This window comes from Gymnodraco acuticeps, unplaced genomic scaffold (assembly GCF_902827175.1).
Source record: "Gymnodraco acuticeps unplaced genomic scaffold, fGymAcu1.1, whole genome shotgun sequence".
Taxonomy (NCBI): Eukaryota; Metazoa; Chordata; class Actinopteri; order Perciformes; family Bathydraconidae; genus Gymnodraco; species Gymnodraco acuticeps.
In genome coordinates, this window is record NW_022990004.1 from 641,438 (window position 1) to 773,824 (window position 132,387).

Genomic DNA, 132,387 nt, shown 5'->3' on the forward strand with positions numbered 1-132,387 from the left:
GAGTGACAGCACAAATAGGGAAAATGTGGGCATGGGTTACTTCAGGCACTACAAGCTGAGGAGAATCCAATATTTCTAATGCAGGGGTTACCTTACCCCCTGCGATGTCATTTCCCATTAGGAAAACTATACCCCTTATGGGTAATGCTGGGCACACAGCAACAGGGAAAAATCCAGTAATTAATTGACATTGTACATGTACATTATGTACGGGCCGGGGCACATAACCCATCTCAATGCCACATAAAGTCGATCCATACCCACACGCTGATTGTTCGGAAAATGGTAGAGCCGAGGCAACAATCACTGACTGTGAGCCTCCCGTGTCTCGTAGTATGCGGACGGGTCTCTGATCGTCTGACTCACCTGTTAGTGAAATCAATCCCTCGAACACAAAAGGCTTAAAACAGGGATCTATTTCCTCCGCATTGTCAGGTGTGGAAATACTGAGTGAGTTAGTGTTAATCAAGCCGATGCCTTTCGGCCTGGTCACGTTTGGTGACTGCTCCTTCCGCTTCAGCATTAGGCAATTATTAATGAGATGCCCAGGCTGATGACAATAGTGACATTCTCTCCCCTCTTTGTCCCTCGTAAACACTCTCGCGGGCTGACCAACAGGTGCACCCGACATGCGGCGAGAGTTCTCAGCAATAGCCGGAGAAAACACCGTTTTATGCATCAACACATATTCGTCTGCCAGTACAGCAGCTGCGGAGAGAGATTGCACTTTCTGATCATTTATATGCCCCACAATACGGTCAGGTAATCCCCTCTTAAAGTCCTCCATCAGGATTAATTCTTTAAAGGCAGAATACTCTGCAGCGTCACATGAATCAATCCATTTATGGAGCAACATCCCCTTCTCCCTGGCATACTCGACATGTGTTTGATTAGCCCCCTTTCTGTGATTCCTGAACTTCTGCCGATAAGCCTCGGGAACTAACTCGTACACCCTAAGTATGGCACGCTTTACCAGGTCGTAGCTTAGGCTGTCCTCCAGTGAAAGAGCAGCAACCGCCTCCTGAGCTCTCCCGTGAAGTTTACACTGCACTAACAGAGCCCAGGCGTCAGTCGGCCACTGTAATGCCGCTGCCATGCGTTCAAACGCACCAAAATACGCATCCACTTCAGCCTCACGGAAAACCGGCACCAACACAACATTTTTCCCTACATTGAAGGCAGGTGGATGAGAATGAGGTGAGGAACTTCCTCCGACATGGCCAAAAGCACCGGAGGCACGCAGCTCGGAGTCTAGCTCCAGCTGACGTATCCGCACTTCCTTGTCAATTTCTAACTTTCGTAGCTCCAGCTGTAACTGCCTGGCTTTCTCCCTGTCGTTAGCTTCCCACTGACGCTGCCTGTCCTTGGCTTCCAACTGGAGCCGGACGAGACGGACCTTGAGTTTAGCCCCCTCCCGGGAATCTGTACTACCAACAGGAGAGGGTGGACATCTGCGAGGTGACGTGAGCGGTGCCTCACACGGCTCGCCCCCCTCGCTGTCACTACCCCTTCCTTCAGTAAACGTAAACTCTGCCTCAGTCTCTGGACGCAACAGGCCCTCAGTGGGAACATCGGACACTGGGAGCTCAGCTGGTACAGCCGGTACAAGTACCTCTCTTCGCACCATCTCATCAACCACCAATGCCTTCAACTCTTTTTTTAACATTTGCCGATTTACCACAAGACTGAAGTGCCGCGCTATCTCCATCAAATCATCCTTTCTACACCGGTCCAGCTGCTCATAGGACGGCCAGACCAAGAACGCCTCTATATCGAACGATGCCATACCTGAGTGTACCGCCCACACGTTTACCAAGTTTACTGCCACAATAAACCCACCTATAACCCCAGGAATTGTTTTAAATTTATCCCGGACGAGTCCCCACGTGTTACGTTCCCACTTGGCTAGGGTACAAACGGGAAACGACACGACCAGATTGGATTTGGTATATTTGTTACCGGTGGTTTTATTGTCACTGAAACTAGGCAAAATGATGGTCACACAGATTGGCCCCACAACACGGGTCAATCTGTCACTATAATACAACACAAAGGGTCTCCAAAAGAGAGTTGCCCCGCTATAGAAAGAAAAACAAATCTCACTACTCAAGTGGAAACAAGCAATAAACAAAACGGGACTGTGGAAACACACAGCTGGTGCGGGTCTACAGGTGCTAATCACCTGGCTCTACGCAATATCCACTCACAGGAACGCTGGTCTACAGGTGCTAATCAACCTGGATCTAAGCAGTATAAACACACAGGAATGCTGGTCTACAGGTGCTAATCAACCTGGATCTAAGCAGTATACACACACATAAAATCCCTACGCTAACACAGAACCCGACGACACACTGCTACTCAGTGTGCTCGCCTAGAACCCTACTATAGACACTGCTACTCAGTGGCGCTAATACCAAAGACACACGCTAAATCTCAGAATTCACAGAATGAAGGCTTATCACAAGGATAGGGTTGAGGCATCTGACACAAAATACAGAGCCTCCCGACTGTTGTCCGTGCTCAGCCTTTATACTCCTCCCCCGGATGACGTGGCAGAAGCGAGCAGGGGTTGGGCGACGTCTGTCCAATCCCCGCGGATGTTGAGTGGTCCGGACGGCCAATGACAGCAGAGGAACTGCACAGCTCATTTACATACACAAACAGACTTAAGCTCACAAGGTAGCAGCGGCTGTAACAGGCCTTTATAGAGAGCACTGATCAAACTATTAAGAGTGAATATCGATCGGCGGCTAACGGAAACCCTGATGTGCGACTGTCGGTCCTATTTTGTAAAAAAATAAATAAAAATATATATATTTTATTTTTGATTCTCAAAATTACGGGCCAAATATTATTGCTGGCGGGCCAACAATGGCCCGCGGGCCGCCTGTTGCCGACCCATGCTCTACGGCATACCATCCAACCTCCTCAATAAACTCCAAAATATCCAGAACTCTGCTGCCCGCCTCCTCACCCACACCCGCTCCAGAGACCACATCACTCCGTCCTCCAGAACCTCCACTGGCTCCCCGTCCGTAAAATAATCAACTTCAAGGTCCTCCTCATTACTCACAAAGCCCTCAACATCCAGCCCCCCGCTACCTCACAGACCTGCTGCATCACCACACCCCTTCCCGCTGCCTCCGCTCATCAGAAGCCAACCTCCTATCCATCCTCACCCACATCAATCACCGGATCTGGGAGGACAGAGCCTTCTCCGTCGCTGCCCCCTCCCTCTAGAACTCACTCCCACAACCCATCAGAGACTGCACTGACCTCACCACCTTAAAAAAACGCTGGGTTACGTATTGTAACCCTTGTTATATTAGCACAGGCGGAGCCCTCTACTGGACTCTATGGGTACTACCTTATCATGCAAGTATTCACCTACTGACATTTCTATGGACGTAGCCGGCCCCGGGGCGGGCCTACCTGAATGCATGTGCATCTCACTTCCGTATAAAAGGAGGCCTCGCCTCCTGACCACCATCCTACACCACTCTTCAGCGAGCGGTATATGACAGACAGTGCCCCAAGGTAGAGGGCTCCGCCTGTGCTAATATAACAATGGTTACAATACGTAACCCGGCGTTATATCTCTCACAGGCTCCGACCCTCTACTGGACGCTATGGGTACAGTGGGCGGAGCCCCGATGTATGCACACACTGTCGTCCAGCACACCGTTCCACCTCACTGTTCCACCTCACTGTCCCTGACCGGCTTTAGCAGCCACTGCGCCTCACTCATCTCTCCCTCGGTTGTAACCGTGGAGAAGTCTGGGCTGCGGCTGATAGAGCACACCCTGACGTGCTTGCCTCGCGAAAAAAGTGTGCTCGAAAAACAGTGCCGAGGGCTCCCCTGCGTCCGCCTATAGGCAGACAGGGAAAAACCCTCAGCCCTGTATGGGTTCACTATGCACTCTCTCTCCTGAGTCCCTAAAGAGCACGGGGAGAACGCAAGTGCCCCCTATGTCCCCTCACTCAAACACTGACCCTGTGCAGAGTGTGTAGGGACTATAATATGGAGGGCTCTCCCCCTCCTGCCCCCAGGCAGGCGAGGGGAGCCCTCCAGCCCTGAAAAGGGCCCAGAGCACCCCACGTCACCCCGCGACCCATAAGGGCATTTACGCCCGGGGAGAGGGTCAGATGCCTACTGACCAACAGCTCCCCCCCTCCTCACCAGTCCTGTGTTGCCCCAGCAAGCACAGACGTTGATAAAGAGCCAGACATATCCAAGAGATAACACTTTATGAAGGGGCCTGGCGTTGACCAAGACGCCGCCGTGCATATATCCTCCACACTCACACCGTTGAATAAGGCTGTTGATGCAGCCACAGCTCGTGTGGAGTGCGCACGGACCCCCATGGGACAGGCTCTCCCTGCCTGCTCGTAGGCGTGTGCAATGCCTTCGCAAAGCCAGCCTCCCAGGGGTTTCTTGGACAGAGCTTTTCCAGTCACCCCGCCCCCGAAGCACACAAACAGCTGTTCAGTGCGTCTCAGGGTAGCTGTGCGCTCTACATAACATGCTTACGCACGCACCGGGCAGAGGAGGTGTAATTTAGCTTCCCTGGCCCCACCATGGGGTGGAAGACTAAATCCCCCCAACTGAATAACCCTTGACCTGAACGCACTCCTTAGGCTCTTGGGCACAAAGGAGGGGTTCGGTCTGAGTGTCGCCCCGCTCCGGTCACCCCGAATAAGTAAACAGCTCGGGTGCACCGACAGAGCGATTAACTCGAACACTCTTTTGGCTAACGTTAAGGCAAGTAGCAACGCTGTCTTCCACGACAGTGCTTTCAGGGAGGAGAGCTCCAGAGGCTCAAATGGTTCTATAACCAGAGCCTCGAGCACCAGCGGCAGGTCCCACTGCGGGGCGGAGGCACGCACCACTGGGCGCAGCCTCCTGACCCCCTGTAAAAACCGCAACTTCAGTGGATGAGAAAAGGCTGACCTGCCGTTGAATCCCTCATGACAGGACGAGATGGCTGCTGCATACACTTTTATAGTAGAATGAGCTAGTCCTCTGTCCACCAATAACTGTAAGAAGGACAAAATAGAGCCTAACTCACAGGATAGGGGCTCTATTTTCCGCTCCTCACACCATCTCTGGAATCCCAGCCACTTTGGCCTGTAACAGGCTGTGGTGGATCCCGCTCTAGCTGCCTGGATAGACTGAATAACGCTGTCAGACAATCCACCCTGTCTCAGCCTGTCCCTCTCAGGAGCCAAGCCTGGAGAGGACGGCCCAGAGTGGGTAACGCCCCGATTGCACCTGCCTCTTGAGACATCGCCCCCCATAACTGGGGGATCGCCCAGGGCTGGCCCACCTTCATCTGCGTCATTTCTGAGTACCACAGAGCCCCGACGCGATCCGGTGCTACCAGGATGACTGCCAAATGTTCTCGCCTCACTCTCCCCAGGAGAGGGAGAATGAGACGCAACGGTAGAGCAGCTTCCTTGGCCATGGCTCGTGTGCAAACGCGTCCACCCCCAAAGGCGGGTCGTCGCTCAGGGCCATGGAGAACCACAGGGCACAGTGGCTGTTGCGCCGGCTGGCAAACAGATCCACTTCCGCTCTCCCGAACTGGGCCCAGATCTGCTTCACCACCTCCGGGTGAAGGGTCGACTCGCCTGGCAGGGGGCCGCCCCTCGACATGAGGTCGGCCCCCCTGTTCTCCAGTCCCGGGATATGGAGGACTCTCAGAGATAACACCACCTCTGATGCCCACAACCACAGCCTCTCCACTGTGGCCAACAAGGCGGCGGAGCGGACTCCGCCCCGCCTGTTGATATAAGCCACTGTGGTGCTGTTGTCGCTCCTGACCATTACATGTCTCCCTTGAACTAGGGCAGTGGTTCTCAAACTTTTTCTGGCATTCCCCACTTTGAACAGGTGGGCCTTTTCAAGCCCCACCTGTTCCTCGCCGCTCCAATAACATGGTAGGCCAAGCTTAAAATGGTCAAATGTATCGTTCTATAACAGGGGTCTCCAATCTTTTTTAGGATGAGAGCTACTTTCAAAAAAATAAAACAAGTCGTGAGCTACTTTTACTCCTCTTTTTCAGTTTTTTTGCAGTGTATATATTTAGCACATTTTAACATTATTATATGCTTACCTTTAACCTTTGTGTGCTGTTTGGGTCTGTGGGACCCGTTTTCAGTGAAAAGTGTATGATTTTTTTAGTGTTGAAGTTAAATGCATCAATCTGGTGCACTTTGAGCACAAAATGGATTTATGGAAACATCTCTCAACACTCAGATGAAAGGGAGCCGTATACTTTTCAATAATCCAAAAATCTTTAGAATATGATCACAACCAATAACAAATCATTTAAACGTGTGTATTCTTATCTTGTGTTACCTAGTTAGCATTCTTTCTTTTTATTTATGCATATTTTACTAATCACTCCCCTTTTAAACTGTTTACTGTCCTATAGTACATATTGGAATGATGATTTCTTACTTGATTTTGTACAACTAGGCTATATTAAATAGATAAAGGTGCTCTCTCTCTCTCTCTCTCTCTCTCTCTCTCTCTCTCTCTCTCTCTCTCTCTCTCTCTCTCTCTCTCTCTCTCTCTCTCTCTCTCTCTCTCTCTCTCTCTCTCTCTCTCTCTCTCTCATTACATTACATTGCATTTAGCTGACGCTTTTATCCAAAGCGACTTACAATAAGTGCGTTCGACCAACAAAATACAACCTTGAAGAAAACAGAATCATAAAGTACATCAGGCTTCATAGAGCAAAAAACATTTCAAGTGCTACTCAACTGGCTTTAGATAAGCCAGCCCTTTATTAGTATATAAGTGCTTCGTTAATAGTTCTATCGCTCGAAGTGGAGTCGAAAGAGATGAGTTTTCAGTTTGTGCCGGAAGATGTGCAAGCTATCTGCTGTCCTGATGTCAATGGGGAGCTCATTCCACCATCTTGGAGCCAGGACAGCAAACCCACTTGTTTTTGCTGATGGGAACTTGGGTCCCCCTCGCAGCGAGGGTGCAGCGAGCTGTTTGGCTGATGCAGAGCAGAGCGCACGTGCTGGGGTGTACGGTTTAACCATGTCCTGGATGTAGGAAGGGCCAGATCCATCTCACAGAGGCTGTGGCGATGATGGCTTGCGTTAAAAGATAATAATAAACATAGGCCTATTTGTAAAGCGGGGGGACACAAACGGGATTTCGAAAAGTGTCACGGTTAGCAAACTTTAGATATATAAGGAACTGTTTGACAACACCTGTAGCAAAACTCTATATGACTGCCATGATCCTTCCCCACCTAACATACTATGAGCAGCTGGACCCAGGCGAATAGCACAACATTAAGGCCTATCCTGTCACTTCACAAACAAGCTCTCAAAGTTTTGGACAGAAAACCTAAGCTATACCACTATTGCAAAATCCTGGACAAACATAACCTGCTCAGCTGGGGAAATATTTTAAAACACACTGATGCATGTCTCATTTTTTAAATTCTAAACAGCAAGGCACCCCCACCGCTCTGCACTTTTATACAGCAGAACCATTCAAACAGCAGAACCACAAGGTCTGCCCTAGAGGGGACTGTGCAGTCCCTCTTAGGTCCAGTTCCTTTGGAAAACAGTGTTTCTCTGTGAGGGCACCAACACTCTGGAACACAATACCAATACAGATAAGGAATAACACCTCCTATCATACATTTAACCACTATCATAAGAACTGTCTTTTAAACAATCAAAAATGTGAACACTTTTAACTGTATCAAGGTATGATGATATTTCATCTGTTTGCATGTTTGTTTGTTCCTCTCTATTGTTGTACTGATGTTTATTTATTGTTGTCTGCTGTACTCTATTTAATTATGTTTTTATTTTCTAGTCTTGTGGTCATTTAACATATTGCCAAGGACAACAGTTGAAAATTAGCCTGCTGGCTAATACTGGCTCATTTACAGCAATGTGAATTAATGTGCACTGTCCTTTAAATAAACAAACAAACAAACAAACAAACAAACAAACTCCTTATGAAGTGGTGAGGTGCCGCTCCACATTGCATTTCTTCCCGACTGCAACGCTGTTGTGTGTGTGTGAGAGCGTTTCACATGTGTGTATGAGAGATGTTTACATATGTCTGCAAATGACTTTGGTTTCAGTTGTGTGTGTGTGAGCAGGCTCGGATTGGCCATCGGGAGATTCGGGACTTTTCCCGTTGGGCCGCTGCCGTTGGTGGGCCGCTGGCTCTGGCATAGGTGGGCCGTGGACTTTCACAGCGCCGGTACCGCATCCGCCGCAGCAAACACCCGCCGTTGCGAGGCTCTGGCGGCTCCGGCAGGTCCGGTGCAGCGGTGCTGTGAAAGTCCACCGCCGTTGCGAGTCTCCGGCTGTAATAATCCACTACCGCCCGCGAGGACCCAGGTTCGATTCCGGCCTGAGGTCCAAAACATTATTTTAAAAATAAAATAAAATAAAAAATCTCCCGTTCATCGCGTCCATTCGCGACCCACCTATCATATCTCTGCGCCCCACCAGTGAAAAGCCCCTACTATTTTTAGTATAGGCCTAATGTCAGGGGCCTCTTACTGTCTACTTCTGCATGTATTCACGTTATATGGACCATGTTTCCACCTGTTGAAACTAGAGGCTGCACGGAACTCAGGCTACAATACAACCATTTTGTTCTGCTCTAACGATTCAATTTATAGATTCTACATCAAAATAGTTCCTTTTTTTATTGTTTCCAATGATAACGTCATTTTAAGTGGAGGAATGCAAACCTGTTTTCAAATGTAAGGTTTTGAATTTGTTTGACATTCCTCAGCAGAGGTGTGGACTCGAGTCACATGACTTGGACTCGAGTCAGACTCGAGTCACACATTTTATGACTTGAGACTCGACTTGACAACATCACAAAAGACTTGCGACTCGACTTGGACTTGAACACCAATGACTCGGGACTTGACTTGGACTTGAGCCTTCTGACTTGAGGTGACTTGCTACTTTAATTCAGAGGTCTCCAACACGCCGATCGCGAGCTACCGCTAGAAGAGCAGACTCCCGTCGGGGAAAGCAGAATCTTCAGCCGCTCCTACTCTTGCTGAGAATCCTTGCAGGCAGGGGCGGGTCTTTATTTAGCTGGGCCACCATGCGGCCAATCATATGCGAGGACACACTAGGATCATACCATTATGTGAAAGAAGGGTGGGGGCACAGCATGTGCAGAGCGACGGGGAGACGGGGAGCCGGATTTAAATGCAAGCGCGTCGGAAAAAGTCAAGAAATGAGCGAAAACCGAAAAAAGAAGCAGCATCTGGCTGCTTTTCAATGATATTGGAGAAAGCAAAGCTGAGTGCAGGATTTCTAAAATGAGAATAACCTTCAGAGCAGGGTTTTTTTTTGGTAAACACTCAGGATTTATTGTCAGAGGTGGGAGAAGTTCAGACAATTAAAAAAAGTTACAATCAGGGTTCCCGCGGGGTCTTAACAAGTCTTAAAAAGTCTTACATTTGATAATCAGAATTGAAGGCCTTAAAAAGGTCTTAAATATGATTCAGAAGGTCTTCAAAATTATCGGATTTGAAAGGTACTTCTATGTTGCGATAGCGTCTAAATGTGTTTTGGGGGAAATGTCCGGGCTGCAAAGTAACCAGTACGGTAATAGCCTTTCAGTTCCCCCCAACAATTTGTATTGAATTAAATCAACATGGAACCAGTAATCACTAACTTTGTTTCCCCCGGCCCCTTGTTGGAGAACACCCAGCTAGTAACCTAGCAACCAAGCTTCAGCTCATGTAGCCTATCTTCGAATCTACTTACAAATAAATATGGGGAAGTGTAAGTTCAACCGTATTTGGTTGGAAAACATCTAATTTAGTGCTTGGTTGAAACCAGTGGAGGGAACGTGTTTGAAGCCCGCTGCATCTTTTGCAAAAGAAATTAGTGTTTGTTTTGCTAGTGGAGCGTTAGCTAGTGCAGCAGCAGCTAATGCAGCAGCAGCTAGTGCAGCAGCAGCTAATGCAGCAGCTCCCGCAACAACACCGGGGGACCTCCGGGCTAAGTTTGGGTCTACATCAACCCTAAAAGCGGAGGTGCTGTAGACGCTAAATACCGTAGCTAAACACCAATCATACAACAGCAACGATGAAATAGTGTAGCCAAGGCAGCAGAGCTCTGAATATAGCTCTTGTCACTCTCTCTCAGAGAGACACACACACACACACACACACACACACACACACACACACACACACACACACACACACACACACACACACACACACACTAGGGCTGCTCGATTATGGCAATAATCAAGATTATGTTGGTCAATAATTAATATCACGATTATTAAATATGATTATTCATTGACTTTGAAAACATCCATTTATTGAACTTTAAAACAGATAATAATTTGAACAGTATCTTTTTAACTGTTGATTACCCTGAACGTATAATTCAACTGAAAAACCAATACAAAAATGTATTAAATAAATGATACATTACTAAAAAATTAATTAGATCAAATATGTTGTAGTGCACTGTCACAACCTAGCAAAGCAAAATAATCGTTTTTTACGATTATGTTGTTTTCGTAATTGTGGCAGGCCAAAATCGTAATTGCGATTAAAATATGATTAATTGCACAGCCCTAACACACACTCAAGCACACACAGACGCACACACATACACACACTTTTTGTCTAACACGCTAACACAGTTCTGTACTGTTACGCTGTTGTGTTCAGTCACTGTTCTTATGTTGAACATGAATACATTTACTTTGTAAGTGATTATGGGACGTATTTCTTCTTTATATACATTTTCCTTCATACTTTATTGCCGTGAAATAGGTCTTAAATTCTATTCAAAGTGGTCTTAAAAAGGTGTTAAAAAGTCTTACATTTGAGTTGGCGAAACCTGCAGGAACCCTGTACAATAAAAAGTCCTGCATTCAAAATGTTACAAGTAAAAGTACAAAAGTATTAGCATCAAAATATACTTAAAGTACCACCTGCAGAGGGATCTAGATGCAGGTGTTCTTTTCCCCATAGAGACCGCCTCGCTGCACATTATCCCTTGCATAAAGATAGATTGTGGGTCCCTTATAACATGTTGTACACAGTGGAAATAAACATTCTGGTTACCTCAACATCAGGGATCTTATACATTAAACTCCTTCTGAATCAAACCGTCACGGTAGCCTTACCTTACTGATCCCTCTTAAATTAGAAAAACACACGTTACTTTACCAGCAGAGAGAAAATGGATTATTAAATTATTAATGTGACTAATAAAGAGCAATTTGATTATTAAGTATTATTCTGTTGATCGATGTCATTACATTTGGTGAAAAACACATAATGACTTGTTTATGACTCGTTTTGTCAAAGTTTAGGACTTGACTTGACTTGAACTTGCCCATCCTGACTTGAGACTTGACTTGGACTTGCAAAACAATGACTTGAGACTTGACTCGGACTTGAGCGCAAAGACTTGAGACTTGACTCGGACTTGCAAAACAATGACTTGGTCCCACCTCTGTTCCTCAGTAATGACACCCTCAGACGCCCAATTCCATTCATGCTATGCTTTCAGTGGTAACTCAGATGTTAAGGGGGTTGAAGCTTTTCCTCCCAAATCAGCTATGCTTTGTGTTTTCAACAACGGTGTGCATTTCCTGCATGATATATGTTTCTCACAATTTTGTTAGCTGCGCACAGGTGATACTGAGTCTTCTCGAATGGATTATGACCTATACCGTGCTTACATGGACTCGTATGTTTTATTTCATATCTAACAGAGAAAGAGAAAATAGAAAGAGATGGGGAAGTGAGAGGGATGAGAAAGAGAGAAGAGGGAAGAGAGGGATAGGAAAGAGAGAAGAGATATTTGCGAGTTGCATACTGATACTGAGTCTTCTCGATTAATAGCTTATATAGACAATACCATGCTTAAATAGACTCCTACGTTATTATTTCATATGTGACAATATGTAAGAAAAGGGAGGGGAGAGTCAATTATATTGAGCAATTGATTTCATATTGGAACATTCATTTCACAAACCTATGTTTTATGGAAGAGGAAATGTACTTCTGATAAACTAATCCTTGATCAAACGGTAAATGGTGAATTAATATAACATTTAGAATCATTGAGAAAGGGTTATTCCACAGGGACTAGCTCACATTTAACTTAAAATAACATTTCTCTGCTTTGGACTGATCAGTATATGATTCTTGCATGTTAAATGACTAACACAAACCTTACATTTATAATGTGCATGTGTTAGGAAGGCTCCCAAATCATTCTGAGGGGCCTATCCTATTTTTGTAATTGAATGATAATGTGCTAATCCATTACTTTGAGTTGTCTGCACTCAGGAAAACATCCCTATCAAGTGTTAACCCAATAACTAGGACAGCTCTGAAGGCCAAGGGTCAGAGAGAGAGGATCACACTCTGCGGCTGCAGAGAGCAACTTATCCACGGGCAAGGAGGCACGAGGTCGTTCGAGATGAGAGGATTCTAATCTTCAACTTTCTGATGAGATGGGATGCTTCTTCATCTTTCTGCTCGGTGGGCTCAGGCAGACAACTCTGCAGGACGAGCGATGGCTTCAGAGGCTTCATACAAGGTTCCATGTTTCTTGGAGGAGCAGATGTCTCCCATCATGGAGGGGGTCATCTGGATGTGCCACTTGGAATAGGCAGGTGCACTGCTCTCAAGCAGATAGCAGAAGGAATGCAGGCAGATGAGCCTCCGTTTCACTGGGGGATCATACAGTGCTCACTGAATTGAGCCACAAAAGCAGAGCAATTGTGGGGTATTGAGATATGGCGCTCTGATGAAGAAGAGTTTTGAGCCAATCAGCACCTCAGTGCTAATCTACAGTATCAGGATGCCTTTACACACCAGACATTCTGTGTCATAAAGAGAGGAGGAGAACGAGTCAGGAGGACAGGTTCTTCCAGCTCTTGTACAAAGATAACATTTGAATTGAATGACCAGATGTTTACAGATGTACAATTAATGATTGTTCTTATATTTCCGATGAACAGACATGTGTTAAATAGTGGTGATAAATACATTTTGTCAGATCAGATTACACTTTCACACTAAACAAATAAATAAATTGATATTTTCAGATTATAAAGGTATTGCATAATAAGATATTTCTAATATTATAACAGATAATGTTAATATCCTTAATTGTCCAGCAATCAGGTTTAATAACACTACTCTTCAATGTATATCCATGCACAGAAAGACCTACAATGATGTTTCAAGTTTTAAACATTTAAACCTTCCTTTCCAGGTTTTACAAAAGTCTTTGAATATTTGCCTAACGTTTCCTTTTCAGATTGTTAAACGTTTTGAGAATTGTTTAGTTTTCCCTTCAGATTTTGAAATGACATAATGATTGATAGTTGAAGTAATGTAATTAATTAAATATCATGCCTTACTCTTGAATAAAGCGTAATGAAGTAAACGTAAAGTAATGTTAAAGATTGAGGACACTGTAACTTTACAGATTACAGATTGATCGATTCATCACTGTGAATTTATACCTTAACTGGGAACCTTAGCTGGATCTCTCATGATTTTGTATTTACCTCAATTGGATTTATTATAAATCCTAAATTCTAATTGTGTTTTAATAAGTAATTGCCTTGAAGTAAATCTTTGAGATGTAAGCTGATTTAGAATTTGTGTTTGATGAATGAGATTAACTGAGTGATAAATGATAAAAGATCTTATTTTTGAAACATATATTTTGCTGTAATATTGTTGTATTTCACGTGTTTATTATTGTGCTTTTTGACAAATGATGCCAAGCACTGAAGAGAGATGATTTTTATTATGATTGACTGTGTTCAATCATGGTGATTGAAGTGTTTTCAATCTTGTTTACTTTTGATAATTGATGTATCTGAGCCCACCCAACTCTGAAGACGCTTATTGATTTAAGTATTGACTGAAATATTCTTAGACTAATGTTAATTGATTATCATAAATTGATAAAAAGAGTGAAACTGTCAGAGAATATTTGAATCTGATCTGTGTGTTTAGAGGTTCTCAGTCTTTCTTATAAACTGTTGCTTAACAGACGTGTGCTTTTGTTGAGTTGCATGTGATCCTGCGTGTAACGTCAGGAGGACACAGGTCAAGAGGTCCTCTGCCTTCCTGTGGGGGAGGGGTTTGGGCACATGAGGAGTTGCAATACAAAGGTGCCTTTGTTCCGATGTCTGGTATTGGTTAGGGGAAAGGCGGGCTTTTTAGATCCCTCCTTTAAAGATATATAGAGATGTTTCTACTCTTTGTCTTGAGAGTGTTGCTGAGTGGCTCACATGGAAGTGTGATAAACTTTGTAATCTCTCCGGCCGTATTATACTCTTAATAAATATCAGCGTTTGACTAAAGCTGCTCCAGTTTCCATCCTTTCTGCACAGAAGTTTCCATCACAATGGCGAGTGATGCCCTCAAACCCATTGTGGCCTCTGAGCCATATAGCTAGAGGCTCGATGGCTAAATTAAACAATAGGGGAGAAAGCGGGCAGCCCTGGCGTGTCCCACGTTGGAGAGGGAAGGCAGACGATTGAATGCCACAATCAAAAAATATGTAATGAAACTTGCACGTCATGGTGAATCAATGCCACAGCACTATGGATGAAAATGAACTGTTTGTTGTTATTATTTAATTGTAATAAACGTATAAAAGGGATGCTGAAATAACTCCCATCATGATACTTTTAATGACTTTGTATACTGCAGGGTAGCTTGTGACAACAACTTTGTTTGATTTATTTTATATATATATTTCTTTTTTTTGTGCTGCAGATATCTCGCCACTGGAGATTCATTCAGGACAATTAGGTTGTGATAATATGTCGTAGCCTATCAGTGTAAATCCTGTATGAAACTATCTACAGGTGTTGTCCTGAAAGTTGTATGCTGTATAACAGGGGTATTCAACTCAAATTCAACGAGGTCCAGTTAGAGAAAATGTCCCCTTGCAAAGGTCCGGAACATCAAAATGTCTAAGTTGCTTCATGAATTAGTGTGATATATATTGAAGTAGCTGCAGCTTTATCAACGTCTGCATGTAATCAACAACTGACTGCCAATCAAATAAAGAAAGTACAATTCAAAAACAACAATATTTATTGTCAATGAACATTGAACTACAGATATACAGTAAATACTGTGGATATGTGTAATCCTCTCGGGCTGCATTTAAAAATAGGAGAAAATAAATAAAACAGCTTTTGAAAATATGTGCATCTTAAAAGTGCTTAATTTTAGATAAATAAAATAAAGTGTAGCAGCAGCTTGAGTTTCCCTTTTTCTTTGTTAACCGTTTCACATCATGACTTAACAGTTTCAGACGATTATAGAACAATATCACTCTTTACACATCATAACAATTGAACCGTTTTAAAGTTTCTCTTTCTGTCCCTCTTATATTGCAGTCCCTCACTCACTTTGTTGTAATTCAGTGCGAGAATTGAGCTGGAGCTTATCCTGCCAGGAGTTTAAATCTGGGCTGAAATGGTGTCAGGGCCATTCTCACACACATGCAGGTGCTCATTGGTTAGCCTCGGTTAGCTCATTGGTTAGCCTCGGTTAGCCTGCCCTGGAACCATATTTAGTTTTAATTTTGATCCTGGTGGACTGATCATATTGGGCTCTGAGACTGCTTATTTTCTGTGACCTCAGTTCTGACTTGAGAGGGAATGTTTGGTCAAACACTTTGTGTTCTGTCTCATAGTGGCGTGTTGGCACTTTTAATGAGTGTCACGGTCTCTGAACAAATGAGACACACTGGTTCTGTGCTCCCAGTGGGCAGGATGAACATGAATGAGTCCACTCAGGGTTCAAAGCTCTGTTCTCACTGTCCACTTTCCTCTTCTTGGAGAGCGCCATGTGTCATTATTTGTCTCTCCCTGTCGCTAACACGCCTGTTCACTCTCCTCTCCGCTTCTCTCCCTGTATCGCTAATTATTGTCTTCACACTTTCCTCTCCACTTCTATCTGCCGCGCTCTCGTCTCTTCTTCTATTAATGTATTGGTTATAGGTCCGGGTCCGTATAGGTCGGCGTCTGGATCGGGATCCGGACCGCGGTCCGCCTGTTGCCGACCCCTGCTGTATAATGTCAGTGTAAATCCCGTACAAGTACAGGAGTTGCCAACAAATAGGCCTAGTATGCTAGTAGTGTATTGCGTACATGCGTGTGTGCGTGCCGTGCATGTGTACTGTGTGTGGGGGCCTCCACAAGTCTGGCCCAGGGGCCTCTGAATTCTTAATCCGGGCTTGGTCAAACTGTTCGGTATGGGAATGGGCGATCTTATCATCCAGCTCAGGCTGAGATGAGCCCCCCCATGGGTTGGAGATCTCAAAAAATGGCGCCGGTGATGATGGCTGCCGTGTCTTTGGCTCCTCTCCAACTCTGCCTTTTTTTCGTTTTATGTCAGTGTTTGTTTACAATTTGCATTCTGCTTTTAACCTTGTCCGCAACATGCGAGCCGACCACACAAACTCTACTATACATTATAGCAGAGAGGAACTTCTACACATCAAAAACTGTGTGGACAGCAGTCTATCATCGAGACCGTCAAACAATGGGGAATCGCCATGGATACCTGTTGCTGTTTTACCTGAGAGACGCAGGAGGAAGACAAAGCGGGGGTCCCGGGCCGGAGTGCTACTGAGACTGAGGAAACGTGAGAACCGGCCTACTCTACCGAGTATTCTTCTGGCAAATGTCCAGTCACTGGATAAAAAGCTGGATGAACTCAGGAGCAGGATGGCTTTTCAACAGGACATTAAGAACAAAAATCACCAGCCTCAACGACTACCGCCCAGTAGCACTCACCTCCATCATCATGAGTGGTTAGTCAACACCATTGTGAAGTTTGCTGACGACACAACCGTCATCGGCCAGATCACAGACGGCGACGAGACGGCGTACAGAGAGGAGGTCGGAACCCTGACATCTTAGTGCCAGGATAACAACCTCCATCTCAACGTCAGCAAAACCAAGGAGCTGATTGTGGATTACAGGAAGCAGCAGAGAGAGGGACACGCCCCAATCGCCATCAATGGGACTACTGTGGAGAGACTCAGCAGCTTCAGGTTTCTCGGCGTCCACATCACTGAGGACCTGACATGGACTCATCACTGAGGACCTGACATGGACCCTTTATCACTGAGGACCTGACATGGACCTTTCATCACTGAGGACCTGACATGGACCCTTCATCACTGAGGACCTGACATGGACTCATCACTGAGGACCTGACATGGACTCATCAGAGGACCTGACATGGACTCTTCACTGAGGACCTGACATGGACCCTTCATCACTGAGGACCTGACATGGACTCTTCACTGAGGACCTGACATGGACTCTTCACTGAGGACCTGACATGGACTCTTCATCACTGAGGACCTGACATGGACTCTTCATCACTGAGGACCTGACATGGACTCTTCACTGAGGACCTGACATGGACTCATCACTGAGGACCTGACATGGACTCTTCACTGAGGACCTGACATGGACTCATCACTGAGGACCTGACATGGACTCTTCACTGAGGACCTGACATGGACTCTTCTTCACTGAGGACCTGACATGGACTCATCACTAAGGACCTGACATGGACTCATCACTGAGGACCTGACATGGACTCATCACTGAGGACCTGACATGGACTCTTCACTGAGGACCTGACATGGACTCATCACTGAGGACCTGACATGGACTCATCACTGAGGACCTGACATGGACTCTTCACTGAGGACCTGACATGGACTCTTCACTGAGGACCTGACATGGACTCATCACTGAGGACCTGACATGGACTCATCACTGAGGACCTGACATGGACTCATCACTGAGGACCTGACATGGACTCATCACACTAACACCATCACCAAAACAGCTCGATAGCAGCTCTTCTTCCTCCGCAGGCTGAGGAGGTTCAACATGGACTCCAGGATGCTCTGCAACTTCTACAGGTGCACCATAGAGAGCATCCTGACCTTCTACAGGTGCACCATAGAGAGGATCCTGACCTTCTACAGGTGCACCATAGAGAGCATCCTGACCTTCTACAGGTGCACCATAGAGAGCATCCTGACCTTCTACAGGTGCACCATAGAGAGGATCCTGACCTTCTACAGGTGCTCCATAGAGAGCATCCTGACCTTCTACAGGTGCACCATAGAGAGCATCCTGACCTTCTACAGGTGCACCCTAGAGAGGATCCTGACCTTCTACAGGTGCACCATAGAGAGCATCCTGACCTTCTACAGGTGCACCCTAGAGAGGATCCTGACCTTCTACAGGTGCACCATAGAGAGCATCCTGACCTTCTACAGGTGCACCATAGAGAGCATCCTGACCTTCTACAGGTGCACCATAGAGAGGATCCTGACCTTCTACAGGTGCTCCATAGACAGGATCCTGACCTTCTTCAGGTGCTCCATAGAGAGGATCCTGACCTTCTACAGGTGCACCATAGAGAGGATCCTGACTATGCTCCAATTCAAACACTGAGTAAGTGCATTGAACAAATCAATGACTGGATGTGTCAGAACTTTCTCCAATTAAACAAAGATAAAACTGAGGTAATGGTTTTTGGAGCCAAGTCAGAACGTATAAAAGTTAGCGCTGAGCTTCAGTGTGCAATGTTCAAAACAACAGATAAAGCCAGAAATCTAGGTGTAGTCATGGACTCTGACCTGAGTTTCAACAGTCACATTAAAACTGTTACTAAATCAGCCTACTATCACCTAAAGAACATATCTAGGATTAAAAGACTAATGTCACAGCAGGATTTGGAAAAACTTGTCCATGCTTTTATCTTCAGTAGACTCGACTACTGCAATGGTGTCTTCACAGGTCTCACTAAAAAATCTATTAGGAAGCTGCAGCTGATTCAGAACGCCGCTGCTCGAGTCCTCACTAACACTAAGAAAGTGCATCACATCACTCCAGTTCTGAAGTCTTTACACTGGCTTCCTGTGTGTCAAAGAATAGATTTCAAAATACTGCTGCTGGTTTATAAAGCACTGAATGGTTTAGGCCCAAAATACATTACTGACCTCCTGCTAAATGATGAACCATCCAGATCTCTCAGGTCTTCAGGGACTGGTCAGCTTTCTGTCCCCAGAGTCAGAACTAAACATGGTAAAGCAGCGTTCAGTTATTATGCTCCAAATATCTGGAACAAACTCCCAGAAACCTGCAGGTCCGCTGCAACTCTGACTACTTTTAAATCCAGGCTGAAGACTTTTCTTTTTGTCGCTGCTTTTAATTGAACTATTCATATCTTAGACTGCACTGAAACTTTTATCCATGTATTTTCTTTTTAATGACTGATTTGAAATGCCATTTTCTTAATCTCTTTCATTTTTTGTAAAGCACTTTGAATTGCCTTGTGTTGAAAAGTGCTATATAAATAAACTTGCCTTGCCTTACAGGTGCACCATAGAGAGGATCCTGACCTTCTACAGGTGCACCATAGAGAGCATCCTGACCTTCTACAGGTGCACCATAGAGAGGATCCTGACCTTCTACAGGTGCACCATAGAGAGCATCCTGACCTTCTACAGGTGCACCATAGAGAGGATCCTGACCTTCTACAGGTGCTCCATAGAGAGGATCCTGACCTTCTACAGGTGCACCATAGAGGATCCTGACCTTCTACAGGTGCTCCATAGAGAGGATCCTTACCTTCTACAGGTACACCATAGAGAAGATCCTGACCTTCTACAGGTGCACCATAGAGAGCATCCTGACCTTCTGCAGGTGCTCCATAGAGAAGATCCTGACCTTCTACAGGTGCACCATAGAGAGGATCCTGACCTTCTACAGGTGCTCCATAGAGAGGATCCTGACCTTCTACAGGTGCTCCATAGAGAGGATCCTGACCTTCTACTGGTGCACCATAGAGAGTATCCTGACCTTCTACAGGTGCACCATAGAGAGGATCCTGACCTTCTACAGGTGCACCATAGAGAGGATCCTGACCTTCTACAGGTGCTCCATAGAGAGGATCCTGACCTTCTACAGGTGCACCATAGAGAGGATCCTGACCTTCTACAGGTGCTCCATAGAGAGGATCCTGACCTTCTACAGGTGCTCCATAGAGAGGATCCTGACCTTCTACAGGTGCTCCATAGAGAGGATCCTGACCTTCTACAGGTGCACCATAGAGAGGATCCTGACCTTCTACAGGTGCTCCATAGAGAGGATCCTTACCTTCTACAGGTGCACCATAGAGAGGATCCTGACCTTCTACAGGTGCTCCATAGAGAGGATCCTGACCTTCTAGAGGTGCACCATAGAGAGGATCCTGACCTTCTACAGGTGCTCCATAGAGAGGATCCTGACCTTCTACAGGTGCTCCATAGAGAGGATCCTTACCTCCTACAGGTGCACCATAGAGAGGATCCTGACCTACAGGTGCACCATAGAGAGCATCCTGACCTTCTACAGGTGCACCATAGAGAGCATCCTGACCTACAGGTGCACCATAGAGAGGATCCTGACCTTCTACAGGTGCTCCATAGAGAGGATCCTGACCTTCTACAGGTGCTCCATAGAGAGGATCCTGACCTACAGGTGCACCATAGAGAGCATCCTGACCTACAGGTGCACCATAGAGAGGATCCTGACCTTCTACAGGTGCACCATAGAGAGGATCTGACCTTCTACAGGTGCTCCATAGAGAGGATCCTGACCTTCTACAGGTGCTCCATAGAGAGGATCCTGACCTTCTACAGGTGCACCATAGAGAGGATCCTGACCTTCTACAGGTGCACCATAGAGAGGATCCTGACCTTCTACAGGTGCTCCATAGAGAGGATCCTGACCTTCTACAGGTGCACCATAGAGAGGATCCTGACCTTCTACAGGTGCTCCATAGAGAGGATCCTGACCTTCTACAGGTGCTCCATAGAGAGGATCCTGACCTTCTACAGGTGCTCCATAGAGAGGATCCTTACCTTCTACAGGTGCACCATAGAGAGGATCCTGACCTTCTACAGGTGCTCCATAGAGAGGATCCTTACCTTCTACAGGTGCACCATAGAGAGGATCCTGACCTTCTACAGGTGCTCCATAGAGAGGATCCTGACCTTCTAGAGGTGCACCATAGAGAGGATCCTGACCTTCTACAGGTGCTCCATAGAGAGGATCCTGACCTTCTACAGGTGCTCCATAGAGAGGATCCTTACCTCCTACAGGTGCACCATAGAGAGGATCCTGACCTACAGGTGCACCATAGAGAGCATCCTGACCTTCTACAGGTGCACCATAGAGAGCATCCTGACCTACAGGTGCACCATAGAGAGGATCCTGACCTTCTACAGGTGCTCCATAGAGAGGATCCTGACCTTCTACAGGTGCTCCATAGAGAGGATCCTGACCTACAGGTGCACCATAGAGAGCATCCTGACCTACAGGTGCACCATAGAGAGGATCCTGACCTTCTACAGGTGCTCCATAGAGAGGATCCTGACCTTCTACAGGTGCTCCATAGAGAGGATCCTGACCTTCTACAGGTGCTCCATAGAGAGGATCCTGACCTTCTACAGGTGCTCCATAGAGAGGATCCTGACCTTCTACAGGTGCACCTTATAGAGGATCCTGACCTACAGGTGCACCATAGAGAGGATCCTGACCTTCTACAGGTGCACCATATAGAGGATCCTGACCTACAGGTGCACCATAGAGAGCATCCTGACCTTCTACAGGTGCACCATAGAGAGGATCCTGACCTACAGGTGCACCATAGAGAGCATCCTGACCTTCTACAGGTGCACCATAGAGAGCATCCTGACCTACAGGTGCACCATAGAGAGGATCCTGACCTTCTACAGGTGCTCCATAGAGAGGATCCTGACCTTCTACAGGTGCACCATAGAGAGCATCCTGACCTTCTACAGGTGCTCCATAGAGAGGATCCTGACCTTCTACAGGTGCTCCATAGAGAGGATCCTGACCTTCTACAGGTGCTCCATAGAGAGGATCCTTACCTTCTACAGGTGCACCATAGAGAGGATCCTGACCTTCTACAGGTGCACCATAGAGAGGATCCTGACCTTCTACAGGTGCTCCATAGAGAGCATCCTGACCTTCTACAGGTGCTCCATAGAGAGGATCCTTACCTCCTACAGGTGCACCATAGAGAGGATCCTGACCTACAGGTGCACCATAGAGAGCATCTTGACCTACAGGTGCACCATAGAGAGGATCCTGACCTTCTACAGGTGCTCCATAGAGAGGATCCTGACCTTCTACAGGTGCTCCATAGAGAGGATCCTGACCTTCTACAGGTGCTCCATAGAGAGGATCCTGACCTTCTACAGGTGCACCATAGAGAGCATCCTGACCTTCTACAGGTGCTCCATAGAGAGGATCCTGACCTTCTACAGGTGCACCCATAGAGAGGATCCTGACCTTCTACAGGTGCTCCATAGAGAGGATCCTGACCTTCTACAGGTGCTCCATAGAGAGCATCCTGACCTTCTACAGTTGCTCCATAGAGAGGATCCTTACCTCCTACAGGTGCACCATAGAGAGGATCCTGACCTTCTACAGGTGCTCCATAGAGAGGATCCTGACCTTCTACAGGTGCTCCATAGAGAGGATCCTGACCTTCTACAGGTGCTCCATAGAGAGCATCCTGACCTTCTACAGGTGCTCCATAGAGAGGATCCTTACCTCCTACAGGTGCACCATAGAGAGGATCCTGACCTACAGGTGCACCATAGAGAGCATCCTGACCTACAGGTGCACCATAGAGAGGATCCTGACCTTCTACAGGTGCTCCATAGAGAGGATCCTGACCTTCTACAGGTGCTCCATAGAGAGGATCCTGACTGGCTGCATCACAGCCTGGTACAGCAGCTGCACCGCCCTCAATCGTAAGGCTTTACAGAGGGTGGTGAAAACTGCAGAGAACATCACCAGGACGGAGCTGCCATCCATGGAGGACCTATACTCCCAGCGGCTCAGGAAGAAAGCCCTCAGGATTATCAAAGACCCCCATCACCCCAGCAACAAACTGTTCTGTCTGCTGCCGTCTGGCAGGCGGTACCGCAGCATCATCCCACAGGCCATAAGACTATTAAACACCCAAACTTTGTAAAGAACATCCATAAACATTCATCTGTTTGCATCTTGCAAACTATTTATCTAATATATCATATTCCATTTACTTATATATAGACTCTTCTTGCACTATTGAATCTGTTTTATTTGTTCTATGTCCTATATATAAATATATGTAGCACCGTTGGAGGAGCCTGTGACCTGTGAAGTTTTTCATTACCATATCTACACTGTAGCTAATGTGCAAATGATAATAACGCCTTGAATTGAGACTAATTTCAGTTGGGCCCAAAAACGCTATCAAGAACAATGTTAAGACAAAAGTAAAAATAAAACGATTAAGCAATTTATAAATAGCAGATGAATAAATTATTTGTACGTCTATTCATTTAGATTATTGGTTGTTCAATACCAAAAGGGTATTTGATTTATTCTGAGTAGCGTAATTTATCTTGACATAGTGATACGTTTGCTAATTTGTCTGCGCTCCTTTTGTTTATTATATTTCTTTCAGTTGGAGTAAAATACTTTTAATAGCCTATCAAATAAAGACAAGAAAAAATATTTGAGCATGCGTCCTCTGTTGCCCTCAAGCCTCTGAGGTTCGGGCAAAGAAGTTGTAATCTGCTCTGACCAACTGAATAACTCTCACCTTGTCGTCATTTTTCAACTTTTCAAGGAACTGTTCGTGGAAAGCCAGCACTTGGTCACCATCAACAACACGTATGTCAACTGGGGAAAGGTCCTCGTCACCTTGGCCAGGGCAATGTTAGTCATTGATTCCTCGGCCAATCAGAGAGTGCTCCATGCTGAGCCTTGGCAGATCAGAGTGGCTCTCCAGCCTCCATTCATTCAGGGCAGGTGGACAAGTTCCCATGCTAGCTCACATTAGAAAGCTGCTGTATGTGCAACGGTTTAGCACAAATTAATTTGATATTATTGAATGCTTCTTCTATAAGGAATAAAGTTATAAGTCCTATTTACGATTGAATGTTTGTTCACAAGCCTGCTGTTATTAATATGAAAACAACCTGGGGGAGGACTCTGAGTCCCATCTGGATGATGAGACGTGTCGAAAAAAAATTTTGAATACAAAGAAGATTACATGTTCAAAACAAAATCTCATGAGACCCAATACAAGATTATTCACAGACATATAACCCCAGCTATTGGATGTAAATATGATCCCTTGTGCTGCTTGAAATGTAAAAATAGCCGTGGCACAGTCCTCTCATGGTCGAACCCTAAAATGTTTATTTGTATACTTCTACTTTTACTAAAGTGCAAGAACTGAGTACTCCTCCCACCTCTGCCAGGATAACCGGAGGTACATAAAGGTACTAAAAACACAGTGTACCAATGACATGTCAGTGGGACATGAAGTGGTTTTACGACACACAGCAGCAACTTATGAGTTGGTGGTCAGGACCCCCCTTTACCGTTTCTGTTTCAGCAGAACACTTAACCTCAACTGCTCCTGGGGGCCGGGCCAGCACCTGTGGGCCTGCCCCTGTGGAATGAGAATGATTAGCTTTCTAGCTTTAGCAGACAAAGTTTTGTTTCTGTTTCTAATTCCAAGCACTATCTATCCCTCCAACAGAATGAGCGTGTGACAAAACACGAGTGGCATAGCATCAGCCCCTCCTCAGCCTCACAGTCACTCTGTTCTAACGTCCACAGCAGGGCCATATACCTTTGAGACGTCACAAATATTTGTCAAAATGAGTGAAAATGGTATGGGCTGATAATTTATAAACACATCAAAAAATACAGTAGCACAATAACAGTGGATATTAGATAGTAGGCAGGAAGGGTAGATATTATGGTCTTAAGATACTATAGCAGAAGTAAAAGTACTCATTCTGCACAATGGCCCTTTCCAGAATAATACAAACTAGAGAAATATTATCAGGTAAATTAGGTAGTATACTGTAAGTAAAATAATGGATATTTTTACAGTATTTTATTATGGTAATTGATTATCCTGTTTTTATACACGCAATAGCCTTTTGGTATTGTAACAGTCAGTTTGGACCAAATTTAGATACTAGAAATACTGTGTAGAGTGAAGTACTGCATTATACCATGTCAGTATATGTGTTATTATGTGTACAAAGGAATTAGTAACCGAGTTAAAATAAATGAAGCGTAGTAAAAAGTATGATTTGCCTCTAAAAATGTATTCGAATAGAAGTATAAAGTAGCATTAAATGGAAATAATCAAGTAAAAGTACAAATGTAAAAAAAATACTCAAGTACAATACTTGAGTAAATGTACTTAGTTACTTTCCACCACTGGTCTTCTTAAGGATTACAGGAGCTGCTCTTCAAGTGTGTAAGGCATCTTTATTCAAGCTCGTACCATATATACAACAATACTTTGCAGATGGGGCTGGACCACATCATCACTGGAATACATTCAGTTTCATTCAGCTCAAATACCATCCCGTCAATGAAGGAACTGCTCATGTCGGAAAATGCTGGAATATTTCCTGTATTAAAATGCCCCAGTCACAGGTTTGATTTGATCAAGATATGTTGTGATAACATTTCATACATGAATATGAATGACTTAACATTGGCACAGAACGGTCTGACAGCGCCCTCTGCTGTCACTGTATTGTTGCATCAGCCCAGTGCACGTCCAGCCGTAGAATCAGTTTAAAATTAAACACTAATTGTCCTCTTCATCCACCCGAACACTTTCAAATGCCGGGTGAGTTCCGTGGTTCAATCATCAGCTTGACTCTGAGGAGAAGCTGCTCTCGCAACAAGCCGCAGACTCAGCTGTGTGGAAACTGGAGTTCTGTTTGAGTCCCATCCTGTCCCCCCCCCCCCCCCCAGCAGGTAGACAGAGATCCTTCAGCCTTCTCGGACTTTGGCAGCAAGAGCAGAGTTCTCCTGTCGAATGGCCTTGTAGTCGCTCAGAATCCTCTCGAGGTTGGCCACAGTTTTACTGCCGTTTTCAGTCTCAATCTGTGCACAAAGGTTCAATTCATCATTCTGGATATAACTGCATTTTTTAAGTACTTGGACATTTTAGCAAATACATGTTAATTGCATTCATGTGTGATGTCCATAGATACTTAAGGATCCCCTGAGAAAAGCTCCCTGATCCAAAAACATGATTTAGTCCACTTAAGAAAGGTCAATGTTAGAAGGATTAATCAATGACCAATGACTAAAGTTATTGATTGCAAAATTATGATTTGGAGACCGAATGTTTTTCTTTAGCACTGTCAATCAAATCATTTTTCAGAAATAAGTCCAATCAGTTTACACAGAGTGAGTGGAATATGTTGGTAGAAGGATTTCAACGTTGTGTTTTTACATTGTGGTGAATCTCTACATACAGCGTCAGGATGTGGAAACTAGTTTGCTGGAAAAATAAAGTCAGATTCTTGTTGTGATGAAAGAGTGTATTCTGGGAGTTTCAGAAGATGGGAAGGTATTGGCACGGTGTATGTGTAGAGTAGAACGACGTGTCCTATAGTTAAGTATCCTGTAACAAGAATTGTGTACAACAAAAACAACGTGTCTACGTTCTATTAGCAGAAACCAAGAGGCAGGAGGAAAATATCCTGCTTTAAAGCCATCACAGAGACACTGTTAACAGCTGTGTCTGAAGACTGACATACTTTCAGGTCAGTATGTTGTAATTATTTTGGTGTTTCTACCGTAACAACCAAATGAAAACAAAACAATTAAAGAGGGAGAAATAAATTAAATATCTGATGCCACCTGCACCTTTTGATAGAAAACTGCTTCCGTCTCTATGCTAAACTAGGATTAGGCTCCAGTCCGTGATGGCCAGATGGAACTTGTCATCTGACTCAGCAGTGATGTGATGCAGTGTAGTTCCTACCTGCTCCTCGAGATCTCGAATCTCCCTCAGGATTGTCCCGGTGTACTCGATGGTCTGGATCAACTGATTACAGTTCTGTAGAAACATGGACAGATGACATGTTACACCTTCACTGATGAGAGCAACGGAAGAGAGCGAACCAGATAACGTGAGGACGTACTTCATGCAGGGCAGCCAGGTACTTGTAGGATTTGCGGACGGATTCATCTTTTTTGGCGTCCTTTAGATGAAAAAATGAATTAATACATGGGAAATGATTTAGTACTAACATACAGTATATATTGAAAACAACCATTTCAAGAATTCTCTTTTTTAATTAAATTAACTAATAACGCCTTAACCACATATGATGAAGCAAAACTATAGATTGTAAATAAATTGGCCCGAGATAGCAGCAATATATACATACATATATACATATATATATATATATATATATATATATACACCGTGATGGTTTGATTCAGAAGGCGTTTAATGTATAAGATCCCTGATGTTGAGGTAACCAGAATGTTTATTTCCACTGTGTACAACATGTTATAAGGGACCCACGATCTATCTTTATGCAAGGGATAATGTGCAGCCAGGCGGTCTCAATGGGGAAAAGAACACCTGCACCTAGATGCCTCTGCAGGTGGTACTTTAACTATATTTTGATGCTAATACTTTTGTACTTTTACTTGTAACATTTTGAATGCAGGACTTTTTATTGTAACCGAGTATTCCTACACTCTGGTACTTTTACTCAAGTACAAGATCTGAACTTCTCCCACCTCTGACAGTAAATCCTGAGTGGTTACCAAAAAAAAAACCCCTGCTCTGAAGGTTATTTTCATTTTACAAATCCTGCACTCAGCTTTGCTTTCTCCAACATCATTGAAAATCAGCCAGATGCTGCTTCTTTTTTCGGTTTTCGCTCATTTCTTGACTTTTTCCGACGCGCTTGCATTTAAATCCGGCTCCCCGTCTCCCCGTCGCTCTGTAGCTGGCCTGTACCACTACACCTGCTGTCTTTGGAGCGTCTGCCCCCCACCCTTCTTTCACATAATGGTATGATCCTAGTGTGTCCTCGTATATGATTGGCCGCATGGTGGCCCAGCTAAATAAAGTCCCGCCCCTGCCTGCAAGGATTCTCCGCAAGAGTAGGAACGGCTGAAGATTCTGCTCTCCCCGACGCAAGTCTGCTCTTCTAGCGGCATCTCGCGATCTGCGTGTTGGAGACCTCTGAATTAAATTGTCAGGTGACCTCAAGTCAGAAGGCTCAAGTCCAAATCAAGTCCTGAGTCATTGGTGTTCAAGTCGAGTCGCAAGTGTTTTGTGATTTTGTCAAGTCGAGTCCAAAGCAGAGTTCTGCATCGGGTCGGGTAGCCGTGGGTACCCGACGGGTGACCCGCAAAAAAGGTGATTCGCGGGTGGTATTTTTTCAAACACTTTTTTCCGGGTTCGGTTCTGGGTAAAACAAAGATGATGCGGGTCGGGTCGCGGGTATTGCATAATAAATATATTAAAATAATAATAATTTAGTTTAATGTTTAAATCCTCAGACCTCTCCCCCGCGGGACCGCGCATAATCATAACCTCTGCAGCGCATCAATCTGCTGCTGTGCGCGCCACATTCGAAATGGCTGAGGTGAAGCTCTCTAGCGGAGAATACAGCATTTTCAATAACACTTCCTCAAGAGCGAAATCCAACGTCTGGGAGGCTTTTGGTGTCATCCTAGATGGAGGAAAGAACCAACATCCCACGCTTTTTGAGACAAATATGCAACTGCGTGTGTTAATAATTGCACGTTTTCACTGCTCATAGGCTATGCGGGTTCGGGTCGGGTTGCGGATCTTGTGCCGACGGGTCGGGTCGGGTTGCGGAACTAATTGGCAATATGTGCGGGTAGCGGGGCGGGTTCGGTATTGCACGTCGCGGGTGCGGGGCGGGAGCGGGTCTTGAAAATCAGACCCGTGCAGGACTCTAGTCCAAAGTCATCAAATTGGTGACTCGAGTCAAGTCATGTGACTCGAGTCCACACCTCTGCCAGATACTGACTGGTTTTCGGACCCCCCCAGACCCCCCCAATAAAGCAAAACTGCACGTTTTAGAGTGGCCTTTTATTGTGGCCAGCCTAAGGCACACCTGTGCAATAATCATGCTGTCTAATCAGCATCTTGATATGCCACACCTGTGAGGTGGGATGGATTATCTCGGCAAAGGAGAAGTGCTCACGATCACAGATTTTTTCAGATTTGTGAACAATATTTGAGAGAAATGGTTATTTTGTGTATATAAAAATTTTTTTAGATCTTTGAGTTCATCTCATGAAAAATGGGAGCAAAAACAAAAGTGTTGCATTTATATTTTTGTTCAGTGTATGTCAGGATATAATGTGTTTAGGAAGGACAGACTGAAGGGAAAAGGAGGGGGTGTGTTGCTTTATGTGAGGAATACCTTTACTTGTAGGGAGATTGCTCTTCCAGCTAATGTTGATTTTGATTGTGTTGGTGTGGAAATCAAACTATCTGAGGAAATGTCCCTCATCATGATTTGCCTGTATCGACAACCCACGGCTAAGATGGATTTCTATGACCAGGTAAAACTCATGCTGAATTCCTGTGACTCCAACAAAGAGCTAATCATTGTAGGAGACTTTAACATCAACTGGAATGACTAACAAAGTAGAAAGAACTTAAAACGGATCACGGATAATCACAACTTAATACAACTAAAGGATCAACCGACTAGAACAACTCAAACCTCCAAGACTATGATAGATTTAGTATTTACTAACAAAGCTGACAGAATAGTTCAAACCTACACATTCCTGACCATAATCGCATTATTTTTTTACCAGGAAACTCACAAAAAAAAGGTTCATGGCCACACCTAAAACCCTTGCCTTGGGTTCTCGGATCATCCCCAAAAATCTGCAACAACGTTTTATGGATGCAGTGAAAATGATTGATTGGGGGGACACTGTCCTCTGAAGATATTGGTGAAAACAGTGATTTGTTTATATCTAAAATGAATGATACAATGTCTTCCTTCTCAAGGAGAGGGTGCCTTAGGGATAGGAAGGAACATCATCTTCCCTGGCTGAATCTACAATGCAGGAATCTCATGAAATCTAGAGACCAACTATTAAAGCAGAGCTTGAAATCCGGACTATCCACTGTTAGACAGAAATTCACTCATGCTGGTAACAAAGTAACACAAACAATAAGACAGGCCAAAGCAAACTTCTTCATCAATGTAATTGAAGGTGTGAAAGGTAACAGTAAAAAAGTTTGGCAAACCTTAAATAAACTATTAGGTAAACATAAGAAACAGGAAAATAATGTTCTAGAATTAAAAATCAATGATGCCCTGATAAAAGACCCTGCAGTGTTGGCCAGCTCTCTCAATGAGTATTTCTTAAATAGTGCTCTGGACATCACAAAGCTCTTCCCGCCATCTGAGGTCTCACCTAGCCGGACTGTGGATACACACCCAGTTTTTGACCTTGAGGAAATCACAGAGGTGGAGGTAAAAAATATAATCTCAGGGTTAAGAGGTTCTAAGGCTAGGGATGCAGATGATTTAGACACCAACTTATAAAAAACACATATTGACGGTCTAATAAAACCAATTACTATGCTAGTGAATCAATCTATCAGCACAAGGGAAGTCCCATCATCCTGGAAGGTGGCCACGGTGACACCGATCTTTAAATCTGGGGATAAGGCAATGATGTCCAACTACAGACCAATCACCATCCTCATCCTTTCTAAGGTAGCTGAGAAATGTGTGTCAAAACTAGTCACCAAACATTTAGACAAAGGTTTCGCTCCACTCCACCCAATGCAGTTTGGTTTTCATTCTCACCACTCCACTGAGACAGCTAACTGTGTCTTTGTGGAAAAGGTTAAATGTATGTTGGACACGAGCCCATATGTAGGAGCTGTCTTCCTTGATCTCAGGAAGGCTATTGACACTGTTGACCACCAAGTGCTCCTACAAAGCTGACATATATTTCAATTTTTCGGCAGTTTCAATACATTGGTTAAAGTCTTACTTATCGAACAGAAAACAGTGTGTTTTGGTCAACAGAGCCAAATCCCCCTACCTTGTGAACCCTGTTGGGGTTCCACAAGGTTCCATTCTTGGACCATTAGTTTTCATTGTACATTAAAGACTTGCCTAATGTATGTCCTGAGTTGAATGTGCAAATGTATGCCGATGATGCGGTCATCTTTGTACAACATTGAAATTATCTCATCTCGTCTCTCTAATGCAGCGTTTCTCAAACTTTTTCATACCAAGGACCACTTAACCAATAAAAAAACACTTGCGGACCACCTAACTCCACAAATATCTAAAATCACATCGTTTTTCTACAACAGATTACAAATCGCCTGAAAATGGTACAAACAAGTGGCAACATGTGTGATGAAGGTGTTGCACTGGGCTATATCATGCACTCGTAAGTTGGAACTTAAGCTCGCTTCATTGCGGAGATATTTCCGCGAGAGTGCGGAAAACTTACATTTATTTATTTATTTCAAATGTGAATTTTTACCAATATACTCACGGACCACTAGGGGGCGGTCACGGACCACCAGTGGTCCGCGGACCACACTTTGAGAAGCACTGCTCTAATGCATTGGACAAGGTTCAACACTGGCTGAACAACATTTGCTTACAGTTCAACGTAAAAAAAACAGTATGCATGATGTTCAGTAGATGACCAGTCAAAATCGAAGGATCCAATGTGTTTTTAAACGGTGCAGAAATAGAACTAGTCTCCCACTTCAAGTATCTTGGACTCAAACTTGACTTTTAAGAAACATATTAAGAAAGTATCCAATACCATTAAATTCAACTTGCAACATTTTAAACAAATTAGATCTTTCTTAAATGTCAATGCTGCAAAGTCATACCTCGACAACATGATTCTATCCCACATTGAATACTGTTTTACAAACTGGTCGTTTGCTTGTGCCACTAACCTGAAACCAATAGAACAGCTGTACAAGAGAGCTATCAAGTAGTTTGACAGAAAGCCAAATTCATACCACCACTGTACCATCCTTGAGAAACACAATTTCTTGAGTTTTGACCATTTTAAGTCTTTTAAAAGTATGTGTTGTTTTTATAAATGTTTACATGGACTGTACTTTAAGATGTTTGTCAAGCTGCCTCATAATAACACCTTCCAGTGCCCTCTCCATGTCACACAAGGATTTGCTATGCCTTCAAATGCCGTCATCGGTTCCAAAATCAGGAGCCCCTACTGCCCTCAGTAAATCAGTCATTCCTCTGAACTGGTTACCTAGAATATCATTTTTGGTCATGTGAAACACCACTTTTAACTGGGAATGCAGCTTCTGGCTGCTCTGTTCTTTTGCGCTGTCGATACGACTTTTCATAGCCATTGTTGTTGTCCTGCGTTAACTGCGAACGTATGGTCTTGGCTGTGTCTTGGGCTGTGTTCTGTGAGGGCTGATGCTCTCATGTTGGTTGATCCTCTGGTAAAGCCATCTTTCCTCCCTGACCTAGCACAAAGGGAGCAAAACATTTTTTCCACTCCATCGACACTTTCGCATTGAAGCCATTTGAATTTCTTCTGCCAATCACCTTGAAAGTGTACTCTCGCCTTCTTCGCCGCTGGACCTTTGGTTTCGGATGTTTGCGGGGTTGCTTCATCAGGCAGAGAGTCAGAGGTAGGCTTATCGACAGGCTTACTGCTATTTTTTTAGGAAAAATGTGTGAATGTTGGATTGTTTAGCCATATCTAACTGTGCTACGAAGGCAACTGATACATTGCTTCAACGTTTAGTAGTAGGCCTATAATAAGTATTACAGAATCTCGCGAGTGTGTGTATATGTGTGTATGTGTATTTTTACGTTTGTGTGTATTCATGGCCATTGAGGTCACCGAGGTCCGGACCTCCATAATATTTTCCGAGCTGTGTATAACAAAACTTGTGAAATAACTGCACTAAACGGGGTTCTTTGTAGTACTTCCATTTACTGACGAGGAGTGATGAGGTATCTAGAGATCTGAGTCCAGAGGAGAGATGAGGTATCTAGAGATCTGAGTCCAACGGAGGAGTGATGAGGTATCTAGAGATCTGAGTCCAGCGGAGGAGTGATGAGGTATCTAGAGATCTGAGTCCAACGGAGGAGTGATGAAGTATCTAGAGATCTGAGTCCAGAGGAGGAGTGATGAGGTATCTAGAGATCTGAGTCCAGAGGAGGAGTGATGAGGTATCTAGAGATCTGAGTCCAGCGGAGGAGTGATGAGGTATCTAGAGATCTGAGTCCAGAGGAGGAGTGATGAGGTATCTAGAGATCTGAGTCCAGAGGAGGAGTGATGAGGTATCTAGAGATCTGAGTCCAGAGGAGGAGTGATGAGGTATCTAGAGATCTGAGTCCAGAGGAGGAGTGATGAGGTATCTAGAGATCTGAGTCCAGAGGAGGAGTGATGAGGTATCTAGAGATCTGAGTCCAGAGGAGGAGTGATGAGGTATCTAGAGATCTGAGTCCAGAGGAGGAGTGATGAGGTATCTAGAGATCTGAGTCCAGAGGAGGAGTGATGAGGTATCTAGAGATCTGAGTCCAGAGGAGGAGTGATGAGGTATCTAGAGATCTGAGTCCAGAGGAGGAGTGATGAGGTATCTAGAGATCTGAGTCCAGAGGAGGAGTGATGAGGTATCTAGAGATCTGAGTCCAGAGGAGGAGTGATGAGGTATCTAGAGATCTGAGTTCAGAGGAGGAGTGATGAGGTATCTAGAGATCTGAGTCCAGCAGAGGAGTGATGAGGTATCTAGAGATCTGAGTCCAGAGGAGAGATGAGGTATCTAGAGATCTGAGTCCAGCGGAGGAGTGATGAGGTATCTAGAGATCTGAGTCCAGAGGAGGAGTGATGAGGTATCTAGAGATCTGAGTCCAGAGGAGGAGTGATGAGGTATCTAGAGATCTGAGTCCAGAGGAGGAGTGATGAGGTATCTAGAGATCTGAGTCCAGAGGAGGAGTGATGAGGTATCTAGAGATCTGAATCCAGAGGAGGAGTGATGAGGTATCTAGAGATCTGAATCCAGAGGAGGAGTGATGAGGTATCTAGAGATCTAAGTCCAGAGGAGGAGTGATGAGGTATCTAGAGATCTGAGTCCAGAGGAGGAGTGATGAGGTATCTAGAGATCTGAGTCCAGTGGGCTGCTTGTGTTTCTGTTCATCAGGACATCATATGACCAGCAGATCCTTTGTGAACGCTCTACGTTAGTCAGTGGACGTCCGACAACATGCACACTAACTTATATTGCAGCTATAGGCTATACTTTGGGTTAAATTGCGTGAATAAACTAGCTAGAGAGCTAAAGTTAATTACGTTCATCCAATGTCAGAAGGATTACCTTTTAACAAACGTTGTAATGCTTTTCTTTCATTTCAATTTGAGTAAAACATTGAAGATATAACATTGTATTGTCTTTTTACACTGACTCAGATATAATGAAAAGACTACGTCAGTCGAAGCTCAGCGTTGGTAAGGAAGAAACAGGACAGGCAGAGAGAAAGAGAGAGAGAAAGAGATGGAAGTCAGGGAGGAACTGCAGGTACAGTCACACAAAAGAATGTAGGCTTAATAACCCCATCTATCTATCTATCCATCCATCTATCCATCTATATAACAATAGTCTTAATTTACAATATAGACAATAGGCATAATTTTAAAACAACATACATCTATTGCAGTTATGATGTCATAACATACAATTGTAAAAAACACATTTTGCCTACATTTTTGTTCTCTTTTGAGAATCAAACAAATAATGCAAACAAACAAGTGAAATGAACTAAATGGCTGAATTGCTTTTAATTCACTGGCAGGAGCGACAAGGAGCAAACAGTGAACAACGAGGGAGAGATTGAACAAAGAGAAAGAGTAGAGGACAGAGAGAGTAATGAACAGGAAGAAGACAGAGAGACTAAAGACGATGGAAGAGAGGCTGCAGGTTATGGAAAGGAGAGAGACATGGAAAGTGAATGTTGCCAATGTTTTGTGATCATTTTAGCCTCTTCTGCATGTCCAGATCATTCATAGTAACAATCAACTGATTCTTATGCATCACACTTTCAAAAATAATGTATGCTGCACCCACTGACTTGGTTTGAAATCAATATATTATCCAATGTGTGACCCCCCACAGGACTTAAAAAGCACCTAACTAGATCATGAAAATCCCAAAAATCTCGGGGGGTATCCCCCGAACCCCCCTTGCATGTTTGGACCTCGGTATTTAGGAAATCCTGGATACGGCCCTGTGTGTATTGTGTTTGTTTCCCGGGGAAAACACTTACGAGAAACACCGGCTGTTGTTATGCCTGCTGTGACGTTAAGTTACTCCGTTCTCCGCTTGTAATTATGCCGTTACAAGCTTCAAAGTTCTATTTATCATCTGAATTTGCCAAAACAAGTTTAATATTCTGAAAGCCAAGACTTTGTTTAATTGAAATCAGATGAAAACAAACTGTAACGGACCCGGCCGTGTTATCTATGATTACTATACGCCTTACATTCATAATGTCAGCGGGAGGGAGGGGGGGCGGCGCTGCGGAAGAGCAGAGTGCGAGTGAGAGCTGTTATCTTCCCTTTCAAATCCACGTTTATTTTGAAATGAGCCGTTGCGACTTCCGACAGATTTCGATAGAGCGGGTCACAAATGTCTAGGGATAGCCTACGTTATCTAAGTTTTGTATGAGCATTATTACCGGACATTTTGACGGGCATTTTTTTAATTGACCGGTTTTTTATACATTTTACCAGCTAAAAACCGGTAACTACCGGCTAACGGAAACCCTGATATATATATATATATATAACTGAAACGTTTTTGGCAGTTCTGCAAAGGTTTCATGGCTCTAGAGGTTGCTGCTTCTCTGGACCATAATACTATTCAAATAAAATGACCATAGAAACATCACATGGGGTTCTGTGGCACATCCTTATCTTCAACCAATCGGGCATCATTAAGTATAATGTTTGTAAAACAAAAACTGATAGAGGTCTTCACCTAAGATCTTACCGTGGATCTTAGAACAGTAAACTCCCTTGAAATGTTTAAAAGCAAATTAAAAACCAATTTTTTTTAATATGGCTTTTAATTTGGGTTAACTTTCAATTGTCACTAGTATCATTGTCCATGTTTTACTGTATTTTCTTTCTGTTTTGCTTTTATTTTACATTTTAGATTTATTAATTATTTTAACTTAACATATTATCACTATAGATGTTTTATCTTGTTCTGTATTCATTTTAATATTATTTTAATATTGTTGTTATGTTTTCTGTAAAGCACTTTGGGCTGCTTTGTGCATGAAAGGTGTTATACAAATAAAGTTTATTATATTATTATAAAAATACTATTTACTATTCAGGAGTACTGATAAAAAAGACTGCTACCTTAAAGACCAGCTCGTCAGTCACGGCGAAGGTTCTGTCCAGTTTCCCTGTCAGGCTGTTGATCTCTTTCTGGAGATCCTTAGTGTCAGACAAAATCTGCAGGGCGGGGGGGCGACGACGACACACAGTGTTAGTGAGGGGATGTTACAGCTGATACAAAGACATATTTAAATGTTCTCCATTAAAAGTTAAAGACCATGAGTTGCCTCCACACATGGTAACAGCAGCAGGGCTGTAGCAGTTTGGCTTGCTTTATGTATTCATTATTTCCAGTTCTGACTTGTGATTTGCTTTTGAAAGTACCTTTGTGATTTCCTCCTTCTGTTTCTTGATGTTGCTGACGATCTCTAGTATCCTCTGAGTGTACGCTGACCGGGACGCGTCCTGAGGAAGATTTTCTAACTCTGTTACCTACGGTGAAAAAAACCACACATACGGACAAACATTTAGCGCATTCAACAAAAAAAAATACTTTTACACAAACCTGTGTCAACACGACGCTTGCAATCGTAACTTGTGAGTTGACCAATTATACTAATACATATCAGGTACAAGTAAAGAAAAGCAAGTTAAATCCATTACCAGCTGTTTGTAGGTCTCTTCTTTCTTCTTGGCCTCCTCTGTAGACACACAGATTTTATCGTGCACAGATTTGATTTCAGACAGCTTTTGGGATGACTCCAGCTGAATAGCATAAAGACAGGAAATCAGAATCTGAAACAGATGAATGTTCTGTATCAGATGAAGCGACACATTATGGGCCCCACTTACATCTTGTCTGCTGCAGATTTCTTTGAGCCTGCGGTGCTCGTCGATGAGTGGAGCGCGGTGTTTCTCCCACTGAGAAGCCAGGTGCACCACCCGCTTGGCACTGGCCTCCACCAGAGCCTGGAGGAACAAACACAGCGTCTCAGTCTGAGAGCCGCGCGGGCCCTGACCACAGGTCAGATTTTACCCAGCTATACTACCTTCAGCTTCTGCAGGTTGTCGTCTGAGTCTGGCAACAGGTCGATTGTTTTCTTCTTCACCTGCATCTTCTCCTCTTTTTCAGAGTTCCCCAACTCTCGTTGCTTCAACTTGTCCAACACCTGCACCAAAAACATTACACAGGTATTTAATTTGACATCCTAATTTACTTGTCTTGCAACATTCTCTTGCACTATTTTATTTATACTCTGTTTCTTCTTGCACTATTTTTATTGTTTATTGTCTTATATATATTTATGATCTGTTGGAGGAGCCTGGGACTTGAGATTGTCATTGCATTGTACACTGTAGCTGTGCATATGATGATAACGCCTTTGAAGTGAAATATTAACTCTTCATTGTGTATATTGTGACTGCTGTTATGGAAGCCTATATGAACTGAAACTCAGTTCCAAGAAAGAACCAAATCCAAGTTAACTTACATCAACTTGATATGTCTAGGCTACATCTTCAGTTCTTCATTGTGTGTGTGTTACCTGTGCATGAGTGACGGTCATGTGCTTCATGTCTGCAGTGAGCTGGTCCACCTCGCTGCAGAGCTGCTGCTCCTGGAGAGAGAGCTGCTCCTCCTGCTGCCGGAGCTGGACGTCACTGTCCGACTGATGGACGAAGGGGATGGAGGTGCTGGGTTCTGTCTGCACACACACACACACCATTTGTATTGTATTATTGTATGAGAGAGGTTCCAGGTTGAATTGAGGCGAATATTTGTAATGTTCATAGGCACACACACCCACACACCCACACACCCACACCACACCCACACACCCACACACCCACACACCCACACCACACCCCACACACCCACACTACAACCACACACACACACACACACACACACACACACACACTACACACACACTACACACACACACACACACACACACACACACACACACACACACACACACACACACACACACACACACACACACACACACACACACACACACACACACACACACACACACACACACACACACACACACACACACACACACACACACACACACACACACACACACACACACACACGGTAGGGAACTACCAGTGTAAAGCAGGATTTTGTTATTTGCTTGTGCCTGGTCCTCACCTTTGTGAAGGTGAACTTCTGTGTGTGTGTGAAGTGGCTGCCCTTGGTCAGGATGTGGTCAGAGGGGGCGGAGCCTCTGAAGGCCTGCAGGAGCTCAGACAGGTCGCCGTTGGGCCGAGGACCCCCCGAGGCACTTTCAGGAGAGGGCAGTGCAGCCGAGCGGAGCTGCTCCTCGATGCGTTTACGCAGCCGGGTCAGTTTCCTGGAGCGATACTCCTGTTCAACACACAGTTATGGTTGTTAAGAAACAGCACTATCAGCATTATACGGGATCCAACGTGTGGCAAGCACTGCAAATGTGTATGGGCAAATTAGCCTTTTCTACAGAAAACAACTTCTATACTCACAAAGGCTCATTTAACTATTTACTAGACCCCGGACTGTACCAAATATGGAGGTAGTCTCCGTGGTGTCATCCATCAGCCAATAGAGTGCCGAAGTCAAGTGAATTCCTCTGACAATCGCCAATTTAGCATTGATGACACCCTGTAACTCTCTGCTAATCTCATAATGGGTAGTGAAGAGGAGGGCCTGGGTCACACTAGCAGACAGCTAGCGATCTGTCACTAATGGCGCGTTTCCACTGCAGCGGGTAGCCCCGTTTAAGCGTCCTTAATCGTCCTCAAGCGGCCAGGCCGGTTTTTGGTGGCGTTTCCATATAGCCTAGTACCGGCCAGCGGGTACTTTTTCCCTCTTTTTCCGGCCTCATAAAATCGTGGTTCCCTCAGACCAGGGCCAGGGCTGAACTAGTGACGTCAACACTCTCGACTGCTGATTGGTCAGAGAGAATCGTCACAAGATTGCGCGCGAGTTCATCCCTAGCGTCGCATATATATCTAGAAGCAAGCTTGCAGCATTTTTATACACAGCATTTTGTAAACGGAGGAGCTACAAAAATGGCTACTTCTAAGAAAAGCACACCGTGGTCGACCGAGGAGGTGACGACGTTCCTTCATCTCATTGGGGATGATCAAATCCAGCGGGAGCTCGACGGAACAACTCGAAATGTGAACAAAAACAAAGCCGATCGCCCCGCCTACACTGCGTTGCTACCCCAGGTCCTAAACTGTAATGGAAATGCGCCACGGCCTGGGCCGGCCAGCGAGGCAGCCCGAGGCCAGAGCGAGGACGCTTATGGCGCATTTCCACTGCAACGGGGTAGCCCCGTTTAAGCGTCCCTAAGCGTCCTCGCTGCCTCGCTGGCCGGCCCAGGCCGTGGCGCATTTCCATTACAGTTTAGGACCTGGGGTAGCAACGCAGTGTAAGCGGGGCGATCGGCTTTGTTTTTGTTCACATTTCGAGTTGTTCCGTCGAGCTCCCGCTGGATTTGATCATCCCCAATGAGATGTAGGAACGTCGTCACCTCCTCGGTCAACCACGGTGTGCTTTTCTTATTAGAAGTAGCCATTTTTGTAGCTCATCCGTTTACAAAATGCTGTGTATAAAAATGCTGCAAGCTTGCTTCTAGATATATATGCGACGCTAGGGATGAACTCGCTGACGATTCTCTCTGACCAATCAGCAGTCGAGAGTGTTGACGTCACTAGTTCAGCCCTGGCCCTGGTCTGAGGGAACCACGATTTTATGAGGTCGGAAAAAGAGGGAAAAAGTACCCGCTGGCCGGTACTAGGCTATATGGAAACGCCACCAAAAACCGGCCTGGCCGCTTGAGGACGGTTAAGGACGCTTAAACGGGGCTACCCCGCTGCAGTGGAAACGCGCCATAAGTTACACATTACTAATGGAGGACTTGAAGTCCTTATATCATTAAAATGTGTGAGTTATATGAAAATGAGGCCATGTTTATTTGTCATTAATATGCAGATAAGATATGAAGATTAGGGCTGTCAGTCGATTAAAATATTTAATCGCATGATTGTCCATAGTTAATCGCGATTAATCGCAAATTAATCGCACATTTTTGATCTGTTCTAAATGTACCTTAGAGGAGTATTTTTCAAGTTTTTAATACTGTTATCAACATATGAGTGGACAAATATGCTTTATGCTAATGTTTATTATCATTTGAACAATGACAAATATTATCATGAATATTAAACACAACAACCTCTGAACATTACAAATATTCGCCTCAATTCAACCTGGAACCTCTCTCATACAATAATACAATACAAATGGTGTGTGTGTGTGTGTGCGTGTGCGTGTGCGTGTGTGCGTGTGTGTGTGTGTGATGGATCGTTGGAGCTATGTGCAACTCAAGGCATATGCTCGAACGGGAGCTGCCTGGACGCTGCAATCATGTTGCACTATCCGTGCTGAGTGTGCTGACTTTTCGTACAATGTCCCACTGTCTGGCTTCCTGCATAAAGTCAAGTGCTCGGCGCAGTTGTGGCGAAATGTCGCTCCTCTGTTTTCATTTAAACAGCTCCATGTCCGTTAGCGCAGCTAGCTAGCACCAGATGCTAACAACAACAATGCACGTAAGGTCTCTCTCTCGCTCGGGCCACACATACACACACCCTCCCGGTCCTCCCAACAGCCAGTCGGTGCCTGCCGGTGAGCGTGGAAGTGTGGTCTGCCACAAGCGGCCGGCAGGAGCGGGGCTGTCAGCATCAGCTTGTAGATGGTATTTTAAACTCGATGCGCTCTGAAACTACGGGGCGGCCGAGGACAAAAAATACACATGCGTTAAAATAATTAGTGGCGTTAATTTTTTTTTTGTTATTAACGCGTTAACTTGACAGCCCTAATAAAGATATAAACAAATTCTTTTTAAACAAGGCAGTTATTCTACTGGCTTTTTGGGGGGAATTTACACAATTTCTTCTTACACCAGTCTTGCTGTTGCCAGGCAATTGCATGATGGGCTGTCTCTCACTTGATAAAAACACATTTACGTGGACGTATGTTCAGAGGATCAAAAGCACACACAGTGTAAGAGCCTGTAATGTTAAGGTGACTCAGTGTGAGGGTTTGCCTGTGGTTTGAGGCGGGACAGGAGGCCCTGACTGTTCCACTCGCTGTCCCACTCCTGAGCAGCGCTGAGCTCTGCTGTGTGCTGCTCCAATATGGACGCCACCACTGAGGCATGATGGGAAGGCTGTGCAGTCACAGGAGGAAGAATGTCTCGATGGTAGTCCTTCACCTCTGAAATTAAAGAGACAGAACACACACTTATGTCTTCCTTACTTTCTAAACAGTGATTTCAGCAGAAATTTGGGGGGTCATGGCTATTTGACCCTCTCCTTGCATAGATTCCACAAAACCAGACATGTTTCATCTCCCATTAAGCTTCATTCAGCTTTATTATTTTCCACCAACTGAAAATAATATATTTACTTCATGTTTTAATTGTAGACGTTCTTAACAATTTTATCAAAAACAGGCACATTTGGATAATTATTAATTAGGGAAGTTGCTGTTAATATTTAAATATGAGACAACCTCAATGACAACAGAACTCTGAGGGACTGATGAAACAGGAAACCAGATGAAGTGAAACCTTGCAGCGTGTTTTAAAGTGTGCAGCAGGAGACCTACCTTTCAGCGGCTTCTTCCCAGGAGAACAGTGTGCTAAACTCAGAGGCTGGACATGAAAGCTGTGCAATGCTCCTGGACTCTAAACAGGAAAGAAAAACATCAGAATACGAGTCTCTTGGCAGGTAACAAATGATAAATAACAAATTTCAGTCTGAAAGTTCAAATCAAGACACAATCATTGAATCGTCTCTAGAATGTCCCGACCAAAATGGAATTGTTTCCTGATAATTATCCGCTGATAAGAGGTCCATCCAAATCCAACTTTATTATATAACCATCACAGCTTTCCTTTGTATGTTATGTTGTACTGTCTTTTTTGCACCTGTATATTTAAAATAAAACACACATATGTTTCATCTGGTCTTAATAGGTTAGTTTTGAAGGTTACAAAGGATTGAAGTTATAAAGGACATTAGTTGTCCTTTATGTCAAATACCTCAGATACATTTCATTAAACAATGGAATCATCTCTGGCCCTGGTCAGATGTATGCTGGCACTCGCTAGCTGCACATCCCGTATTAAAGCTTTTCTGGAGATCAGAATGCAACAGGAGGACTTTACTTGTGTCTGACTGTGCAGAGGCAGTCTGCAGTTTGGAGGCAGCCAGGGCACAGAGAGCTGAGCTCTGATTGCAGCAGCGATGGCTCTCTGCAGGACCGCAGATTTACCTGCAGGAAGAGAGGACAGCTGCGGATGACTCATCAATAAGGTGTAACAGTGAGTATTATATTACTACCAGGAATAAAGGTAGTATATGCATAAATAAAAGGTAACAATGGAACAATACATGTTGAACATTTCTTCTTTTCTGTGTGAGTAGAGGGGGGGTGTACCTTGGGGCTGGTCTGAGGCCTCTGCACTCTCTCTGGGCAGCTTCTCCACCAGGAACATGAGCAGGGAGCGGATCTCCGGCTCATTGCTGTACAGAAACGTCTGGTAGCCGATCTCTCCTTTGTAACCAATGTCCTGGAAAGCAACAGTTTGACATGTTACTGTACTCAAACTGACACATTAATAACACACTGTTGGCTTTTTCTAAACACTATTTGGAGATGGTATTGATGGATTTAACAAAGACAATCTGACTTCAATGTCCACATACAAGCTTTTTTCAGGGCTTTCAAACATTGTTTTACATTTCATGGTCAGCCTCTGTAGATGTTGGTGTCAGTGGTCATTTATAACTGAGCCAATTCCATGTAAGGACAGAGACCATGATATGTGACTGTAAGCGCTGAACAACTTAGTATGTGGAATTTGAGATAGTTCATAAGAGATTTCTTTGGTCAAGAATAGACACATTCTTGTCTTAAGATGCAGACTCTCACTGTCATCAGGTGGGTTGAACCTTATTATGTGTAAGCACTGAACAGCTACATGAAAATGGTTATAAATAATAACAGAGTGGTCTCACCTGACAGGCCTGTGCCAGGCTCATGCCCACTCTGAAGCGGGCAGACATGCCGGGGGGCAGGGAGGTGGGCAGCGCGCCCCCAAGACCGGGGTCGATCACCCGGACACATCTGACCACCGCCTCCACTATGAGCTCACTGCTGAACTGTCTGACGCTGCCTGTCTCCTCACTCACCTCCCTGTGCCAAACACATGATCAAAATGTTAATATGGAAATAAAAAGATAAAAGAGAGGTCTTATCTTTGGTCTACCCATGGCAGTAGCACATGACTTGATGATGTCATCTACTCTGTATCATTTGATTTAGAGTTTGTTCACTTAATCTGCCAAGCTTAATACAAACTGGAATGATCAATCAAAGGTTTTTACTTTATTAGAACATCTAATCTTAGTTTTGAAGAATTCTGAAATATTGTCAAGATGTTTTTATTCTACAGTGAGTAGCATATGTAAGAAACTGGAGGCCATAGTTAGTGAAGTGTCTGTCGCTGTCTGTGTCCTCACTCACCTCCCTGTGGGACACAGTCCAACCTCACAGCCTCAGGTCTGATCATGTGATGGGCTGACTTAGTTTAGTTTCCTCATAGCATGTTGCCAATCACCACATTCACCATTGTACTGTCAACATTCCAACATGTCCTAAGGTTGGCATAGTATACTATGTTAATTAAATCAATATACTGTGGATACTTACGTGCCAACTTGTTTGAGGGCGTGAATCAAAATCTTGTCAACTTCTTCCATCGCTGTAGTATTTCCGTAGAGATACGAGCCGATAGACACCACTGTAGAAGATTACCTGGTGCTAGTCAGTTATTTAATAACATCAAGTTAGCTAACATTAGTGTATGGTTCGTACGGATGAGAGACTATAGAACTAGCTTCCATCTTCTGTTAGCTAACTTGGGAACTAGCTACTTTTTAATTAGCGAAGCTGACACTACACACCTCCCTGATAAACGCCATTGTCATTTCCCGAGTGTCTGAAGCGCCTAGTTATAAACTAGCTTTTGTTATAATAAATATATTAAAGTTCCCAACTATTAAAACTGACATTTGTGTGTCTTGTTCAGAGCAAGCCCCCAGGAAGTGCGCCGGTCGGACTCTGAGGAAAATATTCGTTGAGGCCAAACGGCGGTACTACACTTCCGTATCAGTCACTGGGCCCTGTGACACTAGAGGTTTCTCAATACTCTAATTTCCCCTCCTCGACTCCTATCCTCAACTCCTATCTTAGAGACTTAGGCTGCTTCTCAGGTCGATTAAATGAAATCCTTGCTTCCCTCACTTACGTCGTTTCCCTGCGTTTAGTCCCGCCCACCAGGGAAGCGTGGAGGGACGCAAGGAAACCACGAGAAGCAGGGAAATTAGTTTTAAGAGCAATGGGATGTCCTTTCCTCCGGAGCGTCACGTGAAGCGACGTCCGTTTGTGATGACGCTGCACAGCTGATCGTCTGACAGCAGCTCTGTCCCCGTTATTTCCACAAAACCCCGCCTCTGTTAGTACACATTTACTGACACAAACATTTGTATCATCTGTTGTAGACCCAAATACATTAAATAAAATAAGAACTTATTGTCAAAAAAGATAAACACCATTCTTAAAATGTATAAACGAACAATAGTTTGATTAATATTGATTAGAGTGCACAATAGAAATAAAATAATTGAGAGAAGAAAAAGAGATATGTTATCTATCAAAACCCAGTTAGATTAACATTCATTGGATTGCACACTTTGTTTGTTTGCTTGGATATGTAGCACATTAACATTTTAATAGCACTTAATGACTGACTGAATGGAAATGACAATAAATGAAAATGTAAAACGAAAAAAGCGATCATGAAAATGTTTCCAAAAAATGAATTAAATGATTTTTGACCACTTTGTTGTTCAGATATATCACATATTTGTAACTAAATGAAACATTAATTGAAACAAAACACGGTATAAACTGAGGAGTGACTCCCGTGAGGTTCATGTATTGTCTTCACTCTGCTCTCATGTCAAGAAGCATCAGATCAGTGCATGCACTGCCTCGTCCAATCAGTGAGCGATACACAGTAAGGGGGCGGGGTGAGTATCTGAGGATTTCATCGGAGGATGGTCTGGTGGTTCCTCGGTTATCACTCCTCCATGATCGCTCCTCGCTCCTCGATCCTCGGTCCTCCGGCAGAAATAAGAGCCATGGGACGGTACTCAAGATGGCGCGGGCAAATCAACTTCCGGTGAGACCGAGGACCGAGGAGCGAGGAAATGAAAATAGTCGACCTGAGAAGCAGCCTTAGTCCCGCCCATAGGAGATGCGAGCGGAGGACTGAGGAGGGGAACTGATGAGAGAGGAGGGGAAGCAGCAGGCGGTTAGAGAAATGAGAACTCCTCTCCTCTGAGCGGTCATTTTAAAGAGACGTCCATTAATGATGACAGGGGCACAGCAGCCCTCTGTCTGATGGACAGATGTGTTCATGACGACTTATATATGTACTTTTAATTCATTCACAGTGCGGTATAATGAGACAATAACAGGCTACAGATGCGGACATATACACACACATATATTTATATAAATATATACAATTTCAGAATCAAACAAGTATGAGAGCACTCTCATAATAACTTAACACAATCAGAGACTGCATATACCCCCAATAAACACGTTTTTTTATTATTTATAACATTTAAAAAAATATATATATATTTTTTTTTTAATTATAAATAAACTGTGAACTTTTATGCTACGATGTATGTGATGTCAGATAGTAACTAAAAAAAAAAATCCCAGGCTACGTCAAATAAATTCATGTGTCTGTTGTGATTTGTGATTCGTCCACATTTAGACCAATCACAGAGTCACACTCTGCCGCCTATTCTGGAAATCAGAAATTGGCTTAAAAGGTCCGGCCCGTCTACACTACAGGCGTCAAAAAATGCTTTCAACGCTTCGCCCATTCATTTGAATGGGGTGACGTACGATATTTTCAAACTTCGCCGAACTGCATTGTGGGTAGCATGGCAAGGCGTTGCAAGCATCGTTGTTCAACTTTTGAGGCTCGATGCTTGCTCGAAGCTGGCGTCAGCCAATCAAATCCCGTTTTTGCAATTCCCGCCAGTACAAGTGCTAGCCAATCAAACCGCGTGTACGCTGATCCCGCAGATCTTGACTATTTTCCATATGTCATAAAATGGAGGACAAATTAATCATTGCCGTGGCAAATGTCCCAGTCTTGTATGACTGTACTCTGTTCACCTACCGGGACCTAAACCGGAGGAACCAGGCATGGCGGGAGGTGGCAGAGACAGTTGGTGAAACTGGTAGATTTTCTGGGGAGTTTATATCCAGTTTACTTCGTTTTAGCATTGAATGGACAGCTAGTAATGTAGCATAATAACATATAATATATATTAATATAATAATAAAAAAACATTATAATAAGTATAAGCATAATATATAACATAACATATAATACATGCACAGCTATCAAGCATAGACAGTATATTTAGCCAGCTAGTAATGTAGCATAACATATAATATATATTAATACAAAAATATTATATATAATATAATAAGTATAAGCATAATATATAACATATAATACATGCAGAGGGTGTCGTTTTTCTCATACTGATATTCTGAACAATCTGTGCTGTTGTATTTGCTGTAAAGTGTCTCTACTGTAGGCTAATTTTATTATATGTACAGCACTTTGGCTCGACCAAAAATCGTTTATAAATGTGCTATGTAAATAAAACTTGATTTGATTCACAGCTATCAAGCATAGACAGTATATTTAGCCAGCATGGAATGTAGCATAAAAATAGCATTCATTAATGGAGGAATAATTTATTAAATTCAAGAAATTCACTTTATTATTTATTAACTTTATTATTTCATTTCATTTTATTAGATAATGTCTGCAAGAAGAGATGGAAGAGTCTGAGGGACAGGTTCCGCATGGAAAATAATATGGAGAAGGAGGCAAAGATAAGCGGGGCAGGGTCTGCAGGGGGGTACAAGCCCTGGCGTTTCATGGCAGTGATGGGGTTTTTAACCCCATTCATCATAGACCGTGAGACGTCCAGTAATGTCCCCCGGCAGACCCTGCCTCCATCCACCCTGGTGGCAGAGGAAGAGAGCCAGGTAGACAGTGAGTCAGCCAGCCAGTCCACCAGCCAGTCCGCCAGCCAGTCCGCCAGCCAGTCCGCCAGCCAGTCCGCCAGCCAGTCAGCCAGCCTGTCAGCCAGCCAGTCCACCAGCCAGTCCACCAGTCAGCCCGCCAGTCAGCCAGCAGCAGTCAGCCAGGAGGAGAATGCTGAGGTCCGGGGCAAAACACGGGGGAGGGGGAGGGAGATGTCCCCGTTTGAACGAAGTCTGCTGTCAGCAATTACCAAGCAATTGCCCAGCCAACCCCACCAGTGGTGGAGGAGGACGAGGACTTGCAATTTTTCAAGAGCCTCTTGCCCACCATGAGGCAGATGACAAGGGCACAGAGGGCAAGAGTCCGCCTCGGGGTACACCAGCTAATTTTTGACGTGGACCAGCAGGACAATTTATAATTTAATAATTTTTTCACACATACTGATCCACATTACATTTTTTTACACTCATCACACACACTTCACTCAAATTCACCAAATAAAACATTATTTAAAGTATGTTATGGCTATACTGTGTCTTCACTTGTTCATGTGGTTTGTCAGTTGCAACATACCAGAAGCTTCATGTATGTCGGTATATATAATGTGCTTTCTTCTGTAATTGGTCATGTGAAAACCTATTGAAATTATGAGTGGTTTATCAGTAAAAACAGGGCTGAAAGAAAAAGGTTGTTAGTCATATCATAATATAATAATATCAATTCAAGAAACATGTTTATTAGGAATGTTTGATTTTAAAATGGCTCATTTGGAATATTTGCTCTTTAAAGAAAATGGGTAGCTCTTAAAAGAGCTTTTGGTTTGGAGGAGCCATGGTGACCCTACACCACTTTATGCTGCCATGACACTACACCCTCCTCATTCAAATAGGAGCAGAAGGTCTCCCGCAGTTGGATGGATCGGCGTGTGGCGTTGTTTGAGCCCATCATAGGTGCATCGCGCAGGGTTGGAGCTTCATCACTCGACTCTGCGACGACAGGGATGACAGGTGTGCGCGATGACCTTCCTATTGTCTTCCTGCGGAGGAAGTTGTGCAACACACAGGTGGCCTTCACACACAACTCTGTTACCTCCGGGCTGGTGGTGATGACACGCCGGAACATTCTCCACTGAGATGAGAGGATGCCAAACGCACATTCAACAACCAACCTGGCCCGGCTGAGGCGGTAGTTGAACAGCCTCCTTTCGCGCGTGAGCTGACGTCCAGGGAACGGACGCAGCAGGTTGTCCAGCAGCGGAAAAGCCTCATCTCCAACAAACACATGGGGAAGAAGGCCCAGCCGCTCTGCTCCTGGGATGACGGTGTCAGGTGGTAGCTGCAGACTGCCATCTCGGAGGCCCTCTCCAAAAGCGGAATTCCGCAGGCTCCCACCGTCGCTGCTCCTTCCAAAACCTCCGACATCCACTACCCTGAAGAGGTACTGGGCATCCACGACAGCCAGTAGTACCAAGGAGTGGGTGGACTTGTAGTTGAAGTACAGGGACCCAGAATTTGCCGGAGCCTGGATCACCACGTGCTTCCCATCAATGGCACCAACGCAATTTGGAAAGTTCCAGCGCTCCTGGAACCCAGCAGCGATGGCTCTCCAGTCCTCCGTCTGTGGTACCGGCATGGTCTCCTCGACCAGCGCGGTCCAGATGGCACCCGCAACCTCCTTGACGATGACAGCCACTGTTGCATGCCCGACCCGATAGCTGAATGCTATGGTCCTGTACGAGTCACCGGTTGCCAGGTACCTGAGAAAAAAGTAATATACAAGATTTTTTTTTTAAAAGTTATACGCCACGCAGACACACACACCACAAACATCACAGACACACCACAGACACACACACACACCACAGGCACACACATCACAGACACACACACACCACAGACACACACACACCACATACACACACACCACAGACACACACACACACACCACAGACACACACATCACAGACACACACAGACCACAAACACACACACACACACAGGGGAGCAATACTGCGTTTACCTAGCTATCTTAATTAATGTCATTCATCTGAACTAAATCACAGACTTCATTCATCCATTGCATGCATTCTCTCTCTTTATATACAGAGTCATATTAAAGAAGTAGAAATACACAAAACGTACCGTAGGCAGATGGCGAGTCGCTCGGCGGGTCCGATTGACAAACGCATACGGGTGTCTGCCTTTGCAATCAGTGGACCGACTTTTCCGAACAACTCGTCGAACGCGTCTTTGCTCATCCTGAAGTACTGCTGAAACAGTACACCATCCAGGCGGAGCTCTTGGACAAGAACGTGGTATTCCCCCCATTGCAGACGTTTTCTGAGTATTGTATGTACCCAACAGCGACGCACTATACGTGGCCTCCTGCGAGACATTGCATAAACCAACGCTACCGTTGCTACAAAACCGGCATCCATTTTGGCAATAGTGTAGAAGAACCGGGCTTTTTTTTGCTTTGCGGGTGGGAGATTCCTGATTGGTTGTTGGTCGCCTTGGGCGCGAGAAATCGCCAAGCCTCAGACACGCCCAGCTTCAAGCTTTTTCGATGCCTGTAGTGTAGACGGGCCGTAGTCATTAGGCTTGTTTGAGACAAGCGAGACCTGCGCAGTTGCGATCAACGTCTTGCTAGTGCGTTGCATGATGGTTAGTCATTTTGTCCGACTTGCTCTGGAGGCCCGCCTACATGAGACGTTGAAATCTTGCGGGACAAAGACGCCCGCAGCCTTGAGAGCGAGGCGCGGCGAGGCGGCGCAGTTGCTCTCCACGGGCTGCGGAAGCAAAATTCTTGATGGGAAACGACTCGCTGGTATCTCGAGCTGAGCGCTCATTGGTGGTTTTTACCACGTGCTGGTGATGAAACTCTCCAATTGGCTTGGCAAAAGTTTGTTGTTGTTTTGTGTCAGTTTTACGTCGCCACATCCATTCCCATTTTTCATCATTGTTCCACAATGTTTTATTCATGAAATTAATATCCATATATTTTATACTATACTTGCACTGCTTACCGTTTCATACTTTATATATCTTAGCATATTCATAGACACTGTTCATACTGCTCTCAGGCTGCTGTGTATATCTAGTGTATTCATACCCCTCACTGTTTATTCATCATTCAATTCATTCTATATTTTATTCTGTCTATTGTGTACATTACTTTTCACTTTACTGCTTGTTGCACCTGGTTAGAAGCTAAACTGCATTTCGTTGTCTCAGTACCTGTAATATGTGCAATAACAATAAAGTTGAATCTAATCTTGAGCAGGAACAAATGTATTTACTTAGTACATATCTGACATTAACGATTAAACACATGTGTGCATTCTTTATAAATGCAAACCGAGTCAAGCCGACTCCGGAGGTGGCGGTATGCACCTTAAAGTTGTTTGCAATCCGCCAAATAACCGAGAGAAGAAGAAGGCGAAGAAGAAGGCGAAGAAGAAGGCGAAGAAGAAGGCGAAGGCGAAGAAGAAGAAGAAGAAGAAGAAGAAGACGACGAAGCCGACTCTGAGCTGTCCGACTTCAGGCGAGCTTTTTGAGACCTCCCCCGGCTGCGATCGGCTATTCTCGTCTACTTTCGAGGCGAGCCGCAACGCGTCTCAAACAAGCCTATTTTGTCCGACTTGCTCTGGAGGCTCGCCTACATGAGACGTTGAAATCTCGTGGGACAAAGACGCCCGCAGCCTTGAGAGCGAGGCGCGGCGAGGCGCGGTGAGGCGCGGCGGCGCAGTTCCTCTCCACGGGCTGCGGAAGCGAAATGCTTGATGGGAAACGTCCATGGAAACGTCTCGCTGGTATCTCGAGCTGAGCGCTCATTGGTGGTTTTTACCCCGTGCTGCTGATGAAACTCTCCAATTGGCTCGGCAAAAGTTTGTTGTTGTTTTGTGTCAGTTTTACGTCGCCACTTCCATTCACATTTTTCATCATTGTTCCACAATGTTTATCATCATGAAATTAATATCTATATATTGTATACTATACTTGCACTGCTTACCGTTTTCATACTTTATATATAGCATATTCATACACACTGTTCATACTGCTCACAGGCTGCTGTGTATATCTAGTGTATTCATACCCCTCACTGTTTATTCATCATGCAATTCATTCTATATTTTATTCTGTAGATTGTGTACATTACTTTTCACTTTACTGCTTGTTGCACCTGGTTAGAAGCTAAACTGCATGTCGTTGTCTCAGTACCTGTAATATGTGCAATAACAATAAAGTTGAATCTAATCTTGAGCAGGAACAAATGTATTTACTTAGTACATATCTGACATTAACGATTAAACACATGTGTGCATTCTTTATAAATGCAAACCGAGTCAAGCCGACTCCGGAGGTGGCGGTATGCACCTTAAAGTTGTTTGCAATCCATCAAATAACCGAGAGAAGAAGAAGGCGAAGAAGAAGGCGAAGAAGAAGAAGAAGAAGACTCCGAGCTGTCCGACTTCAGGTGAGCTTTTTGAGACCTCCCCCGGCTGCGATCGGCTATTCTCGTCTACTTTCGAGGCGAGCCGCAACGCGTCTCAAACAAGCCTATTTTGTCCGACTTGCTCTGGAGGCTCGCCTACATGAGACGTTGAAATCTCGTGGGACAAAGACGCCCGCAGCCTTGAGAGCGAGGCGCGGCGAGGCGGCGCAGTTCCTCTCCACGGGCTGCGGAAGCGAAATGCTTGATGGGAAACGTCCATGGAAACGTCTCGCTGGTATCTCGAGCTGAGCGCTCATTGGTGGTTTTTACCCCGTGCTGCTGATGAAACTCTCCAATTGGCTCGGCAAAAGTTTGTTGTTGTTTTGTGTCAGTTTTACGTCGCCACATCCATTCCCATTTTTCATCATTGTTCCACAATGTTTATCATCATGAAATTAATATCTATATATTGTATACTATACTTGCACTGCTTACCGTTTTCATACTTTATATATAGCATATTCATACACACTGTTCATACTGCTCACAGGCTGCTGTGTATATCTAGTGTATTCATACCCCTCACTGTTTATTCATCATTCAATTCATTCTATATTTTATTCTGTAGATTGTGTACATTACTTTTCACTTTACTGCTTGTTGCACCTGGTTAGAAGCTAAACTGCATGTCGTTGTCTCAGTACCTGTAATATGTGCAATAACAATAAAGTTGAATCTAATCTTGAGCAGGAACAAATGTATTTACTTAGTAGGCCTACATATCTGACATGAACGATTAAACACATGTGTGCATTCTTTATAAATGCAAACCGAGTCAAGCCGACTCCGGAGGTGGCAGTATGCACCTTAAAGTTGTTTGCAATCCGCCAAAAAACCGAGAGAAGAAGAAGACGAAGCCGACTCCGAGCTGTCTGACTTCAGGCGAGCTTTTTGAGACCTCCCCCGGCTGCGATCGGCTATTCTCGTCTACTTTCGAGACGCAACGCGTCTCAAACAAGCCTAATAACTCATCTCTCTCGTTTTATTTTTCAGCTTTGCCAAAAGCCACTGTGTCAAGTGTCCTTCCTGGGTTGCCGTCCGGAGTTGTCCAATATGGCGGACCATCTCGCACATGCGCAGTACAGATCGGGCAGGGGGACGGATAGGCGTGACTTCGCCACTCTATAGGGTGGCGAAATCCCTCCCCTTCCGGTGGACCTCCATGGGACCTTATTTCGGAAAAATTATGTATTGAAGTGAAGCCCCCAGGAAGTGTGCCAGACTCTGAGGAAAATATTCGTTGTGGCCAAACGGCGGTACTACACTTCCGTTAGTATGCTGGGCCCGGAAACACTTTTTCCCATTGACTTACATTGGGAAAGAGTGGTCTGTAAATCGTTGGATACTTTTTTTTAAATTAAATAATCTACCCAGTATGAACGTTTGTATAGCCCTTATTAAAAACATTCGGTCCTCAAGTTGTAAAATGTGATAATAACGTTATTCTGAGAGTTATTTCCCTCTGCATTATGAACGCGCATCTAACCCACGGGACCGCGCCGCCCGGCACGTTCATGTTACGTGTTCAGCACTACATGCGTTTTACCTTTACCCATGGATGCACAATAAGAATGGACCCATATCGCCTTACCGTTCGGGTGTTCAGAGCAGAGCTCCCTGTCGGAGCGGCAGAGCGTGATGTGAACAGAAAAATGTTTCTGTCGCAATATTATTTAAGGAATCGTTGAGCTAGCTAACTAGCATACATTGTCACTATCTGCTAACGTTATCTTTAGCCTTCGTTTTCTAATATTTTTTTCATAGGCTATAAACAGAGGTGGTATGAGTATAGATATTGTACTTGATTAAAAGTAGAAGTACTCAGATCTTGTACTAGAGTAAAAGTAGAAGTACTCAGATCTTGTACTTGAGTAAAAGTACTCAGATCTAGAATCCACTTCAAGACACTGGTACTTGCTTACCATGCTGCGAATGGATCTGGCCCTTCGTACATCCAGGACATGGTTAAACCGTACACCCCAGCGCGTGCACTACGCTCTGCATCAGCCAAACGACTCGCTGCGCCCTCGCTGCGAGGGGGACCCAAGTTCCCAACGGCGAAAACACGTGGGTTTGCTGTCCTGGCTCCAGGATGGTGGAATGAGCTCCCCATTGACATCAGGACGGCAGATAGCTTGCACATCTTCCGGCGCAAACTGAAAACTCATCTCTTTCGACTCCACTTTGAGCGATAGAACTATTAACGAAGCACTTTTATACTAATAAAGGACTGGCTTTTCTAAAGCCAGTTGAGTAGCACTTGAAATGTTTTTGCTCTATGAAACCTGATGTACTTATATGATTCTGTTTTCTTCAAGTTGTATTTTGTTGGACGAACGCACTTATTGTAAGTCGCTTTGGATAATAGCGTCAGATAAATGCAATGTAATGTAATGTAATCTTGTACTTGAGTAAAAGTAGAAGTACTCAGGTCTTGTATTTGAGTAAAAGTAGAAGTACTCAGATCTTGTACTCGAGTAATTTTAGAAGTACCAGAGTGTAGAAATACTCTGTTACAGTAAAAGTCCTGCATTCAAAATGTTCGTCGAGTAAAAGTATTACCATCAAAATATAGTGAAAGTAGCGACAGTAAAAGTAGTCATTGTGCAGATTGGTCCAATTCAGAATAATATATCTGATATGTTTTATAATGATTGATCATTAAAGTGTTCTCAAAGCTGGTAAAGGTGCAGCTAGTTTGAATGACTTTGTAGACTGCAGGGTAGCTTGTGAATTTACTGGAACTTTAAATAGTTACTTTACACCACTGGCTATACAGATAGAAAGACTAAGCCTTGAACAGAGGCATGAAAATAAATTTTCAAAATGCTCAACAGTGCTCCCAAAATTATAAACGGTTACACAATTACAATAAATGCTTTTATATATTTGTATTAGATGTGACTCTTTGGCATTTCTGTTATTATTAACACTGCTGCTTTAGTTGTTCTGACTGCTAAAATCCTCTGTTATTATTCCTCATTTTAAAGCCGATATTCCGTTGGGTCGGGGGGCTCGGATCCTTGTCACCTTTTTCATACCTTATGAGTTTGAATCCCTGATATATACAGTGCTTGAATTGGAATGAAAAAGGTGCCAGTACTCTAAAATCAGCAACTTTTTCAAGTCAATTTTATATATACAGCCCACAAACAAGAATTTGGCTACTATAATGCTGGTGGGTTTGTCTCTTTACTACTGTATATTTTAGAAAGGTTCACTGTACTTAACATTTTTTATGATAGGCAGCGGATATGGCTAAAGCTCAGTAAGGTCAATATTAACTGAAAATATAGCAATCAAAGTCTAGATCTTCTGCTGAAGACACATGAAGCAGAGACCTTTCAGGTGAGAGCCCCTCTGGTGGTGTTCAACATTAATGACAAGGAAACAAAGCTCTGGTCAGAAGCATTTTTTATAAAAAGCTTTAACAAAATTAAGTATTTCTGTACATTTTGAATGCAATCTAACTTTCCAACTCAGAAAACGACAAACGAAAAAGTGCCAAAAGTCTTCTCACATGGCTGAGCTGCTTTCACCATACTTCACCACTGAAGAATACAAATATGTATAAAGTAAACTATGATGCAATCTAACTTTCCAACTCAGAAAAATGATAAAGAGCATGAACAAAGAACATGTAAAAACAAATGCAAAATTGGCACAATCTAAAATGAGAAACTGTAACTGCAAGTAACAAAGTCTGAGCCATGGTAAAGAGTTACATTGAACACCAAGCTGATCAGATAACTCCCTGGTTGGTCTGAAGTCCTTCTATCTCCAGGATCTGTACAAATCGGCACATTATGCCAAAAGTCTTCTCACTGGGTGAGCTGCTTTGCAATATACTTCACATTGTTAGAAAAGGCTCCAGAAGGCCTTGGGGACATCAGTATCAGGGGCTGGAGCTGGACAGGCTCTTTCATCAGCACTTCTCCTTCCCTTTGCCAGCCAGGACCTCACATACTGTTCCGGATTGAACTGTCCTAGTGATGGTCCATTACATTTAATGAAAACCAGGCTGGACAGTCGGCTGACAGAGAGAGCATTCCTTTTTGCAGTAAGGATATCGTTCATGCAGCTGAATGCCCGCACACACTCACTAGTGGAGACAGCGATGGTTCGGACTGCTTTCAGTAGAGGCTCCATGGCAGCAGGTGTATGGGATGCCCTGGTTTCCTTGTATTCGCGAAAGCCCTGAACAGTCTCTCTTCTGTCCACTTTCAGCACTTCGCACAAACGTAGCACCTCTACGTCCCCATACTGTACGTCTAATTCTCCTCTTCAGGCCAACTTCCAGGATGGATAACTTTCATGTCCTGGATTAGCTGATTGTCCCGGGCCTCCCGGCCATGTAATGGGATTTCTCTTGTGCTGACATGAGAGGAGGTTGTGGAAGTCATTCTGTGTCTCAGATTCTCTACCATACTGCGGAAAAACTGACCTGCATGAATCTGTACAAGCCTGCCATTCTCACGCAGGGCAACACCCTTGAAGGACTTCTCAGCTAGAGCTGTATGAACTGTAGTCATGTGTGGGCCAGGCATGGTGACCATGGATTCAAAAACTCGTATTTCTCGAGTTAAGAGCCTATCTGCTGTAGGCAGTGTCATCTCTCTTTTTTGGAGTTGCCGAGAGAGGTCGCTGAGCTCTGTGAGCGCATCGTACATCAGTCCCAGATTGCTGACAAACGTTGCAGATGTGAGCACATCATCCAGGCCCTTGTACTTTGCTCTGTCTCTGGAATCCCTGCTCGTGTCGTTTGCAGCATTTGTGAAGTGATCATGAAGCACTCAGTAGTTTTCCCAGACTGCTCTGACGCTCCTTTCACTTGAAGCCACCCAGCGGATGGACAAAACACGCCCTATCACCAGGAGACGCTGTCCGACTGCTTGCGCACACTGCGCTAACTGCCTCTGATTTTTGGGGGAGGCATGGAACAAGGAATAGAGTTTGTCAAAAAAGATCTGGAAATGATTGAGCCCTGAGACCTCCTTGACCACATCCCCAACTGCCAGCTCTTGACGATGATTGGAGCAGTGCCACACAAACAGGCTTGGGAATTTACTACACAACTGGGTAGCAACGCCTGTTCTCTTCCCTAGCATGACTGAAGCCCCATCACATGCAAAAGAAACGAAACACTGACCTAAAAAGTCCTCGTTAAAATCTCTTCCAAGACACTCCATTAACGCCTTTGTGATGTCATCAGCCGTTGTTCCATCCAACTCGATCAGCTCCCAAAAAAACGTTTCGGGCTCAGCATCAGCTAATGCTGAGCGTAGACACACAACAAGCACCGTTTTACCACTAATAGTGGTAGATTCATCGACCAAAACACAGAGTTTTCTTTGGTTTTCTGTAATGTCTTTTGCCATTTTTTTCTTCAGCTCATGAGCTATGTGGTCGATGATTTCGCCACAGGTTTTATTGGAGTGCAAAACCCTGCCCACGTTCAGCCCATTCAGTTTCTGTACATTCAAATCAATTGGCATGTCTGTGAATGGCCGGCTATGTTTGCCAATTTTATATGCCGTTCGAAAAACTCTGATAGTGGTGTCTAATTCAGATTTATGCATAGACTGCACTTGATGTTGAATAGTTTCACGTGAAGCAGATGTAAGGATGTCAGCAGCTTTTACATGGGCTTGTGATTCTTTATGTTCTTTGATTTTTTTCTCAGGCTAGCTTGTTGTTTGCCCTTGTCAACACCGAAATGAGACACTGCACACTCACCCCATTCAGTTGACAGTTTCAGTCCTTGTCCAGTGTGTATTCCCAAAGATTTGACATCTCTGCATATCCGACATCCTAGCTTCTTATCTTTAAGAAGGAGCCATGCATTGGTCTTGCAAAAATATTGCACCTGGTCCGTTGTCCAGCAGTCAGGTGCATCGCTTTGCCCGGTGTTGGTGGTGGCAGTTGAGCCAGCAGCAGCTAACGTTAGAGGCTCTGGAGGAGGCGGCGGAGCTAGTGCTAATGCTAATGCACTAGAACTTGGAGCAGGAGGATCAACCAAAGAAAGCTCCCCATCAGACACAATTTCCAACACAGGCACAGCATTCTCTGTATTTGAAGTTTCTTCCGGCGACAACCGCTGTCTTTTTGCACTTTTATTAATCCACGCTAACATTTTAGAAATGCTAATTTGTGACGTGACTTGCTTTCCTTCTCTCGGGGGCGTGCCTGCTCTGTTCTATCACTCTACATAGCCACCCACTGGGTGGGAGTTGCACTGCATAAACACAACACACGTGCATCTAGGTATGTAAATTGTAAAGCATTAAAACATGGTTTTACTAACAGTTTTCAGTATGTTGTTACTTCGGCATTATTATTATTATTATTATTATTATTATTTTGAAACGTGTATTACTATTAAATCACGGTCAAATAGGTTAATTTTGACATAGTCGTTTCCACCACAGTATTTACATGGAGAAGATAAGCCCCGCCCCCTCTCCAGCACGTTCTGTTTGAATGACAGGAGTAAACAGCTGACAGCCGCTGTGAAACTCCAGCGGTTAGAGCGATGAGAATGTCCGTTCGGCACCTCATGACGCATCTACTGAGTACCGGGCGGCTGTATATATATATATGGATGCAGTGCTGGAATTGGGCCGGTACTCACCGGTACGCAGTACCGGCACTTCTGGTTCTGACCCATGGAGTACCGGCACTTCTTGCTCAGTACCGGCATGCTGGCGGTACTCCGGTACTCATGCACCGTGCCAGTACTCAACACTCTCCCGCCGTTCTTATTATACATCCATATATATATACAGTGGCGTTTTTATATGTACAAAAGTGGTGGGGCACAAAAAACGTAGATGTCTATATATAAGCTTCTGCAGTGAGGTTCATGGCTGGTGAGGCACTGGCACTGACTCTTCAGGTTTACAAATATTATATTTTGACCTAAATCAAAATATAATATTATTTTCAAAATCTTTTTTTGTCTGATGCTTCAATTAATTTTAAACAGACAGTTCAACAAAAGGATACCCAAAAGATGTAATTTTATCATTTAAATATTGAATTGTTCTCTCTTAGTAAGATCCCATTTTCAATAAAATTGCGGTCTTACCTTGACTTGAAGATGAAGTCCATTGGCCTATCCTTCTGGACAAACATCTCTATTACTTTTTTGTAAAAGTCCTCCTTATGTTCTTGTAGTTTCAAAAGTCTATCATAAATCTGATCTAATCGATATATTTATGATTCAAAAATTATAAAAGTATGGTAGACATGTGGATATTATCCGGCTGAACAAAACGTGCATTTATCAAACAGGTTTGTTTCCCACAGATCTTATTTGGAGCTATTTTCTAAAATCCTATGGAGAAATATCATTGCTTTTTTGTCGAGGGAAGCCATGCGCAGCTTACTACCTGGTTTTAGGACGCGTCACTGCAGCTCTCTCGTCTCCTCTTCACACACCACACTTTTCGCGGCACACGTACTTACAGCCAATCAGCTCTGAATGATGTGAGATGACGTATGGTGGGGATGGCAGCTCTCTGCCCCTATGGTCATTATTTTTTTGCCACACACATTAAATAGGAAAATATTCTGAGCATGCGCAGTGTAGTTTTTACAGTCACCATTGACTTAAACAGGGAGAGGGAGGGGCAGGATCGGGTTTTGTCCCACACGGCTCTAAACAGCTCAATAGGCACACACTGTAGACACTAATTAGAAGAACACAGACTAAAACAGCAATGAGACGAATCAGATGATTAAACATGATCTTAAAATATATTTTATATATATTTTAATTTTTTTTAATACTTTCTGCTGACACTAGGTGGGGCTGTGCCCCACCTGCCCCTAATGACCAGTCGCCACTGTATATATATATATACAGCCGCCCGGTACTCAGTAGATGAGTCATGAGGTGCCGAACGGACATTCTCGTCGCTCTAACCGCTGGAGTTTCACAGCGGCTGTCAGCTGTTTACTCCTGTCATTCAAACAGAACGTGCTGGAGAGGGGGCGGGGCTTATCTTCTCCATGTAAATACTGTGGTGGAAACGACTATGTCAAAATTAACCTATTTGACCGTGATTTAATAGTAATACACGTTTCAAAATAATAATAATAATAATAATGCCGAAGTAACAACATACTGAAAACTGTTAGTAAAACCATGTTTTAATGCTTTACAATTTACATACCTAGATGCACGTGTGTTGTGTTTATGCAGTGCAACTCCCACCCAGTGGGTGGCTATGTAGAGTGATAGAACAGAGCAGGCACGCCCCCGAGAGAAGGAAAGCAAGTCACGTCACAAATTAGCATTTCTAAAATGTTAGCGTGGATTAATAAAAGTGCAAAAAGACAGCGGTTGTCGCCGGAAGAAACTTCAAATACAGAGAATGCTGTGCCTGTGTTGGAAATTGTGTCTGATGGGGAGCTTTCTTTGGTTGATCCTCCTGCTCCAAGTTCTAGTGCATTAGCATTAGCACTAGCTCCGCCGCCTCCTCCAGAGCCTCTAACGTTAGCTGCTGCTGGCGCAACTGCCACCACCATCACCGGGCAAAGCGATGCACCTGACTGCTGGACAACGGACCAGGTGCAATATTTTTGCAAGACCAATGCATGGCTCCTTCTTAAAGATAAGAAGCTAGGATGTCGGATATGCAGAGATGTCAAATCTTTGGGAATACACACTGGACAAGGACTGAAACTGTCAACTGAATGGGGTGAGTGTGCAGTGTCTCATTTCGGTGTTGACAAGGGCACACAACAAGCTAGCCTGAGAAAAAAAAATCAAAGAACATAAAGAATCACAAGCCCATGTAAAAGCTGCTGACATCCTTACATCTGCTTCACGTGAAACTATTCAACATCAAGTGCAGTCTATGCATAAATCTGAATTAGACACCACTATCAGAGTTTTTCGAACGGCATATAAAATTGGCAAACATAGCCGGCCATTCACAGACATGCCAATTGATTTGAATGTACAGAAACTGAATGGGCTGAACGTGGGCAGGGTTTTGCACTCCAATAAAACCTGTGGCGAAATCATCGACCACATAGCTCATGAGCTGAAGAAAAAAATGGCAAAAGACATTACAGAAAACCAAAGAAAACTCTGTGTTTTGGTCGATGAATCTACCACTATTAGTGGTAAAACGGTGCTTGTAGTGTGTCTACGCTCAGCATTAGCTGATGCTGAGCCCGAAACGTTTTTTTGGGAGCTGATCGAGTTGGATGGAACAACGGCTGATGACATCACAAAGGCGTTAATGGAGTGTCTTGGAAGAGATTTTAACGAGGACTTTTTAGGTCAGTGTTTCGTTTCTTTTGCATGTGATGGGGCTTCAGTCATGCTAGGGAAGAGAACAGGCGTTGCTACCCAGTTGTGTAGTAAATTCCCAAGCCTGTTTGTGTGGCACTGCTCCAATCATCGTCTAGAGCTGGCAGTTGGGGATGTGGTCAAGGAGGTCTCAGGGCTCAATCATTTCCAGATCTTTTTTGACAAACTCTATTCCTTGTTCCATGCCTCCCCCAAAAATCAGAGGCAGTTAGCGCAGTGTGCGCAAGCAGTCGGACAGCGTCTCCTGGTGATAGGGCGTGTTTTGTCCATCCGCTGGGTGGCTTCAAGTGAAAGGAGCGTCAGAGCAGTCTGGGAAAACTACAGAGTGCTTCATGATCACTTCACAAATGCTGCAAACGACACGAGCAGGGATTCCAGAGACAGAGCAAAGTACAAGGGCCTGGATGATGTGCTCACATCTGCAACGTTTGTCAGCAATCTGGGACTGATGTACGATGCGCTCACAGAGCTCAGCGACCTCTCTCGGCAACTCCAAAAAAGAGAGATGACACTGCCTACAGCAGATAGGCTCTTAACTCGAGAAATACGAGTTTTTGAATCCATGGTCACCATGCCTGGCCCACACATGACTACAGTTCATACAGCTCTAGCTGAGAAGTCCTTCAAGGGTGTTGCCCTGCGTGAGAATGGCAGGCTTGTACAGATTCATGCAGGTCAGTTTTTCCGCAGTATGGTAGAGAATCTGAGACACAGAATGACTTCCACAACCTCCTCTCATGTCAGCACAAGAGAAATCCCATTACATGGCCGGGAGGCCCGGGACAATCAGCTAATCCAGGACATGAAAGTTATCCATCCTGGAAGTTGGCCTGAAGAGGAGTTAGACGTACAGTATGGGGACGTAGAGGTGCTACGTTTGTGCGAAGTGCTGAAAGTGGACAGAAGAGAGACTGTTCAGGGCTTTCGCGAATACAAGGAAACCAGGGCATCCCGTACACCTGCTGCCATGGAGCCTCTACTGAAAGCAGTCCGAACCATCGCTGTCTCCACTAGTGAGTGTGAGCGGGCATTCAGCTGCAATGAACGATATCCTTACTGCAAAAAGGAATGCTCTCTCTGTCAGCCGACTGTCCAGCCTGGTTTTCATTAAATGTAATGGACCATCACTAGGACAGTTCAATCCGGAACAGTATGTGAGGTCCTGGCTGGCAAAGGGAAGGAGAAGTGCTGATGAAAGAGCCTGTCCAGCTCCAGCCCCTGATACTGATGTCCCCAAGGCCTTCTGGAGCCTTTTCTAACAATGTGAAGTATATTGCAAAGCAGCTCACCCAGTGAGAAGACTTTTGGCATAATGTGCCGATTTGTACAGATCCTGGAGATAGAAGGACTTCAGACCAACCAGGGAGTTATCTGATCAGCTTGGTGTTCAATGTAACTCTTTACCATGGCTCAGACTTTGTTACTTGCAGTTACAGTTTCTCATTTTAGATTGTGCAAATTTTGCATTTGTTTTTACATGTTCTTTGTTCATGCTCTTTATCATTTTTCTGAGTTGGAAAGTTAGATTGCATCATAGTTTACTTTATACATATTTGTATTCTTCAGTGGTGAAGTATATTGCAAAGCAGCTCAGCCATGTGAAGACTTTTGGCACTTTTTCGTTTTTCGTTTTCTGAGTTGGAAAGTTAGATTGCATTCAAAATGTACAGAAATACTTAATTTTGTTAAAGCTTTTTATAAAAAATGCTTCTGACCAGAGCTTTGTTTCCTTGTCATTAATGTTGAACACCACCAGAGGGGCTCTCACCTGAAAGGTCTCTGCTTCATGTGTCTTCAGCAGAAGATCTAGACTTTGATTGCTATATTTTCAGTTAATATTGACCTTACTGAGCTTTAGCCATATCCGCTGCCTATCATAAAAAATGTTAAGTACAGTGAACCTTTCTAAAATATACAGTAGTAAAGAGACAAACCCACCAGCATTATAGTAGCCAAATTCTTGTTTGTGGGCTGTATATATAAAATTGACTTGAAAAAGTTGCTAATTTTAGAGTACTGGCACCTTTTTCATTCCAATTCAAGCACTGTATGGATGTATAATAAGAACGGCGGGAGAGTGTTGAGTACTGGCACGGTGCATGAGTACCGGAGTACCGCCAGCATGCCGGTACTGAGCAAGAAGTGCCGGTACTCCATGGGTCAGAACCAGAAGTGCCGGTACTGCGTACCGGTGAGTACCGGCCCAATTCCAGCACTGGATATATATATATATATATATATTAATGCTGTCAAAATTATCGCGTTAACGGCGGTAATTAATTTTTTGAATTAATTGCGTTAAAATATTTAACGCATGCGCAGAATGGCCTGCCCCATACACCCCACCAGTGGCAGTGCCAGGGTATGGCTGGGGTAGGCTACAGCCATACCAAGAAATGGCTTGTCCCCACCATGAAAAATTATGTTAAAGTAAACAAAATAAAGTCTGCCAACTCGCGCGGAGTAAATTGCACAGACAGCAGTTATTTTGGACATAGTTCGAATGGTGATTAATCATGATTAATTCATTTTTAAGCTGTGATTAATCTGATTAAAAATTGTAATCGTTTGACAGCCCTAATATATATATATGCATATAGCCTGTGTTGTATATTTATACACAAATGAACAACCTTTGTTGTCAAAAAACAAATAACAAGTATTGTATTGTTTATTTTAGTGTTGTTTTATGCTTATCCACATTTTATTTCAGAGCACAGGAGAATGCTGGGCACAACATAAACCCCATGGATAATATCTCCAACTCCTTCACTACCTCAAAGTGTGAATCCTTCCTCTCATTCCTCCAAAGCAAAATTGAAATAATACACAGCAACATAGCCAACTCCTCCGTCTCGTCCACCACCCATCCTTTTCCGGAACCTGCCTACCCTCCTCCTTCCAGGCACCCTTTTACAGCCTTCAGACAAATTACCTCACTGGACATAGTTGCCCAAGTCACCGGCATGAATACCTCAACTTCCATCCTGGACCCCATGCCCTCCACCCTTGTCAAGGCCTGCCTCCCCCAACTCACTCATCTTATCACCACAGTCATTAACTCCTCTCTGTCCACTGGACTCGTCCCCCCTGATCTGAAACTCGCTGCTGTCACTCCCATACTCAAAAAATCTGGTCTCAACCCTGATTCCCTCAATAACTACCGGCCCTGTCAAAAATTCTGGAGCGAACTGTTGCCTCCCAAATCCCGTCTGGACTGCAATAACCTTCATGAACCTTTTCAATCTGGTTTCCGTACTCACCACAGCACAGAATCTGCCCTACTCAAGGTGACCAACAACATTCTCCTCTCTGCTGACTCTGGTTCCCTCTCGATTCTCATTCTCCTTGACCTAACAGCCGCATTTGACACGATCAACCATTCCATCCTCATCAACCGCCTTCCATTGGCATTACCGGTACTGCCCTCTCCTGGTTTAAATCCTATCTCTCTGACAGACATCAATTCATCTCCATTTCAACTCCAAATCCTCCACAGCCCCCGTCAATCATGGCGTCCCTCAGGGTTCTGTACTTGGTCCCCTTCTGTTCATCATCTACATCCTCCCAATTGGACAAATCCTCCGTCAACACCAACTCCAGTTCTACTGTTATGCTGATGACACACAGCTCTACCTCTCAACAAAATCAATTTCTCCAACCACACACTACCAGCTCAGCACCTGCCTCACTGACTTTAAAATTGGTAGCAAAACAATTTTCTAAAACGTAACTGTGACAAATCGGAACTTATAATCATTGGCCCAAACTCACTTACCCGCTCAACCCAAGATTTTTCTCTTACCATCGATGGCTCCATTGTCAACCCCTCCACTCACATCCGTAACCTTGGCATCATCCTCGACCCCACCCTCACTTTCCTCCCTCACGTCAACCAGGTCACAAAATACGCATTCTTCCATTTAAAGAACATCGCCCGCATTAGACCCTCCCTCTCATCGACCGCTGCTGAAACTCTGATCCATGCCTTTATAACATCCCGACTGGATTACTGCAACAGCATACTTTTTGGATCACCTGCATTGACACTAAAAAAAACTTCAATATGTCCAAACCGCAGCTGCCCGCTTGCTCACCTCCACCCGATGCTCCGACCACATCACCCCTATCCTCCATGACCTCCACTGGCTCCCCATCAAACACTGCATTGACTTTAAAATATTACTTTTCACTTTCAAAGCCCTCAACAACCTTGCCCCCCCCCCCCCCTACCTCTGTGACCTCATTCATGTCCTGAGCACCTAGGCCTTTTGACTCCTGATACCTACCTTGAGATTTAGACCTTTTGCCAAGTGAGTTTTTGTGTTGCTGTACAAGTTAGTTTTGGCTGTTTAACTACTTTCTATTTTTTGAAAATACGATTTAGTTTTTGTTATTAAAGAACATTCTATTTTTGGACAACTATCTCCGAGTCCTGCTTTTGGGTCCTGCGTCCTGTGTCTCGGTTCATAACACAAACAATCCCTCAAAACTCACATTTTCACTCTTGCCTTCAACTCCTAATCAACTAACCCCTTGCCCTTATTCCACCTAGCTTAGCACTTACTACTTTTGTTGTTATTTTGTTTTACTTGCTTGTAAGCGCTTTGAGCACCAGGAAAAGCGCTTTATAAATGTAATGTATTATTATTATTATTATTATTATAAAGTTTGACAGTGAAGCTGGCAATGCTGAACAAAACCATCTAGAGTTATAATATTTATTCAGCTAAAAAAGTCAAAGCTCTACGAAAATGTAATTAAAAATATATTGCACATGGTTGGTATTTAACAACAAGGGGGTGTTATAGTCTGTGTTGTAGTGTGTGATATTGGTATTTATGGGAAAATGTTACACCGTTCCTTTATGGAGCTATTTTATGGAGCTATTTCAGGGTCATAAGTTTTGATCATTCAAAAAAATACAATTTATTTGAAAGTTCAAGTTTTTATCCTGAACTTTGAAAAATACAATGATGTATTCAAAATAAAAATAAGTATTTGAAATCATTTTTCAGGTTGAATATTATTTTGATTCAGTTCAGCAATTTTTTTAATTAAAATATTTATTTTCAGATTTCCCTTTTATACATATTTTGATATTTGAATCCTTATTTTTTTCAGCTGCAGATTTTTCGTTTTCAGATTCAAAACGATTATTTTTTCAGTTTCAAATCTTGTTTTTTCAGGTTTCACATTGCTTTTCACCTTCAGATCGTTTTTCACTTTCAGACCCTTTTTTTCGCTTTCAGACTTTTGGCCCTGATGTTGCTTGGGGGGCGGGGCTTACCAAAGTGTAGTTTGGCATCCTGAGTGGCAGGCCTCCCTGTCATGTTGCCTTCATGGATGTTAGGTAGCGCGAGAAATATAACTCAACACTTTCTATACACAATACTCCCGTGATTGGTGGTAAATAAAAAAGCGTCAAAGTTCCGTTAAGCGAGCTGTTGAGCATCGTAGTTGGCAACAATCAAGGTATAAGCGTAATAAACTGTGCTAGAATGTGAAATTACCTATCCGCAATTAAGCATTGTCCTTCCCCACTTCCACGTAGCTCCATGAACGCAGCATAGTATTGGCTTGGTTTTTGCGATCAGAATCAGAATACCTTTATTAGTCCCACAGGGGACATACATTTACATTGTTACAGCAGACAAGAGCCAAAGACAGTTTAATGTTACCTAAAGCATGCATACAAAAAGTATTAAAGATTACAAAAATAAATTATATATTGTTTTAAAGTTACACATTTTACATAATACACACCCTGTAACAGTTCTGCGGATTTAGCAGCCAGGTATATATTGCGCAGTTTTTAACGGCATATATATATAGTAGAGGTGTTATAGTCTGTGTTGTTTTGTGCGGAGTCTGCTAAGCCCCGCCCCCTCAAGCAACATCAGGGCCAACAGTTTGAAAGCGAAAAAAAACGATCTGAAAGTGAAAAACGATCTAAAGGTGAAAAGCAATGTGAAACCTGAAAAAACAAGATTTGAAACTGAAAAATAATTGTTTTGAATCTGAAAACGAAAAATCTGCAACTGAAAAAAATAAGGATTCAAATATCAAAATATGTATAAAAGGGAAATCTGAAAATAAATATTTTATTCAAAAAAATTGCTGAACTGAATCAAAATAATATTCAACCTGAAAAATGATTTCAAATACTTATTTTTATTTTGAATAAATCATTGTATTTTTCAAAGTTCAGGATAAAAACTTGAACTTTCAAATAAATTGTATTTTTTTTAATGATCAAAACTTATGACCCTGAAATAGCTCCATACTATTTGCCTGTATGTATTTTTTTCTGATGAGGATCTGAGAAGTGAAACGTCCAGGAAATAAAGTGACATCAAATGATTGACAGTCTGTGGGATTAATTGGTGATCAATTGAATCAGATCAATTACATTTAAATAATTAAAAGAATAACAGTTAAAATACATTATGTTCAAAAAATATATATGAAAAAACACAACCAAATAATAGTTTTCAGCTTACTTTTGACTGTTGACAAAGTTCTCAGATCATTGGGTATTTTTTTACAGAGAACATACATGACCAAACAAGTTCAGATCGACATAGAATGATTTCAGATGTAAGAAGTCCCATCCTGCTACAAACGCCTCTTCCAGTGCTCAGGAAACCATGCACTGAGGCAGATTGTAATTCTGAATTGATGAGGATGAAATGGTTTGTCTTTGGTAGAAAAGGGAAATGATAAGCTTCATGTTGGTTATTTGCAACTAGCTGAGAAGTGTGCAACTGTCTGGAAAATGTAATTCCTTAAACACACGCCTTACCTCGTCTTCCTCACATTTTCACTGCTTCCCCAGGGTTCCTTTTAATGGCTCTTTAGTTTTGGTCAGCTTGATAGTTTCTGGCAAAGCATTTGTGAAATTAACCACTGAAGCTTCACACAATGGCAACTTCGATAATGTACAATTTGAAAATTAATCAGTTAACATGCATTTGCGTGAAGATACTGTAGCTCCACTGAGGTGCATCTTTTATAACGTTGAGAAACAGGTTAGATAAATAAATGCAAATACAATTATAAAATGCAACTTTTTTCTAATCTATTGTGAACTATTGAATAATTTCACTTTCTTGAGACGGGTAAGTGAAAGACAAGTTGAAAATATATATTTTTATTTAGAATAAATGTAAGGTTTTTACAAATGTATACTAAGCGTATTATTATTTTGAACATTCATCGAACAGATCTAAATATATAATTCTGTTAAAACTTTGACTAATAAAAATACACTGGAATGCAAAAAGTGTTTATTGTTCTTCTATAATAATGATTCCAACGTTTGGACACAGAGAGTGCATGGATCCCTCCTCTGTTGCTCTCCCTGAGGTTTCTCCCATGTTCCCTTTAAACTGTGGGTTTTCTCTGGAAGTTTTTCCTTGTACGATGTGAGGGTCTAAGGACAGAGGGTCTAAGGATAGAGGGTGTCGTTTTTCTCATACTGATGTTCTGAACAATCTGTGCTGTTGTATTTGCTGTAAAGTGTCTCTACTGTAGGCTATTTTTATTTTATGTACAGCACTTTGGCTCGAACAAAAATCGTTTATAAATGTGCTATATAAATAAAACTTGATTTGATTTGATGGTAGAAAGCTGAACAGTGTTGTTGTCACATTCTCTTTGTTCCAGGTGTTGTTCCTTTTTTATGCCAGTGGTTGTTACTCAATAAGAATTGTTTTCAATGGCCAAAACTTTTTCAGAATCTTGTCTATGATAGATCAGTTCACTTTTGCTCTCTGTGACAGTTCGCTTTTGCTCTCTGTGACAGTTCGCAATCAGGGAGTGATCACCACTCCCTGATTGTTTCTGGGTCCAGCTGCAAGAATTGGTGAGTGCTTGGTTTCCTGTGTGAATACTTAATGCAAACCACGTGGTGTGAAAGCAGACTGCAGCTTCTTTTGTTCAAATCAATCAAACCGGAGACGGGTAGAGAGCTGCTGAATCAGGAAATCACCGGTACATATATGTATTCTTAGCTTTATGTAATTTACAAATAACATGTTTTGTCGAAGTCGAAGAGATTGTACGTACGCTAAAGTTAAAACGTGTCTAACCAAGAATATATTGAAAAAGTTTGTGTTGTAGCATCATTTCTTGTAACGTTAGTTTCCATATCTTTATTGAGAGTGCCTGTTAGCTTACAGTGGCGAGGTGATGTTAGCTTAATGAAGCCTATCACTCCACTGCACATCTTAAACACTTTAATTTCAGTCTGTTTTTAAGAAACTGCTATGTTTCTATAGCAGACAACCGTTGCCTAGCTCGTTTGTCTAGCCGCTAACTTACTAACGTCCCATGTTCTACGTTAGCACGCCAGCTAACGTAGCTTGCTACCCAACCATTATGTGAACAAAGAACGTCAGTGGTTAGCAGCTTAGCTTAATGAAGCTAGCAGCTAACACTAGCTAGCAGACGGTCACCGGTAAATGTTTTAGTTTGCTGTGGGCTTTTCTATCCTTCCGATAGTTTACACTAGCTTTTCATTAGACAGCGAATTACATTTTGATAAAATGTACCAAAATCTCCATTCTTATGACGGGTTCTTAAAAATTGAGGTTACAATGGCTACTTGGATCATGTAAATAAAGTAAACCTGCTCATTTGAACGTTAGTCTATTTAAAGACACACAGTATCGTTACTCTTTTAGGTGCGCGCGCGTGTGTGCATGTTAGGAGCATTTATTCAGAACTGTGGTCTTGTTTGTAAAGTTAATTTAACAAAAAGGAAAAGACTGAATGTTATTTATTTCAAATCAATTTATGTAATATTACCTCTTTCTTTGTGTACATGTGGAACCTCTAGATGTTGGCATATCAGAGACAAAACCACTTCTTTCATTGTCTCACATTGTTGTTCCATTTTTCCAACATGAATACTTTTTTGTAGACATTAATTATGTTTGTTACTATTACTCTATATAATCTACAACTCCTGTGTCTTTCCCACAACCAGCTTCAGATAACAAAATGCCCCGTAAGAAGGTGACAGATGTCTCAGGGAATGGTGGGGTGAAAAAGAAGCGGACCAGCGGCAAGAGGAAAGAGAGAGACTTCAGTAGTGATGAGGACTTTGACTTCGAACAGGAGAACAACAAGAAACCTGGCAAGCCTGCTAAGTCCGGCCTGCAGCCTGTCACTGTGGCCGACGACGTCAAAGAGAAAATAGTAGGTTTGATGCACTTCCTGAAAACTAGAGGAGGGCAGCATTACATTTCAATTTAAACATGTACGTTACACATATTTAACCAATTTAAGTATGTCCATTCCTGTTGGAGAAAATAAGTTGTTAACAACCAAACATTACATTCTCATTCAGTATTCATGATACTTTAATGAGTACCTCATAATATTGTTTTTAATATTCTGCACATGTAGGTCTATTAGTGTTTTTGTTATGTTTGACATTCTGACCCTTGGTATGGAATTTAGTTTTCTTAAATGATTTATCCTTTATCTGCTTTCGGATAAAAGCGGATACCTCTGCAGGAAGAGTTCTTATTAAAGCTATCTTATGTTTGTCTACAAGGATAGACTATTTATATATGATTGTAGAAGGTCAGTTACTTGCTCTACATTGATAAATGAATTCATATATTTCAACTGTAATTGGTTTAGATTTCCGGAACATAAATGGATGGAAATAATGTCCATAAACATTGTAATCAGGATGAGCAAAGTAACATTTTCCAAATCCCAGAATGTTTCATTCATGAAATCTCACGTGCTGTCATTTAGATACAGTTGTTTTGCCATCTGAGTTTAGGCAGCTGCATGAGGTTGTTCTGTTATTGACTTTCATTTGTCTTTTCCACAGAAACTTGATTGCTCAAAGATAAAAGGTCAACTGCTGATCTTTGGAGCAACCAACTGGGATTTGATTGGAAGAAAGGAGGTGCCTAAACAACAAGGTAGAGCATTTAAATGTATATCTATATCAAATAGCTGATTGGGTCTATAGTAGGACACATACCTGTGGTATGCTCTAGGCCATTTTCAAATAGCCAATTCACCTTCAAGCAATATCATTCAAGTTTTGTTCGACCCAGATTTAAAAAAAATGGCGTCAGTACAGCCTTTCCTCTGTTTGGGCCCTGATTTAAAGGATTCAACGTGTGTCTCGTGAGTGACGCTGTACTCTCTCGGTGTAGACTACCTGCTGTAGAAAACAAAATATAGAAATGTGACCGTTACCATGCGGTAGTAAAACAGAAACACAATTTGAACACTTTTTTATCTTTGGGGGTAAATGGTGAACTTTGGATGAGTATTTTAAACTTTGGCCAGATCCTTTGCTTCCTGTCTTTATGCTGAGCTCACCATCTCCATACTCCAGCGCTTTCCCTTGACTGTCTCCGTCTCAGAAAGAAAGGTGTATCTTCAACAGAATGAAGAGTTGCTTTAATGAATCTTGGACTGAACGTTACGAAAAAAGAACTCTAACCACCCTGTATGATCTTAATGTGGTCCTCTGTTCGTTGGGATGCAGTGTAGTGATATTAAATGTAAGCATTGACTCTGTTATCTACCTGACCCCTCACTCAGCTATAATGTGTGATGCTGTACAGCCACACAGAATCAATACATTTTCCATCCAGCGTATTTGCGGCACTGGATGAAATAAGGGATATGCTAGGTGTACATGTCTCTTTGTTTCAGATTGCTTGGCACATGCCACAAATGGGTTAAAGCCAGTAAGATCTCATGAATTGATTGTGACAGTAATGTTCTTTCATATGCATGCATGATCTGTCCCCGTAACCCCCCCCCCCCCCCCCAACAGTCCAGCTGATGCCTGGGGCGCGCTCTACTCTGCCTGGTTCCATCCTTTCTCTCCACTCTGGGACATACTGATAAATCTGCTTTGTTGAGACTGAAGTAGGGGGGTGGAGTGCAGCTGCATAGACAAAGACCATTTGGAGATGGGTTAGATGCTGCGACTGCCAAAGTACCAAAAACATTCAAATAATTATTTGTGCACTTTAATATAAATGTTTAGTTGGGTATGTTGGCACTTCTTGTGGAAGTGTGAGAGCAGCTTGTCCTGAAAAGAATGGAGACTGTGGGTGATCTAACTTGGTTCAAGTAACAGATGAACTATGACACCACAGTACTATTGGAATGAGTGCACATTCAGTTCTTTCTGAAACCCTTTACATCAAAATCCTTTATACAAGACAGAATAACTCTGAACCTTGATGGTAATTATGAGGCTTGATTGAAGTATTATGAGGGCTTCAAGTTCTCTTTCCTCTCTCACAATGATCAAGGAATGAAATAACATGCAATGATAAAATACAAGTTCTATTTGAGTCCAACCTCAAGATGCAGAGTGTAGTACTTGAGTACAACACTCTGCATCACTCTACATTTCTTGTTGATTTCAGAAATGTATCTGAAATCAACAAACATCATTCTGATGTGTGATTACAATGCCAGACGTGTGAGTGCAGTGGAGTTGGCATCCCTGCTGGAGGTAGTTTTGGATGTGCTTGGGAACAAGTTTCTCAAAGCGCCTCATCGGTGTGAGGGCCACAGGGTGATTTGGACTGGAGACTGCTGGGACCAAATTGGCTGTCTTGAAGCTGGGAGGAACACTCCTGTGACAGGGGTATGTTAAAGTGTCAATGATGACATCAGTCACTGGTTAGCACACGTTGTTAGTACCAGACCCAGCAGCCTCACTCGTATTCACTCTCAGAAGGATTCTCCCATCGTGTGTGTCATGTTTTGATGTGTGGTTTGTGTTTCCAGCTGCTTTTCGCAACCTGGGCCAGAATCTGTGGGGTCCTCACCGCTACGGCTGCCTGAGTGATGTCCAGGTGAGCTGTGTGGTGGCTGGGCCCTGCGCTGCACACAGTCTGCTCATGACCACCGAGGGCAAGCTGTGGAGCTGGGGTAAGTACCATGCTGCACTCGGGTCACAACTATCTTCACACGCAAAACACTACGCCAGTTTTTTTATTTTGAGCAACGGTACATTTTTATAATTAAAGAAATCCTGCGTCACACCAACAACAAAAAACACATCGTAGCTTAATACAGCATATATAACTATAATTGATAGACATGTCTCTCGATTTGGCTACAAGTTCAGCTCCTAAGTAGCTTGGAGAGATCTCTCTTTGTGTTTTTCCTCATGGAAGTGAACCGTTTCTGAGTTTGTTCACGCAGGAGAACAAAATAGTCAGTGTTCTTGTTTTGTAGTGTTTCGTTTGGAGTTAACGTTAAAGCTTGCTTAGCACCATGGAACTGTTACATTTTATTTGCAGCTAAATAACTAAACTACTAACTAGGTCGATACTCACTCTCTACCGATCGATCGGTGCTCTCTAAACATACCGATTGGGAGAGCCGATCGCATGACGTAAAATACATCACACTTTTCTTTTCTCTGTGTCAAAATAAGCTCGCCAAAATGGCTTCACCGGTCTGGCAGTTTTTTAAGGTGTCCGAAAAAGACAATAAAATAGCGGAATGCAACGTGAAGCAGAAATCCTGCAGCTCCGCCGCTGTGACGGACCGGTGAGCGGAGCAACACACAAGAGTTAGACCTAACACACTTAGCTATTTTATCTACCTCTGGAACAAGCTAAACTAGTTATAAATATATTTATTCTTCACTGTCGGGTCACTCATTACTGGATCAGTGAGCTGCATGAGATACTGAAAGAGGGACCCCCTGAGCAGAGAGAGAGAGAGAGAGAGAGAGAGAAAAGAAAAAATTTCTCCCGTGTTATTCTCCAAAGTGAATGTAAACTTGAATAATGTACATCATTTGAATGTAATAATTAAGTTGATTGTTGTTTGTGGAAGCTCCAGTGAATGAGCATTAACTGAGATTTAAACATCACTTTAAATGGAAGATTTAAAGTGATGTTTAAATCTTCCATTTAGGCCCTGCGCGATCGGTATCGGCCGATACTGATTCCGGCGATCGCCCCCAAAATTGCCGATCGGAGCATCCCTACTACTAACTAAATAATATTTTTGGACCGATAAACTGAAGTTTCCCACGGCAGGAGTGGTTGAAAAATCACTGGTGTAAGCCATAAACTGTATGACATTATACCGGGCAAACACGGCTGTCTGTAACTATGAGTGAGTGTGTAGATTGGTTCTCCATCAGAGCTCTTGGTTTCTGTATTTGCAGGTCGTAATGAGAAAGGTCAGTTGGGTCACGGAGACACCAAGCGTCTGGAGGCTCCCAAGTTGATCGAGGCCCTGGCTGATCAGGTGATCGTTGCTGCAGCTTGTGGACGCAACCACACACTGGCACTCACAGGTAGGCGGAGCCACCATTGTTACAGGTTCCTTTTGATTGGTCATTGCTTGGAATGAAAACCGTCATACTCTGGACTTGTGATAATTCCACACAAAATGTGTTTGGTTGACATTTGACATCAACAGAAGTTATATTCAGGATTAACTGCTATGAAAATATTGTGAACAGCAGCAGACAGAATGTGAGCGTTGATGTTTGCTGATGTTGTTCCTCCTCAGAGAATGGCACTGCATACTCTTTTGGTGAGAATAAGCTTGGTCAGCTCGGCCAGGGCAACCAGACCGATGCAGTGCTTAGCCCAGCACCGGTAAGCCACCACCGTCACACACACATTCGATAATCTATGATCTGAACTGTTGCTGCAAACTGTTGTTCAGTGTGGTGAGAACATGTGATGGGAAAGAATGACATTTGCCCAAAGATGAATTTTTTTTGTTAGTCCAAAACCCTTTTCATGAGTAGCTTCTAGTTTTGTCACGTATAACATTATCATAATACAAATGTCGAAACATTTAAAACACTATAGTACACCGTACAAACACTGAAAAAAAGATTTCAGAAACAGGTCGCAATATGCTATAAAACCGAAGAACATCTCTTATGCTATAACATACATGCAAGATAAAATGTGCATTTAGACTGTTTCTCATTCAATCATTGTTCAAAGCATCCAAACATGTATTATCCTGGTGAGGGACACATCCGTCTGACGCTGTAAGATGTGCGCAGTTGAATCCTCTGCTCAGTGAGGACGGCTAACAGTTTCAGAGTAGAGCTTGTGTCTGTGAAATTTAGATCTGCCTTAAGTGCGTCAGTCTTCATACTGTGCACCGAGTCGGCAGGAATTCACTGTTACAGTTCTGACATGGCTACAAATCTGCATCAGAGGGAAAGCAAGAAGTGTTTTGAGATGCATTATAATAATGCAGTTACCTCTCGGATACTTCATAGGAGTCATGTTAGGGCCCTCTCTATTGTCTTACAGTCTCTCTCTCACTCCTATAGATTTCCTACAATGGCCAGCCCCTGGTGAAGGTGGCCTGTGGAGCTGAGTTCAGCATGGTGGTGGACTGCAAAGGAAACCTGTACTCCTTCGGCTGCCCCGAGTACGGACAGCTGGGTACGTTAACAATGGACTAACGCTACTTTGTTAAGAGTGTTTTGGCGCGTTTCCACTGCAGGCCTCGCTCGGTTTGGTTAGGCCTTATTAGGCCCGGCTCACTTTAATGCTGCGCTTCCATTACAGTTTAGGAACTGGGGTAGTTACTATAGTAACGCAGTGTAGGTGGAGCCGTGACGTCATCTTCAATGAGAGCCCCAGAAAAACAACACAGCCGTTAGCTCTTAGCACTCAGAGCTCACAGCTCCTCATATCTGTTCAGAAACTAGACAAAAGTTAAACAAGTACAAACCACAGACTGCCTGTGTCATGGAGAATACAGTCGCTGGTTTATTTATGTCTGTATAGGCCGTTGCTGTGAGTGTGGACGGTCGGAGCATATATAGCGTTAGCTTAGCCAAGCTACATTTAGAAAACACACATTTTAAAAGGTTTTTTCGCCTGCCGTCTGTCTGCAGACTTGTCAAAGCATTAATTCATGGTTTTTACTAACCGGTATCAGTATGTTGTTACTTCGGCATCATTTTGATGTTGTAGCCGCCTTGCCAGCGATTCTCTCTCTAGTTTAGCATACTCAGCCCGACTCAGCCTGGTTGTTCCTGGCCCTAGAACCACGATTTAGTCGGGCCAGAAAAAAGGTGAAAAAGTAGCCCCGGGCCAAAACTAGGCCGAGTGGAAGCGCAACCAAAAACGGGCCCCGCACGGCTCGGCACGCTTAAAGCGAGCTACCCGCTGCAGTGGAAACGCGCCATTAGAGTAGCTGAGTGAGCAGTTAGACAGATGTTTGTGCCAATATCAGAAGTTGATGACAGTTTTACAAAGTTTAGCACAAATCAGAATACCGTTATTCTTTAGGAAACATTTACATTACAGCAAGTAAAGAGCCAAAGATAGCTTCATATTAATTAAGAACCATCCATAAAAGTATTACAGATGAGTAGAAATTACACAATTTACAAAATACACATCCAGTACCCGTAGCAGTTATGAAATAGCAGCCAGATGACGGTATTAAAGGTGGAAGTATACACTGCACAGTTATTTGAAGATTTACTACAGAAGTTGACATATTGGTAATAGCGCCTGCCTGTCAAAGATACACTCCTGAACAAAATCTTAAGACCGCGGGGAAAATTACAAGAATTCCCATTTCGCACTGGTGGATTGTAACCAGGTTGTAAGTAGAGCTTCAAAATGGAGTAGGCAATTTATTGAAAACTGCATTCAAACTCAAACGGGCTGATCAAAAGTTCAAGGTCGCGATCACACCAGTCTTGTATAGTCCGGTCGAATCGAACCCTCGAGCGTTGAACACCTTCGTTTGGATTGGCGTGAACGCAGTCTAAGACCTCTGATGTGAACTAAACAACCGGACTCTGTTGCAGGTGAATTGTTTTTGGGTTTACAGCTTGACTTTTTTTGTCCCGCAACCCTCAGGATCTTTTAAGAAATGTAAAATGAGCGTCTGACTGCGTCCAGCCTCGGCAGAGACGGTGCGAGAGGCCTTGTGCAGCTCAACAATCCTGCCACGTTCAAAGACAGAAAGCCGGCGCCGGTGGGGTCTTAACAGATTTTTTTCACGACGGTGTCTCAGGGCTTCTTAATATTTAAAGACCGATGAATGTGTCATACCTTCCTAACGGGAAGAGACTCGGCTAACTGATGATACGAACCATTTTTGCCGAAACAAAACCTCAAGTCTCACAAGAAGCGTCTAAATGAGCCCTGAGCGAAAACATGCTAACGCACTTAGCACAAAACTCTAGATATAAATCGATCGATATGCTTATCGGATCTGCACAAACAAGCTTAGCTAACATGCTGAGATTCCACAGATCATCACTGAACGATCAGAACTCGCGACAGGGGAAGCAAATACAGACCACACAAAGCTTTAGGTAGCAAAACATGGAGATATGCTCACCTTTAGCTGTTCTGATCAAAAGTTTTGTTCAATGGCATTAAAACGAGAAACGCGGCTGGTTACGATCCACTAGTGCAAAATGCGAATTATTGTCATTTTTCCCCTCGTCTTAAGATTTTTTTTCAGGAGTGTATGAGGTCATTAAAAACAGTTACCGGTAGTCCACCGCCGGCCACTGACAAGTTTAGTTTCACACATTGTGGTTTTATTCATATTATAATATACATTAATATTTCCAAGACATAATACTATTATATTAACCTCGAGTCATCCTCTCTCTTGCAGGTCACAACAGTGATGGAAAGTTCATCGCTCGTGCCCAGCGCATCGAGTTCGACTGTGAGCTCATCGCCCGCCGTGTCGCCATCTTCATCGAGAAGTCCAAGGATGGCCAGGTCATGCCTGTGCCTAACGTGGTGATCCGAGACGTGGCCTGCGGGTCTAACCACACAGTGAGAAATACACTCATCAGGATCCTAAGCACCAAATCATATTGTTCAGAAGACTTGATTGCCATGATGAAGTTAATGCCATGATCCTTAAAGGAATGCTCAACTCATTAGATAATTAATCAAAACTTCAGTATTTAGTGAAACATTATGTTTAAACCATACCCTGAAGAAATCAGCGATATTCCCCGGTAAATAATGATTTTATAGCTCTTTTTTATCAAAACCTGTATATTCCGTCAGGCCGCTGCCATTTTGCCCATTTTCAGTAGTCACGTGATGGTCGTGACGTCATCCATGCGTTCACTTTGTAAACATGGAGTATTTGAGTTCGGACTCGTCAGCCGAGGAAGAAGTTTTGAGCAATATGAAGAGATTGGATGGGGGAATTCAGCCATACAGGTTCGAGCCTACTTAGTACTACTTAGTACATACAATGATTTTGATGACTAGATATGTATGCATGTAGTACCACCCTTGCTAGCGATTCCCTCTCTAGTTTAGCATACTCAGCCTCGTTGTCCCTGGCCCTAGAACCACGATTTTATGGGGCCGGAAAAACTGGGGGAAAATACCCACTAGCCGGTACTACGCTATATGGAAAGGCCACCAAAAACTGGCCTGGCCTGGACGATAAAGGACGTTTAAACGGGGCTACCCGCTGCAATGGAAATGCGCTATAACATACCTTATTCTTACTCCGAGCACTACTTCTGGTCCTCCGTCGCTTCACACTTGCAGAGGGCAATTTCTCAACTGGCCGAACTGGTGTCCTGGTCGGTGATGACACCAGAAAGACCGATGGTACTGCATCTCCATTAAGTAATGGTTGTTCAATAAATCCCATGTTATGTTTTATCATACTCTCAGAGTAGTCGTCCGGAAACTTGAAATGTTCGCTGCATACATGCGCCTGTGGATCTTTCGGTTCGGGCCGGCCACATTTCGCTAGCCACTGCCTCCGAACGTACTTCCTACGCTTACCTTTTGGCAACAGATGGAACCGAGCATTCCGTGGATTGTTCCTATCAGAATTGTGGCAATGTTTCGCGATACAATGAGGCATATTTGAAGAGAGTAACTACAGTAAATAACATGAACATCAACGTGTCCTCGAAACCAAACGCATGGTTCACGTCACGTCCGGTAAAATGGCGCCGCCCACAGTGTTGATGTTATTTCGGTAATTAATCAGTTTAAAATCACTGATAACGTCATCGGATTAAAAAAAAAAAAAGAGAGACTGGCAGAGACTGGTCTGTTTTATCGGATGATAATTATTTAAAAATAAGTGTCATGAGCATACCATTCCTTTAACACAATAGTATGTTCTATGTTGTAATTATATCCGTCTCTCTATTTTGATCCACCCTTTTGTTTGTTTTTTTGTGGGGAGTTTTTTTCTATTGCAAGGTTGTAAGGACAGTTTACAATCTTTACAGCTCCCTGAGACAAATTTGTGTTATTTTGCTTTCTGTATAAAATGTTAATGGGATGATTGATCGTGTGTTGTTTTGCAGCTGGTGCTGGACTCTCAGAAGCGGGTGTTCAGCTGGGGGTTCGGAGGTTACGGCCGGCTGGGGCACACGGAGCAGAAGGACGAGATGGTGCCCCGGCTCGTCAAACTGTTTGACTTCCCTGGACGTGGCGCCGCTCAGATCTGTAGCGGATACCAGTGCTCCTTCGCTGTCAGTGAGATGGGTAGGCAGATCATCAGACACAGTCTCTCCGATGGGCTCAGTGACGTTGGGGTCTAACCTTAAAACCATCACATTTGAAAATGACTTCACTTTGGCAAAGGCTTTTTATATTAAATTCCAAGTCAGCTCTATAATAAATGCTGTTTGGTGCTGCTATACTTGAGATGTCTGATCTGGTTTTTATTTGCAGGGGGGCTGTTTTTCTGGGGAGTGACAAACACTTCCAGAGAGTCCACCATGTACCCCAAAGCTGTGCAGGATCTGTGTGGCTGGAAGATCCGCAGCCTGTCCTGTGGGTGAGTCCGGACCCTTCCAGCTGTTCCGCTCTGCCTCAGGAGCTTTCATTTTATTGTCTGGACCTAAAAGAACATCCACAAAGCTTCACATCTGTCCTGATGATAATATTATTAGATAGATGGATACTTTATTGATCCCAAATTGGGAATGTCCTTTGTTACAGCAGCAGTGTGTTTAGTATTGTAATTTAAAAGGTGGAATATAGTATAAACATAATAAAACAAAACAATAAACACATCTACAGTAGAAAAGACACATCACAAATAAAAAAAATATATATTCTGGATAAGTTAAAATGTTCCATAAAAGACCAAATACTGCAGCAACAGAAATATAGACTTATACTACAGTAACAGAGACGTGTGTGTGTATATATATATATATGATAGTATATCAATTAGAGATGTAATGGGCAAGGGAACGTTTTTGTACTAAAGTGTAGGTACCCTCAAAGGAATCACTTGCTCTACATGGATTTGCAGAAATAATTTTGACCTCCTGTGTAGAGTTTGAATGAGTGTGTTTGTGTTTCCCAGGAAGAGCAGCATCATTATTGCTGCAGATGAGAGTACGATCAGCTGGGGCCCCTCGCCCACATTTGGAGAGCTGGTAAGACCTGAGGCCACGGCTGGACACAATGTTCATTCCAACTTATTTACAGATAATACTGGCCGTGGTGCTGATTTTACTTTAAAATTGTTCCTTCAGGGATATGGAGACAACAAACCCAAGTCCTCCACCACCGCTCAGGAGGTGAAGACCTTGGATGGGGTCTACATCGAGCAGGTACCTGGACTTGTCAGCTCCTATTAGGGGAAAACAATCAAACAGATCACTAAGAAAATGTCCAAACTGAGTACTCCCAGATAGAAAGGACCTTATCCTCAATGTGGATAAGGTCCACATTGAGGGTTCCAAATGAAACGTTCCTCTAAACCACCTTATAGTCTCCGTCATCCAGCTGTGAGGCTGTGCTGGGTTGATGCAGGTACTAATGTTCACCATCTCACTGATGGTGGTAGAATGTACTGAGGCTCGTAGGGAATTAGTTCAGAAACAATACTGCTGGCCATATCAAAGTGTTGAGCTGATGACGCCACTAGAGGAAGGGTCTAGCCTTAATATTCTATTTTTTTTTGTATTCGTCAAAGCTATTTTTGATATCCCTTGAAGCTACATTCTGCATAATGTCCAGCAGGGGGCAGTGTACTAGTGGTACAAATACAACCAGATGTGTAGAAGTCTGTTAGAAAATGACCTTACTTGGAACTAGATTTATTAACTCGGTAAACATTTTGCTAAAGAAGAATTCATGATGTTCATTTAGTACAAGTTGTGTTTCAGTGGTGTAAAATAATTAAGTGCATTTACTCAAGTACTGTACTTGAGTACAATGTTGACGGATTTGTACTTTACTTGAGCACTTAAATGTGTTGCTACTTTGTTCAGAGGTACATGGTGTACTTTTCCTCCACTACATGTATTTAATACCTTTAGTTACTTTACAGATCTGGATGAATGATGTGAAATCTAACCAAGTGTTGAATCAGACTTTAGTTCCACCTGGAGTAAATCCACCAGCTACCCTGCAGTATACAAAGTCATTCAAACTAGCTGCACCTTTACCAGCTTTGAGAACACTTTCATGATCAATCATTATAAAACATATCATATATATTATTCTGAAATGGATCAATCTGCACAAGGACTACTTTTACTGTCGCTACTTTCACTATATTTTGATGAGAATACTTTTCTACTTTGACTTGAGGAACATTTTGAATGCACTCTGTGCTCTGGTACTTTTACTTAAGTACAAGATCTGAGCTGTGTTGTGTTTGCAGGTGATGATGGGCTACTGTCACTCTCTGGTGATTGCCAGGCAGGATACTGAGCAGGAACAGGAGAGACTGAAAAAGCTGCCAGAGTACAACCCCCGAACAATCTGATTGGACCTCCATCAGCAACACCTCATCCCCCGGAGCATGGCCCGCCTGTTTGTCTCTGCTGGTCTACAAGTGGGACGGATGAGTTTGGGGGGAGAGGATACCCACACATCTCAACTACCAGCAAACTGCCTGCACCAATTCGGACACTGCAATGAGAGAACACGGGCTGGAGACTGACAGATTCCCTGGATAGTCCACCAGCTCTCAAGGAATGGTCAACATATCTCCACCTCGAGTCTACCTGCAGAAGTTGGCTCAAAGCACCTCACACCTTTTGAGTCTTGCTCGCCAAAAACCCTTCTCCATTTTGTTAAACAGCCAAACGTTCATGTCTTGTTCTGTTGTTTTCTTTGTTGCAGTATATAAAGTTGTCACATTTACAGGTGCTACACCGCAGGACTCTCAGTCTTTTCCTACTGAGGGCTTTTCAAAGACCAATTTCCATTCCTGTGCCTTTTTCTACGCGTTTGTTCAGGATATGGAAGTGTTGTTTGTGTTGTTCAGCGGATCAGTGTACGAGCGGTGTGCTGCTGCCACACATTACAATCAGGATTTGGAGCACTCCATTAGATGGTTACATTCCTTTTGTTATGGTCAGTGTTGCATCAAGAATGCACTGGTCAGTCCTTCCAAGACCTCTTGTCTGCCAGATCTGTCTTTGCTCAATTAACTATTCCAGCGCTTAGCTGGTTCCAGAAGCAGGACAGAATCTTTCTCATGTACATGTTCATGTCTTGAGGTGTTCTGGAAACTAAGGCATGTCTTTGTTTTAAAAACAGCAGAGGTGTTTTCCTCATACCTGTAATAAATACTTTTTTTTAATGGTGAAATGGGTTACTTTGTTTTTTCATTTGAATGGTAAATAAAGATTCATGTGAATTGATTTGTCTACATATCTGTCCTTGGTCTTTAACATCCTATGCCACCAGTCATTAGTTGTAAAATTGGCTCTTCATAGGGAACTTACATCTAGTTGGGTAAAGTATATTTTAGCATAATCTTGACTAAAACAAACCGATGCCATTCAAGTACACTTGAATATCCATGCCATTCCTCAATCACATGCACCAAGCACACTGCTTAGGCATGGCTATTGACCACACCCCCTACAGCAGGGATGCAACTTGGATGGTGGTGGGGGCTTCATCATTTATGTACTGGCCACCAGGGGGCCGCAGAGGCGGCTCAAGTTGCTTACTTTCATTACAGCAATGGTCTGCAAACATCCTCAACATTGTGAAAAGATACTTTCTCCCACTTTTCTTGGACAGCACGATTTCCCTCATACCTTTCTCTTGCTCATGCTGACATCCACAGAGGGCTGTGCTCATGTTACCCGCTCAATCGAAATCAGTTGGAACGGCTCATTTCAAAATGACACAATTTGATTACCTTTGCGACCCTAGTCATGACAGTCGTCTGACAGTCCCACTGGAGAATGATATATTTAAGTGATCAGTTTCTAGCACAGAAGTTGGATTTGGTGTCCCCAAATGGTCACTTCATGCTTAAAGGTGGGGTAGGTCATTTCAGAGAAACCAGCTTGAGTGTGCTAGAATTTGAAAATACACAGCCGGAACAAATCTGCCACTTCCTCACAGAGCCCCTCCTCCAACACACAGGAACGCGCACATGACCAATGAGGGCACGAGATAAGTTTGTGCCCAGATGGAAGGCTGACAGGCAGGTAGGCCATCCAGTTACTTTAGCCGGCTCAGATGATTGGTCGTGCTTTTTACAGCGCTACGGCTTCCACAGATGACATTTTTTAATGGATTTGTTGTCAAAGCACTTCAGATATTCATTGCTCTCGGGATGTTAAGAGCATTCCATGGAATATAACAACGTGTATCTGGAGCCGGTTTCTGAAACGTACCTACCCCACCTTTAACAGTAGAGCGCCAAAACAATTCTAGCTGTACTGCTTTTTATTTGACCTAACTCACTGAGTAGTGTACTCTTAATGTCTAAGCAGTTTATGAAACAAGACAAGAGACTAGTAAAAGTTCATTCAGTTAAATCTTAAGATTACTAACATGCGAGCCAGGTTGTTTTTTACTTTCCTGTGATGAAAAACATTTCAAGGCAACGGGACACGCCTTCTGTACTGTAAACAACGTTTATTTAAATGTACAAAAACTGATTAATTGTATATTTAATCTTCATCTTCCTCCTCCTCTTCATCCTGGTTGATCTGGAAGTAGCGCAGCTCGTAGCTCTCCTTGGTGTTAGCCACAACACGCAGCCAGTCGCGAAGATTGTTTTTCTTCAGGTACTTCTTGGTCAAATACTTTAGGTATCTGCAGAACAGTCAGACAGTGTGTTACATTCACTTTGATAACACGTGGGACAAATTACTTGTATTCATCTTTCAAAAATAGGTACACAGACAAGTGTAGCATCATTTGTCCTCCTGTTATTCAATTTCATATATACTTGAATTTCTGAGGATTGATAATGTTTTTCACTAAATATTTGTATTTTTGGTTATTGATAATAGACAGTGTTCCTCATTTCAAACAGTTCAACCTGATCTTAAAGCAGTAGTTTAACCTCTGACCATTCAGTCCCTTTTTCAAAAGGAAGGGGCTGTTCGGGATGTATGAGATAAAGTGAACAAGAACTTAAAGGTCACATGTCATGCTTTTCTGGTTCTGACCCGTCCCCTTGTTGTTATGTAGCTTCTGCATGTAAACGGTCTGCAGAGTCAAAACCCTCAAAGTGCACCCTGTAGCGAGTAAAACTCTAACACAGAGAAGACCTGTCTGTGCTGCCCCAGAACGCCTCGTTGGACATTTTCTTTTTAAAACATTTTCTTCAGGGAGCCAAGTGACGTAACGACGACCCCTCCGTGGATTGGTCCAAATCGACCAATCCGCGGACTTCCTCACACACTCAATCTTTTCTCAGCTGCAGCTCCGCCGATTTCTCCTCCCTGAGACGGCGGGACGCGGCGAAGCTCTGAGTCGGTGTGTGAGCACACACACAAACTCCCAGCCAGAGTGCGGGTGTGTGTGTGTGTGTTCGGGATGGTTTAGCTGTCGGCCACTGGGCTCACAGGGAGGGGGGGGGCAGGAGCTCCAACAAGCCATTTAGGACAGAGAGTGAATGCACATACTATACAGAGATGCTGTGAGAAACCAATGTGAGTTTGGAACATTGAACAATGTCAATCTATTCTAGTAGACCTCAACAATGGAAATATGATCAGTAGAAATGGCCATGACATGGGACCTTTACGACAAGAATCATAGAAGCTTTTAGTCATACCAAATCTAAGCAACTCCATGGACATCCAAGCATGAAGAATCCATTTAGATATTAGGCAAAAATAACACATTTATAGTGCATTGTATTAGCATAAAGCATGTCTGTAAAGGGATATTCAGATATAGTACCAGGGCAGGCACCCCATGTTAGCCTCTGGAAGACAGATTTGGGGCTGTCCATGCAGTGAACTAACTATGGACACCCTTGATAATGCAAACTGAAGGACAAATCCATGTTAGATCAAATCCTTTTCCTGTAAAATGTTCTTTGGTCCTGGAAGATTCTTATATTGTTGGACTAATGTGTTGAGCCTAAATGAATAGATCAGCAGGATTCACAGCAGGCCATTCTCATACTCTCCTTTGTAAGAGCTTCTTGACTCAGAAGGATGTCACTTACAGTTTAAAGCTTTGATTGTAGCAGTGATATTGCAGTTATTAATTAAACACCTGACCATTGAACATGTTGGGCCAGATTCCTACCGACCGATGTGTCCAAACTTTACTATATCCTGGTTGTGTTCTTCCGCATGGAGCCCTTATCGGTCAGTTCCTTACAACTCATTCCCTGATGTTCAAACTAAATAATTAACTAAATATTAAAGAGCATTCATTAAGAGGCAACTCGACAAAATAGCTTACAGTATCTTGCGTGCAACTCGGATTCATTGAGCTAGATGGCGTAAACATGACATCTTTTTGTAGGCAGATCGTAAGCAGAATAAGTCTAATAACACGTCAGACAATGCTGGGAAGACAGTTTTGTTGGCCTATTTTTCCTTTTAAAGAGACTTACACAAGCGGAAAATGTTTCTTTTTTAAAAGAGAACATTTTGCTAATAGTTTAGCTTCTGCTAGACGCAGCAAGAAGCTCACAGCTGCAACAAAGGGTTAGCAGAAGGCTAACAACATGTTCTCTCCTCTCCAAAAGTTTAACTTATAAGCAACATTTCTATCTACATCTCCCATAGTTCAGCCTCCTGCGTGACCAGTTAGTTCAACGCTAGGGTTAGCAGATGGATAACATTTTCTCTCAATCTTTTTAACAATTTGCCAATATTGTAGCTCCCTGGAGCCTTCAATAAAGGTTTCTGGAACCCAACAACACGTGCAACTTTAGCCTACTTTTCTGATGAAGCAGCATCAAATTTGTGCTCCACATTTAAGAGTAGATGTAAGCCTTTCCTTTTTGATAAAGCTTATAGTTTGGGCTGGCTCAGGCGTACCTTGAACCAGCCCCTCGTTATACTGCTACAGGCTTTATATGCAATCATGTCCCAAACACGCGCGTTACTAACTCAGCCTCTGGAGTTTATGTGTCTCTCAGCTGGCTGGTATCGAAGGTTACGTCTGGATCAGGAGTTGTTGATGTGGTCCTGATTGACTGCCATGACACTGATTTTTTTGTATTTACGATCTTTCCAATCCAGACGAGAGATCTCTCTCCCCCGTCTGTGTGCGAGGGGGCGGGGCAGTACACGCGTACACGTGCGTACACGTGCGCGCACGCGCGCGCGTGCACCCATCTTTGGTGTTATGAAGTGACTGAGCTCGTGAACTGTCTACTGGAGGGCGGGGTAGCCTCGCTGCGGGGCAACTGTGGACCTCTGTCGCCTGTCAGCGCAACTTACATGGTGCCGTTATTAACCTGTTAAGCCCGAAGGTCCCCGCCGGCGGGTACTTTAGTTTTTTTTTTCACGACACTGTGTCTCAGGGGATCTTAATATTTAAGAACCTATTAATGTGTTATACCAGATTAACGGGAATAATCTCAGCTAACTGACGATACAAACCATTTTTACCAAAACAAAACACAAGTCTCATAAGAAGCATCTAAATGACCCCTGAGCGAAAAATGCTAACCTATTACAGCACCGATAATCACTCCTAGCTCCCTTATTACTTATCCTAGGTGCACATCCAACACATCGCTTATGATCGCAAGGAGACACAGAATCTAACGCTGCCCACCTCAACACTGAAAGATACAAACTCGCGACGTTATCAACAAAAACGTACATCACAACAAGTGGCGCTAGGTAGCCCACAACGCTAACATGGCTTACCTTCGTCTTTGTCTGGTCTAAACTGGTCTTCAATGGCATTAAAACCATAAAAACGATGGTGTAGTTAATCCATAGGTTAATCCAATGTGACTGCGTCCCCTTTGAAATGTTCTGATAATCCATAAGCAATAAAACAGCTTTTCCGTTGCTTGATATCAGAGCAGTGATATTTCTCCCCTCTAAGGCAAGCTAGCATGCGCAGAGAGGCTACCTTTTTTTTAACATGAGTGTGTGTGGGACGATTTACCTTGGATTCTATTGGCTCTAACGGTCAGAAAGAGATGTCACATGTCAAAATCGAACAAGGGGGGCCAGAGATAAGGAAAATCCACCCAAATGGCCCCAGAAGAGGTTTTCTTTGCTAAATCTGTCTAAAAAGGTCAAATATCACTTGTTTTGCATCAATCTTGATACAGGGTAATTATTATATGTTGTACTTTGGATTCCTAAAGCTTTTAGTCTACTAACCCATCATCCAAGGTTAGTTTTCACTATAAGTACAAAATATATTTTGGACGGTCAATTTACAGTTTTTTACCATGTTCAATCTGAATTTTCTTTAAAATAAAAACATCTATATTGATTCAGACTTTTCTACATCCAACTCACAGGTTTATCATTACTTTGAGAAAAAAGATTATTATTTTAACCCTTTTAGAAGGGAAGATATGGTCATTTGTTCTGGGAATGTCATTTTCGAGCCTGAGACCTGAAAAACAGGCTCGGGGCCTAACAGGTTAAGGGCGTCCAACACCACAATAATCAAAAGGCGAAATATGAACTTAACTTTTTTACTGAAATGATCAAATAAAGTCAGCATTTCACAGAGCTGTGTAGGTTTTCTGAAAATGTCTATGTTTGAATGGTGATATACATAGTGATAGGTTAAGGCCTAACAAGTTTATAATAAATACAATTTTATTTATTAAAAAATATTTTCATACAATCATACTTATAGGGATTCATGTGGATTCATACTTATTTACCAGAGGGGGAGAGTGACAACAATAAGTTTCACTTTACTTTTTTTATTTCAATTCAGATCTTGGTAATAAAGAGTATATTTTTCACTGTTGTCCACGTTCATAAAGCCGGCATGAAACCCATTATAACACACGGTGCAAGTCTTTATGCGCTCTTACAGTAGTCCTCTGTACAGACAACTGTAGTTTCCCCACAGCAGACGCACATTCATAGCTTCCTCTGGCTCATCATAAATAAGTCCGATAGTGTCAGTGTAGTCGGATTCTCTTGAAGCCTGGTCATATTTTCCTAAGACCTTTATAATTCTCCTATCCACTATTCCTTAACCCTGTGATGTTCCACACAGAAGTCAAGGAATAGTGGATAGGAAAAGACGAGAGGAGCTGATTTTTGGACAATTCGACCGCAATTCACGTCATGGTTATACGGCTGTGCATCACTCCCGCTTAGCTAAAGGTGGCTAATGTTGGACGTAGTGAAGTTTAGTGACTTATTAGCAACCGCCTTTATTAAGACTCATGAAGCTTCAGATATTCACAAGTGGGTTGTATATACTGACATCAGTGTTTCCGCTAGACCAGGGCTGAGAGGGTGTCCACCCCGAGAGCGGGGGGGATGGGTGCTTGAATTTTGACTTGAGCCGTCCCTTATAGATACTGTCTTTTTACGTTAGTGAGCCGGATCATTTGGCTCGGCTCTCTTAAAGCGCCGGCTGTTTCGGCTCTTCATGTTACCACAGTTTACCACGGAGCCTCAGTTTCGCCACAGCGAGACTCTGGTGCTCGCAGCTCATGCGCGTGCTCCACTAGCACTGCTCATCGCGTCCACATCGCGCACGTTCTGTGTTGTCCTGTAGCAGGCACCTTCGATGTCGGGGAAACTATCTTCAATACTCCGAAAATAATCCCACCAGACTCCTTTGCCCCTCCAACAGATGGATGTCCTTGTCGTCATTTCAAGCGATAAAAACTCTCGATCTTCTCTCGAATTATTAATATTTTTGGACGCCCTCGGCTCGAGTTCAGGGCGTGCCGAGCTGAATAAGGGCGTCAAATGACGGCAAGACGCCCCCCTGGCGGAAACGCTGACTGACACGCTTATGTTGTAGGACAAAATGTGTTCTCTCCAGCTTGATTCAACCACAGGTCTTATTTCATTTAGTGGTGAAATGCTGACTCATTTCCAGGATTTAAGGACTAATCCCTGCACCACTCATTAGTTCAGTTTATAAAATGTCCACAAAGCAGTACACCATATAACTAGGTAACTAGAGTGCCTGATTACCTTTTGGAGAAGGGCACCTCAGAGGACACTGTGATCTTGCTCTTGCTCCTCTCGATGGAGACCACACCGTTACCCAGGTTACCGGCTTTCCCATTCACTTTGATACGCTCCTGAAGAAACTGCTCCTGTGAACAACACGTTAGAGAAAACCTCACATCACTGAGCGGCTGTACACTATTCTGAGATTTCAATGCTTCATCAGCAATGTTTTGGCAAATATCACATGTTCACGAGGGCGATTAATAATCATATTTTAAGACTTTCATATTGAAGTGTAATTTCTTCTTGTCTGGGGCGAGTCAGCAGACATCTTATTAGTGGTATAAAGACTGCTACACATCACAGCTGCACATTGAGAACATCTAAAGAGGGTGTCTTACAAAGTTGGCTGCATCCATGATACCATCTTCCACAGGGTGGGTGCAGTCCAGGGTGAACTTCAGGACCTGCTTTTTCTTCTTACCACCTTTGCCGGTGATCTGCTTTTTCTGCTTAATAAAACACAAAACACTCAACTTGAAGTGGCAGAACTAAACTTTTCACAATGTATTTTTCTCTTCCTACACAAGGGCACACATTCAAGTAAAACAAGTAGTTTGACGTTTCAAGGTATGGTGCATATCATATGATGCATGACTAGAGATCATATGTTACCAACCATTCAAGCCCTTCATTTAAAAACACCACACAAGTGTTTTTATATGTTCAGCACCCATGTTCAAGTAAAACAAGTAGTTTGACGTTTCAAGGTATGGTGCATATCATATGATGCATGACTAGAGATCATATGTTACCAACCATTCAAGCCCTTCATTTAAAACACCACACAAGTGTTTTTATATGTTCAGCACCCATAGGCACCCTGCAAATAAAGAGTATGTTTATGACTTCTATGGCTGTGCCATGTAGGCCTGCTGTTGACTTCAACATATTTTAAAACATAATTACTTCTGATTATTACATTTCAAGACTTCCGCATGGCCACACCACCAGCTTTAGCGTCCAGGTGACCAAGCAACAACACAACTATTAACTCGCTAGCGGGAAATACAAGTCTCTTCTACAACTACACCATTTGTTCAAGTTGTTAAACTAAATATGTGTCACAGTGCTCCGGACGGCCACATTGACAAAACAACGTGGTGAGCTAGTCCTTCCGAAGCTATGAAGCTAACGTTAGCTAACCCGCATATATAGGCCACCTATGTGCTAATAAAACACTTTAGAGCAACGCACAAAGCCTTTCTTCGGACCATGGGTGTTATACAAAAGCTCCCATCTCGTCCCGACTGTTTAATCTGGCTTTCACAACCGAAATTACACAATTTGGGTGGATTAATTAACACGCGACTTTACTTACAATAGGCGCCATGGCGGAGAAGCTAGCAGAAAGGAAGGGCAGGTTGTGCGCATGCGTTAACTCTAGAAATCGAACGCCAAACTACCGATTGATCCGTGACTCTGAGATTGATTAAAAAACTCAACGTGCTGACAGTCATCCATCAATGAACCTGGGAACCAAACTGTTAAATGTGTATCCCAGACATTCCCCCTACTTACATGAGACTACGATGTTTTAATGTTTTTGAAAATCAATCAATACCTTATGTCAAACAAGCCTGTTCCACTGAAGAAAAAGGAGAAGCAGAAGAAGAGTTTTTTGACTTTGCTAAAAACACTTTATTTACATATTCAACAATTGTACATATACTTCAAATAAAGTGCTTAATTGTGCAAAGAATCGATTTACTTAAAATAATTAATAAAAAACTATCTAATTAAAACTTGTGCAAAGTGCCGTTCATCATTTAAAACAGAACATACAATGTATTTGTAGCACCAACGCTGTTTAAAAGGGTCTAGATCCCCGATGTGTTTCTCAAACCTCTGCTCCAGCCAGTCTGGCTCTGATGTTACACAGCCAGATCGCTTTTGCCTCTTGCCCTTCTCTGTTTTCCACTCAGGTTAAACTCAGTTTTTTCTGCCTAAATAAATTGCCATTTTTGCTTCACCTGAGAGGAAGTTTAGGAGCTGCCACTTTTCCTTTCTTGTTTTTTTGTAGGGAGCCCCAATGATAAAAACGCTCTAGGTAAAAACTACACTAAAAGACTAAAAACCAATGTTAAAAGAAAGAAGAAACCTGTGAGTCTCTTGCACTCTGTAAAACATGAAAAACAGTCTCTCTAAAATCACAAAATGGACATTTGTTGAGAACAGCAGGATTAATAACAGAAATAAAAGAATTGGAGGCTATCGCACCATGTCAAATTCTCCACTGGAGGCTGGCAGTATATTTTTTGAGGGGAGGTTTATATAGAATCCTCCACTGGGCCTGGTCTGTTTCCTGCATCCAGTCTGGTGCTCCACACAGTGGAGGCCCTGTCCTTCAGTCCATCTTTATTTATGCTTTTCACAATGTTCATGTTAAGTATTTTTTTGTCAGCTCTGTGTATTGTCATTTGAACGAGGTTTGTGACCTTGAGCAGGGGGCCGGTCAGCTCTCTGGGAAAGGGTCTGCTGGGTCTGGATTGCCTTTTCTGTGGCCATAACATGTTAAAAGTATTTTCTCTCATGTGCAAAGGCTCTGGCTTCAGAGTTGAAGGACCCTCAAGGCCGGATTAACTATATGGGCACACTGGGCATGTGCCCAGTGGCCCTTGAGCAAGCTAGGGCCCTCAGTGACAAGAACATTTTTGTTTTTGGCACAACCTCACTCATCATACATTGTATTAGCGAAAAAAGAAAGAAAAGGAAGAGAGTGACGGCTGCATTAAAGCATTTCCCACCAATAAATAGCTTCTTTTTTTTGACTGAAAGGGGAAAAGGCTGGACCTACTTTGGTTGAACTACGTAGCTGCGTCCCTGCTTTTGCCAGATTGAATGAAAATGAAAAATATTGGTCATGTTGGGTAGGCGTGTTGTTAAGTGTTGGTACGTGGGTTGAGGGGCCCTTAGGTCTCAGTGCCCAGGGGCCCCAGGTACTAATCCGGCCTTGGCCACCTGGACAGTTTAGACCCAGCAGAGAGCCCTGGGCCCGGGCATCGCTCAGCTGCGGCCCCACTGCATCCACCAGCTGCTGTAGGCACAGGGTCCTGGATCGGCACAGCGCCACCATCAGGCCGGGTGTTTCGCTGCTGCTGACGTCCAGCCTGGCTTTGTAGATTAAAGGCTCCTTTAACAACCAGTGCAGAGAGTCAGTCTTTGGACACCTTTTATGGTTAAAAAGGGCCCAAGACTTAAAAACACCCTGATAAAAAGGAGGTAGCCCACTTCACTTTAAAATGTTGAAATGAGTTAAAAAAAGAGCAGCATCCAGCCCCAGGTTACTCACGCGTCTGAGAATACAGCTGATCTCTCCACACTAAACCAGCCGGGCAGATATTTTTGTAAAAACTGTGTTCTAAAAGTGGCTGTTCGGCTGACCAGGTGGACAAGGCCCTGCCCCCCCTCCTCTCTGGATAAAAAACGCACCCCCTGTGGCATTAAAACCAGGTAAAAACAGACCTTGAGAATTGGCACGTATTTTTGCTCAGGAGGGATTCCAGGGAGAGTGCATAGAGCATCCCTGACAGAGCACAGCCCTGCCGGACCCCTCTACACACTCTAAAAGGAGCACACAGACTGCCTGTTTGTGCAGAGGACCCAGTGCTCTCTGATTTGATCAGAGGTCTCTGACTCGTTCAGGGAGAGTGCTGTTCGTACAAACAAGAGGTGCTCCTGAGCAAAGCATCGCCCCTAGAGGGCCGGGACAAATGCAGAGTCTTGGGGCAGCACCATCTCTGACTTTTTCAGAGAGCACTATTTGTACATTTTCTAGTAATCAGACTACAAATGTTCACTTGGAATGTTTAACTCATTGGACATTAAACATCAAAGAACAGCGAGTTAGTGAATCCTGTCTTAATGACATAAAGACACAGCCTTAAAAAACATGCTGTTTGAGAACCACGGTGTAAAGTAACGAAGTACACTTACTCAAGTACTGTTCTTAATTTTGAGGAACTTGAAAAGTACAAGTTCCTCAAAATTAAGAACAGTACTATTTTGCTAATTGATAACACTTTAATGATCAATAATTATAAAACATATATATTATTCTGAGATGGACCAATCTGCATAAGGACTACTTTTACTTTTGCTACTTTAACTATATACTGATGCTAATACTTTTCTACTTTTACCCGAGTAACATTTTGATTGCAGGACTTTTACTTGTGACAGAGTATTGCTACAGAGGGTACTTCTACTTTTACTCAATGACAAGATCTGAGTACTTCCTCTTCTCTGTTGAGAAGCAATGCACAGTAATCAGTCAACAGGTTTCAGTCAGGTACAATGTCTTTAATACAGGCCCATGATAAAGTGTTGTGCAGCCCTATCATTACGCCAGCCTCCACACATGTGCTACAGGTGTGTCACTTTACACACTCATCACCCCTAAACACATGTGCTTACACACATGTATCCTTAACTGAATGTGTGTGTATAGACAGCATTATGTGTGTGTGTCCAATGGGACCACTGTGGTGGGTACCCAATATTCCTCCAGTGGTGGGCATTATGGGGGGAGCCTGAGAGGACCCCTAAGCCCCACCCCCCCCTCGCCCCTTCCACACAAATCATATGTAGGTCCCAAAAACCAGAGAGAAACATATACTGTTCCACATTTTCTTAATTTAATCATTGTTAAATAATGCTTTTGAAGATATATTCTTAAATACAAAATCTAATGTCACCTATTGTCCCTTTACTGCTATTTGGATGCACTGGTGATAAAGAGCTACTGACTCTGAAGAACTCTAACATCTCAGGTTTCAGTGGAACATCTATTCTGTACGAGAGGCTTATCCACCCTTAAAAAGTACATATTATTAGGGACACTACTGGAAATATGTAGCTTAAACCTGCTGTGGAGTCCGAGAGCCCTAGTAGACCTGACACCTCTAAAACGTCACTGTGACCCGCCCTCAGGGATGGCTCCAGATACTAGACGTGGAGTGGATCTGTGAAGAGCTCTTCTGAAGGGCGTCACTGACTGACGATATCTATTCTTTAATCTTTATACGTTAACAATGCAAACAGTGAATAGAGACAGTGAAATGTTGACTAAAGGACAGTGGTGGGGACTTCTTAAATATTTGGTCATTTCTCCCTGTGTGATGATATGTGATGGCACAGAGGCCAGTGCAGAATCAGTCTTCATCAGTGAGAGCACTAAGCATGGTGGAAGCATGCAAACAGAAACAGAGTAAAACATGTAGTACAGTGGAGGTTGTCTGGTCTTTAACTGGATTTTAAAAGTTGGTAGAAAACTGCAGCCCAGCTGCCTGCCCCCCCCTGCTGTCACTCAGGCTGTGAGCTGCAGGGCCGTCTGGAGGGCGAAGCCATGGTAGAGCAGCACCCCCCAGGTCTGACCTGCCCTGATGCTTAAGTCTACATCCAGCATCCAGCTGCTGGGACTAGTTGACGCGGATGCCTGAGATGAAGGGCAGCCCGGTGGGAACCCTCTTCTTGTACTCCACGTAATCCTCGGTGAAGAAGTGGATGAGGGAGAGCTCCTCCTCCTCGATGCGCTCCCGGAAGAACCGCCAGCTGGCTATCGTGTAGCCCAGTATACACACCGGGTTACACAGCATGACCTGCAACAGACACCAGTACACACAACATGTCAACCCCCAACTATCACATCATTTCACTAAGTGTGAGGCTCCGAGCATCAACAGTGTTGGAACTATGCTGAAATCTAAATCCCAGATTGGCATTCTGCAATCATCAAATGGCCGGAGTCACACTATTTGTTAAAATAATACGAAGATTTTAATATCGTAAAAATTAAATGTACACCATTTGATGAAAAAAACAAAAAAGGTTAACAGTTTGTACTTGAGTATTTGTGACATTCATGAATATCATGGTGAGGAAAGGGTGTCTGAATAACCCAAACGAGGTATGAGTCTGAGGTGCAGCATTATTTCAGAGAAACAGAGGACATTAAAAGTTGCTACAGTAACATTGTTGCTGGACAACGCGCCGCTCACCTGCGTGCCTGTGCTCCAGTAGAACCAGCCCACATAGGAGGGGTGTCTGAAGTATGCATAGACCCCGCTGGTAACCAGCACGTGGCTCTGGGCCTTCTCATTCTGCACAATGTGGTTGAAGTTGGAGCCGGCCGTCAACATGGCTGCCTTACGCAGAGCCTCCCCACACAGCACCAGCAGCAGACCCACAACGCTCAGCCAGTTCAGCTGCTTCAGCTCTGAGAGAGGGGACAGCCTCATTAAACTCTGGGACACATCATGTGATGCTCATGTCCTAGTTCTGTTCCACTCGACAAGTGTGAAAATGCAGTCCAAAAAAAGAACTGTGTAATAGAGAACAAAACAATAACACAAAACGTTCTCATGGTTTCAAACACAATGGCTCCTTATGCACCAAGCTAATCTTCAACACGATCCTATTTCTCTGCACCAAGCTCAGGTAAAAGGCTACATTTAGGTAAAAAAGGTTTGATTAAGACCGAAGATAAAAATACATCATTAGATTATTTAACTTTTGTATTGATGGTTTGTTAAAAACAATTCTTTAAATGTTTTAACATGTTTTGTAATTATAGAGGTTACTCAGTGTTACCCTCCCCTCATCAAGTGAAAATAAAATATGACTTCATTGTTTTTCTACAGCAAAGCACCTGATGCTCCTTATGCTTGACTTGCTGACCTGAGGTCAGTTTGAGGACATCAGTTGGACTTGTCTCTATTTGCTGCTGTCCATGGTGCTGAACTCAGACCTAGCATTTAATAATGCAGCAAAGAAGTGTTGACAATACTACAGTGTACAATTATACAATGCTGTCTACTGAGTGAAGTACTGCTGTGTGAGTCACATAGGGAGGAAGAAGTAACAAGCACATCCAAACTGCTATTCTTACATTTCACAGCACTGTTTATCTAGAACACTGAATATTCAGAGAAAGATGTGCTGGGTTCAGATCTGATATGTACCATCAAACCCAAACCCTACTGACAACAAACAACCACAGCATCATCCTCACATTTTAATTCTCAAACTTCTTAAATGTGATATCGGAGAGCAGAGGTCACTGATAGTGGACATGACTGGATTGACAGTCAAACCTCTTCTGTGGTATCAACAAAAGTACACACAACAGTTCTGAGATCTGTGATCAGGACACTGAAGACACACCAACCTGGAAAGGTGAGCTTCTCCACTGTGAACTCCACCCATGATGATACGGCAGCCAGGCTGTACTCCACACTGTGGTTGAGCAGGAAGGAGTCCAGGGTGAGGCTGTGGGGGTTGATGATGGCTGTCACCAGGTACTCGGAGTAATGGAAGAAGGACAAGGAGCACAGGTACCTGCAGAGCAGTATTATTAATAACATGTTGACCTGCAGCAGGCCTGGACCACAAACACACGTTAGACATGAGACAGGTTCACTGCATCTCTGTAGAAAACTAAGCAAGGAATTATCATATGGTTTCAGTGTGTTAAAGGGCAGGCAGTAGCTCAGCCCATACATGAGAGCCCCGCCCCTTTTTGGGTGAAAACACTCGCAGTCATTTGAGTGGCGGTAAATACAGGTTCTGAAGTTTTTCAGCAATCACGTCAAAAAATGAAAAACTATTTTTGTATCTACAATGAGCCCAATTATGATGGTCAGACAGGCAAACAATGAAATAATGTTATTGGAGATTGATGGTCACCATCGATTTATTGTTTGATTGAAATCAATAGGGGATAGATGTCCTTTTAACTAGGTAGAGGTATGGAACATTTGATCTTTTGTTTGACATGCAATAAACGACTCGGCAGCTTCTAGGGATGATAGAACTATTTTTTCCACTTGGTGCTGATGCTTGGGTTGCGGTCGAATATTCCAAAAATCAGCTAAGTTCTAACCCTATCTCCTATTCCTTGACCTCTGAGTGAAACGTCACGGGGTTAAGGGATAGTGGATAGGAGAATTCAAAAGGACTCAGGAGAAGAGACCGCGGTACTTTAGAGAATCGACTGCACTTTCACTATCCGACGTGTTTATGATGCGCCAGCGGACGTCATGAATGTGCGTCTGCTGCTGTGGGGAAACTATGGAAACTACAGTTTTCTATACAGCGGACTACAACATGGATGTTTAATAAGAACGAGGGACTTCTGTAAACTCATCTAGAGACTCTGCACCGTGCTCTGATGCTGTTGCTTTATGCTTTATGAACGTGGACAACAGAGAAACATATTCTTCATGACCAAAGTTGGAATTGAAATAAAGAAGGAAAGTGAAACTTATGCTCGTCCCCCTCTCCCTCCGGTCCACATTAATACAAATGATCCCAATACGTATGATTGTATGAAAAGATCTTAAAATCAATACAGATGTATTTATTATAAACGTTAGTCCTTAACATCTATCACTGTGTATATCACCATTCAAACATCTTTTACAAGTTGAACAAACCCCACACAGCTCAGTAAAGACTGTGAAATGTTGACTTTATTTGATCATTTCAGTAAAAACTAACGTTTATATTTCTCTTTTTGATTATAATACTGATGAACGTTCAGAAAAAAGCACTTTGGCAACTTACCACATACGTTTTAAAAAGCTTAATAAGCACCGTAACTTTCATGATATCATTTCTCCGTCATAATCGGTTGTTTCCGTGAACGGCCGACTGTTGAGTGACGGCAAATGCTGCGGCTGCAATGCATTGTGGGGCAGCATTTTCTCCTCTCCTTTCGTAAAGGGAGGTCCAGTGGTTCCTAAGCTAAAGGAGGTTATAAAGGAAGTTTCAAACCTCCTTTCCTTTCATCTAGAGCAGGGGTTTTCAAAGTGTGGGAAGGTGAGCCTCCCCTCAGAGAACATAAGAACAGCCGCGCCCCCCCTCCCAATTATTATTGCTATTATTATTATTGTTGCTATAATGCAGGGGTATTATTACCCAGTGGAAAGCCCTTACCTACTGGCAGGGCCGCCCCTCCCTACAGGCTAATCACGCAGGCTGCATGGGGCCCCGCCTTGCGCAGGGGGCCCCGCCCAGAGGGCCTCAGCTGCTGTGCGCAGTTCTCCGCTCAGTTCTCCGCGCACCCCCCGCGAGAGTGAGAGGTGACAAGGGGAGCACATCTGTAACCCGACACCTATGCAATGAATCGACATCTGACCAATCACGGCTTTGATATGGTCACTAGTGCAGGTGAAGAGATGTCGGTGAAAAGACAGTTTCAGTCCGGCGCAAGCAAGAGGGAAAAACAACAAAACATGAAGAAACTAGAGCATCACTCGAAGGTGGGTTATTGTATCAGTCAAATGTACAACTTGCGAATGTTGTATTCAAATTGCCATATTAAAACATCAGCTGCAATTCAGGACATGAAGAAGGCAGTCTCTGCATAACATATAGGCTAATGGGGTTGCAGTTATTTCCAGCATTCTTTATTTAACATTCATTCAAGTATGTTATGCCTTTTATCTGCTAATGTACAGGAGGAAGAGTGATAAACTGTCTGTAACAGTTAAAGTTTACAGTTTAAAAAACATGGAGCATTTTTTCCCCTTTTATTCATTTTTATGTCAATTTGCACATTTCATGGTGATGCTCAGCCTCTCCCCTTAACTCCTAACAGTCATCATCATGTCAACCACAACACAGAGAAATACTGATAGAAATGTGTGTGTAGTTGTTGATACGTTGCTGACAGAGGGAACTAGAATACAGATTTAAGAAATATCAGTTTTTGAGCATGTCATAAGCATGTTTTGTCTTGACTATCATTTCACAATGTCGCTTGGGGCCCCAAGTTGGCCAGGGGCGGCCCTGCCTACAGGCCTAGTTAAATCAAAGTGGTTACTTTCTGTTGGCTGGGCAGTGAAGTTTTACACACCGTCTGATTTGACTTTCTCAGGACTTAAAACAGTTTTTTGGGGGCAGACCCCCTCAAAGAAAACAATATATTTACACACGTACGGTCATCATCTTAACAGTTTGTTATGCTCATCCGTGAGCAGAGCATCAAGTTGACATGTCTATTACAGCTGAATGCGGCGATTACCATCTTGTTCAGCAAAACGCCTCACAAACTGAGTAAGATCTACAGCTTTAGTGCGTTTTGATTCAATGCTGAGTACAGCCAAACTTGACAGACTCTTCTCTGTCATTGTAGACCGCAACTACCTCATTCCTTCCGTCTACTTGGGTCCGAATGCTTCTCGTTTAAGGACGCAAAGTCTACCCACGTGCAGCCTCGAAATTTCCCCCAAACCAAGGACGCGGCCTCGGTGGAATTCCAAGTATGCCGGACATTGGAACAGTACTTCGGCGGCACCCGATGACCTAGCATCCTTGAAATATTGGCTTGGAAGCCAGTATCCTCGAGATTGAGAAACGGCCGCTGTCTCCTCTCTCACTTTAGGTCACTTCACTAAAGGTCGATCCATGTTGCCGCTCGCATAAAGTTAGCTGAAGTTAACTAGCTAGATTTCACTGTTTCTCGTTATTTATTTCTCACGCTGCACCTCCCCTGAAGCTCTCTGTCGCCCCCCAGGGGAGGCGCGCCTCACACTTTGAAAACCGCTGATATAGAGAATTGAACAGCTCTTATCATGGCTGCGACTGAGGTATTTCCGGGTCATTTCACTCCGTTAGGAAGGTTCCTAAGATAAACTGACAATTCGACCGCAACCTTTGTTTTCACCGGAAAGTGGGCGGGCCGTAAATTTGCCAGGAAGTGACATAGCGCTGCGCTATAGGGGCTTGGCTTGGGATCTGGAAGGTCATTAGGTCAAGTCCCCGCACGGACCAAAAGAAACATGTATATATATTGTGTGATAACGGGATACATCAGATGCAAGTTCAACTCCTGGGCACTGCAAATGAGTCCTTGAGCAGGACAAAACATGGCAGCTGCTCTGACACCTCTCCATCAATGCATGTGTTTGTCAGGCCTAGTGTCCATAAATCCTGTTTGTGCATGTGTGTATTTGAAATGATATGAATTTCCTCAAGGGGATTAATAAAGTATGCCTCCCCGTTCAACATAAAATAACAAGTTGACAGGGTAGCGTTTATTAACACCGGAACTACGTTTAAAACGAAAATAAATATTAAACCTAAAATGAATTAGATAAAAAAACTCAAAAATGAAATGCATACAGCAGCGTAACACTACTTTAAATAGTAAATTGAGCATGAAGAGAGATTGAGTACCAGCCGAAGTGTGTCCACGTTGTCTCAGAGCAGCTGATTATCAGTCCACAGCCGAAGATCACTCCCAGGAAGCAGGCTCTCACTGCGACCTGCACACATCCACACACTGACCATCACCATTTCATCATTTATTACAAGTTAACAAACCACACAATTAGTCTTTTTCTGTTTGTTTTACACACCATCTCCAAACAACAATTTGGAGTAGCAAATCAACTCTAAAAGTGTAGCTAGATTTCATGCTGTATACTAGTCAGTACCAGAGTTCCCTTTAGCCGGTAATTACCGGACTACGACCGGTAAAATATGCTGAAGACCGGTAAATCTAAATCTCTCCGGTCAAAGTGTCCGTTCAAAATAATGTCCGTTTAGCGCAATACCACATCAGTTGCGCAACTTGCGCCATTTATGTGACAGACAAAAGAGTATGTGACAGACAAGAATAGTCAATTCTAATGTCTAACACTTAATGTGGAGAAAGAGATGTCCTGTATGGGTTGATTGTGCGTTGATCTGTTGGTAATGCCTCGGGGTTCCGGTGGGCATGTAAACAAATGCATAATGCTGCGCTATACTTTGCGGCCTCACCCGGTTGCATAGCGACGCTTATTGTTTAGGTGTCTTTTAATAAGCAGGTAGTCCTATCATTAGCTAGAACTAGCTGGATCTGATCGATATGGACATAAACGCGAGTGAAGTCTAATCTGACGGGAGAGAGAGATCAGCTGCTGCTGACGAGTCGACACGCAGCTCTGCATAATCACATGCAGCGGTGAGCGGACAAAACACACACTTCAGGTTAGAATATCACACGTAGCTATTTTAATGACCTCTCAAACTACCGTAACTAGTTATAGATATGTTTAGTTTTACTGTCGGGTCACTCATTACTGATCCGCGAGCTGCATGATACTGACGGGCTGTCAGGAGAGGGAGAGCGCTCCGTTTATTATTCCAGTGTTATTGTAAATTACTGTACACTTTTGAATAATGTAGTTAATCTACTATAATTAGTTTAATATTGAATCATATCAATTTGTTTTAAAGCTCAATAAATAACAAAGACCTTTGACCGGCACTTTTCTCATTTTGTCCGGAAGATTTAAACTTTAACGGACATGTTGACCGGCGAAGACATATTCTAACGGGAACTCTGGTCAGTACATGCACTGCATTTTGCTGATTGTGTAGCAGGAGTTGGGTTATTTGTAAAATACTTCAATTAGTGTTAACAGAAGTAATTACATTTGCCACAAAGCCAAAACACCTCTAGATTGGGTTCTGTCACATATAGGCAGTGGTGTAAAGTAACCGAGTACATTTACTCAAGTACTGTACTTAAGAACAATCTTGAGGTACCTGTACTTTACTTCAATGTCTACTCCACTACAGTTCTGAGGTAAATGGTGTACTTCTAATCCACTACATGTATTTAATCCCTTTAGTTACTTCACAGATCTGGATGAATGATGCGAAATATAATCAAGTGTTGAATCAGACTTTAGTTCCACCTGGAGTAAATCCACCACTCAAACTAGCTGCACCTTTACCAGCTTTGAGAACACTTTCATGATCAATCTTTATAAAACATATCATAGATATTATTCTGAAATGGATCAATCTGCACAATTTCTACTTTTACTTTAGTAACATTTTGATTGCAGGACTTTTACTTGTAACAGAGTATTCCTACACTCTGGTACTTCTACTCAAGTACAAGATCCGAATACTTCTCCCAGCTATGCAGCACCTGTCAACTTAATTTCTAAAGCTAAATGTTACATTTGAGGTGGCTTATGGACTGATCCACTGCAGCTTTAGCTGGCTCAGCTTGAGTTCACCTGAGCGCCAGCTGTCTCATTCCTCTTTAGCTAATGAGATTAGTCAAGTTGACTAAATAGGGAGCTAATGCTAGCTAACGTAGCATTGCAACACTAAAGTTGACACGGGCGCAGTAAGCTGTCCGACAAGTGTCTCTACATTAGCCTGGAGGAGGTGGAATACTTCAGTGCTGGACAGCCACAGGGCATGTCACTGTAGCTCAGTTCAGACCAGGAACAAGCCGAGCAGCCGGCTACCGTCAGAGCTTACCTTGTACAGCGGTCCTCTGTAAGCGACCAGCAAGAGGCCGTTGATAACCGCAACGTGGATGCAAATCACTATCTTCCCGGGAGTTTCCGTCAGATAGTCAAAGACCCAGTCAACATGTCCGTAACACGTCCTGATCAATGGGATTACAAGCACGCTGAGCCCTAAAAGAAACGCTTTTATACTTACTCTTCCTTCTAGCACTAACTTCCTGCCTGCCATGATGGAAGTACTGTGCCGTGTGCCCAACTAAATATCGCGAGATGCGAGTGAAAACCTCGCGATGTCTCTTTACGGTTTACGGTTGACAGTTTACAGAGGATCATCCCAACTGCTTATTGTATGGAATGCCATTTAAGCCAAAATTAAATAAATAAATAATTAAATAAATACATATGTATATATAAATATGCCTATGAAATACATTCTGAAATAAATAAATGAGGCAATAAATATGTATACATATACATTTAAATACACATTTATTTATTTCATGGGACTTTTATTTCATAATGACACATTTATTTATTTCAAGAGACTTTTATTTCATAATGACACATTTATTTATTTCAAGAGACTCGTATTTCATAATGACATATTTATTTATTTCAAGAGACTTGTATTTCATAATGACATATTTATTTATTTCAAGAGACTCGTATTTCATAATGACGCATTTATTTATTTCAGGTGACTTGTATTTCATGATGATACATTTCCATTCCTTATATGCAAATGAACGGGGCGTGGTTAGCTCACAGATCCATACCAAAGCAACAGCACCACAACACTGACTCAATAGCTTTTGTTTCACACTCCAGTACTCTTAAGTGGTTTGCAAACTGCCAATAAACCAAACCGGTTCAAGAACCATTCTTGTGCTTTTCTGGTGCTTAACTGGTTCTTCTCTGGTCTTATCTGGTCCGCCCAATGCTGCTCTTCTGAGAGCAACCGCTCTGACAGCTCTCTCTAGTCTCTACTGGGAAACAGCTAAAAGTCCTTCTGGAGGTAAGCAACGCTACACAATTACACCCAGTCTGAGAGTAAAAGATGTCTCGAAGGTTCGTTTTGCTTTCTTACAACGTTAAGTTAATGTTAACGTAACCTTAAGTTTGCTAGGAGGCTATTGTTACGAGCTAGCTGTCTTAGCTAACAACAGTTAGCAGCTAACGTTTTCTGCAGTTTGTGTTGCCCCTGAAAAACGTGATGTAGTTATTTAAAGATATGTTAAATTAACGTTATTTTACAAGTTGAGAGAGTTAAGTTGTGTTTAAAATCGTCAATGTAATGCACGTTAGAGGTTTTTAGTTGGACATTAAGTTAGCTAACGTTAGCTAACTCTACCAGGTTAGCATGTTAAGCTGTACTTTCTGTGGCAGCTAGCTTAATACAAAGAGGGGTTTTGTGTTTCATTCCAAACTTTTCTTTGTTAATCTACCTGAAACTGTAGGGACAGTTTGTTTCTACTCAACTATACAGACCATTGTTGAGGAGATGCAAAACATACTGTACATGAGTTGGGTCCAACATATACCTTGAGTAATGTTACTTTGCTGCTAAAAATGAAACATCACCAAAGTGTGTGAGCCTGTCAGGGGATTTGATCTGTTCTCTGCATGTCGTACACACTGCTCTGGTATTACTTATCTTGTAAAATGTAAGTCTCGCTCTTGTCATCGTTCAGGCTTTGCATTTGAACTCCTATGACTGATTGCGGACTTGAAGGGAACGCCTTCCTGGCCTTCCTGACATCCAGAAAAAAGGTGAGATTCTAATACATTTGAATGCCAAAAGCAAGTTATTGTTTTTAACTTTTTAAATGATTGTTTTGGGGCATTTCAGTTTTATTGGACAGAGGCAGCAGATATCTACTGGAAACAGTGGAGAGGGAGGAGATGATATGCAGTAAAAGGCCCAGCCGGATGGTTGCTGCTCCGTGTGGAATGTGTTCTATCAGGTAAAGCACTTTGGTACCCAGTTATTTATGGTATTGAGTTTGAATTTAGCTTTTGGAATGTAATTTCCAACAGTGCATTGTAAAAACTGAAAGATGTAAAGCTTGACATGATTTGGTCTTTTACTTAAGAAGATGTTTGTCCTCCTGTGTTCTCTTATTTCCTTATCTTTCTTTCAGGTGTAACATCTACCAATGGTTGTACATGACAGAGACCTCCTCCACCTCTTTGCTGTCTTACTAGTCAATCCTTCTGATCAGGTCCTTTCCTAAATAGTGGTAAGTTTTACAGTTCAGCGTACGTTAATTTATCAACTTAATGCTTTACCGCTGTTGAATAAATCCTATATTGCTAGTCATTTTATTAAAACTACGATTTGTAAACTTTTTGATTCCAATTACAATAATCTTTTTGTTATAATTGTAAAACATATCTTAACATCCATCAGCAATCAATACAACAAATCATCCAACACTAAATAGAAGAAATCTGGACATATTTCTTTTGATACAGCAGCATGTGTTGGGACTGCTCATTGATGTCATCAAGAGCCATTGAGTCTACCTTTTGTAGTCGGCCTCTCAGAATGTTTATCATTTATTTGTATCTTAACATTCCTATAATCATTAGTTTTTTTATTGTTGATATCGTTTTGTTCTTTATTTTTGTTGTGAGAATCACTTTGCAATTATTGTGTAAGTGCTATATAAATAGTTATACTAATATTATTGTTGTTACCATCATTACTATTATTAATAATGTCTTCTTTGTTTTCTTTATTTATGGCTGCAGAAAGGATCATGCCAGCCCACATCAAACACCTAATCAAGAACTTGTGAATCTCACTGCTGCGGACACCTGTGTGATATTCCACTCTGACTGGAACCCTCAATATGACCTGCAGGTACGATATATATATCTCTGCTCTGTCTGTCCTAAAGATAGTTCAATAGGGCTACAACAACAACAACAACAGTCTTTCCGTTTATTCCCTCGGTTCTTTAAGTGTATATTATTTTACCATTTAATGCTTAAAAACGTTGAAAAGCAGCTGCACACAATGCTCTTTTGACCCCTCTTTTAATTTTTTATTTCAGGCTCAAGCTCAGTGTCATCGTTTTGGCCAGTCTAAGGCGGTGAAGGTGTACCGTCTGATCACTAGAAACTATGAGAGGGAAATGCTGGATAAAGCTAGTCTGAAGCTCGGGCTGGACCGTGCCGTCCTGCAGAGCACGAGTGGCAACAAAGAAGGCAACAACAACGGGGTGAGAAAAAGAAAATCTGTCATATTTCTAGACGCCAAGTCATTTTTGGGTCAGTCGCTGTTGCAGTACGCTTAGTTTATTTTCAAAAAGAGTTTTCTAAATCCACTTGTGTAAATGTCTCTCTGCGTCGCCTTTAGCCGGTCCAGCAGTTCTCCAAGAAGGAGATCGAGGACCTGCTGAGGAAAGGAGCCTACGCCGCCATCATGGACGAGAACGACGAAGGCAATCGCTTCTGCTAGGAGGACATCGACCAGATCCTGCAGCGAAGAGCCACCATCACCAGGTATGTTCTTAGCAGCACTAGCCACTTGCGCTTTGTATTGGTAACCAAGTACTTGGTTATTTGAAATGTAATATTGATGATGTAATAATTAAAACTAGGGATGGGTACCGAGCCCCAGTATTAACGGGGCCCCGGGGCTGAATTATTAAAGACCGTGGTACCGTTAACGTCCAACGTTATCGATCTTTTTATCGGTACGGGAGACATTTAAAAAATAGATGTCATATGTATTATATCTACATAAACATTATATCGCAGTCTTACTGTCGCCAACTCCGTTTCTAATATGCAATAAGACTACAAAGTGCGTCTATGATTTATTTTCGTTCTTTCCAATCCAGACGAGAGATCTCTCTCCCCTGTCGGTGTGCGAGGGGGTGGGGCAGTTTACACGCACAGAACCTGCTACATGCATGCAACACACATACACACACACACACACACACACACACACACACACACACACACACACACACACACACACACACACACACACACGTGCGCACACAAACACATGGCGGAGAGAACTAAGCGCTCAGAGGGTAGTTATGTTACCCGTCTTGAGCATGGATGTATAATAAGAACTGGATACAGCGAGGGGCCTCGTTCTTTCCTATGAGAGCTGCTCATTGGCGCATGAAGTCAAAATGGCCCAACTTTTGAGAGAGCGAAACGTCACAGATTACCCGTCATGCCTGGCTGTCAGAGCAGAAGAACCCGTTTGTGCGCTCACAGAGCATGCGTCCCTTAAGCCCCACCCCCCGAGCACACACTCTCGGCTCACTAGAAAGAATGGAGAGAGAGAATAAATCTAGTTCTCATTCATAACACTCCGTTCGATGTCTCACTATAGGATGCGCCTCAACGCGTATGCAAACAGAAGCATCAATCTCATTACGCCAATCCTGATTGGCTGGTGATCTTGACGTCAACGTCAAGGAATCCACCCACCCTTTAAGTAGCTTGCGCTACGACGCAGCATCATTCAAACACCTCTTCTCGCTTCAGAGCACATCTCGATTTATCAGTAACCGGGCTAGCTTAACGGTCCACAGACTGAACCCAAAGCTAACATTCGGTCGACGGGCGCTTGCCGGTTACTTTTTTTGCTTTGCAAGAAGACTGAGCAATATTAACACACCAGTTAATATTGTAATCTGCCTCGCCGTTTCTTTCTGTCGAAATAACGGTAAGGTTTGATTTTTTCTTCAAGCTAGTAACATACCTGTTGCTAGTTTTTTCTTCCCTCCACACCGACACCACGGTAAAGAGGACATTCTCTTTTCTCTCTCACACCAGAGGAGACAGAGATTAAAAAAGGTATTAACACACCAGTTAATATTCTTTAAAGAATAAAATCTACACCGTCGCCTTTTTTCCTTTCGGACTAACGGCAAGGTTGGATTTTTTTCTCAGTAACGTACCTGTTACTAGCGTGTCCACTCCACGCCGACACCCCAGCGATCAAAGATGGACCCTTCTCTCCCTCACACCAGAGGAGTCAAAGACTCGGAGGCTCGGCTATGCGGCTGCGGGTTTAAAATGTCAGGCACAGACTCACACCAGGTCTGCTCATATTTTAGTTATTTTCTGCTACCAAGATACTTTAAGATACACCTTGATGTACGCAACACTTAAAGGGTATAATATGAAGTACTAGGTAAGGAATGGGGTTTTTCTTTAAGGGGTGCAAAACTTTAGAACTGGGTAAAATATTCATTAATTTGTAATTAATTGAGTTTCTTTCTTTTGATTTTCAACATACTATTTGTACACAATGACTTTTCCATATTTCTGACAAACTATACTTTTGACTTTTTCCGTAAAATCTTGACAAACTATTACTTATTCTTAAATTTGACCTATTGCTGCTTGGTTGGAAATGATAGATGAAAAATCTACAACGCTTAAAGAACTTTTTTAAAAACTCTCAATTCTACAGATGACTTCCCCCATTCAACGCAATAAGTCCCACCCTCCACTCAGCAAATCATCTAAAACGAAGGACCCCACTAAGACGACCGTTGTAAACTAGCCATGGATCTGAGAAAAACCAAGACTCCCCCCGCGAGTTGCAGCCAGGAACAGACTCCTGGACTACCATCATCACCACCATTTTGGACACCCGAATCTTGCAGTACATTACATTACATTGCATTTAGCTGACGCTTTTGTCCAAAGCGACTTACAATAAGTACATTCGACCAGGAAGACACAACCTTGAAGAAAATAGAATCATATAAGTACATCAGGTTTCATAGAGCCAAACATTTCAAGTGCTACTCAACTGGCTTTAGGTAAGCCAGTCCTTTATTAGTATAAAAGTGCTTTGTTAATAGTTCTAACGCTCGAAGTGGAGTCGAAAGAGATGAGTTTTCAGTTTGCGCCGGAAGATGTGCAAGCTATCTGCCGTCCTGATGTCAATGGGGAGCTCATTCCACCATCTTGGAGCCAGGACAGCAAACCCACGTGTTTTTGCCGATGGGAACTTGGGTCCCCCTCGCAGCGAGGGCGCAGCGAGTCGTTTGGCTGATGCAGAGCGTAGTGTACGGTTTAACCATGTCCTGGATGTAGGAAGGGCCAGATCCATTCGCAGCATGGTAAGCAACTTTTCTTACTTCTGGCGGCGGGGGAATATCTCCTTCTTCTTCCTCCACATTGAGGGGCAGCGGTGCAAACTCTTCTTTGATCTTGCATGCTGTCTGCGTTTCTTTGCTTTTTACTGCAAATATCTTGTACACCGCTGGTTCCACGGTGGTTTCTTGATGCACTACTTCTTCCGATACAGTGTGTTACGTTCCCTTGTAGATCTAGGGGTACCAAGGGAAGTAGCGACACACAAGATAGCCGGACGAGAGAAAAAGGAGAGGAAACTGAATGCTGAAGGAGTTTAAGTGAGGTTTTAATTAGCAAATAAGTAAGGCGGCTCACCAGCCAAAGTACAAAACAAACTTACAATAAACAACACACAACTATGCTGGGTCTCACACAGAGACATGCTGCACACATGCAGCCAGATGAGAAGGAGAGAAAAGGCCTCTCACTGCCGTCCTCCTCCGGTCCTATATGGAAGCCCTGATTGTCAATTAGGAGCACCTGGGGAGAGGCTGCACCTGGGGACAATCAGAGGGAGAGAGAGGAAAACACACACACACGACTACGGCACGTAACACAGTGTTTGCGTGGAGATCTCTGGAAGACACCAGAGTTAACACAGCCCAATCTGTTGAGGTCAGTGTCGCTTTAACACTACGGGGTCCATACGTTTCTCCATTCTTCAGATTGTAGAAATGCAGTTCATTCGCCATATAGTTGAATACATAACCCCAAACATCACCATTTTTCAGAGTCCATTCTTCATGAAGTTCTTCGGCTGGAGGCGTCTGAACCCGGCACAGATACTGCATCCGTTTCTTGATTGGCGCTCCGGACGGATGGCGGTAAGTTGTCACAGGCGTCTCGCTGATTAAACCCATATCGAGGCGTCTCTTGGCTATTTTTCTTTTTTGAAAGGTGACTTGGTGAGTGGAAATGACTGGCTTGTTATTTAGTTTGAGCGTATTTCTATTTTCATCTAATTCCACCCCCCACTATCTGCTGGCCTCATATCGTGTGACAGGAAGGGGTGGAGAAAGGGGGAGAGACCTGGGCTGGGAGGGGGCGGTAGACAGTCTCACGCATAACTTCAAAGAGACACCTAGATTAACATCATAGGCTTATAACACACCGGTGTGAAATCACACCGGCCTGTTAACACCTCAACCCTCACATCAAAGGGCAAACATCAAAGGCTAATTAGATTAGACAACAAAGGGCTCTGAGGGGACAGGGGCCAGACAGTCTCACGCATAACTTCAAAGAGACTGCCTTAATCAACACCTAGATTAACATCAGAGGCTTATATCACACCTACCTGTTATAACACCTCAACCCCTCACATCAAAGGATTAGACTACAAAGGGGTGTGAGGGGACAGGGGCCAGACAGCATAACTTCAAAGAGACTGCCTTAATCAACACATCAAAGGATTAGACAACAAAGGCACTACACAGGGGGGCTTTTCACACCTACCTGTTATAACACCTCACCCCTCACATCAAAGGATCTCGAACAAAGGGAGGTGGGACTTAGCTCATTAACATAATTGTACCCCCCTCACATCAAAGGATCTCGAACAATGGGAGGCGGGACTTATCTCATTTACATAATTGGGGGCGTGTCACCTGTCACCTTTTCATGCATACTAATGAGACGAAAGCGGTATCCTTAATACTACTTATGTAACAGCTGTTCTCAAATGAACACGTGAAGTAAAGTTTAATTTTTATAGATTTATAATGAGTTATAATGAGAGGTGATCAACGTGAATGCTCAGGTTCCACCTTAACACGCAGACACGTTGCTTCACCATGAGCAGAAACCTTTATATATACAGTCTATGGCAGAAACACTGAAACTCTTGTTAAGTTTCTCCATCGTTGTGTACAAACTGGATAAAACGTGGGCTTTTTGTTGTTGTTCAGGAGTTGATCCTGTCTCTGCCCCCGCCTCGACGTAAGCGTGACGTATGCAGTGCTTTTGCTCTGGCCGGACAATTTTTTGGTGCTTGAAACTAACCGGATTCCGGAGCTAAGAGGCTGCTCCGCTGCGGTGTGAACAGGAAAACCCGGTGCTTTTCAAGCACACTGCAGCCAGAGTGGCTGAGTCCGTTCTGGAGGATGTGGTAATGGATGAGGATTTGTTAAGGTTACCTGTTAAAAGGAAAAACGAACAAGTGAGCAAAGGAAGTGTGGCTCAGAAAGGGAAGGTGTCAAAGAAGGAGTCGCTGTGTTCCTCCTCTCAGCCAGAGGGAGTCTCAGAGGACTCAGAGGACAGTGACAGCCATAAGCGCAGCAATAGTGGAGGGGTTGCCATTCTCTTTGCGAGGGGCTTTACACCCTTCTCCTGTACGGTCGATGAGGTCATCAGGACACTTGCTCAAAAATAAATGCTGAATTTTAAAAAGTAAAAATATGTTTTATAAATATTTCTGCTTCCAGTGTGGGCGCAGAGAGGCTTTTGTTTTTTGAGAAACTGAAACACACTCTTAGCACCTGTGATAGTGGGGAGTATCTGTTCCTGGGGGGTGACTTCAACTGCACAGAGAACCCTGTGCTGGATAGGAACCACCAGGAACCGCATGCTGCCTCGAAGAGTGCCTTAATAAGACTAACAGAAAGCTTTGAGCTGTGTGATGTTTGGAGGCACTTCCACCCGGGCCAGCGGCAGTACACGTAGGTGCACTCTAGGGATAACCTGTTGTCTCTGGCTAGGCTGGATCGTGTCTATGTTTTTAACCATCACATTAATGTAAGCAGAAGCTGCTCCATCAGTCCAGTGGGAATCTCTGACCATTCCCTCGTACAAGTCTCACTTTTTATTAATCATGTTAAGTGTAATAGTGCGTATTGGCACTTTAATGCTTCTCTGTTGGCCGGCAACCATTTTAAAAATGTTTTTAAATTATTTTGGGAAAACTACCGTTTATTTAAGAGTGAGTACAATTCTCTTCAGCAGTGGTGGGATGTAGGTAAAGTGAAGATCAAGCAGCTTTGCCTGCAGTACACTTTCAATGTCACAAAGGACATGGCTAGATCTCTGAGAGCTCTGGAGAGAGAAGTGGTGGAGCTGCAGGGATTGGCAGACTCCACAGGAGAGCGAGAACATGTTGAAGTTTTCAAAAGTAAAAACTCAGCTCTGTCTGACCTGCTGGGGTTTTCTGCTCAGGGTGCTCTGGTCAGATCCCGGTTTCAGAACATCGTGAAAATGGATGCTCCCTCTCACATGTGCTTTGGTCTCGAGCGTAAGAATGGTCAGAGGAGGCTGATGCACTCCCTGTGATCCAATGCTGGGCAGCTGCTTCAGGAGTCCGCCGACATTCGTCAGTGTGCTGTGGAGTTCTACAAAGAGCTCTACAGAACAGAGTTCCAGGCCGAGCCAGAGGTGGCGCAGTCGTTCTATGAGGGCCTTCCTAACGTCCCTGAGGAGGACCATGCTGAGCTGGAGGCGGAGCTCTCTGCCCAGGAGCTGCAGGAGGCCCTGCAGAGCATGCAGAGTGGGAAGGCTCCTGGCATAGACGGCCTGCCTGCAGACTTCTATAAGGCTCTCTGGCCAGTTATAGGTGACGACCTGCTGAGTGTGCTCAGAGACAGTCTAAGTAACGGGAGGTTGCCTCTGAGTTGCAGGAGAGCTGTGCTCACTCTCCTCCCTAAGAAAGGAGACCTGCAGGAGATTAAGAACTGGCGTCCTGTGTCTCTACTCTGTACCGACTACAAGCTGCTTTCCAAAGTGTTAGCGACGAGGTTGAGGAAAGTGATGGAGCATGTCGTTCACGTAGACCAGACATACTGTGTACCCAGCAGGTTGATAACTGACAACGTGACTCTAATTCGAGATGTTTTGGACCTCTCCGGTTCATTGGGCTGTGAGCTTGGTCTGATTTCTCTAGACCAAGAAAAGGCTTTTGACCGAGTTGAACACCAGTACTTGTGGCAGACGCTGGAAGCTTTTGGGTTCAGCTCTGGTCTCAGAGCCAAGATCCAGGTCTTGTACAGGGACATTGAGAGTGTACTGAAGATAAACGGTAGTTTGTGTGCTCCTTTTGAAGCTCAGAGAGGAGTCCGACAAGGCTGCTCTTTGTCCGGGATGCTCTACTCCCTGGCCATAGAGCCCTTTTTACACCGGGTCAAAGTTACCGGGTTTCTCTCTTCCTGGCTGTAGGGATGTTTTTAAATTGTCTGCGTATGCGGATGACATAATGGTCTTTGTTAAAAAACAAGATGACATCAACGTTTTAACTGAAACTGTGAGCAATTTTTGCAAAATCTCATCTGCTCGAGTCAACTGGGGGAAAAGTGAGGCCTTAGCAGTAGGAGAGGGCAGTATTGATCAACTGGGGGAAAGTGAGGCCTTAGCAGTAGGAGAGGGCAGTATTGACAGCTTGTTGTTACCTGGGGGCCTTGGTTGGAAAAGGGCAGGGTTAAAGTACCTGGGTATTTATCTTGGTGATGACACGTTTTGTTTGAAAAACTGGGACGGGCTTATAGAGAAAGTGGAAGGCCGGTTAAAGAAGTGGAAGTGGATCCTTCCCAAACTTTCTTTTAAAGGGCGTATCCTTATTTTAAACAACCTTGTTTCCTCCATGCTGGCTCACCGGCTGGCGTGCACCGACCCGCCCGTAAACCTGCTGTCCAGGGTGCAGGCTCTCATGGTGGACTTCTTCTGGGACCACATGCACTGGGTCCCTCAGAGCGTCCTGTTCCTGCCAAAGGAGGAGGGGGGACATGGCCTGGTTCACCTGGCAAGCAGAGGGGCGGCCTTCAGGCTCCGGTTCGTCCAGAGGTTCCTGACTGGACCTGCTGACCTGGTCTGGAGACCCGTAGCTCGGGCCTTATTGGAGCGCTGTGGTGGGCTGGGTCTGGCTGAGTCGCTGTTCCTAATGGACCTGAAAGGATTACGCCTGAACAATCTCTCGGGTTTCTATGGAGGTCTCTTCAAGGTGTGGGGACTACTCAGAAGAGAGAGACCAGAGTGCCGTGGCTCACTGTCCTGGCTCCTCAGAGAGCCGGTGGTCCGTGGATCTCGTTTTGTGTGTGGAGTAGGGCCTTCTCTACAACAGAGACTCTGTGAGGAGAGGATCCTCATGCTGGGCCAGGTGGTGGAGGTGTGTGGCCCCCGTCTGGACAACGCTGCAGGCCTGGCCTCACGTCTGAGCCTCAGGTCAGTCCGGGTGGTCAGCCTCCTGCTGCAGAGCTGGAAGCAGCAGCTCAGCCAGTCAGAGCTGGCGCTGATCGCTGCTCACTGTAACGGACTGAAGTCTCCAAATGACAATGACTCTTTTCCAGAGATGCAATGTTTTCCTGATCTCAGTTGTGAGGGGTTTTTGTTAAAGTTGGACAATGTTACTGATTTTAAGTTTAGCACCATGTCCAACAAAACATTTTATTATTTGGTGACAAAGGTTCTGAATCAGAGCAGACTGCAGGAGCGAGTGGACACCCGGTGGAGAGCCCACCTGGGCCTGACGGAGGCTCAGAGGCCTGAGTGGAGAGCGCTCTACAAGCCTCCGCTGACTAAGAGGGGTGGGGACCTCCAGTGGAGGATTCTCCACGCTGCGGTAGCTGTTAATGCGTTTGTTTCAGTGATCAACCCTACAGTGTCTGACGCCTGTCCTTTCTGTGAACAGAGGGAAACCATTTTTCATTGCTTTACGGAATGTGTCGACTCCTTTGTCTTTTTCAGTTACTCACTCAGATGTTGATTTTGTTTAATGTGGTTTTTTCTAAGTCAATGTTCATTTTGGGTTGGAGGTACAGCCAGAAGCAGAAGTGCAAAAGTCAGCTTTTGAATTTTTTTGTTGGGGCAGGCTAAAATGGCCATCTACCTCAGCAGGAGGAATAAAGTTGCGGAATCATTGGATACCGATGCAGTTTCGATTTTCAAGCGGATGGTTAAAGCAAGACTGAAAGCGGACTACGGTTACTTTTGCTTAACAAAAGATGTGGGAGAATTTGAGGCCATGCGGTTAAAAATGCTTTGTGTTCTGAGGAGAATGAGGATCTTATTTTCAGTCGTTGTCTGAACTGACAATGTGTGTCAATGTGTCTGTTTGGCTATTTGCTTTTAGAATAAAAGTGGTTTGAAAAATCTCTCTCTCTCTCTCTCTCAAAATTCAATATGCTTTATTAGCATGAATGTCAGGTGAACAATATTGCCAAAGCGTCAAGGATATATGATAAGAAAAAAAAATACAAATACAATTCATTCATTAAACAAGGCTGTGACATGTGCTCACATATTTCGCTGCTGGCACTATTTTCTCCAAGTACATGTTGCATTTTATTCTGGTCAGACAGTGATTCAAAATCTTGGAGTTCACATGTTATCTTTGTAAAGAACTTTGTTCTAATGTCTTGGTATGTTTGACAGTGCAGCAGGAAGTGTTGCTCTGTCTCCACCTGTCTCTGAGGACAGAGCTGACACAGCCAGTGGCGACTAGTCATTAGGGGCTGACCCCACCTAGTGTCAGCAGAAAGTATTAAAATAATGATTACAACAAAATGCAAAAAATAATGACCATAGGGGCTGCCATCCCCACCATACGTCATCTCACATCATTCAGAGCTGATTGGCTGTAAGTACGTGTGCCGCGAAAAGTGTGGTGTGTGTGAAGAGGAGAGGAGAGAGACGCGTCCTAAAACCAGGAAGTAAGCTGCGCATGGCTTCCCTCCACAAAAAAGCAATGAGATTTCTCCATAGGATTTTAGAAAATAGCTCAAAATAAGATCTGTGGGAAACGTACCTGTTAGATAAATGCACCTTTTGTTCAGCCGGATAATATCCACATGTCTACCCTACTTTTATCATTTTGAATCATAAATCTATCGATTAGATTTATGATAGACTTTTGAAACTACAAGAACATAAGGAGGACTTTTACAAAAAAGTAATAGAGATTTTTGTCCAGAAGGATAGGCAAATGGACTTCATCTTCAAGTCAAGGTAAGACTGCAATTTGATTGAAATGGGATCTTACTAAGAGAGAACAATTCAATATGTAAATGATAAAATTAAATTGTTTGGGTATCCTTCTGTTGAACTGTCTGTTTAAAATTAATTGAAGCATCAGACTAAAGAGGCTTTTGAAAAAATTAATATTATATTTTGATTTAGGTCAAAATATAATATTTGTAAACCTGAAGAGTCAGTGCCAGTGCCTCACCAGCCATGAACCTCACTGCAGAAGCTTATAGACATCTAAGTTGTGTGTGCCCCACCACTTTTGTACATATAGAAACGCCACTGGACACAGCCTCTCTTCTCTGGGCAGCCAGGTCAGTTTGGGATCAGTCACGGCGCTCAGATAGTTTGCCACCGTGTACTGTCTGTTTAGAGCCAAATAGCATTGAAGTTTGTTTTGGGTTTTCGTGGTACATGTCCAATAGTTGATGTGATTTTCTTTTTCTTTAGCTACGATTTGGTTGGGCCAGATTGTGTGAGGGCTGTCCTGAGGCCTTGTCCTGTTAGAGGAGGTGAGCCTCAGGACCAGCTGGTTGAGGGGACTCCTCTCAATGGAGGGCTTTGTAATGGTAGGAGTTGGGATCACTGGTTTTTAGGTGGTTGTAGAATTTGACTGCTCTTTTTTGTATCCTAATTAAAAAGGGGGAATTGGCCTAGCTCAGCTCGGCATCCATTGTTGGGGGTGTTCCTGTGGACTCTCAGGATGCTCTTGCATATCTCCGCATGTAGGGTTTCTATTGGGTGTTTGTCCCATTGATCAAAGTCTTGATTTCCAAGAGGACCCCACACTTCGCTACCATACAGTATGATTGGTTCTATTATTGAATTGAATATTTTGAGCCAGATTCTAACAGGTATATCTATATTTGAAGACTTTTTGATAGCATAGAAAGCCTTTCTTCCTTTGTGTCTGAGATCATTAATGGCCAGATTGAAATTTCCTGTCGAAGTAATTTTGAGTCCCAAATATGTGTAGCTGTGTGTGTTCTATGTCAGTGGAGCCCAGTAAGAGCCGGTGTGGGTTTCCCCGACCCCTGGGTCGTTTCTGGAAGACCATAATCCTGGTCTTTTCCAGATTAACTGTCAGGGCCCAGATCTGACAGAAGCTTTGCAGATGATCCATTTGCTGTTGTAATGCCTCCTTCACGTCACATCCTCTAGGGGTGTCCGGGGGTAATTTTAAAGTAAAATGCTTCAATCTGGTGCACTTTGAGCACACAATTACTAGATATTTGATCTAGGAAGTACAACTCTAAACACCCATATGAAAAAGATCGATTTACATTTTAATAATCAAATAAGTATGTGAACATAACCAATAACCTACCATAGCCAACTAAACTTTATTTTTGTTGTTCATTTATGTCTTATGTTACGTAGTTAACATTTATTTATGCTTTTTTTTTAATCTCCAACTTTAAACGATATTTTTGGTTTACTGTCCTATAGTATATACTGGAATGATTTCAAACCTGTTTTTATTTACCCTAATAATTGTAAAGGAGTGCCTTGGAAATATTTGTTTACATAAATTGTGATCAAAACGTTTGACGACCACTGAGATAACTTAGACTAAAGTGAACTATCTAAACACTCAGAGTCACTTACCTCACTGAGCCTCTCAGTCTGACAGAAGAGGACTCTCCCTCCACCTTCTTGTAGAAACATCTTCTTATATCCACCAGATGCTAACAACAACAATCACCGATGTGGCGCGCCCTCTCTCTCGTTCCCACGCTCGCTCGCACTTTGGTTGTGAGCAGCGGGTGCCAGATAAGCCAACATCCCCCACTTTCATCACTTACAGCGCCCATCGTACAGGGCAAATGAAACGTGTAACCGGGGTGAAAAGGGTGTTACATTTACTTAATTATGAATGTTGTTACAAAAAAATGTTTTCCCTCCCAGAGCTGTTAGGGTTAGGGTTAACCCCCGTTAACCCCCCCCCCCCCCACCCCAGATCTGGCGCCCTAGACGACCGCCTTGGACGGACTATTCCGAATAAGGCCACCAACAAGTGCAACGTTCATAGAATAATAATGAATAAATACCATTCAGTTAATGTGTTCATTTTCAGTTGTCTGTTTTATGCATTCTGTCATGGCAGGATTTACCAAAGGAGTAAAACGGCCTGCTGTCCCAGAATGATATACCACCCCCCCCCCCCCACATCACGGGTAGTTTGTATGGAGCAGGGTTCATTGCAGCACTGCTGTTACAGAGGACCTTTGAGGCTCCTGTAATTTCATGAATTTTATTATCTTATAAAACAACAAATATAAAAAGAAAACAAATACTACATTTTCTTGACATTATTCTATTATCAAACAGTCTGTTCAGCTTTACAGATTTGTACACATTCACATGTTATCAGTGGTCTGCTTTTTTGGCCAGTTTGAAATACATACACAATGTTGCTGTGACTCACATTCTACTTTCTTTGGCTGCTGGAGAAAAAACTGGAAATCTTGCTTTGGGTCTTGAGAGGTGGGGAAGATGAAGCTGAAAAAAAAAGTAAAAGGTGTAAGTCTGATGTAATGTATTTTATTATATTTTAAACTCACACATGTCTAATATTCATGTCGACACTTCTATTCCTGTAAATGATAACACCATTGTTGTGTCTCTGGGAAGTGAACTGAAAAAACCATCAACATCACCTGAGGAGTTGGCCGTCAACATGTCCAACTTACAGTGATGTTGTAAAAGAGGCGATGCAGGCGGAGACCGTACCCAGAGCAGCACATCAGAGCCAGGCTCACTGACACACTGCACACCATCTGCACTGATCCACCATCAGATCACTCAATCCCAAATAATTCTACTCTGTCTTCAAAGAACAGTTTATTAACCGACAGGTCCCCAAAAATTCATCCTGACCATTTTTTGTTTTTTAAATATACAAATGGCTTACATCTTATGTAAATTACACTATTCTTTTTAAAGTGTAATCATTATTTAAAATAATTCAAAAAACATTGCAACCTCAGAGGATAAGTGCACAGTGAAGACCTGCACATCTGTATTCTCTCTGTTACCCAGCCTCCGCCTGCATGAGACAAGTATGCAGACAACCAAAGACATGAAAGAACACTACTCCTCATGAGTCACCAGTTGACTTACTAGGAAGGAGAACACTTGGGAACCATCGCTTTAAATAATACAGTTAGTCCTGGATTATTATATATTTATCTTTTCGTGAATACAAATAATATGAAAAAAAACAAAGACACAAATAAAGATGTAGAAAGCATGGACGAAAACTTGACAACGAATGTAGAGAGGGTGTAGCAGCAGGTGGAGATGGCGTCAGGAGAACCTTTCTTTTTTGTGTCATTGTTCAAGGTTGTTTGGCTATTACTGACACAAAATCTGTCCACAGACACTCAGGCGGTCTATAGCCTGATGTATCTTCTTCCTCTGGGCCATAGAACTCCATTGTTGTCACCAAACTATTCAAACACACCACTGAGCCACACTGTGACATGTATCTTTATGTTCACAACACACACACTGTAGCTTAGGTCTTGGTGAACCCTAGGCTAATGAATTGTTATTACTATAATTGTTGCTAAAGAGAACACAAGCGAGTAAAATGTCTTAGATCCTATAGTATGCTAGTATCCATACCAGCTTCTGGTTTGAAGGACTCTGTCATTGTTCTAGGTGTGATGAAGACAGTGGAATTTCAATGGTGTCAGTGCTTCCCCTAGGTTTGAAACACAAAAATGTTTCAAACAGTGAATCAAGCAAAAATAGTGTGGGATCCTCGGTGCAAGCCGAAGGGACTATTCAGTGGACATTTACATTTCCGCAGCATCTGCAACAAACATGAACAGCTAGAACATCTCCTCCTTGAGTCCAATATTGACTGTTTGGGAATATCTGAATCTTGGCTAAAACAGTCGTCACCATCTTCTATTGTATGTATGTCAGGATATAATGTGTTTAGGAAGGACAGACTGAAGGGAAAAGGAGGGGGTGTGTTGCTTTATGTGAGGAATACCTTTACTTGTAGGGAGATTGCTCTTCCAGCTAATGTTGATTTTGATTGTGTTGGTGTGGAAATCAAACTATCTGAGGAAATGTCCCTCATCATGATTTGCCTGTATCGACAACCCACGGCTAAGATGGATTTCTATGACCAGGTAAAACTCATGCTGAATTCCTGTGACTCCAACAAAGAGCTAATCATTGTAGGAGACTTTAACATCAACTGGAATGACTAACAAAATAGAAAGAACTTAAAACGGATCACGGATAATCACAACTTAATACAACTAAAGGATCAACCGACTAGAACAACTCAAACTTCCAAGACTATGATAGATTTAGTATTTACTAACAAAGCTGACAGAATAGTTCAAACCTACACATTCCTGACCATAATCGCATAATTTTTTTACCAGGAAACTCACAAAAAAAAGGTTCATGGCCACACCTAAAACCCTTGCCTTGGGTTCTCGGATCATCCCCAAAAATCTGCAACAACGTTTTATGGATGCAGTGAAAATGATTGATTGGGGGGACACTGTCCTCTGAAGATATTGGTGAAAACAGTGATTTGTTTATATCTAAAATGAATGATACAATGTCTTCCTTCTCAAGGAGAGGGTGCCTTAGGGATAGGAAGGAACATCATCTTCCCTGGCTGAATCTACAATGCAGGAATCTCATGAAATCTAGAGACCAACTATTAAAGCAGAGCTTGAAATCCGGACTATCCACTGTTAGACAGAAATTCACTCATGCTGGTAACAAAGTAACACAAACAATAAGACAGGCCAAAGCAAACTTCTTCATCAATGTAATTGAAGGTGTGAAAGGTAACAGTAAAAAAGTTTGGCAAACCTTAAATAAACTATTAGGTAAACATAAGAAACAGGAAAATAATGCTCTAGAATAAAAAAACAATGATGCCCTGATAAAAGACCCTGCAGTGTTGGCCAGCTCTCTCAATGAGTATTTCTTAAATAGTGCTCCGGACATCACAAAGCTCTTCCCGCCATCTGAGGTCTCACCTAGCCGGACTGTGGATACACCCCGTTTTTGACCTTGAGGAAATCACAGAGGTGGAGGTAAAAAATATAATCTCAGGGTTAAGAGGTTCTAAGGCTAGGGATGCAGATGATTTAGACACCAACTTTATAAAAACACATATTGACGGTCTAATAAAACCAATTACTATGCTAGTGAATCAATCTATCAGCACAAGGGAAGTCCCATCATCCTGGAAGGTGGCCACGGTGACACCGATCTTTAAATCTGGGGATAAGGCAATGATGTCCAACTACAGACCAATCAGCATCCTCCCCTGTGTCTCTAAGGTAGCTGAGAAATGTGTGTCAAAACTAATCACCAAACATTTAGACAAAGGTTTCGCTCCACTCCACCCAATGCATGTCCTGAGTTGAATGTGCAAATGTATGCCGATGATGCGGTCATCTTTGTACACGGGAAAAACACTGAAATGATCTCATCTTGTCTTTCAAATGCATTGGGCAAGGTTCAACACTGGCTGAACAACATATGCTTACAGTTAAACGTAAAAAAAAACAGTATGTATGATGTTCAGTAGACGATAGGGGTGTTGAAAATAATCGTTTCTACGATGCATTGCGATGCGGACGTGGACGATTCGGTCTCGATGCAGTGACGGAAGATAATCGGTTATAGCGTAGTAACGTTGCTTCCTGATTTTTTTCTGTCACTTTAATATCAAATCGGTCGGTGACGCAGAGATCAGGGAACAGACGTGACAGCGGCACAGCAACACCAAACACGGAGCAGTCGGCTTTATCCACCAACACAAGAACACCAGTCCAGAACCAACAGCAGAAGGACCCGCTCTGAATCACTCCGTGTCGCTGCGGCACAGGGATTTATGTTTTAAAAAAATAATCGCGTTAAAATCATGTCAGGTTTTTGGTGGATTTAATTAAGTCTTGGATTGCAGAGTATGAATGTCCTCTAGCAATTTTCAGACGATATATACGTGTGTAAAGTTTGTGAAGGCAGGAGGAAAAAAGCTTCCGCGATCACCGTCTCCTCTGTTCCTCCAAACCCCGCCCCCTCCCTGAAAATAATGAGTGACAGGCTGATAGTGACTCGATAGAAACTTTATTATTCACTTAATCACTGAGATATAATGAAGCTAACTTAGTCTAATACATTCATGGGATGTAAGTGTGCACCCACATGCAGTATTTTAGTTGTTATATGCTGTTGTAAATACTCCTGTTGTCTGCTGTGTTCAGACTCAAGTCCTGTGTGTGATGCCACATTCAGGACATTCAGTGTCCTTTTTTTAACAGAAGACCGTTGCTAGAAGCTGCAGCTAGACTGCAGAAGCATTAGTTTTTTGTTTTTGAGGATGGAACACACACAGATATAGGGAGGCTAGACCTATACAATTCATTTATTTTGGTTTATAAATGAATGTCAAGACATTTATGTTATTGATTTCTGAAGCACTTTCTAAATAATAAAAAGAGAGTTCATATGTATTTACTGCATGTATGCATTGATGAAAAATAAGCCATGTGCAGTAATATAGAAAATTGAGGATGCAACGCATTGGTATGAATCGTGATGCATCGGGATATCGAATTGAATCGAATCGTTGACAGGATAATTGTAATCGAATCGAATCGTGAGACTAGTTCAATTAAACAAAGATAAAACTGAGGTAATGGTTTTTGGAGCCAAGGCAGAACGTATAAAAGTTAGCGCTGAGCTTCAGTGTGCAATGTTCAAAACAACAGATAAAGCCAGAAATCTAGGTGTAGTCATGGACTCTGACCTGAGTTTCAACAGTCACATTAAAACTGTTACTAAATCAGCCTACTATCACCTAAAGAACATATCTAGGATTAAAAGACTAATGTCACAACAGGATTTGGAAAAACTTGTCCATGCTTTTATCTTCAGTAGACTGGACTACTGTAATGGTGTCTTCACAGGTCTCACTAAAAAATCTATTAGGAAGCTGCAGCTGATTCAGAACGCCGCTGCTCGAGTCCTCACTAACACTAACGGCCCGTCTACACTACAGGCGTCAAAAAATGCTTTCAACGCTTCGCCCATTCATTTGAATGGGGTGACGTAGGATATTTTCAAACTTCGCCGAACTGCATTGTGGGTAGCATGGCAAGGCGTTGCAAGCATCGCGAGCGTCTATCGGCGTCAAAAGTTGAACAATGTTCAACTTTTGAGGCTCGATGCTTGCTCGAAGCTGGCGTCAGCCAATCAAATCCTGTTTTTGCAATTCCCGCCAGTACAAGCGCTAGCCAATCAAACCGCGTGCAAGCTGGGAGAGCCAGACCGCAGTTCATTTCCTCATATTCCAAACGAGAAATTACGGTAGCAAATCACCCGGTTCTTTACGACCAGAACTATTTACCGGGATACAAACCGGAGGAACCAGGCATGGAGGGAGGAGGCAGAGACAGTGGGTGAAACTGGTAGGTTTTCGCCTGTTTGGGGATTTTATATCCAGTTTACTTCGTTTTAACATTGCTATTGCTTTGTATGCCGGGGGCGGGAGATTCATGTGATTGGTTGTTGGTGGCGTTGTTCGCAAAAAATCGCCAAGCTTCAGACACACCCAGCTTCAAGATTTTTTGATGCCTGTAGTGTAGACGGGTCGTTAGAAAGTGGATCACATCACTCCTGTTCTGAACTCTTTACACTGGCTTCCTGTGTGTCAAAGAATAGATTTCAAAAATACTGCTGCTGGTTTATAAAGCACTGAATGGTTTAGGCCCAAAATACATTTCTGACCTCCTGCTAAATTATGAACCATCCAGATCTCTCAGGTCTTCAGGGACTGGTCAGCTTTCTGTCCCCAGAGTCAGAACTAAACATGGAGAAGCAGCGTTCAGTTATTATGCTCCAAATATCTGGAACAAACTCCCAGAAACCTGCAGGTCCGCTGCAACTCTTACTACTTTTAAATCCAGGCTGAAGACTTTTCTTTTTGTCGCTGCTTTTAATTGAACTATTCACATCTTAGACTGCACTGTAACTTTTATCCATGTACTTTTTCTTTTAATGTTTATTTTATTAGCTTTTCTTTTTAATGACTGATTTTAAATGCCTTTTTCTTAATGTCTTTCATTTTTTGTAAAGCACTTTGAATTGCCTTGTGTTGAAAAGTGCTATATAAATAAACTTGCCTTGCCTTGCCTTGCGGAGCAGAAATAGAACTATTCTCCCACTTCAAGTATCTTGGAGTCATAATGGACTCGAACTTGACTTTTAAGAAACATATCAAGAAAGTATCCAATACCATTAAATTCAACTTGCAACATTTTAAACAAATCAGACCTTTCTTAACTGTCAATGCTGCAAAGTCATACCTGCACTGCATGATTCTATCCCACATTGAATACTGTTTTACAAACAGGTCGTTTGCTTGTGCCACTAACCTGAAACCATGGGTCGGCAACAGGTGGCCCACGGGCCATTGTTTGCCCGCCAGCGATAATATTTGGCCCATAATTTTGAGAATAAAAAATAAAATATGAGTTTTTTTTTTTTTACAGCATCGGACCGACAGTCTTACATATAGGCTATAATGTCCGAATGGAGAATCTACCTACACCTGAAGATCCATGTTGAGAGTGAACAATCAGGCAGCGGGGTGCACTGATGCTGATAGTGGATCAATAGGTGCACAGCACGTGGTGCTGAAATAGCCAACATTCGGTGTGTGGTTTGAAAAAAATAACACCAGCTCACTAAATCATTCAAACGTAATGTTTACTTATATGTTAACAGTAACAAAGTTCAGTCAAAACATTGACAACAAAATTGGCGCTTGATCATGGAGGGCGAGGAGTGGTGGTGCATATGCTCCTGAAACGACAGACAGGGTATATGCAGGAATCCTGAAGTCAAATGTAATACCTTTTAAGACCTTTTTTAAGACCCTTTCCATACATTTTAAGACCTCATCGCAACTTCGAGTTCTAACCGGTTACATTGGCGACACACTTTACCTCACATTTACTATATTGATTGTAAGATAGCACAACTAAACAGAGTGCAGACAGACTACTGAAGCCTCCTCTCCACATGAACTTCAACCTCTCTGTGAAGGTCAGGTTTAATGCAGTATGCTGCTTTGTTGCTTCTGTACTCTGTGCTCTTTCATTCCAGTCAAACTCCTCAGAAACCATTAGAAACCAGTATTTGACCAATAAACAAAACAATAGACAAAACTTTGAACTATGAAATATATTAAACTTTGGTGAGCTTCAGCAGGGTAATGCCATATAGGAGCTCCCTCACAAATAAAAAATTGGGCTGGGGCTGTCCGGGGCTAAGCCCGGCACATAGGACGATGCTCTGACGTCATCACCCTCACACATTTGTCATATGTTTACAAAAAACGATATATATGTTAAGACTTTTCTCGTTCTTAATATAGACTATATTTAGGGTCGATATGTGTTGACCTTACTTTAAAATAGCAGATCTCTGTGACCGGATGTAGTTTGGCTTAGACCCCGGCCCCACGAGGACGCATACAGTAAAACGCATACGCAAACGCAAAAAAGTCTTCCGTTCACACGCATTCGATTCATTAACGTGTCCGTTCACACTAGACCGCTGGAAATGCTGGAAACGCTGTAGTACATATGCCAGGCCTGTAAGTGGCGCTGCTGCCGCCACAAAATACACCAAAAGCAGCGAAGAAGACCCCGGAGCATGGTTGTCATGGTTGCCCTTCTGTTTATTCTCCGCGGTGGACGTCGTGTTCTCCTGCTGCATATCTCTCAGGTAGTCCACCAGCAGATAACAACCCCCCCCCCCCCCCCCCACAGAGCGGAGCAAGGAAACAAAACTTAAAATAAGAAGCAGCATTTTATGGCACGCTATGCATGGGGCCACCTTGAAGGGGTTTCCCGACATGTTGTTTCAGTAAATTAAAGGGTGTTTCATGTTGTCGTTGCTGTGGACCTTCTTAATACTTTGGAAAATGCCGTTTAATACTTTTTAATAGCCTTAATTTTCGCTAAATTGATTTATCAACTTTTAATACTTTTTAAGACCCCACGGACACCCTGGACAGAGCAAACACGCTACATTAGGGATAATAATTACAATGAGCCATTCATTCAAAAATATAAAAAATATAATTAATGTGAAAACTGACATCTCCCATCGGTCGCTATTTTCGAGGCAGTTCTCGAGGTTTTTAATCGATTCCTCTCTTTATCGCATTTATTGAAGAAAAGGACGACTCGCATGTATAGGTGGAAGGGAACATTGTGGGCACATAAAATGTGAGTCTCTTGATCGTGCTATACTCCTCTGAGCTTGCCACCCAAAAGGCACTCACAGACTCCGCACTTCTGAGCGCATCGCTGACCGGCAGAGTTGGGAGTAACGCGTTACAAAGTAAGTTACTGTAATAATATTACTTTTGTCGGTAACGGAGTAATGTAACGCGTTACTTTTATAATTCAGTAATCACACTACAGTTACTAACATTGCCCGACACGCGTTACTTTGTTACTTTTATAAAATCAGTAATCACACACTACAGTTAGCCTACTAACATAAAGAATGACTAGATTCTCCCTTTGACAGACAAGAGGGATTTCCGCCGCAGGTTTATATTTACGTAACATTTGCGCACATGCAGTGCGTCAACATGGCTGAGTCAACAGCAATAACTTTCGAGGGGTGGAGGTATGCCCATTATTTTGAGGTCGTCAGAAGAAAGGACAGGAATGTGACGGTGAGGTGCAAACTGTGTCCAGGCCAGAAGCTTTTATCCACTGCTGCAAACACAACGTCAAACCTCAACAAGCACCTGCAAAGACAACATGCTAACGTGAAGCTAATAGCTAAGGAGGACCTCCGAATCCAGAGTGAGGATGTCGAGTAAAGTAACGAGTAAAGTAACGCGTTTATGTAGAGAGTAACGAAGTAAAGTAATGTATTACTTTTTTTGAGTAACGACCCCATCTCCGCTGACCAGGGAGCTTGGTTGAAAATCAATTAGCTCCATTTCTAATGCAGCCTCGTCTAAGGAAGGGATCATTTGTTTCGCCTGGGAGGTGAAGTCTCCACTTGATCGGACTGTGAGAGGATCGCGTACAAAGGCAATGATGTCTTTTGGGATGGAGTAGTCCTCAAACCTTGACGTGAAGTTGGCCCGTAGCTGCTTGATGAAGTCCACCATCAGCTCTGTCACTTGTCCCAGTGCCTGTGATTTTAGTGCACTGAAATGGAGGAGCCTGCCAGTGGATATGTCTTTAGGGATGCAGTTGTCACTTTCTGTTGGGCTGTGAGGCCTCGCACCAGGATCCTGCTGCTGTGCGCATAACCTGCTGTCAGTGCTTCAATCTTGCGCTTTCGTGCCTCTATCTTGGGTGGAAAGGCCACTTTGAAAGTGTCATGCTTCGTCTCGTGGTGCCGCTTAATATTGTATTCTTTGCAAGCAGCCACAACTTCATTGCAGATAAGACACAACAGCTTTGCATTGATGAAACCAGGTAGGATGAACGCATAGTTCGCTGTCCAGTCCTCTTTAAATGCCCTGTTTTCACCGTCAACTTTTCTCTTTAGAGCTTTGTAGAGTGACATTACTGCTTTTGGATTACTGGTCTGGGGGAAGCTCGCGAGTGTGTGTGTGTGTATACGTGTGTGTGTTTGTGTAATTTTGCGTTTGTGTGTATTGTGTTTGTTTCCCGGGGAAAACCCTCACGAGAAACACCGGCTGTTGTTATGCCTGCTGTGACGTTAAATTACTCCGTTCTCCGCTTGTAATTATGCAGAAGCTTGAAAGCTGTATTTATCATCTGAATTTGCCGAAACAAGTTTAATATTCTGAAAGCCAAGACTTTGTTTATTTGAAATCAGATGAAAACAAACTGTAACGGACCCTGCCGTGTTATTTATGATTACTATACTCTTACATTCATAAGTTCAGTGGAGGGAGGGGAAGCGGCGCTGTGGAAGAGCAGATTGCGAGTGAGAGCTGCCTTCTTCCCTTTACAAGCTTCAAACATGTATTTATCCTGTGATTTTGGAAATAAAAGTTTCATATTCTGAAAGCCAAGACTTTGTTTATTTAAAATCAAACAAAACACCCGAACCCCGAAAAAATAGTTTTTTACGCAAATCCACGTTTATTTTTTAAATGAGCCGTTGCGACTTTCGACTGATTTGGATAGAGCGGGTCACATATGGCAAATGTGTGGTTGGGGGGGAACCAGGTCAATTAAAGTACTTAAATACATTGAGTTTGAGTAAAAATACTTGGTTACTGATTCATTTAGGTTATACTATATTAAATAAATTGCAAAGCAAAACATGCTGTAATTGATTTATTTTTTTCCTTTGGAATTTTTTTAAGGTTTTCAACCGGAAAGAATCCTAATGTGTCCTTGAAAAGTTGAAATAAAGAAAAGGAAAAAGGATTCCAGTAGTCCATGCGTCCTCTGTTGCCCCTCAAGCCTCTCAAATGGGCAAACACTCAAATAAATGCCAAAAACCCAGAGAACTTGACAATACTTATCACAATAAAAGTATGTTAAATAACACTGCTACCTAGTTAATAACTCTACTTTACTCAGTGGAGGCTCGTCCATTGAGGAAAGGGAGGACCATCCTCCCTAAAATTTCAGAGAAAAATAAACTTTGAAGAGAACAATAAATACACCTCTATTTAAAAGATAAGTCTGTTAAAATACAGATAAAAGCCCTGGCTTTGGGACTGAAATGGGGCTAGAGAGGACGAGCCTCTCTTTGGGCGGGTCTAGCCAGAGGCTCTGGATTGGGCGCCTATATCATCAGTGAACCAATCAGCGGATCTGACTGTGCATCAGAGTGTTGATGGGGAGGCTTATCAGCGATATCAGAGTTTTTTCTGAACCAGGGAACAGGGGCGCTGCGCCCTCTTACCAAAATCAATTCCTTGAATTAGGCTTTGATTATGTTCTGGCCCGCCATCTTGCGGCTCAGCAAAAAATTGGCCCAAAGCTAAACTTACTTGCCTACCCCTGCTTTAAACCAATAGAACAGCTGTACAAGAGAGCTATCAAGGTGTTTGACAGAAAGCCACATTCATACCACCACTGTACCATCCTTGAGAAACACAATTTCTTGAGTTTTGACAATTTTAAGTCTTTTAAAAGTATGTTCTTTTTAAAAAAAATGTTTACATGGACTGAACCAGAGGAGACTGTGAAGTCCACCGCAGACGGACCACTTTTGGACAAAATGTCCTCTCCGTTAAAGGCAGCTCTTTGTGGAATAGCCTCCCAACTGAGATACGGGATTGTCCCACTCTCAATAGGTTCAAAGGTCAACTCAAAGAATGGTTAAGAAATAAACAGACGTGCAATCACCGCTAAATGCACTTTAACACAGGGGTATCTCCTCTTGCACTTTATGTAGCTCTTGTATCTTCTCTTGCACTTTATATGTCGTTGCTGCTATATTGTATTACCATGTGATAAATACTTGTGTATGTTGCTCTTGCTCTTTTGCACTTTTTGCATATCATGTATTTTGTCTTTGCTATGTTTGTGAAATGTAATCTTCTTAAATGTTTTATGTGAGGGACTGCAGATGGAAATGAGCTCAAAGCTAAATCTGGCACTGTTACGCTTGATACATTTGAATGTTTTAAGTGTTCATTACTGAGCATTGTCCCTGCCAAATAAACGTTTACTGCTTTTGGGGGGGTGCTGCCTGGGCTGGATGAAAGCGGTCCGTGCTGGGGTACACATAAATACGGATATATATATACATATATATATACATGTTTTAAGTGGGGCTGGACCTCAGATTTCTTTTTTAAATATTGGACTTAACTGCATCAATTTGGTGCACTTTGAGGGCAAAATGAGGGACTAGATCTATGGATACATCTCTCAACACCCAGATGAAAGATATATGTATTTAAATAATCAAAAAATCGTTAGAATAAGACCTCAACCAATAACATACCAATAACAAATCATTTTAAACTTGTTTATTAAATTTTTTTGGTTCGTTCATGGTTGTGTGTTATTTATGTATATCTTACTAGTGACTCCCCTTTTTAAACTGTATTTGGTTTTACTGTCCTATAGTACACATTGGAATGATTTCATACCTGTTTTTATTTATTCAGGGTTTTTTATATGAGTATAATATTAATAATATAAGGTGTGCCTTGGAAATACTTGTTTATATAAATTGTGACCAAAACATTTGAGACCCACTGAGATTAGACTAACAATAACTATATAAAGTAAACACTCAGAGAGTCCTTTACCCCACCTGAGCCTCTCTCTCTCTAACCGGAGAGAACTCTTCTCCACCTTGTTATAGAAAAAGCTTCTCATATCCGTTAGCGAAGCTAGCTAACCAGATGCTAACAATAACAATCCCTGTAACCGGTGCGCTCTCTCAGGCTGTGTGCGTTTACAATTTACGGATATTTTTGCCTGAATTTCCTAAGGTTGGGTTCGACGTGGCTCCATTTATAATGAATGTGTTGGTTTTGTTTGACTTGTTTGCACTTTATAGAGTGGCGAAGTCCCTCCCCTTCCGGTGGTCCTCCATGGGACCTTATTTCGAAAAAATTATGTATTGAAGTCAATGGAGAGAGAAAGATTATCTTTCGATCCCGTTTGAATTGTGCCACGAATTACACATATGATGTTTGTCAATTTAAAAGTGTCGTAAAATTGTGAAGTAACACATTTGTTTGTGTGAAACGCTGAATGAACTACATCTCTGGTCTCGCAGAACAACACACGTCACCAAGATGGTCGTCACTACTGTCTTGTCAACAAAACGATTGACTACCCTCACTATCACCACAAGGAAACACGTCCAGAAGAATGTCATGCAAAGCTGCCTGCCTGCCTTTGATTCTCTCTGAACTGCCTGGTCTTTTGAATGTTTAATGTCAACCATTTGTGCAGATAGCATGAAGTAGAAAACATCGCAGATGCTAATGTAGCGTTAGCATTTCTCCCCCGGGCTTAAATTGTGTATTATAGAATGATCACACCGGTGTGACAGTACTCTTCAAAGGGTTCACGAAATATGACTACTACTCTTACTGTTTAACATTTTGGGTTACTTAATGTTACTTCATATTAAGGCTAATACAAATGACAAGGCTGTAATGCTAACTAACGTGCTAGCTACTAGCTAGGTAGCTAACTTGATCCAGCCACTCCTGGTCCTTTCATCAGACGGGAAGCGAAAGAACGAGTAACGGTACGTCCACACAGCAGCTTTTCAAAAATCTTGAAAATCTTGGAGCTGGGCGTGTCTGAAAGCTTGGGGATTTCGCGACCAACAACCAATCACATGAATCTCCCGCCCCCGACATACAAAGCAAAAAACCCCGGTTCTTCTCCACTATTTCTTTAAACATTTATGAGATTAATGTTTATGGTGCTATTTTATGCTACATTCCATGCTGGCTAATGATACTGTCTATGCTTGCTAGCAACGAAGTAAACTAGCAACGAAGTAAACTGGATATAAAATCCCGGTTTCACCCACTGTCTCTGCCACCTCCCTCCATGCCTGGTTCCTCCGGTTTGTATCCCAGTACTGTAAGGAAATAGGGACTGGTCATAAAGAACCGGGTGATTTGCTACCGCAATAACTAACTTCTCCTCCATTTTTGTTAGGAATATAGAATGAACTGCAGTCTGGCTCTCCCAGCTTGCACGCGGTTTGATTGGCTAGCGGTTGAACTGTCAGATTTGCATAAACGGATCTGATTGGCTGTCGCTTCCAGCTCAGCCTCAAAAGTTGAACATTGTTCAACTTTGAAATCCTGAACATCCTGGAAATCCTGGAAATCTTCGCCTCGCCCCCCCACAATGCAGTTCGGCAACAAGCGAGGGAAAGTGACGTCATCCCCATTCAAAGTCAATGGGCGGAGACGCGCTGGAAGCGGTGGACAAATCGCCAAAAGCTGCTGTGTGGACGGGCCGTATGACCCATTGCTGGTATGATAACAACCTGGTACTAAGCACACAGGCATCTTGTTAAAGTTATCTTATCTTAGCCAGCGCCATATAGATAGATTATATCTATATGGCGCTGATCTTAGCTATCTCTTAGTGGAGGAAAAAAACAATTGTGACATCACTTACGCGACTCTGGGATTTGTAGTCTTTCTAGTTGTGTATTTTTCATAGACTTATATTTCAACAGTTTTACGACAAACCGTGACTTTTTTGACATGGAAATGATTTTTTAAGATTGACAAACATCATATGTGTAATTCATGGCACAATTCAAACGGGATCGAAAGATACGTTTTCTCTCTCCATTGACTT

General features: G+C 43.1%; 6 protein-coding genes across 7 annotated transcripts; 2 read left to right on the forward strand and 4 right to left on the reverse strand.

The window, feature by feature from the left end:
• Nucleotides 1-25,418: 25,418 nt before the first annotated feature.
• On the reverse strand, nucleotides 25,419-44,539 carry ccdc22 (coiled-coil domain containing 22). Its single transcript, XM_034213022.1, has 16 exons — nucleotides 44,079-44,539; nucleotides 43,385-43,562; nucleotides 42,804-42,936; nucleotides 42,532-42,638; nucleotides 41,970-42,048; nucleotides 41,407-41,576; nucleotides 38,469-38,684; nucleotides 37,852-38,010; nucleotides 37,357-37,476; nucleotides 37,160-37,276; nucleotides 36,971-37,072; nucleotides 36,692-36,799; nucleotides 36,389-36,484; nucleotides 27,118-27,177; nucleotides 26,958-27,032; nucleotides 25,419-26,068 (listed from the first exon to the last, which is right to left on the reverse strand). Exons 1-16 carry the CDS (start codon nucleotides 44,126-44,128, stop codon nucleotides 25,955-25,957), a joined length of 1,884 nt encoding a protein of 627 aa, XP_034068913.1. The 5' UTR covers nucleotides 44,129-44,539; the 3' UTR covers nucleotides 25,419-25,954.
• Nucleotides 44,540-48,321: 3,782 nt separating this feature from the next.
• On the reverse strand, nucleotides 48,322-50,079 carry LOC117544191 (protein ANTAGONIST OF LIKE HETEROCHROMATIN PROTEIN 1-like). The gene is made up of 2 exons (XM_034213031.1): nucleotides 49,662-50,079; nucleotides 48,322-49,276 (listed from the first exon to the last, which is right to left on the reverse strand). Exons 1-2 carry the CDS (start codon nucleotides 49,955-49,957, stop codon nucleotides 48,361-48,363), a joined length of 1,212 nt encoding a protein of 403 aa, XP_034068922.1. The 5' UTR covers nucleotides 49,958-50,079; the 3' UTR covers nucleotides 48,322-48,360.
• A 1,877-nt stretch (nucleotides 50,080-51,956) lies between these two features.
• Nucleotides 51,957-65,283, forward strand: LOC117544195. Its single transcript, XM_034213036.1, has 2 exons — nucleotides 51,957-51,996; nucleotides 64,053-65,283. Exon 2 carries the CDS (start codon nucleotides 64,087-64,089, stop codon nucleotides 64,957-64,959), a length of 873 nt encoding a protein of 290 aa, XP_034068927.1. The 5' UTR covers nucleotides 51,957-51,996; nucleotides 64,053-64,086; the 3' UTR covers nucleotides 64,960-65,283.
• A 3,917-nt stretch (nucleotides 65,284-69,200) lies between these two features.
• On the forward strand, nucleotides 69,201-82,982 carry rcc2 (regulator of chromosome condensation 2). Its single transcript, XM_034213019.1, has 13 exons — nucleotides 69,201-69,334; nucleotides 70,332-70,543; nucleotides 71,193-71,286; nucleotides 73,130-73,273; nucleotides 74,529-74,660; nucleotides 74,879-74,967; nucleotides 75,666-75,780; nucleotides 77,990-78,156; nucleotides 79,674-79,854; nucleotides 80,044-80,149; nucleotides 80,687-80,759; nucleotides 80,859-80,936; nucleotides 81,995-82,982. Exons 1-13 carry the CDS (start codon nucleotides 69,238-69,240, stop codon nucleotides 82,097-82,099), a joined length of 1,593 nt encoding a protein of 530 aa, XP_034068910.1. The 5' UTR covers nucleotides 69,201-69,237; the 3' UTR covers nucleotides 82,100-82,982.
• A 1,217-nt stretch (nucleotides 82,983-84,199) lies between these two features.
• Nucleotides 84,200-91,159, reverse strand: LOC117544177 (60S ribosomal protein L22). Of its 2 annotated transcripts, none has more exons than XM_034213011.1 (4): nucleotides 91,063-91,159; nucleotides 90,083-90,193; nucleotides 89,703-89,827; nucleotides 84,200-84,399 (listed from the first exon to the last, which is right to left on the reverse strand). In XM_034213011.1, exons 1-4 carry the CDS (start codon nucleotides 91,072-91,074, stop codon nucleotides 84,255-84,257), a joined length of 393 nt encoding a protein of 130 aa, XP_034068902.1. In that variant the 5' UTR covers nucleotides 91,075-91,159; the 3' UTR covers nucleotides 84,200-84,254. The 2 variants fall into 2 exon arrangements, with proteins under 2 accessions (XP_034068902.1, XP_034068903.1); XM_034213012.1 differs by having other exon boundaries at nucleotides 90,083-90,190; nucleotides 91,063-91,126.
• A 2,863-nt stretch (nucleotides 91,160-94,022) lies between these two features.
• On the reverse strand, nucleotides 94,023-103,269 carry icmt (isoprenylcysteine carboxyl methyltransferase). The gene is made up of 5 exons (XM_034213010.1): nucleotides 103,014-103,269; nucleotides 100,923-101,011; nucleotides 96,910-97,079; nucleotides 95,741-95,958; nucleotides 94,023-95,341 (listed from the first exon to the last, which is right to left on the reverse strand). The coding sequence occupies exons 1-5, from the start codon at nucleotides 103,230-103,232 to the stop codon at nucleotides 95,162-95,164; spliced, it is 876 nt and encodes a 291-aa protein (XP_034068901.1). The 5' UTR covers nucleotides 103,233-103,269; the 3' UTR covers nucleotides 94,023-95,161.
• Nucleotides 103,270-132,387: the final 29,118 nt, after the last annotated feature.

Excerpts from the sequence above, each read along its gene's own strand:
- ccdc22 (XM_034213022.1), bottom strand. The coding sequence starts at position 44,128 with ATGGAAGAAGTTGACAAGATTTTGATTCACGCCCTCAAACAAGTTGGC. Across the intron at positions 37,477-37,851 it reads TGACCGTCACTCATGCACAG|GTGTTGGACAAGTTGAAGCA; the intron begins GTAACACACACA and ends TTTTTGGTGCAG. Across the intron at positions 36,485-36,691 it reads AGAAGGAGGAAATCACAAAG|ATTTTGTCTGACACTAAGGA; the intron begins GTACTTTCAAAA and ends CCCGCCCTGCAG.
- LOC117544191 (XM_034213031.1), bottom strand. The coding sequence starts at position 49,957 with ATGGATGCCGGTTTTGTAGCAACGGTAGCGTTGGTTTATGCAATGTCT. Across the intron at positions 49,277-49,661 it reads CGACTCGCCATCTGCCTACG|GTACCTGGCAACCGGTGACT; the intron begins GTACGTTTTGTG and ends CTTTTTTCTCAG.
- LOC117544195 (XM_034213036.1), top strand. The coding sequence starts at position 64,087 with ATGGATAATATCTCCAACTCCTTCACTACCTCAAAGTGTGAATCCTTC.
- rcc2 (XM_034213019.1), top strand. The coding sequence starts at position 69,238 with ATGCAAACCACGTGGTGTGAAAGCAGACTGCAGCTTCTTTTGTTCAAA. Across the intron at positions 69,335-70,331 it reads GCTGAATCAGGAAATCACCG|CTTCAGATAACAAAATGCCC; the intron begins GTACATATATGT and ends TCCCACAACCAG. Across the intron at positions 73,274-74,528 it reads GGGCAAGCTGTGGAGCTGGG|GTCGTAATGAGAAAGGTCAG; the intron begins GTAAGTACCATG and ends CTGTATTTGCAG.
- LOC117544177 (XM_034213011.1), bottom strand. Across the intron at positions 89,828-90,082 it reads TCATGGATGCAGCCAACTTT|GAGCAGTTTCTTCAGGAGCG; the intron begins GTAAGACACCCT and ends TGTTGTTCACAG. Across the intron at positions 84,400-89,702 it reads GAGGTGCCCTTCTCCAAAAG|ATACCTAAAGTATTTGACCA; the intron begins GTAATCAGGCAC and ends ACTGTTCTGCAG.
- icmt (XM_034213010.1), bottom strand. The coding sequence starts at position 103,232 with ATGGCAGGCAGGAAGTTAGTGCTAGAAGGAAGAGTAAGTATAAAAGCG. Across the intron at positions 101,012-103,013 it reads ACAGAGGACCGCTGTACAAG|GTCGCAGTGAGAGCCTGCTT; the intron begins GTAAGCTCTGAC and ends GGATGTGTGCAG. Across the intron at positions 95,342-95,740 it reads ACTGGAGCACAGGCACGCAG|GTCATGCTGTGTAACCCGGT; the intron begins GTGAGCGGCGCG and ends TGTCTGTTGCAG.